Source organism: Leuresthes tenuis, unplaced genomic scaffold (genome assembly GCF_036924035.1).
Source record: "Leuresthes tenuis unplaced genomic scaffold, fLeuTen1.0.hap1 SCAF_7, whole genome shotgun sequence".
Lineage (NCBI taxonomy): Eukaryota > Metazoa > Chordata > Actinopteri > Atheriniformes > Atherinopsidae > Leuresthes > Leuresthes tenuis.
This window is the reverse complement of record NW_027325361.1, coordinates 7,522,630-7,626,083: the sequence shown is the minus strand read 5'-3', so window position 1 is coordinate 7,626,083 and position 103,454 is coordinate 7,522,630. Positions and strand designations below refer to the sequence as shown.

The 103,454-nt window shown below is 38.0% G+C and overlaps 5 protein-coding genes across 8 annotated transcripts; 2 read left to right on the top strand and 3 right to left on the bottom strand.

Moving 5' to 3' along the window:
• Nucleotides 1–19,194: 19,194 nt before the first annotated feature.
• cfap144 (cilia and flagella associated protein 144) lies at nt 19,195–20,920 on the top strand. Its single transcript, XM_072389072.1, has 4 exons — nt 19,195–19,336; nt 19,539–19,598; nt 19,704–19,807; nt 20,550–20,920. The coding sequence occupies exons 1-4, from the start codon at nt 19,216–19,218 to the stop codon at nt 20,643–20,645; spliced, it is 381 nt and encodes a 126-aa protein (XP_072245173.1). The 5' UTR covers nt 19,195–19,215; the 3' UTR covers nt 20,646–20,920.
• ebna1bp2 (EBNA1 binding protein 2) lies at nt 20,659–24,515 on the bottom strand. Of its 2 annotated transcripts, XM_072389071.1 has the most exons (10): nt 24,478–24,504; nt 24,311–24,392; nt 23,984–24,067; nt 23,653–23,825; nt 22,541–22,664; nt 22,162–22,251; nt 21,983–22,058; nt 21,737–21,827; nt 21,447–21,618; nt 20,659–21,328 (listed from the first exon to the last, which is right to left on the bottom strand). In XM_072389071.1, exons 2-10 carry the CDS (start codon nt 24,383–24,385, stop codon nt 21,281–21,283), a joined length of 933 nt encoding a protein of 310 aa, XP_072245172.1. In that variant the 5' UTR covers nt 24,386–24,392; nt 24,478–24,504; the 3' UTR covers nt 20,659–21,280. The 2 variants fall into 2 exon arrangements, with proteins under 2 accessions (XP_072245172.1, XP_072245171.1); XM_072389070.1 differs by having other exon boundaries at nt 24,311–24,515.
• Nucleotides 24,516–41,552: 17,037 nt separating this feature from the next.
• Nucleotides 41,553–55,910, top strand: LOC140311637 (transmembrane protein 125). 2 transcript variants are annotated; one of them, XM_072389068.1, is made up of 3 exons: nt 41,553–41,826; nt 47,800–49,181; nt 52,981–55,910. In XM_072389068.1, exon 3 carries the CDS (start codon nt 53,255–53,257, stop codon nt 53,951–53,953), a length of 699 nt encoding a protein of 232 aa, XP_072245169.1. In that variant the 5' UTR covers nt 41,553–41,826; nt 47,800–49,181; nt 52,981–53,254; the 3' UTR covers nt 53,954–55,910. The 2 variants fall into 2 exon arrangements, with proteins under 2 accessions (XP_072245169.1, XP_072245170.1); XM_072389069.1 differs by lacking the exon at nt 47,800–49,181.
• A 2,378-nt stretch (nt 55,911–58,288) lies between these two features.
• On the bottom strand, nt 58,289–85,365 carry ap1m3 (adaptor related protein complex 1 subunit mu 3). 2 transcript variants are annotated; one of them, XM_072389066.1, is made up of 12 exons: nt 85,132–85,363; nt 78,110–78,266; nt 77,748–77,815; nt 77,060–77,190; nt 71,319–71,466; nt 69,891–70,017; nt 66,607–66,749; nt 64,658–64,729; nt 64,200–64,358; nt 62,573–62,698; nt 61,920–61,995; nt 58,289–59,490 (listed from the first exon to the last, which is right to left on the bottom strand). In XM_072389066.1, the coding sequence occupies exons 1-12, from the start codon at nt 85,171–85,173 to the stop codon at nt 59,468–59,470; spliced, it is 1,272 nt and encodes a 423-aa protein (XP_072245167.1). In that variant the 5' UTR covers nt 85,174–85,363; the 3' UTR covers nt 58,289–59,467. The 2 variants fall into 2 exon arrangements, with proteins under 2 accessions (XP_072245167.1, XP_072245168.1); XM_072389067.1 differs by lacking the exon at nt 62,573–62,698 and having other exon boundaries at nt 85,132–85,365.
• A 1,850-nt stretch (nt 85,366–87,215) lies between these two features.
• On the bottom strand, nt 87,216–96,160 carry cunh1orf210 (chromosome unknown C1orf210 homolog). Its single transcript, XM_072389075.1, has 4 exons — nt 95,999–96,160; nt 90,807–91,185; nt 89,821–90,015; nt 87,216–89,331 (listed from the first exon to the last, which is right to left on the bottom strand). Exons 2-4 carry the CDS (start codon nt 90,853–90,855, stop codon nt 89,129–89,131), a joined length of 447 nt encoding a protein of 148 aa, XP_072245176.1. The 5' UTR covers nt 90,856–91,185; nt 95,999–96,160; the 3' UTR covers nt 87,216–89,128.
• Between the last annotated feature and the right edge of the window lie 7,294 nt (nt 96,161–103,454).

Sequence of the window (103,454 nt, the reverse complement as noted above, 5' to 3'; positions counted from 1 at the left end):
GTCAGTGTAACCAGATCTCTGTGTTTGGCTGGTGAGGAGTGATAGACAGCAAGATGACCAGCGATCCCAGAAAAGAATGAAGGGAGGAGAACAACCAAGAATTATCTTTTAACCTGGGTAACATCATGTCTGATTTTCAATCAGTCACAAGAATCTGTTACATTTCAGCTAAATGGACACTGGATCTTGATGAGTTAATGCCAATACTGTTGTTTTTAAAGGAGTTTAAAAAATGGCATCCTTGCTTACTGTCACAGTTTTTGACATACTGGATGCTTAGGTGATAAACCATTTCAGAACTCTGTCATTTGTTCATCTTCATCTGGCTTCATTCTCAATTTATATTGTTACATTTCTGCTCTCTCTGTATTCTAAGCATCATAAATTATAAAGTAAGTAATACATCACCGGCATCTGCTGCTGTGTGATCAAATGCAATCACTTTAAAGATGGAGTTCATTAGAGGACATAATGTGGCTGGAATGAGGCCCTAAGCCCATAAACAGCTTGTACTGTTGTTCTTATTTTCAGTGCATACAACACATCTTGCCAGGACTTTATTTTCTAACACATTATCATATTACAGGCACACAATGATACCAGCACACACAGACGTACACACTGGCACATTTGAACAGAACTGTGAAAGGATGGACTGTCGGGACACTGCCAGGTGAAGAATGTGACGATGGGTTGTTGGCAGCAGCAAATGGCTGAGTGCCAGCTCTCCATGTAAAGCCATGTAAACCCTCAAGCTGTAAGTGTATATGTGTATGTGAAGCTATAGAGTATATTCTACATGTTCTCCATGTGTGTACTGAAAAATGACAGTCAGCAGTTCAGCTGCTGTGTAGAAAGCACAGGGGAAAGCTCAACCAACATGCTGCTCCTCCACCTCTCTTTTCAATTCACTCACTTCAACACACAAACACACACAAGCAACAACTACAGGGTTTTGAATATTATACAACACAACAAAACAGGAAATCTCAGTTTCTGTCTTCATGTTTAAAATAACTGGGATACAGGTGTAGAAGAAACAGCTTTTTGTCCCTTTGTAGTTGAGCCAGTGTATTTTTTTTAAGCCAGGACTTATCGCTGAAAAGAGCTCTTTATCAATCTGGAAGGATGTGTGAAGGATATACAATTTCTGGATTGGTCATACCAGATGTTGAGCCAAGGACAAGCAGAGGCCTCCATCAACTGATCTCTAAACACTCATGGATCTGAGGTGCAAACACAGCACAATAATTTAGAGAAAAATGACGAAAATCAAAGGAAAAACAAGATTTCTGGTAACAAAGGAGAAACAGAAATATAAAAAGGATATACACAGTAACCTGTTAGAAACTGTAGACAGACACGATTAAATGCTTGTTTATCATGACCATGCAGCAGAGCTTCAAATTAAGTTGTTAGAGCAGACATAGAATGCCTTTCTTTTCACAAACTGACACAGTTTATTGATATCTCAATAAAACGTCTTTGGTCAAAAGACAGAACAGAGGCTCAGACCACACACCAAACTGAAATATGATACAAATACTTGACTGTTAATTGTATCCACAAAAACTTACATTTCTCTTGTTTGCAGTTCAACCAATCTACTGCAGCTAGGCTTCTGATTCCTTTTTAGGCACAACCTCATCACAAGTAACTTGTTGAACTGGCTTAAATTGTTAAAGTAAGTACAGCAGAAAAGCCACTGGCCAGTTAATTCCACCATGAACTCACATCATAATTTATTATTGTCTGCTCCATACTATGGACCTCCCTTTTTCTCTGAGTCTTAAGTTTTTCGTAGCTTATATTTAGAATTCTAGCATATATGAGCAATAATTCACTACTATTTGTTTTAGTAATGGCAGCGATCAGTGCTGTATTGTTGGTGCATTACTGAAAATTAAATATTAGATCTCCTAAATTCCAAGTGGTAAAGAAAAGAAAGAACCCCAATTAGTTGTTTAATTTTCTTGTAGAGATGTAAAACACTAACAAAAAACTGGTATAGTATTATTAGCTAATTTGTTTCTTTAGTAAACAATGTAACTGATTATGTGATTTAATGTTAATAGTAAAGGAAAAAAGAAAGAGCAAAATAGTTTAATCTTCCCACGTCTAAAGTAAAGCAAAGGTAACATCATCTGATATTAAAGTTTGGTGACAATAGGATTGGCTGAATAACCTCGTGAGAGATGCACGTTTCCACTGCAAATAAGAACGGCTCACTGAATCTGCGGGAGAAGGTAGTTGAACTTTATAAAACAAGGAAAGGATATAAAAAGATATCCAAGGAATTGAGAATGCCAATCAGCAGTTTTCAAACTCTAATCAAGAAGTGGAAAATGAGGGATTCTGTGGAAATCAAGCCACAGTCAGGTAGACCAAGAAAAAATGTAGCCATAACTGCTGGGAAAATTGTTCAGGATGCAAAGAAAACCCACCAATATCTGAAAAAAGTAGTGTGGCTGTTTCAAGATGCACAATAAGAAGGCACTCAAAGAAAAATGAGCTGCATGATCAAGTTGCCGTATGAAAGCCATGACTGTGCCAATTATAATACGCCAGGCAGTACAGCACCAAACGTAACAAAGTTATTAGGAGTGATGAGACCAAAATTGAATTTATGCCCACAACCATAAACGTTACATTTGAATAGATATCAGTAAGGCCTATGATGGAAAGCACACCATTCCTACTGTGAAACACAGAGGTAGACTGTTGATGTTTTGGGAATGTGTGAGCTACAGGGAACTACAGGGCACTCATCTGCCCAGAAGCTGCGCATGGGGCGTACTTGGATGTTCCAATACGACAATGATCCAAAACACAACTCAAGTCGACTTGTAATTGGCAACAGCAGAAAAAAATTGAAGGTTCTGGAGCGACCATCTCAGTCGCCTGACCTCAAATTTAATTGAGCCACTTTGAGGTGATCTCAAATGTGCAGTTCATGTAAGACAGCGCAAACATTTAAATAAACTAGGCTTTTTGTCAAAAAGAGTGGGTAGCTTTACGTTCTGAAAAATAGTGCTTCATCCACAACTATCATTTCAAGATTTCAAGCTGTCATTAATGTTAAAGGGGACGATATACGATATGGTTATGTAAACTTTTGATCAGTGTCATTTGGATAGTTTCTGTTGTCATTCTGATTTGAAAAGAGCAAAGACCATTGTTTGCTGCTAAATTGAAGAAAAGTTTTTCTATTATCACTGATATTCATATTCTGAAAAAAAAATTTTTGGTAACCAGAACTTCAAAAGTACTCAAACATGTCTTTCACAAGAAGTGTGAAATCATTGGGAGACCCTTACAATATGAAAACAGTTGACAAATACATCCATTTTATACTCCTTTTACATGTATTCAGCTTCATTATGATGGACAATATGACTTTGATAGGCTACTACAGCATTGACCTGCACACTGAAGTGCCTCCATCATTGTATTTAACAATGTCTTAGAGTCCATCTGGGTTTAATACACTCATCAATCTCTATCTACTCTCCTTTCAGCACACCAAAAAAAATGTTGAATTTCTGAAATGAACTGTTTATTTCTATTACTTTACCCCTCTTTTTGTGCTCAAGGGTTTGTGGTTTCAATACTTTTTAGAATGTTAATGTCTGAATGACTGAATATGAAAAAAAATGATGATAGAGTTGAAAGTGGGATGGACAGAGGAAGACGAGAAAGTGGAAAGAATGAGAGAAGCATTTGCATCACTTTTACTGGGTGATGAAACATATAAAAACTTAAGGTGATGACACCTTGATTTCACTCTATTAAAGTCTGGTCAGCCATTTTTCAGTTGCCAGCAGATAATGATTAATCAAACACAGTTTGACAGTACCCTTCAAGTGTATAAACTGCAGTCATTGGAATTCTCCTCTGCATCCACCCATTCTTTCATTTTAGTCCAAATAAATCATTTTCCAAACTCTGAAAGCTTCAAAAGCACTTACCATTACCTAAACTTTAACTTGATTTTTTTTTTGAAACTCTGACTATGTCAAATATGTTTTAAACATTTCCCTCAGTGACAGAATCAGGTGATTATTTCAAGGAGGCTGGTATTAGAAAAAGCTGTTTTTTCATAATATTTCCGATTTGCAAATTACTCCAGGCTATCAACAATAAATGTTACAGTAATAGCAAAGAAAAAAGACTGCTGTTAGCTATCACCAAAGACAAGTATCTCTTAAAGTTGGGTTTGCAAATTATCCTAACAGAATAAATGCATAAACATATTTACAACACATTATGGGAAAAAAATCCAATTCAAACAGAACGAAAAGCACATTAATAAAACCTTCTTGTTGCATAAAGCCTAAAAAAGCAATTTCTTTATTAATATCCATGTGAAAATAAATTAGAATTTGAAATGCAGAAATTATTCAGAGAATTTCTAATATTTTTTATCTAACAGGGAGTAACATTGTGAAGAACTTTGCAAAACGACATTGTAGAGTATTAGAGACGAGTACAGATTAAATGCACACACTGCTGTATGGAGAAGTATCGTTAAATTCAGAAAACAACTTCTCATATGTCAAGCTTCGCCTGGTTCTTAGCTAACACTAAACCACAGCAGCAACCTGAGCCTGCTTTTGTCGCTTGGGGTAAAGTGGTAGTTGTTGACAGATTTGACATTTAGCTGGAAAACAGGAGAAAGAAGGCTGGAGCTGCAATTTACCTCTGATTTCTTAATCTTGAAATAAGCTAAAGCACTTAGTTTTGCAAACTTTTCCAGTATAATCTGCCACCAAGACATTTTCCTTATAATAGACAATGAGGAATCTTACTGATGCGCAACTAATGTGGATCAGTAGATCTTATACATCTCACTCTCTTACTAGTATCATATTAACACTTGTAAAGACTGTTTTGCAAAAGTAACGAGTAAAAACGCAACCTTTTGGGTGACTTTAGTCATATTCGCACCGTATTATTTCTGTGCTGGAAGGCACCCAGTGATGGTCAATGACACCAAGTTTCCTAATTGTTGGTGTGATGTATTTATCATCCCTGCATGTCATGGCTGGTTCAGTCACTGTGTTGTCTATGTTTGCAGAGTGACAAAGTGGCCTTCTTCACGTTCAGTGTCTCAAATCACTGTCAGATGAAAATCATTATTCCCCAACTAATTTTAAAGAACTTGAATAAATAAAATGTTTTGTGATTGATGGAAAGAGAAATAATGAAGTACTGGTGTTGTGATTATGAAAGAGTGTGTTGGCCAGTTGTGCATACAGTACAGTCGTGCGTTACCACAGCGTTTTGAAAAAAATGTGTGTTTCGGTTATGTTGAAATTGTGAGATATCCACTCTGAAGCGATGTTATCATCTGAGGTCATGTTCCGCTGTCTTGAGCTCCTTTCACTGGAGGGGAGTGAATGACTGCCACACCGTGACAAAGCCAGATCTTTTTCCCAAACGAAGTGACCACTTTGGATAGGAATTTGACATGAGTGATAACCCCATTGCTCTCTCCCAGCAAACGCTCTATTCAGGAGATCTGAGCCATGGACACTTGGGTTTGTGTTATTAGCCCCACAGCTACAGATGGTTAATGATGCAAACCAGTGGGGCAATAAACATTGCAAAGGAAAAGCATTACTCTAAATGTTTGAAAAATTACAGGGACGATCACAAAATGAGGTATCATGTACATTTTACCAGTTATGATTCAGATTATATTCTTTAGAAGTTTCAAGTTCTTGTGATTATTTCTAAAAGGGAATCTAAACCAGAATTTGTAACATTCCCCCAAAAAAGCAAAAAATAAAGAAAACCCATGACTGAAAATATTGTATAGTACTTTCTCATGTTGAAACTTCAAGTTAATTACATCATTATTTCAAGATATTAAAGCTAGCTACTGTCATGAAAATAAGTTGATATCACAATTTATGTAGTAATGATGGAGAAGATACTGATGCAGACTAAGGTTGAGGGCACTGGCATTTGGAGCAGGAAATACAGAGAACATAAGTACTGAGGAGACTAATGACTAACCAAAGGCAGGTGGGGTAATTAGCAAACTCAGTCCAGGTGTTTATGGAGAGCAGAAAGCAAGACACTCAATGAAAAACATGGTAGCAGACTCTGAAAGTAAATTAAATGTTTTTGGGATTTTTTAAATACCTGTTATTTGACACTTCTTCCACACAAAATCCACCACTAACCTGACACCTCATACATTAGAGGAGCAGGTATCAATGAAAAAGTATAAAAAATATGAAAAATCATTGCAGGAATAAAACACAGTTGCTGCAATTATAAGATAATATTGGATTGCTGCCAGAATATTATTGATTTTGCTTATTAGTAAGTTAATACATGCTTGCTGTTTTAAAGCACATAAACTTTTAACCTGATAAAAAGTAAGACACTGACCCATGATAGTGTGAATATTATTCAAGTCATATACCAAATCCAAGAGTAAATGTATTGCTTCAATATTGTCTAAGATAAAGGAAATTTGTTTTTCCTTGAGTGTGGTAGATCCCATATCCAAGTGGGATATTGAATGGATTTTATTTGAAAATCAGGACAAGATATATATATATATATATATATATATATATATATATATATATATATATAAACTCTTTCTGATCTATTAACCATTGCATGGTTCCAATAATATCATGACACACAACCTACATTTGCTTTACTTTAACTGCAAAGCTTCTTTCGTGGGTCAAGAGGTTTGAACTATTAATGTATTATTTCAGCTAAGAAACTATATTGTAAATTGTCAGTTCAACAGAGTTCTGGTCATAATGGCTCAATTTTAGTTAAGATTAAAATCCATGGTCGGTCAAATATGTTATGGAGTATGTTGTGTAAATTTTTTCTAAAATGAGTCCTCATAAGAGAAGAACAACTAAGTTGCCTTTTATGTATTCATTTCTCGCAAGAAAGGCCCATCAGTCATACAGAAAGAATGGCTGTCTGCAGAGTGAGAGACAAAGGGCCTCTTTATACGCATGAGCTGGGCAATATAAAAATTAGAGTTGCTATTAAGAGACCTTCCTGGTTACCATGAGCGGATGCTTTGCTCACACAGTGTTTTTATTGAGTTGAGACAACAACTGAAGTTCATAAACAACTTTAAAAAAAACATGTAAAATGTTCCCATGTGTTAAGCTAGGAAAAATGCACATATTAATTTCCCTTCACAACTATACACTGAAAAGATGTCACTGAATCATGATGTTGTTGTCGAATATAATGAATAAAATTCCAAGATTTTATCAACGTCTGAATGTGGAAAAATGGACGACTTTTAAAACGATGCTTGAATAATCAGTTTGTTAAATATAAATGAAGTGCTTCACATTTTTGTTTCAATAATCAGCTAGATGACATTTAAATATTGTTGGAGTCTGATTTTACTGTCTGGGATACTATCAGGACAAGAATCTGTAATGGTCTATATCTTTTTTTTACAGACAATTTAATCCAAAGCACTGGAACTGCTCCAGAGCAGGATATGTGTTATCATGTTGATCTCACCAGGTTAAAAGAAAGCCACCTTTGTGACACGTAAAACTCCCTTAGATTGTCAAAGTTTATTCAGCAGCTTTGTAGTAAACCCCTCAAGGCAGCTTATTTTTGAAGTTCCAGTAGAGGTGTGTGCATCGTCCCTGCCCTGTTCACTCCATTATATGGATATATGCCAATCGCGAGTTTTCTAAATACCTTCCGAAGGACGCCGACTTTCGCCAAACTGTTCTCGGTGAGTAGATAAACGTATTTTATGCCAGAAATAAGGTCTAGGTTAAAAAAAACTGAGTTACCCTTTAAGCTATGCAGAAGGCTGAGGACGACCCATTCATTTAAATCAGCTGTGCCTTGAGGACCAGGATTGAGAAACACTGACCTATGTCACCGTTACAGCGCTTGCATTGACGGACCCTGAGGGCCAAACAGTCAACATGGCTACTGCTGCTGCTTATGGGATTTGGAGTATTAAAAAGCCTGAATGCATATAAAACTCTGGATGTCCACTCATTCTTCAAAAAGGGATTTGTCAATGAAACAGAGTTGAAGAAGATCCAACATTCTGGTTGTGTACAGACAGGTTTATACAAACATGATTTATTCTCTTCTATCCAGCTTTTATAATGAAAACTGTAAACATGGATGAAGTAAAGTATAGAATCCACTGTGCACACTTTTTGCAATTTCATTTCATTTTTTCGCAGAGAAATTGGAAATGATTCATTTTTTCACACAGTCCACAGCTGTGCAGTGTTGAACATACTTAATAACTTGATTCCTCTTCTGTGTACGTATGCTGGGATTGGTGCAGTGGTCTAATTCAATGACCAGGTCAAACTACATCCAAATGTACTACAGTGAGAAACCTTATAGCTGTATCCACAATGTTAACAGTGCAAGGTTTTTATTCTGTAGTCCAAAAGAAAAGTTGCAAATTTTTGCATCGGATTTCAACAATTTACTGCCCCAGTCTCACAAGGTAGATTTGAGGATGTTGTGGTGGAATTATGGCCTGTCAGCCAAGAGGCCAGAGTTTCAGCCCAATTCTTTCTATGTGCCTTTTTTCATTTTAAAGTTTACTTTTCCATTGCTGTTTACCAATGTTGTGAATATCTTTTTCTTTCTTACAGAATCACAAACATAGGGAAATCTACAAATAAATACAAGTCATGAAAGTGACACAAAATTCTGGTCCAACAGTACAAATACAATGTTAATTTCTTGCCTTTATTGCAATTTATGATCAGACCAAGTTGATATGACATAGCATGTACATTATATGTTAGGTTAAGATTATATATATCGATATAACACTTCTCTCAATTATATTTTATTAGTTTGGCCATATACAGCCCCACATTTACATTACATATACATTTCCCCATCACCACAGATAGTGGGATTGCCTGAAGGGGAGCAACTGGCTAGAACTAATCAAAGTTAACCATAATCAGCTTATGAGAAGCCAAAACAACATAATTTATAAGATAAGTGGATAGTGTTTATCTTGAGAAAACAAAAGGCCAATTTCTTATCTTAATATACAAGAATAATCAACTCAACTCTCTGTGACTGCTTGCAAACACAATGCTGCCTTCGGAATAATTTCTCTAAGTATCCATAGCTTGCAAATGACGTATTGTGCGCTTATGTCTGGAGATCTGGATCTCCCTGAACAGTAGGACCCTGTACACACTTTGCACATTTTCCACCACTCCTGTGATAGTTCTGACTGGTGGAGTACCTTTGCCAACTGTTTCCACAGTTTTATTGCTGTTAATCTCGTCATTACTAATGAAAGGTTGTTAGAGAAAAAGTGGTGCATCATTGGCGAGGTTCTTGCAATTAACGAGCAAGCCTGCTATAGAAATTAAACATTTCTAAAGTCACAGAAAAGTGTATCGACAGATGATTGTGCTGCACACAGCTGTGAGCTCATTCATCTATCTGGGTGCTGAACTGAAGCATGAACAATACAGAGAAACTGTTTCTGGGCCATGCTTCCAATTCCACGTTTTATATCTTATCAATAATAATCGAAAGTGTGCATGAATTAAACTTGAAATCCTATTTGTAGCATAAATTCATTACTTAGCAATACCCTTGTCATTAAAGTTGATTTTTTTAGCTTGCAGGTTTTTAATAATGTCAATCAAGAATTTTGTCATCGTTAGCCTACTTTCATATCTGCCCCTTAATTAACAACACTGTATTTTTACATTTCCAGTATGTGTTAACGGTATTAATTATCTGAATACCAAAAGTGAATAGCAAGACACTTAAGCACTGGGCAGAAATTTGCATTTGGAAGATGACTGAGAAATGCTTGTACAGGGATTCACGGTTCATCTCATTCTCTCAGGCCTTTAGTGATGTTCTTTGAGTCTCTTGCAAGATGTTGAGAGAAGACTGGGTGAGTTCTGCCATTAGCTGCCCTCAAAGATCTTTTCTGTTATTTCATCATAGCTATGAAAATCTGCACATTAAATTATGAGAAATCTTTTTTATTTTCTTTTTAAATCAGCTTCATGTTGTGATGAGGCTTCAGTGTGCTGCCAGACCTTAGTGTTGCACAGCAAAGAACCTTGAAACTTTCCTACGGCGAGTCTTTTCTCCTGACATGAATTCATTTGAAAGGAATTTTTCTAAACTAATTAGAAATGTTTGATATGCCTGCAAACTCTTTTCAACTTACTGACATTAGACTTCCACAGGCTATGATATTAAGCAACATGTATTCTCATCTCCTATTATATCTCTCTCTTCAACTTACAACCTTGAAAAGATGATTGAGTTAAAGTTTAAAACGTCACAGCTGAAAACACACTGATTTTGTTTCTTGTTCTTCTTTAACCCCTTAAGACCCACTTGCCTTAATATCTGTATTTATGTCTTTGGTTTTAACTGAGTCAAATCTAAAGAGTATACATAATTGTTAGATGTCAATACCACATTAGCCCAGACAGAAATTGCAGTGATAATTGTGCCTTACTATGCAGTAGGGATTTATACAGCAAGATAATACTTTCGTCTCATTTACACTTTTTGAATTATTGTGTGTTGCATATTATTTTCACTTGAACATTCCAAGGAACAAAATACCTGCAAGATTAAAAAAAAAGTCTAAGAAACAGAAAGGTTGTCTTTAAACAGACAGGGTCTTTAAGTTGGAAACAGATGACTGGGTTGAAATGTAGAAACTGACATAGAAAATATAGTGAGTGTCAGTTGGCAAGCACATATGCAGTCAAATAAGGTGAGTAAATCAAAAGGGGCTGACACAGTCAGCAGGACTGTGGCATGGGGTATAGAGGGGAAAAATAAAAAAAGTCTGCCTCAAAGTTATACACAACCAATAGCCACAAGGTGCAAAGCGAGGTATTTTGTCCAGTCAGGTTTAAAGCCCCAAAACATCATTTGTACAGCCAAATGCCTCAGTCAGAAATGCAATTTAGAAATTGGTGAGTGAAATTTTGCAATACAAAAAAACTGACAAGTGGCACAGAAGAAAAAGCTCAATTGGGCTGATGTGGATGAGGAAATTGTGGATGAGCAAACCACACATGCACTAAAACCAAGAAAAGCTGTAGAATTGGGGCTGTGTGATGGTGCAATAGTTAGCACTGTTGCCCCACAGCGAGATGGTTCCTTGCTGGGGCCTTTCTTTGTGGAGTTAGCATGCTCTGCCTGTGCCTGTGTGGGTTCTCTCCACACAAAAACATGCATATTTGGATAATTAGTGATTCTAAATTGACAATGGAAGTGAATGTTAATTTTACTTTGGCCCTGTGATGGACAGGTGACCTGACCAGGGTATTATGGCTGGGATCAGATGAAATTGGATGAAGAAATTGGGTGGATAAAGTATTTTTTAACTTGTTTCATTGCATCATTGTTAGTGACAAAATGCAGGTGCAGCCAGATTGCCACAGACTGTGTATGCACTTGTGTGCACAGTCACACAAATAAGCAGGAGAAAAAAGAAAGTACTGTCACTGAAAAAGTGACTATTCCTGTCTAAGTTTCCAAGATGTCAGTAAAACATGAATGAGTGTGTGTTTGATAGCATGTTTCCCATTAGTACGGCCAACAAATTCCCTCCATCCTGCTTCGCCCGCATGAAACACATGCCCACATATACAGGCCACATCTGGAGCTGTGATAAAACAGATGAACTACTGTGAGATAACTAATGTAAAGTCAATGACTCTGTATAAGTATATCAGTGTAACTCTACCTGTGTCATTTAAACTTTGGGGGGGGGTCCTCATCGAAAGACCAAACACACACATCTCAAAGACAGATGATAAGTGAGGCCCTGCGCCAGAGTGAAAATACAGATTCCTCAGCAAATTGATGGAGTGTAAGTCAGAGAGCACAAACAGAATCTTTTGCAGAATCTCTTATACATGCACCCTTCTTTTCTCAGACACAGATTAGCCCACACAAACCAAGGGGTGTCCTGAGGCAGGTAATGTGAGGCTGAGTTTGGGGCTTGGCAGTGTAACTTAAGGTTTAAGTCATGGATTTCACTGTCAAGAAGGTGGTTCACCACATAAACATTACCTGCTCTTAAGCAGGTCATGTGTCATGACAGATCTACACACAAATAGGTAACACTTACTGCCCAATTAATTATCATGGAAAAGGAGAAGAAAAAAAGAAAAACACGATGTGGTGATAGTTAAAGGTTCTCTGCTTTTAACATCTCAGGGTTGTGAGATCCTCTAAGCCCTATGGCTATCCCTGAAGAGCATTCATGAGAGAGTTATATGTTATATGTATTTTTCTTTTCTTTTATTGTGGACAATTTGCAAGTGGTCTTAAAAATTATCTATTAAAATCACTATTCCAGGAAAATAAAACTAGTAAGATTCCAGTGAATTTAATTTGTTCTACACCGGTTTTCTTCCTGAATATCCCTAAAAAATTAAGACAGACATTTGCAAATAAGCTAGTTTGATTGTTCCGCACAGTTGAAAAAATACTATTTTTTTTACTTGCAAAACCTTTAACACAGCCAGTGTTGTTTCTGAAATCATACGGCTAAAAGGAATATACTTGTGGTACATTAGTCTAATGTAATTGACAGTAATTTAAATTCATTATTCATTATTATAGTTGGACCTTCATTATAGAGCAGTGATATTATTAAGTCACTTTATGGTACAATGAAAAGGACTAAATTAACACTGCTGAAAAGCCAGCAGTGAGAAATGTCATACTTAGTAGGCCTTAAGGCTCCTGAATAGAGAGTGTGCTCATGTTAACCTTTATAACACCTACATTGCCACATTGAAGACCAGGCCAGCAGCTGTTCCAGTCTCCCTGATTTTCCACCACTGTCTGTTAAAAGCGTTGACTTATCCTTGGCCAAATCAGTAGCTTTTCAGCAAGGATGTGTCAGAGTGTTCTCAGTTTTTTAACCTTAACTGAGCAATAGCTTTTAACTGAACACGGTTCCTCACACCATCCAAAAACATGCATGTTAGGTTAACTGGTGACACTAAATGGTTTCTAGGAGTGAATGTGAGCATGCGTGGTTGTGTGTTAGTTATACCTTTACAGCGGTTTCTGTCACAGCTCCTGCAAACATGTCTCATTGTAGGTCTACATGTTGTTGTTGTTGGCCCCCTTTGACTTTTAAAATAAATCTTTTTTTGAATTAGTTATTTGCTACTTGAAAAGATATGTAAAATAATCTAACCCACATGACAGACAGAATTTCTTAGTGGTTCAGGGAAACTTGTGTAAAACATTATAACCAAGTATTTTGTGTCTTTGGTGTTACGCTGACTGCGGCTGCCTGCGGCTGCCTGCAGAGAGGTCAGTCCCAATCTCTGCAGTACTGTGTCTTATACCTGAGAACGTTTCCATTGCTGAGACTAAACAGGAGATTACAGACAAGAGCAATGGTGACACAGAGCTGCCATCTGATGGGAAGACAGCTTTCCCACGACCACAATGTCTCCAGTGAGCTCCAGACACCTCCATGACTATCAAAACAAAACCAGAGTGTGTGTTTATGCATGTACTACAACATGAAATCTGAAATCACCTGTTTTTTCCAGAGTAAGGTTGACGGATAGCACAGTTGCACAGCAGAGGTGCCCCTGTAAAAATGTGCCCTGCTTTTTCACAACCTCTTTAAAAGAGAGAAGAGTAGAAATCCACAATCAGATAAGCAAACAACTAAAGTCTCGCTATGGGGTCCAAAAAAAGAAGAAAATCAGATAAAAAGCTGAGATAAATTATTATCATAGTACGTGAGCAGACAAAGGGGTGAGATGGATGGGGTTTTATCTGCTGTCAGATGAGTGTTCTGGTTGACTAGCAGCCACAGACAGCGCAGACACGGGGGTCCACAGCCAAACTACTAAACCACTTTCTCACGCTCTTCACAAGAGATCTTTTCTTGAGTTTAATATACTCCCAGACAATTTCTCAAATATTTTATGTCAGCTGATTAACTTTAGCTTCAAATCTCGTTATTAGTGTGCACAACCAAATATTTATTTTCTTCATACTCCAAATATTCAGCTTAACAAAAGCTTAATTTCCACTGATTGAACCTTTTCAAGGAACCAGTCTCTTTTAGGGGGTCCTTTCCATTGCCACCTCCATTTTGCCTGTTTCACAGGCTGCTGATCAAGTCGGGCACAGCCACCTCGACAGAGGGCAACAGAGGCAGCAGTGGTCATGGTAACGAAGATGTGATTTAGTGTGTTAGAAACTTAATCCTCATTTGTTTCACAGTGTTTATCCTTTCAGGCACAAATAAAACACTCAGACCATTGTAAAAGTGTGTACCATGGACAGATTCTGAGTTAATACAGTTTAAGCACAATTCTGTGTTTGCAGGCTGCCGGTCCATGGAGCACAACAGAAACGATCAGAAAACTGAGAAGCAACGATTGTGATAACAAAGATGTAATTTAGAGCAATTTAGCATTAATAGTTTTAATATCCAATTTTCATGAGGGAAAGCAACACATTTCTTCAGCTTACTTATTTTGCCTAATCGACCCAACCTTAAATCTTCATAGAAATGCAACAGACCCAGAGCTGAGATAATCTTTTTGCTCACGGACGAACAGCTGCAGGCCATTTAAGTTCTGGGTATTGTTGGTTGGAATGTATCAAAACACACTGTGCTGATTTGTTTTGCTACCATTCTCCTTGATCTCTTGCTCATCATTAGTTATACTGGCACATTTACAATGAAAGCATCTCTTTAAAATATGCCTCCAGGTTGCTTTTGAGCAACAGAAAATCGATTTACGCATTTATTAAGTGGTGCTTGATTGAAAATGTTACTGCTTTCTTTGAATCACAGTCACTGACACTCTATGAAAAGGTTAGCAGCTACCAAGATGGAGAAGCTTGCGGGGACACTTTAGTATAGTTAAATACTTCAATAAACATTTCCTCCTTTAAGAAAAATATGTACCATCATGGGAAAGAGTGCACATCTCTCATTTGTTTTATATCAGTAATGGTGAAGAAAAAAGGCTGAATTATACATGACTTGGTCTTTAAATTAGCAGGAGATGAGGGGCTCATTGCAATTAAAGCAGCCTTGCTAGGAAAGCTCGGAAGTTAGTAAAAGTGTATGAAGATGGCTTGAAAGTAGGCAAGTGATCTGTAGGGTGAACTGAGATTCATGAGAGAAGGCAGTCTCACTTCAGCTGAATACAAGTCTCATTCTGTGTGCATTTCATATCATCCTCGATCAAGAATTGGTATGTGAGATCATTTGTGAATCATTTGATCCAATTAGGATGAAGATTTATTTCATTAGAAAGGGTTTTGATAGTCTGATTAAAGTCCTCATCAAAACCAACCCCACTGCAATTACCTATGCTCTTTGAATAGACTTTGAGTTTGATGCTGCGTTGTTATTCAGACCTACCGCCTTTTCATTTTCTCTAAATTGCATTATTATCTAAACAGTATGCAAAGACTAATTCAAATGAGGACAGAAATGTGCGTATGCTGCATGCAACAATATTCCAGCGATAAGAAAGACTCACTTCATGCCTAGAAAAGGTTATTATCATTTTATTTGAAACTTATGGTTAGAAAATCTAATGTTATTGTCCATGAAGAATATCAAGGCACTGCATTTGATCTGTTTGTAAAGACCACATCATTCAGCTCGCATCTTAAAAGTAAGATTCGTGTTGAATTGAAATGCATTCCCCACAGGTTTTGTCCTGCTGACAGGAAAGCATCATGCTGTTTTTGCAGATTTTTGGGCAGTACAGTCATGCAATTCTCCAGTTCTACCACATCCCAAAGGCGCTCAAGGGATTGATGAGGCCATTTGAGAATGAGATCTCATGACATATGACACTGTGCATCATCCTGCTGAAAGTAGCCATTACAAGATAGATAGACTGGTCATAACAGAGATGAATGTGGTCAGCAACAATATTCAGGAAAGTTGTGGCCTTTAAATGATGCTTGGTTGCTGTCAAGGAGGTACAGAGTGTGCTATAAAATATCTTTCTCACCCTTATAGCAACCCCAACAGCCTGACTTGTTGATATAAGGCAGGATGGATCATTCTTTCGTGTTTTTTATGCCACAGTCTTTTCTAACCATCCGGGTGCTGCAGCAGAATTTTCAGACTAATCAATGTTTTCTCCAATCTGTTATTGTCATATGTTGATGAGCCTTAGCCCCCTGCAGCTCCAGTTCTCTGTTCTTAGCTGCCATGAATGGCACCAGGCATGGCTGTCTGTTATTGTGACCTGTCTGCCTTTTCGTGCAATGTGTTGCACTTACAGTAATGTTCTTCATGTCTTAGTTTTAATGAGTTATCATTTGATATCCTCTTGTTTTTTATTTACTCAAACCTGACCTTTCCCTGACCTTTCCCAAACCTTGTCATCAACTATGTATTTTCAACTTAAGCCCAGAATTACTGATTTGTGTGTGTGTGACTAACATATCAATTACACAGTCTGGATGAGAATACATCCCTGGTCAAATGTGCAAAGGTAAAATATGTAAAAGGAAGTAGCATGTCATTTAAGCGATATTTGGAAAAAAAGGTTTCATTCACACTTCATCTCACTTTATCCAGTCATTATATCTCCTCTGAGCAGTATTAAATACAAACTTAATATTTTCTTCCTTCTATAGGAAACTCAAGGGACCATAGAGATTAGATCTGCTTTGTTAATAAAACACATACCTCATGACCTTTACATGTCAGAGTAGCAGCATAGTTAAATCAAACCTTGTCATATTAAACCAACGTCATACATCATCTGTAGTGCTACATTTAGTTTCTTCTTCCAGTTTAAACAAACTTAGAAACTAACCTTTGACTAACTCCCGCCTGAGGATCTTAAAAGCCACTTTGATGATTACATGGCCGGACATTGTGACAGAAGCCAGAGAACAAAGCTTGGTACCACAAGCCCTCCCATTCTCCCATATTACATATTGCTCACTCTTCCTCACAGATATATATACAAACACCACAGGGGAGGTGTCACTCACCCACAATGAAATCTTCTGCCAAGCTCCTCCAGTGTTTAAGTTATTATTCGTTTCCATTATATCTTTCACACAAGCCCAATAAAGCATGAATCAGGTTATGAGACAGGAACCAAGAGCAGAGCATCTCAAACTGCATTAAGATGTCTGCTACTGTGAGAAAAGGATGCAAGGAAAAAACAAATAAAATGGGACATAATGGAAACACAACAGTTGCTTCTCAGAAGAACAGATGGGAATGTATGATGGAAGAAAGGTTCGATGAACAGGAAGGAGCGGAGGGAAATCCAAGCGAAGGGGAAATTTAATAAGATATTCTCATGTGTAGGAACATGAAGTAAAACGGATTGTCGCTCCAGCTTTCAATGTACATCAGTGTAGCCACAAAAACCACAAGTAATATCTATGAAATGCGAATATACTGTCATTTATCTGTGATTTGTGACACCATCAGAAGCAGGAGAACTCAAGTGTCATCTAACACAATGTAGAGAAATATCACTCCACTTTTTCTACACACATTGCCCCGCACCAAATCTTGGAAGCTCTTTACACCTTCCTAAAGTTTGTTTCTGGTTAATGTGTGACGTTCCCAGCCGGTAAACTTTCACACATACATATTTGTGCAGTCACACGCTTACGCACATTCCCTAAAAGTGTCTAAAAGTCTGTGTTTGAGCAGAAATCAGACTTAAACTCTGAATGAACTGCCATCTGTCTCACTGAGAGAACATATGAAGACAAAAACAAACCTCACATTGTACTCAGGGTGGCAGCATTTTCATACAGTCTGAACTTGTTCAGAGCTTCAGTGCTCTCTCACACATTTGATGGGTGTGTTTACTACAGGCAGACTATTTCAACATATTTGAAGGAAATACTTTAAAATGGGAAGAATAACCTTTTCTTTATGAGTTATTGTCCAATACTTCTCAGAAACCGTTCTTGTACCTCTTATTAAGATTATTCTAAAAAATAATGTGAGATTGTATTCTGAAATAATTGACGCTGCAAATTGGAAACTATTTTAGATTTTTTACAATTTTAACTATTTCAAGAATTTCTACAACTAAAATAATCAATCAGTTCTTAGAGAAAAAGGAGTTTAATCAGTTTTGAAAATGATCACTTGTTGAAACTCGACACAAATAAGTTCAAAATTCTACTTTTACTTGAATGTTAATAAAGGAGAAATGATAATTCAGTCATAGGACATAAGAAAGTACAACAGTCCCACAGGGTGTTCTTCATAGCATTGGCTCGCTCCTAATTACCTCATCAGAGAAAGAGTCATTTTTGAGTTAAAAATTGATTTGGGAATACTTTTTGATGTTGTCATTGGGCTCATGTCTTTTGGATAGCAACAGAACTGAAATAATTACAATGTTACTGGAATATAACAATTCTGTTGAGCAGTTTTCACCATACTTATACTTACGAACTTGTGATTTAGAATCAAAGTAAAAAAATCTGTCAAGGCAGAAGGTTTTCAAAATACTGAAAATGATTAAAAAATAAGAAATAGAATAAAATGATGTATTCATGAGCAGAAATTGGCCAAATTGATACAAGGCAACATGGTAACTAATATAAACTAAAACAAGGTATAAAAAAATTCATTTTGATGTGTTCATAAGTTCAGGGCCAGAAGATAGTTGATTACATTCACACTTTTCTAGTAATGTAAATGGACTAATTGATCAAATGTTAAATTTTCTGTTAAAAAGACTTAATTTGCTACTCAAAAGGAACGTGTTCTTGATCTAAGAAATACCCACTAGCCAACTTCAGCAACTAACAATCAGATAATTACATTTTTTGTATCATACGGTTTCTAAATATGCAACTATTTACATGAACGTTTGCAAATAAGATACAAACGGTAAAATAGTAAGATATTAACCCGTTGTCAGTACTGGGCTCTACATTTCCATTAGTCCGTGTAAAAATATGTATTAGAGGAAAAACGGGCACTGTACATGAAGTTGAGTGTGGCTCTCCTTAATGTTGAGAACTACTTGGATGGAAGGAAGTCTGCCGTGTCTCGCCTCAAAAGCTGAGCGCGTGGCTCCATCGCGTGTTCGGGTGCCTCAGATGCATCTCGAGGCAGTGTTTATTGGTTGCGTGGTAACGCCGATAACGTTTGGTTTGCCATTTCCTGAACTGTTTTTCTTTTTTTTTGTCACGGTCATGGCAGAAAAGGTGCAACTCGATTACGTTCGTCAGGACAGATTTCACATCGACATGATCAGAAAAGAGCAAAGACTCCAGAGGCTGCACACGGAGTTCAGCATCAATCCGTACAGGAAATGTTCGTAAGCTAATCTGCCTGTTGTGCCTGTATAGATATGGGGGAAAAAATCTGTGGAAGAGGCAGTGTGCAGACGTGCAAAAATATATTTACAATAGAACTAAAACTTTAACTGTTGTTCTGATTAAACTTCTCAGCTTGCTCTGAATTATTAAACTATCAAATTAAACAATTCTGATCTCACAAGGTGTTTCTCTTTCAGTGCATATCCTGCCAGACAAGCCCATGTCTAGGAAACCTCCAGAAGTAATAGCAGATAGCTGTAAGTTTTCCTTGAAATTTTTTTCCAAAGAGAACGGGTGCGTTGCTTAGTTTCTTAAAGTTAAGGTATGGTGCCCCAGTGTAACTGATCATGTCTCCTTTGAAGCGGGTTTCATTGAAGTTTTACACAGAGCCAAATTGGAGCCCATCAAGAAATATCCAATGCCACTCACTGAGAGTCAGGAGATTGGATGGATGTCAACTCCACTGGTGAGAAATACCTTGATTCTCAGTTTTTAGTAAGCACCAAACCAAACTATGAGACATAAGCCTAAGGATGCAGTGTTATTCAGATTGATATTTTTCTGGTAAAATCATGTCACCTGAACCCGACCAAACCAAATAATTACTGTTATTTTAGAGTGTGAGAATGCTCCTGTCATGGCTGCTTCATTCCCCACCTGCATCTCATTGCAAAAGGGCTGGGTACATTTTACAGTTAAACCCAGAATGTTTTGTTTGGCAGGATATTGAAGCAGTGCATGGTTTTGTGCATAGTAATACATATTTTGTAACATGAAAATGTCAGAGTTAAGTGGTTTGACACCAGTTTGCCAATCATAACTGTTTGTCTTAAATACCAACACTGAAACTATAAACTTTTAATGTCCCTAGTAAAGTTGTCATAAATGACTAATAGTCATAATGCATACTTTTATGAAAATGGGTCAGTATATTTCAAGAGGCTTGCATATGAAAGCTGCCAGCATAATAAAATTGTGGATTTCAAAATAGTATTTGTGCTGGAACGTAGTTTTCCTCACTTACTCGGTTGCTGTCCAGTTGGTTTGTATGGCAAACACTAAACAGATTTGCATCATTAAAACATTTAACAATCACACCCGAAGCAGCAGAGATTTTCTGTTTTTAGCAGTAGGCTTGGAAATAAAAAAACCTTAAAAAAAGTTACTGTCACTCAAAACTAACATTTTGCCCTCTTTTCCCCTTCTAGATTCAATCAATGAGCCATGATAAGAGACTCAATTTCCAGCGAATCAGCACAGATGTCACCAAACATGCAGAATATGCCCGACGAGGAATAAATTAATCTATGAAAGGCAGAGAATTAAATGCATTTGTTTTATCATACAAACATACGGGCGTCAGCACAGATGGAGCTCGTCTTCTCCATTTCAATCTTTGCAAAGTAAGAAAAATGCTTGCAGAGGAAACATTTGTACACGTCTATACAAAGAAAACTTGTCCTTTACATACTGATCATATTAATTAATAGGAAAGGGCAAAACTGACTGCAGCTCAATAGTATAAAATGTCATGTCACATGGGAGAAGATCAATGAATAAATGAGCTACAAAGATAAAACAGTACCCCAAACTCAGACTACACTGTTCAGTAGACAGCAGGGAGGCTGGCATAGAGACTGAAATCAGAAGAAGTGGCATCAACACCATGTTACGAAAAGGTGGACCGTTATGATCAGACTAAAAATAAAAATAAACAATGCATGTCTACACAATCCACCTTTTGTCTTTTCTTGACAAGACTTCTCTATCTGTGTGAAGGGGGTTTATGCACTCCTCTGCATCAATCCTCATTTTATTTAAAAAAAAAAGTGTAGAGGAGACCACAATCCCCTCGAGTCTCTTGAGGTGTAATGGTTACAGACTGGGGAGCAACTGTGGCAAATCCTGCCCAGGAATAAAGTCCAAGTCCAGTCATTTTTTACGAGCGACCCTTCGTCTTCTTGCGCACAGACTTGCCCGGACGTTTCTGAAAGTGAACGCAGTGAACAAGTGAAAAAAGTGCTTTGCTACCAATGATGTACTTACCTTGACAAATTTTGTGTATTAAATAAATCAGTCAATGTTTTTATGTGCACATGACTCACATTTGGTTTCCCCCCTTTGCCTTTCTTCCCTCCCTTGCCACCCCTAGCATGAGCCACTTTGGCACGGAAACTGGAAACATCGTTGAAGCTCTCCTTGGTGTTCCACTTCTTTCCACTCTTTTTGCCTCCAAAGCCAAACCTCTGGTCCTTGGATTTCCTCTTAGCATTTGGGCTGTCAAAATAACAGTAAAAAGTTGAGCTTTCGGTAAAAACTCCAAAAACGTCAAAAGGAAAAATAGCAAGCACGAGATTAATGAGCAGAATGTGCGCAGGTGAAATAAAACTCCCACCCCTTCTTGTTCAATGCTTTCTTTGACCCCCCTGAAGAATCTTTTCCCGCCTTCTGGTCTCCTTCCAAGAAATCCAGTTTGTCAGTCATTCCTAGAATTGAAAATAATCAGAAATGTTAGATATAAAAAAACAAAACAGGCCAATTTATGAAGTTTGGCACTTGATAAGTGATGCCACTTGTGTGGCTTCTCTTGTGCGTGGTGAGGAGACAGAAACACTCATACGAAACAGCTGTAAACTCCCACCTTTCTGGTATTTCTTTACAGCAGACATCATAGCTTTCTTCTCCTTCTGTCTCTTCTGAATCACCTCTATTTGAACCTGGCACACATTCAAATTCATGTTAATTCCTTATTTCCAGGATGATTGAAATCCTGATCGTTTGATCGGTGAGGTGTAAGAAGAGTTTAAGAGAAGAACCTACCTTTTTGCCAAACTTCCTTTGTTCACGTAGTTTCTTGGCCTTTTCTGACTTCTCCAGAATCATCTGCTTTGAGATAAGCTTTTTCCTGATCTAAACGGAGGAAAAACATATCTGATATTTGAATCCAAGCTTGATGGGATGAAACAGTAACTGCATTTAGTACCTGAACTAATTTGTGCTAGAAAATGTTTACAAAATCTGCATGAGCAGTTAAGAAAAAAACATCTGCTCAAAGTCTTGCTTGTGCCAATGTTTACGACACGAGGAAGAGAGGAGGAAAAAAAAGCTGTAGCTGTACTCCGCCGGGAAAGAATTATGTGACTGATTCATGCCGACAGCCTTTAAGAGACCTGTCACTTGAAATGAAGAAACAGCTCACCTTCTGCATCTGTTGATCTGACTTTGCCATCTCTGCAAAGTAATCATCAGGCCTCTTGGTGGCGATATCATTCTTACTTAGGAGAGGCAGAGCCTCCAGAACTGTGGCTTGAGCTTGCCGATAGCTTTTATGTAACACAGAAGGAAAGAGATTTATATTTTGTAAACTCTGTGACAGCGATGGTTAGATCTTTAGCACACAAGAAAATTTTGTTTGCCCAAGAGGCATCTGAGTTTGAACGTTATAGCAATTAACATTCTACTCCAAAGACAAACTGGATCAGAAAAAAGAAAAAAAGTAATGTCAAATGTTTACATTTACAGACAAGGCCATTCAAACCCCAGAGCAAGATCACTAATTTAGAAATGTCACGACTAAAAGAGCCCTTCCTGTTAAAAAGGTGGCTCTTTGGGTAACAATATCATTTCACCTAAGAAATTAAAGCCAACATAGACGATTACCCCAAAATCAGCCACATGGTGTTTAGGTAGGCCAAGGCTCTAGTTTAAATGTTATTTTGTTTATTTTTCTCACATTCAGTTTCTGAGGCAGAAATAAAGACAAGGTTGATGCAAAGTTACAGCGACTGTGTCCCTGTTCTTCCTCACTGCTGCAGAGATGGTCAAGAGAAGAAAAGCAAGTTATCATCTGCAAGCCAGGCCACAGTGAAGTCACCCTAAGACGACTGGGAGTTTTCAGAAAAATAACAGTACTTAACCCCTGACCATCAGGACTGGAACGCTACAGTAATTTGCTGAAAAGCTTGAAGGTTTTTTGGTGAGTAGTGCCAACCATCATCTACTGGATATTATCAGGGTGCCGCTTGTGTGCGTGGTGTCTTGGATTTGCTCTAACGATAAAAAATGCTCAGTTTGAATGGCTGTTGGCAAACGTGGCTGTGGTGCATCAACACAATCATCTAGGTTGGAGTAAGGATCAGGAATCTAACCTTATACACCACAACATTAACAGCACAAGTTTTTAAGACAACATTAAAAAGGGACATTATGCTGCAGATCAGTTTCTGATAGGACATGGAGATAAAACTATTTCTTTTTTGTTTATGGCTATGACGTAGTTTATTTTCAACACATCAATTTATAATTACTTACAAAAACATCTCCCTTTGAAAGTCATCCTGTGCGTTGAGTTCTCCATTAGTCCCAGCTGGAACTTTTCCTTCAACTTTAGAGAGCATGTCTTCAGCAGGCAGACTCGTCCGATCTAACCTCTCAGCCCAAGGAAGATCTTTACGAAATTCAGCAAGGCACTGTTTTAGCCCCTCCTGCATGGCAATATATGTGAAGAACAGTAGATCAAACAATTACATTTTTTTTTCAATGGTACAGCTATCATCCAAATCGTAGTTTCTGAAAATGACGATTAATTCTAGGAATACTCATATGCATATTCATGTAAATGCGTGTACATTGAGGTACTCACCACATTGTTGGCGAACTTCTTGGTTTTATCCACCAGAACATTCAACCCAGGTTTCAACAACCCTTTTGCGAAGGCTTCTTGGAGCTAGGTAATACATATGTATACATTTTATTTTAAGTAAATACATACAATGCCAAGTGTGTAATGATATAAACAATACGAACTTATCGGTTATGTTCGTGAATTCTGTAAACAAGTGCCTTTCATTTGAGTTTTGGTGTATTGTTTTTCCAACAAGATTAGTAATACATTTTACAGACCCTGTTTTACAGGCTCTTTTTTTGGCAGGAGTTAGCGACGGTTAGCCGCGGCTAGCTCAAAACTCACATCTCCATCCGATAATTCACCGCTTTCCTCCTCTGACTCCTGATCAAGCAGCGACTCATCTTCGGATGACTCCATAGTCCTGCTATCGATAACCATAAAATGAGAATATGTTGTTAGCGGACTAACAACCTGAAGAAAGCAGTAAAGGATGTACTGCAGCTCAACACATGTATGAAGGGGTTCACGTGGGGAGGAAGTGACGTGACTGATTGTTCCGTTAAAGCAGTCCGCCGGCGGAAAGATTACGCTCGACCAAAAGTTCCTACATCGGAAAAAGAACATAACATCGTTAATAAAAGTAGGAATATTTATGAAATACACACACACACACATAGATATATATAGTTAATATGTAAGACAAAATACCATAGATAGTGTTTAACGGTAAAGTTGACATTGTGTCAACATAAAATAATAATATATTAAAAACAAATAAATAATAAATAAATAAAATCCGTTTTGCTCCTTGATATATATGTTTAATTTTACAAATTCTTCTTGCAGACATGAAGTATTAAAGAGATTAATATATATATATATATGAAAACAAGTCACTTCTAGTCGGACATATCAAGGAGATCCTCTTAGAGGTGCTGTCGTGCACTTGCACTGATTGCAATGATGAACACACATCTGCAGATAGATAGATAGATAGATAGATAGATAGATAGATAGATAGATAGATAGATAGATAGATAGATAGATAGATAGATAGATAGATAGATAGATAGATAGATAGATAGATAGATAGATAGATAGATACCACTGAGAGATCAGATCAACTGTTTATTGAGGTTGTAGTAAACATGTAAACCTTTCAATATATTTTGACAGTAAATAATTTGAGTCATTCACTGCCTCTAAAATAATAAATAAATCTAGGAGAGCATGCAAAGTCATCAGCCCCAAATGTCCAAACTTGAGGATCTCCGGTAATGGGAATTACAATAATTTACTTTTCTACTGGCTTAAGATTGTGTGCACTCTCATCATATGTAGTCAAGTAGCAGACATGAGTGGAGGGCTTGCCGTTAGAGCCAGTGTGCACATGCTGAATGCTAATGAGGTGCTTATGCCAAAAAAGATGAAAGTTACTTGATCTTACTCCAAATTTCACTTGAAAGGGATTCATTTCAAGTGGTCAAACAAGGACCTCAACCCCACTGCTGCACGATGGTCTGACTTGCATTAGAGTGTGCATACTAAAATAAGTCTGTCAAAGAGATCATCAACATTGGAAATGGTGACTGGTAAAGTATTTGGAGTTTTAACAACCACTTTTAATTAGCTGATAATGAAGTACCGATCTTTACTAGGGTTTTGCTTAACAAATATGGCTTACTGTGAAGCTTGTTGGCATCTCCAAATTTAGCCATATCCGTCATAAAAAGATAAAAAAGTAACAAATGTGTTTATCTTCAGATGTGACAGAAAAAAACAGCTGCACTTGGCATCATAACAGTATATTTGCATTGTTCCAAAATTCTTTTATGGCAGCACTTCACTGAGATAACTGTTAATTATCTCACCCTGATTTAGAATAAAAGCTGTTGTATGAACTGTGTCTGGTCTGTTAGGGAGGGAACACACATCAGCATATAGCTGACAATCTATGGCATATGTCAGGTTTAAAACAAAGCAATGATGTAAAAAAAATTGTCTGCCAACCAACAAAACAGGATTTTTTGTAAGATGTGTCCAAGAGCACATTCGCCACCATCATTCCCATTCTTAGACCAAAAGTCTGCTTTGGTTTGCCAAGAAAAGAATGACTAATCTAGAATAAAAGGACAACCAAGAACCCAATGTTCAGGAGGGACCTAAGGGGTGAACCTAACAGAAAGACAACCATCAGTGCAGCTCCACCAATCAGGCCTTTCGAGTAGCCATTTCTCACTAAAGAGCACACATCCTGCTGTGAGTCAATAATGGTAATGACTATAAGAAGCAAAATCTTCTAATCAGAAAAATATAGTAAACTATTTGGCCACAGTAAGAATCACTGTATATGGAGGAAACCAGCATAACGTCATAATGATTCCCACTGTCAAACATAGTAAAGTACACACCTTGTGGAAACTTTTCTAAAATACAGACTTGGATATAGAGTCGTTTCTCATGATATAGAGGGGGATATAGATACAGGTGAGCAATCCTGAGTGAGACCCTTTTCCATCTCCATCTTTTCCCCATCTCTGGCTGGGCCAAAGCTTTATTTTCTAACCACACATTTACTCAAAGTGTAACACAAAGAGGCTTTGGAAAAACTGAAAGTCTTTGAATCAGGTGGACTAGAGTCTGAACCTGGACCCAAATGATCTTCAGAGATACATGAAAATGGTACTGATGCTCCCCATTCAACCATTCCCATTCATAAGCGAGAAACTTCCAAAGGAAAGATGAGTCAAGTTCACTGGATCATCTCCAAGAACTCTTGAGGCTGCCATTGCTTCCAAAAGTGTTTTAGCCAAGCACTAAGTGGGGGTCTGAATACTTATTTGCTTTGTTTATTTTTTGATAAATTCTCTTACTTCAATGACTTGACACTGGGACTGTGATTTCATTTATAAGAAAAAATTACATTTTCTAATTTCACCTAAATCAGTTTTTTAGGTACAAAAGAAACAAAATCTTAAGATTTACAGTTGACTTTAGATTTCTTTCATTTTGATATATATAATTTACACAATTAACAACACAGTACAGACATTACAGAATAGCTTTAAAAAAAAACATTTTTCAGAACATACTGAAACGTGTTTTAAAACTTCTAAAGAGAAATGTAGTTTTATTTCTACTTAGTATTATAATGAGACATTTCATTTTGAATTTAAGCATGCAAATTTAGTTTCTTTTAGAGCTTATAGAAGCTCCTTCATCACAAATACGGAATAGACACTGGATAGACCGGCCCCTCTGGGATGATAACTGTGGCTTAAATGAGGTGTTCTCTGTCTCTTTTAGTCACTTCTACTCCTTGTTATCACGGCAGAAACTCCCTGAGCCCCCAGAGAGCATCACATTCTTTATTTTCTGATCAAAATAACTTTGTGCAATTTGTACATCAACACCCTTAATTTCTTCATTCACTGCATGGTCAGAGCTCATTTCGGAGACATCTTCAAAGGGAAAAAATACCATAATTTCCATTTCTATCATTATAATCACTTGAGACAGACAGAAATTCTGTAATCTGTCATTTCGTCATTCACATCAGTGTGAGCAACATTTATTTTCTCCATAAGCAAAGCAATGCACACCATCCTGTGTCCACGTGAAAAGCTCACCAGTTGTTTTAGGACTCATGTGAATATTATCTATGCACCCATACATCCAACTAGATTAACTAAATTGCAGCCCTGTTGTGGCCTTTCTGAGGATGTACTTAGATATTTTTGTGCTTCAATCTTTCTGTTTATAACAGAGCACTGATTTTCAGTGGGCTCAATGTTTGACAAAGGCCTCTGATGTGTGACGAGTGTGCCCTCAAATCTTCATTGTTGTTTCTCAGTACTGTTGTACTCTTTCTTTTTTCTTTTCTCTTATCACAGACTGTCAAAACAAAAGGCTGCCCACCTCAAGCCTGCTTCTACAGGAGAGTTCTTCCAGTTAAAGGGTAGGTTTTCTTCTTCTAATTTGACCCAATTCTTTCTTATTCATTAAGTGTTATGTTTGTCTCGACATAAAAATGCCCGCAGACTATATATAATGGAATTTAAAGCTAAATAAAAATTAATCAAGACAAGATTAAGTATTTTATTGGGCACAAAGTTACTATGCTCTCCAAAGTCCAGAGGTTCCCAGGAAATGATTAACTTCTAAAAACCCTGAAGAATCTTTTGTAATTTCCAGTCAAGATACTGGTGTTTATGTGACATAAGGCATAACACATGTCATAGAAAATACTTAAACAATTTGATGTCATGTTCAGTACCTTTTACTCTCTGGTCAAGATGAATAACAATCCAAAAATGTCCCTCTGAGGGGAAAAACTGTTTTGAATGCAAGCTGAGTCTGCAAGTTGCATAAAACACTGCCTTTAGCTCCTTAAGATTATGTGTAGTCTGTCCCCAGAGCCATTACCTCGGAGTAAAAATTGAGTTGAATGAGCATGTATTGAGCTGAATCAGCATTCAGCTCAATACATGCTTAAAAGCCACCTTGTGGCTTTTAATGGTCTTTCATTGGAGACACTGATAGGACTACCTACAGTAAGTTAACCATGGTGTAGCAGACAGTAACCAAAGGGGGAAGCTGATGTTCAGGCCATCAAGGCTCATTTAGACAGACTCCATGTTTTGTCAGTATCAAGTGAGAACAATGGAATTTAAGTGTGTCCTGTAAATTTTAAGCTCTCTTCAGAGGCTCCAGTTGTGATTAAAGAAAAAGTTTCACACAATGGCTTTTCTCAGGAAATCATTACCACTATGTTCAAGATTGAGATCCTGATTATTTTAGGTATTTACCACTAACTTTGGAAGCATGCAGTATGCATCTAACAAACGTTTTAGTTAACCTGTTAAAATAGTTTTTGTTGATGTACACCAAAGACAAATTGTTCATATTCGAACTGATTGACTGGTTTCACCTTTGCTTATTGTTGTTGAGAGCACATTTACAAAAACACTTTTCAGCACTATCTTTTTGTCTCACTTATCTTGTTTTTATGATTGTCGGAAGTGAAAATCTGATTCAGAAATACAATTTGACAAAATGACAGACCACTTTGGGTATACTTTTTATCTAAAGAAACAGCTGTAAATGAGAAATGCCTCCAATTGTGTCCACACCAGAAACTACTAGACCAGAAAACAGAAATTTCAGACAATCCTCTAGCCCTGAGCTTGGATTTAGTCTAAATTGCTGACACTATCCAACCGTCCATTAAGTCAGTTCACATGTTTTGTTCAAACTGAAAAAAACAAAAACAAAGTGCATCTGTGCAAATTACTAACTCACTGGAGCGTTAGCTTCCAATTTAATGCAGTTCACACACTGATAAAAAATTATACCCTGACCAGGTGACAAAGAGCTTAAAACTAGAACCTAAAGATCATCAGCTGCGCATCAAGTACTTTGTCAGAAACTTTGGTCAGGAAGAGTGTCGAGATGTGACCAAGCGGTTCCTGATGGTAGAGACAGGCACTCGTGAGTTCTGGGTGAGATTGGCAATTAGAGGCATCCCCATCCCAGTGAGATGTCCTAGCTTTCTCTGGGCCAGGACTGGACTGAGTTTGCTGCAGAGAAAGCAGCTGAAAAACATGAAGTGCTATGAAATGTTATGAAGTCTATATGAAGAGATCACAAGGAATTGGCTGAGTTAAAATGCTGTTTTAGATACATCAACACACATGTGAGCACAGAGAAATTGTGATAATTAATACAGAAGAAAGGGTCATTTATGCTCTGATTAAAGGGAAATTACAGGAGGCTGCTTTTACACCTTTGTATAGCTTTTTGTAGAGAATCTGTTGAATGACATTATGAACTGGATCCCCCCCCCCCCCCTTTTTTTTTTGCTGTGCTTTGCTATTTTTCTTCTTCTCACAGCTCACAGTATAGACTGTCCTCCTTCTATACCTGCTTAATCCAGTTCAGGGTAGTGAACATAAGAGGTCATTTCTCATTAAAGTCAAAGGTACATTTTACTTTTAAATGACCTTGTGCAGTAGTGGGAGAAAGACAACATTAGTCATTTTCAGCAATTACCCCAAAACAACACATGCCATATTCAGTCTCTTGAAGACAGTTATAGTTACCATGGGTGCAAAGAAGGGAGTGAGATGTTGCCTGTTTTTTTTAGCCTGCATGAGTAAAGTCCTATCGGCTTGTATTTGGGATTCGAGCCAAGATTCGCCATCAATAATGGAACAAGACATTCTAAATGATACCAATTAATTCTAAAGTTAAAATTCAGGACATCTGTCTCTGAACTAAAGTGTCTATCTGGTAAGAGAGTTGTTGTCTTTTTATACATTTGTGTGTGCATATCGCATTTGAGCATTAAGCAACGATTAGTCTCAGCGTGGCTGCAGCACTTACCATACAGTCGTGATATTTACCTAAAATGAATACACACAATTTATTTAAAATATGCATGAATTAGATATGGCTCAATTACAAAGGTGACGTTTATTGTTTTTGTATAACAGTTAAGATGATAAATATACCAATCTTCCCAGACCAAGTGTTTTATTTTAAGATGTGATGTTACAGATGTTGGGATAAACATAGTCTTAGGTGCTGGCTGCAGCTGTAGAGATCATTCATCGCTGGTTATTCATCTGTGAGTCAAGCTTTTAAGATTTAATCTAAAGAGGTCTACCAGTGGACTCGAATCCAACCTTTAGAGGAACCTTCCTCCCTTCCTTGTTTGCTTTCTTCGTTCCTGTGCTGCTCCTCCCCTACCTCCGTCGTCCTCCACTGTGTTCTTCTATCCTGAAACTGATTAGAAGTGAAGAGACAAATTAATCTGCTAGTGCCAGGTTGCCAGCATTCTCTTATAGAAGACATTCACAGAATTTTTAGGGGAGATCCAACGTCAACTTCCATCATAGCTAAAGGGGCAGTGTGTGTGTGTTTGTGTGTGTACAAGGGGAAGTGCGGGTAGGAGCAGCGCAGGACCCATGCATAATCACCATATTATATCCCTGTGAATGGAATAGAGAATTGATCTGATTAGAGGGTGGAGGAGAAGAGAAGGCAAGAAGAGAAGCCCGGCATGCTGAGCAGCTCTAACTGAAAGATGAGGAAAGAGAAGAGAAGGAGGAATGGGGGATGGAAAAAGTGAAGATAAAAGAAAGGAAAGATGAACCGTTGAAAAAAAGGAAGATAATGGTGGATAAAAGGTAAATATGAGGAGACTAAAATGTAAAAAAGCAAAATGAAAAGGAGAAAAAAAGCACTGATATAGAATTTATTAAATTGTTGCAAAAGTACAATGACTACAGTGAACTGTACTCAAGTGAGTATAAAAAAGGTTGACAAAAAAAGACTTATTAAAGAGTAACTTATCTAAAATTTACTTAAGTGTCTGCACGTGTGATGAATGAGTTATCCTGGCGAAAAGCTGCAGATTGACCTTTCCCCTGTCGGCAGGGCAACAGTATGTACATGTCATAGTCTTTGGTTCTGAACTTACTACTTCAGTTTTGACGAGTTCTTCTGTTTGACATTTTTTATCTAAAAGAAGTCAATCATTATATGATTTTCTTGTGTTTTACTCGTCACTCGTCTTAGCTGCTCCCTATTTCCCAGTCTTCCCTTACCTGTTAAACATCAGCTGTACTCAAACTTCCCATTTTCCTGCGCAGTCGTCCTTCTCAGTCATGTCTGGTTTGTTGTGAATTTTATATTTATAAAGTTTTGACTTTGCCTTTTTTCTATGAAATCGCTTAATGTGGATGTGTTTTATTTTGGTCTGGTTTTTAACTCCACAAATAAAATATAAGACTTTTTTTATTTCAGAAGCACTTTATTAAGTTGATAACCTTAACAGATATGAATATTACCTGAATAATTTAAGGTATAATATCTTTCTAATACCAATAATTAAATTACTATAACACAATCGTTTAAAAACCTGTCTATTCGTAGCAATTTGACTTGATTCTACTATAACTTTTATTTTATCACAAACTGGCAAAAAACAGAAATACATAAATCTGAACTTCAGATTTTAAAGCATATATATTTATGACAAAAAACATTACATCCATTGTCTGCTCCATCTAATTTGATGATTAGATGCCTTATAGATAAAGCTGTCACAATCTATGCTTTGATTCATGTCTTGTCTTGTCATTTCCTGTTTTATTTTGAAATATTAACTTCCCTCTCGTTTCAGGTACCTTGCCTTTCCTCCTGTGTCAAGTGTCTGATTGTCTTCCCTGATTCCCAAAGTTTTTCCACCTGTCCCCCTTGGCTCCTCTTGTGCTCAAATAGTCTGCGTTTCCCTGGTCTTGTGCCAGGTCTTGTGTTGTACTCTGTTCCGAGCGTCATTACTAGCGTCTTGATTCCACAGTTTCCACGTCCCTAGTTTTCACAGCCTTTGATTCCTTGAGCCTGCAGTCGAGCGACTCTCCAGCAGAGCGACTCTCCAGCAGAGCGTATCCTTTGTTGTACTTTATTCTTTAGCCATAGCTTTAATATTGTCATGGTAAGTTTCACAGCCTGGTTTTGTTCCTCCCGTTTGGAGAGATTTTGATTTGTTAATGTTTCATAGAAACCTCCGTTAGTGGAGCAATTTGTGTTTCGTTCTTTAAGATCTTTGCACTGCCGTTAAAGGTGTGCCTTAAGTTAACTGTTTAAGATTTATAGTGCCTCTGTTTTCCTAGAGAGTTTCTTTTGTTTATGTCCGCCTCAACAGGAGAGCGAGAGAGTTTATTTATCTTTCATAGCCTTTCCGTTTTCCTCCTAGAGTGGAGAGGTTTGGTTTGATAATTTTCATAGCTGCACTCTCCTCATCCATAGTTATTGAGGAGAGTGCTCAGGACTTTCACAGCCTTTTCTTTTGCTCTGTGCGGAGATCCTGTATCTGTGTCCGGAGGCCCTGACAAAAGCCCAGGCAGATGAACCTTAAACCTGCTTTGTTTTAAACGAACAACAAGAAGCAAGGCCAAGGGTTTTTTTTTTCTATTTTCTCTGACAAAACTTAATGTTGATTTAGTAAATTGTGCTCTCATTAAAAGCAAAACAGTTAATAAACCTATGCATCAGGGCAGACAGTTGCAAACAATTCTTGGGTCGTGTCCTTGTGTTCTCAGTCAGATCCATTCCCACTCCTTGAAACATTGGTATACAAAGACTGATAAGGAAGTAGCAACAGAAAGGATTGGAAGAAATTAAGTTCCATGTTGAACTCCTTTTCTTGTCTAGAAAGTGAGTTGATTATGAAGACATAGCTTTTAAGGTAGCCAACTGTGTAACAATGCTGATTGTGTGCATATGCATGCTAAGCTACTTGAGCGCTTATACAAGATTCAGAATGTTAGGATAGCCGTATGTAACTAGCTCAATTCGGCTGTCATCACATCAGGCCATTGATCAGAGTGTGAGATAACAAACTAGTTTTACTCACCTGGTGTGGACAAACGAATCTTTAATTTAGCTACTGAAAGTACAGACTGTGCCCTAAAACATTTCAAAATGCACTCATATCAGGTTCTATTGCTACAATGTTCCTGCTAAAAAAAGCACTAAATGAGTTATAACAGTATCAGTTGATACTACATGTGAAAATTAAAGATGTTTTCTTGAGAAACAGGCATTCGAGGAGCAGAAGAATCTTTGTGTTGTCTTGTTTTTAACAGTGCTAATATGATTCCTTTTCTGTTTATAGTTTTAATAATTTAAAAAAAGGTCAAAAATAGCTCCACATTATCAAAGACATTTATTCAGTTTGTTTGTTGTTGATCAAACTCAAAATTCCTGAAATTTTCATGAATTTCATGATGTAAAGGTTGAAACCTCCTATTTAAGTCTTATACACCTTTCACATCTTCTCATAAAACTTTCTTTTAAAAAAATGACATATTTGGTATCTAAAAAATGTTTTCTAGATTATATTTAAAAAATAATTGTGTTTGGACTTGAACACCAACCAACAAATTCTCACCAAGAGAATAATCTGCCACGCTTTACAGTGAAACCAAGTAGAATATAATTTCATATGGCAATGCTTGTTTTTTATTCTTTTTTTTTCCAACTAAATATAATTGTGTTTGTCAAATTACTCTAAACGGAACTACTGGAACTGGAAAACTGAACAAATCCAACTGCCTTTTTGTTGAGTCACCTGAGATTATTGTATTACCATATGGCCACCCCACATCAACACAAACTGTTTTCTTGCTCAACACCATTTTTCGTGTGAAAACTTTGGATTTGCCAGAGAGAAACCTGCATTTACACACACACACACACAACACACATCATCCAGTCAGCAATTCTCTGGGAAGCACTGCAGTAGATCATAATTAGAGCCAATCAAAAAGAAGCGTACAGCCTGTTACTTCCTGCCAGCCAGCCAGTTAGTCCATCTGTCCATACTTAGGCCTTCTGTGCTCCATTCGCTCACTTAGCAAGCGAATAGATATTTTTACTTGTGCAGAATTACTTCCGTTAATGTCCTGGTGCAACTTTAACTCACACAGCCACCCAATGCCACACGAGAGCAGTTAGGATTTAATTTATAACTTTCAGAATTTATTGCTTTTTGTTCCCTCTTTTTCCATCAACTGCTTGTATTCATTGAAGTATTTCTAACAAACCAAATGGAACATACATATCAGATATTGTATGAGTACTGGGACTTGCTTTTGGCATTTTCCTATCTCTTTAGCACCTCTTACATGGTGTCTCCCTTGCCTTATTGCTCTGTATCTGTACTTCCATTTATTACTTCCCTTTCATTTTCTTTGTTTTCATTCTCTCAGTGCCTCTTTTTATCTGTATGTCCTCCTCTCCCTGCTCTCACTCCTCTATCCTGCCTCTCCTCCCTTCAGTGTTCCTCCCAATAAGTAATTGCCTTCCTCACTGCCTCATTGTCGACTCATTTATCTCCTGTCCCCCTATCTTTCTGATTACCGCTCTGCAAATTAGGTCTCTACATCCCCTTGTGCCACCAACACCTTATTGCTCTGTGATGTTGTTGTATAGCCTCCAAACATTTTGCCAGGCATACTTTCAACATTTGCTGAGATGTTCAACATTGATGTCTTGTTTTAACTGTTAAGTCACATGGGCTGAATACTACTGACATAAGCCTTATCTGTGCAACAGTTCATCAGACTGAAGGACAGTGAGGATTGAAACATAGAGAGTGACCAGGTGTAGCACAAATAATCAAGTCACAGGGGTGAAGCATCCAGACTGTGAGGAGAAAGACTGACAGATCAGGCCTTTTATTACAAAAAGCAGCTGTGCCCTACCTGAACCCTACAGGATTATCTGGACCCTGTGCTGTAATTTCTTCTAAAGCATTATCACCACCATCACCTCTGAAGTCCTGTGGTGCTGCCAATTTAATGAAATAGGAGCATGTCTGGTGCACAGAGAAACACTTGGTTGAGAAGTTTCTTCTTCTACCCTCTACAGTATCTTTAGATTTCTTAATTTTTTTTATGACAAATATTTGTCGTAAAAAAAAAAAAAAAAATAGTTAGTTCGGAGGTCAACTAAAGATGCATGGGATGGTGTCCCATGCAATGGTGTCATTTAAATGAAAGCTACTCATCTGATCAGTTCATCACGAATCATTTTTGCAGAGCCTTTCTAAATGTTCTATCAAGTTTTCACCTTGTTTGAGCTTCATAAGCCACAGTCTCATACATCACATCTGGCAAGGTGATAAGATAGCAAGCTGCATTGTGAGTCATGAATTATCACACCAATTCAACACCCAAAGATGAACTAACTGATGTGGAAATGAATGCATGCATAGCTTACCATGATTTACTGTCTTTTTAAAACCTCTTCCTGTGTTCATTAAATCTTCAATGTTAATTAACTTGAATATTTTCACCTCCTATCTATGTTTTTAGTTTTCAAGCCAGAGAACTAAAGTTAGAGTAAATATTCAAATCTAGGTGGGCTAATATTTTGAAAAGTTAATCTCTTGTGCACAAACTGACTCCACAGCTGTCTGAAGGGGAAGAGAAAAAGAGAGAAAGTCTAATACAGGAAAAGGTGAAAATTGATTCTGGCATCAAGAGTTACATTTAATCAACGTCTTCAAGCAATACTGCTGTGTTGAGTAGACTCCTTACTCAATACAATTCATTTATACTGTCCCAAAACTTTACTCATTCATCACAAGCTCTGCTGAAGTTGAATCCTTAGTTAGAAAGCTTTCTGCCGTCAGTGAGCGTTCTTACCTGAAAGAGCAACTCCCTAGTTCATCACTATCCATACTGCTGTAGAACAAAAGTTTACGCTCTATCTGTTGTCGCGTTGTAATTCTTTTTTAAGTCTGCAGCACAAAATTGTAAAACAACAACATTTTCAGACAAAACACTACATTCCAGTATTTTTCTTTGCAAGTTGCACTTAGATTTTGCAACATTTGAAACTGTCACAGAAGAAGCGTTGCTCAACTATAACATGTTCAAAAACACTTATTGCAAGTAAAGGAATGGTGTAGAAGAAGATGTCACACCATGGACTGTCATGCCAGGAAACTGAGTTTAAGCCCCATCAGAGCTTTTATTGCCCAACAACTTTTCACTTTTCAAAATTGCTGCCAATCAACCTTTATTGTGGCAATACTACTTTTTGGACATATAAACTGAACGTTTTCTTGTTAGGCTGCTTACTGTGTCAAACTCAACAGCAAGGCTCTGAATACAATAAATAATTGGATCAAAAAATAAATGTTTTTGTGTTTTGAATGTGAAGAGGAGGTGTGTTTCTGCTCCGATGGATGTGTGCATGTGCGTGTTAGCCGACTCATGACTAAAGATTTGCTCGGAGTACAGCAGCTGCTGTTCACAAGCTTTGTTGTCTGACTGGTTTGCCGCTCTCACTAATTATAATCCATCAGAACACCACTGCTTATATTTCAGTTAGGTTTCACATGATTGTATCACTGGATTAGAGGAGTAAGAGAGAGGAGATAGTGCTTTTTCTTTATTTGGATATATAAAACTATTAAAAGCTTGCTCTGTAATAGTACACCTCTGAAATGACATCATGTTTATGGCTTTTTTTTTCTTTTCCTATTCCAGAAGGTTCCACTTTAAAAGAAGATGAAAACGTGAAAAAAGGAAATAAACATTAAATGACACATTTTGGGTACATTTATCACCAATTTAGAGCTCACCGATATCGAGTTAAAAAAGCCATTTTTAGAAAATGTTTTCACACTGTCTCAAGTTTAAAGCTACTTGCAATTGTGCTCAGTGGCCCACTGATGTAATGAAATAACAAAACATTCATTTAGTTTCATTGCTGAGGCTGAAAGCAGAACTCTAATTTGCAAGTAATTCTACATTCAATCCCACAGACTCAGGCAGACAGTGTCAGAGCACACTGGGCAACCCTGTCTCCTTTTTGTAACATTAAATGATTTCCCGTAGTTGCTGTCCAGATCCAAATCCTCCTGTGAGCTAATGGAGGGACTTTGATTAATTTTAGTTTAAAATTATGGTCCGACTTTAATGTAGACAATCCCATCATGCATCCAGCCATATGATGAGTTTTTTAAAGCACATTTTAAAGGTGCATGTAAGAAAAGGTTGATAAGTTTCATCTCTACTTGAGGCATTTTTCTTGCTTTTCTGAAATGACATGATGCTCATAAGGGGGATGAAAACATTTCACTTTCATGACAGATCCCAGGATATCTTAAGCAGTGCATCAAAGGGTTTAAAAGGAAGTACGGTCCATTGTAAAACATCAACTAATTATGAATGATCATTATATTATAGTTGATCAGTAAGTGGATGTAAAACGTACATCATGTGATTTACATCAGCTTCACACTGATGAAGGATGACTCATCTCAGCATATCTTTTTCAACAAATCTGTTGACCAGTTCCACTAAACTCTCAAATGGGCATTAATCTTTGAAATGAGGGGTTTATTGCTATATGTACTGTATGTATTGCAGCCCTGCTATAGCATTCCTCTCTATGTAACTGTTGAGAGACGGATCACTTGCTGTACTGACAGTCTCAGGTACCTGAGGAGGATTTATTCTTCTGTTTTTCCTCACATTATAAAACTAAAAAACAGGCATCAATGCCAGATGCATTTTTTGACCGATTTACTTCATATTGGTTTCATATCGGTTTACATGCTAGCTAGCTGAAGTTTTGGCTTTATTGTCACTGAAACATGTTGAGTTTAGCTCACTGATTTATTCACCACTGAGGCAAATATGTGGATATTTTCATTTGTTCCAACATCATGAAGTATGCTTCATATAATATTCTTCAGCTGTGATATGCTGTTTGACCTAACTAATTCTTAGAATAAAAAAAAAAAGAAATAAAAAAAGCTGATATTATTTTGCTGTCAACTGGTTCAGAGTGTGCACTCATTTTATAAGAAATATGTGTGTCTCCTTTTGATAGCAGGAACAGCTCTAGCTCATCACAATTAATCAACTGATTTATGTACTTAACTGAAAATCCGTCATAAATGTTTTTATGTGAAATATATGACATTTTATTTGATCCAATTTAATATTCTTAAATACAAGTATGCTATATGCCATTATCAGCTGAGTCTTCACCTTTTAGAGGGTGGAATCATGGGGAATCTGATTGTTAGCTAGTTGTTATTGGAAGTAAGATGCAGCAGAACACAACCTGTCTGTCGCTAATAGACATATACCAAAGTTGATTAGATTCATTATATAAGCCATTATTAAGATGAGACCAGGTTGCAGAAAAAAAATATTTCCAATATTTGTTCACTGTGTTCAGTGTCTCAAAATGTTTCAGAACAATTTTTAAGATTCAGTTTTATCTTCACACCCTTTTTTCATAAAAACATAAAACTGATTGTAATCTATTTCAGTCAAGTTATCATTTTACAATCTATTCCAATTTCTTGAATTTTCAGCAAATATCTGTCCACTCACGAGACAGAACAAAAACAATCAATTGCTTGTTCACCTTTCATCCTTGTTGATAGTTTGCATCATCTTGCCAACTTGAGTATTTTTAATTTAAATGGAAATGAGATATTGGTCCTTATAGATCGAGGATCAGGTGCATGATCAGTGGTGGATCAGCCTCTCCTCTCATCCAGTAAAAATGTGTGTGTGCTTGTGCACTGTTCCTTTCATGAGATTTACACCTTAAGAGCGGCTATATGTTTGGAAAGTGAGGATATCTTGGGCATCCATGTTGTCATAACATTCAAAATTGCTTTGGTTAAGAATTGAATAAAAGTTTGAGGGATCAAATTATTAGTTATGTATCCGTTGAGGTAATTTAAGACATTTATTACATTAGAGTAGTTAGGCCTGCTCAAAGCTTTTTTTTTAAATATCTTAAAAAATACTGTTATTGTTATTTTGGGCTGCACGCTGGTTAACATCATCGCCTCACAGCAAGAGTGTCCCTGGTTTGATTTCCAACTACGGCCTTTCTGTGTGGAGTTTACATGTTCTCTACAGGAAACTTTATTGACCACAAGAGTGAGTGAGAGTGTGCACGGCTGTTTGTTACTGTGTGACCCTGTGATGGACTGGCAAATGTGTGCAACCATAGTTCAAATGCAACAAACTCATATAGGTAAATTTATACAGAAAAATATCTCATCATATAATTTATTTTCCTCATGCTGTCAATACAACTGACACTTTTTATTTGCATTTCGAATACAATAATAAGAAAAGGTGAATAAAAACGGTGAAGATTCCACTAATGCACAAAAACACTGGAAGCACTCGCTTAAGGTGCTGTTTTTCCCTGTTTCAAAAGAAAACTTTATGTGTTCTTTGGGAACGGAAACAATTGTGTTACTCTTGTCTGACCTGGTAGAATTAGGATGACATAACTCAACAACTGTTTCAAGTCTGAGACAGCAAACAATAACTTCCCAGATAAGACATAATATCCTATATTCCCAGAATTTAAAGTAATTCCTGAAGAAAACGTCTTCTAATATTGAATGACTGCATTGCCTATAACTCCACCCTCTGGCAACACCATGCAGACTACTTTGTTCACTTCAACCAGTCAATGGAAATGTGTTTGTTACATGTTTAGTGTTTTCAGCTTTTCAAAAGACCACTTCAGCTTTGCATAGTAAGTGCATGGAAACCAGAAAATGCATCTGTTCGTATACTACTTTTCTGTCCCAGGTGAAGTTTGGGATATATTAAACATAGATAAGGTTTTTCTGGCAGAGGGAGAATCTATAGCGAAGCACAGTGATCATGACGACACAGTTACCGACTCTTACAGACTGCCAAGCTCTCGTTATAAAATCTTTTGTGAGATGATTTCTTTCATTTGACCAGTTTTAGCTAGTGCTTTCATTTGTTTTGCTATGTCAACATTTCTTGCACATTGTGTCTTGTTCTTGTTCTAAGGAATTGTCTTTTTTTCCCATGATCGAAAAAGTACTGACCACACACTTGAAAGCCTTAAAAACTTGCTTTTCCCAGTTTCAGATTTTGAATGAAACAGAAAATTTACTGGACTTTTTTTTCCTCTGAGGCAAAGGATATTATTTTTATATTAGTCCAATCAGAACACATCACCGGGCTACAGAGGAGCTAAATGCATGCAAGGTTGCCTTGGCCCAGCCAAACAGAGCAAATCAATAAGTGCATTTGTGTCGGAGAAGCTGTGATCAATGTTTTATATCACATGGAGGCCATTTATCAACACAAACAATTCACTGTGAAGACATTTTTTCTGACATTTAAAATGCAGAACAGCATATTGCTACACAAATTGGTGTTGAGATACCTATAATGTACAAAGAAGAAGGCAAAAGTGTTTCAATATTGAGCTGCACTCGAAATTTCACACTCTATCTCACATACCCCCCCCCCCCCCCCCCCCCCAACACAAGTACACTAATCACCTCTTGTAGCTTTGGTCTATAAATAACACTTTTCTGTCTGTATTTGCCATTATGTGGTAGCACCACAGTAAGTAAGAGACTAACAGTGAATAAGATACTTGATCTAATTTTAGATCGAGGCCCTGACAAGGATGAAAGTATCAAACCAGAAGAAGACAAGCTGGAAGCCTGTGCTGACAGAAGAAAACCTGCTGAAATGCTGAACATGATCCAGACTCTTAATAATCACAGTATTCACAGCTCAAAACGATATGCATGCATTCTACACAAATATGTTTCCCAGTTTCTTCTGGTTTCTCACAAAAGTTAAAATAAAAGTTGTCAGAAATTAGTTGGTGGAAGAAAGACCACAGACTGATGTTCTTATATGAAAAATAAAGGTTTCTTTTAGTATCTAAATCCTGTCATTATAGCCCCAAGTCGGTAACCGGTGAAAATATAAAAAGGTCAGTCTGACCGTTAAAAATCTCAATGAAGCTCTTTTCAGCATTTTGATTAGCAAAAACGGTTCTCTGTATTGATTGGGGGTTAAACCACTTCTGCTGTCTACCCCTAAGCTCGCTCAAATCACAATCACTGTGGCTTTCGTCGCTTATCTCATGTGCTGGACTCCTACGTAGACGCACTTCTCGGAGCGACGGACGATTCGCCGCCTCTCCGCCTCTGTCCCCTCCCATCGGCGTCCCCTGCCGCCGCGCGCGGCCACACCTGCATTAAACGGGGGAAGTCCGTCCGGTGAACAGGCAGGGAGACGGTGGGGCTGTAGTGAGAGTGGTGGCAGGAGACCGAGCAGCAACAGCATATCTAAATGCCATATTCTTTATCTCATGATCCAAAGGGAGTGAAGGTATGCGCCGACAGAAGGTTGTGAGACTTTGTGGCCGTTCATACTGGCTGGGAATTAAAAGGAAAGGGAGCAGCACGGTGCGAAATACAAGGCAACCAGACTGGAAAGCTGAGAGCGCAGGTAAGACGCGTTTGGCAAAGCAGCATCCAGAGAGAACGTAGCTGCCCAGTTAAAACTTTTTATTTCTATTTCTATTTCTAAAGTGTTAAATGATCCACGTCTCCATTTGTATTATAATGTAATAAACAAACTGGATAACAATGATGATGATATTAACGTTTCTCTTTAGATGGGAAGCAATAACGTATTGAACACATATTTTTTGTGAGTGTGCGTGCTGTTATTTTACTCTGTATTATGTTTCGTCTATCTTTACAATTGAGCTTGAATGTGTGAGAAATTTACTTATTTTCAATTAAGACCTTGTTATACTGCTTTCATCTTCAAAGTGAATCGAAAATGCTGTTATAAGTACCAGATTCTGCTGTTTGTGAACCATCAATTACCAGTTACAGCAACAACTACAACATCATTAATGACTCAAGTCATAATACCTCCATTAAGCAAATGCTGTGTAATGTCCAAACTTGTGACCCAATATAAACTTTCCAATAAGCGCCACATCATCTGACAAATATTTTAAGATTAATAATAGACACAGACACATAGACACATAGACACAACTGTAACATGAAAGAGAAAATTATTGTATCAACTGATTATGGGAATCTGGTATTGGTGGCACTTTTCCAACAGTAGCAGCACACAATGTAAAGTTTTGTCTTTTTTGCTTCCATTAAAAACAAGGAAGTAAACCAACCCTAACCTTTGTACCGGCACGGAAGGCGCATTGACCAAGATCGTACTCTCAAGATCGTAAGAGCACTGATGCCCTTACATAACTGTAGATCACAGATCACAGAGCAACTGTCATATCAGTTATGCAGCATTGTGGAAAATCCATAAAACACACATAGAGGAAGTGTTGCTGAAGCTTTACTCAATATTGTGATTGGGACCGATCAATACTCTGTCCAGGCATGACCTCGTCTGCTGCTGATATGGATGGTCTATAATTTAGACTACTGATGAATCATGACAGAATATTTGATGTGGGTTACATGTTGTGGCTTTCACTACACGAAAAACATTTCCAGGTTCTTCTAAAGTGAAATCAGACACTTAAAAACAAGTCAGGCCAAAAACAACATGTGATAGACCTCGTTAAGAAAGAGCCTGAAGTCAAGGAGGAGTGCAGGATGAAAGAAGAGAAGAAAAACAAAGGCAGTAATTGAGTCAGTGGCACAGTTATGAGACCTATGTATTGGAGTGTGTGTGCGCTTGTGAGATGGACACAACACACACACACAGTAAAGAGGAGTTCAGAATCACAGTAACCAGATGCACACAGTCAGGAACGTAGTGTTTCATCAATGGCAGTTGTATTGACTATGTCCACTTGTGTCCTTGGATTACATATCCACCAATAAGCTTAAGTTATCCCATTCAACACAATGTGAGTTGTTGAAAGATCACATTGTTTATAAGAGATAATCACCATTGAAGTCATGTCAAATTGTTAAGAGTAGGTTGCTGTGTACAAGACTTTTACTTTGCTAATGTACTGCTCTGTGAAATTAGTCACTTTTGGACAAAACTAGAATGGTTGATTCCCAGGTTAGTCTTTAGGATAAGTTAACCAACTGCCGGCCCCAGCTTTATGTTGAGTTTTTTCTTTTTTTTTTAACACGAGAGTTAATATTTTCATACTGCCTTTGGCAACAAAATAAATAAATGCCAAACTAGTTCTTTAACTAGTTATTTAACTATCCCAATATCTAAATCTGTTTATTTTGCAGCTGATTTTGTTTTAAGACCATACTGTAAGTGTTATCAGTGCACATTGTTCACATATTGTATTGGCTAGAAGGTATCGTTTGCCTACTGGTGTGTTCAACAGGGTGTTGTCCCTGATTCATATCATAAATTGCCATGTTGGCACATCACCTCAACAACCTACAAAACAATGAGCTATCATGTTATAATAGAGTTGTAAAAGGAAGATTTTTCTCCAAACCATAACCAAGAAAATGTGTTGTCTAACCAAGTAGTTATGACAACAGTCAGGGAAATGAAAGGAAAAAATGAAAATAAGAAAATACAAAAAAAACACAAAACTGGAATTCAGTACTTTGAAACTTAAGCTTAGTGTCAACAAAAGTAAAATACACATTTCAATTCAATCTGCATGAATTTTCATGTCACAACACAAATAATTAGGGTATTTCACCTCAAACAATAAATGTCAACCTCATAGCAGCGTGAAAGTCAGGGGTCATCACAGCTTCATACTCTCAACAGCATGTCTTTGCAAAGGTAAAAGGTTTTTCAGTTGGCAGTATAGAGATTTCACATCAGGTAGTCAACAAACAAGACAGACAGACAGATACTGAGCCAGGCATCTCATTCATCACAATCTTTATCACTAGACAGCCAATATTAAACTAGAGTTTGCTCAATATCACCTCTAATTCTGCAACAGGAGAGGTGCAGGGTTAGAAAAGTGATAGGAAAAAAAGAGAAAAAAACAGCCTCTTTCCCATCGTCAGCAGGAGTGAAGCAGAAGGAGACCAGCATGTTAATTGGTGATTTGATTAGTGTTTTAATATTGCAGCTGTGCACAACACGGGGAAGAAACTGGCTGGCCAGAAGTTTTTTTTCCTTTCTTTTTTAATCAACAATCACTCCTTCACTTCAGGGACGAAGGGAGTTATAACACAGCTTAGTCATTATGCACATCATTTAGTTTATTTCCCCCCAGAGAGAAAAAAAAAATAAGAAAAACATTCAAGGTAGTTTTTCCTTTTCATACTTTATAGATCCTATTTTTGGTAACAGAAATATACATGTCATTTTGTACTGCCCTCAGCATTTAAGAGCCTCATTTGACTCCTGTTGTACACAGAATGTTGAGGACTTAAAGCCTGTGCTATACTGAACTACACCAAGCTAGGCTTATTTTTTGTCAACAGCAGTGTCAGCTTCCACTGTAAGCAGGGAGTTCTGTTTAAAAAGATGGAAACATGTGCCATACTAGATAGGAAATGTCTGCATTTACACAAAATGGGTTCTGACTATCTCGGCCTTTATTATTAACATCTGCTTGAGTGGAATTACTGAGACAGAATATGTGGCATTTCAATTTTGACTCTATAGCATGAAAACAAGTGCACTTATATGCCTGCATATGTTAAACCACAAGGGCATTTGAGTCAGACAGCCTCTTACCTGGACTCAGACGAGGATCTGTGGCAAAGACGAGTAATCTCGCCCACCCTATGCACAGCTCTCACTGCAAACCAAAACACCAGCAGACAGAAGAGATAAGAAGCAGGCACATAAAAGCACGCTAGTGGTGAGACAGAGGGGCAGATGAGCAGGAGAAAGGTGCCTAAAGCGCGGGAGATAAGCAGAGGAGAGAAAACAGATGGAGATGAGTGCGTATGTTTGTGTGTGGCTAGAGTTCCACATGAAAAAGGTATGGGCTGGTCAAGCTGGTTGGGGTGGTGTTGAGGCAAAAACTGAGAAATTAACTTGCTTGGGAAGAAGAGAATTAAGCGGCCTAAAAGGTTGAAATGAAATGCAAAGGTTATATTTCAAGTCTATTTTCTATTTTCAGTTACCCTTAAGACCTAGAGTCTACATCAGTACTACCAGCTTTGTGAGGCTACTAAATACAACAGTTAAATAAAATACTGATGCTGATAAGGTATAAAGTTGTAAAGCTCTAATTGATATCAGATCATTTGTACTAAAGTGTTTCTGGGGTTGATGGAAATGTCATTAAAGCTGTATACAGCTTGGTATATTAACCAAAACAAGCAATTGATCTGATGATCTCTATCTCGATCTCTAAATTTAGAACAACTAATCATCAGGGGTATATGAATGCCTCAACACAGAATTCTAGTTAATATTTGTGGTGATCTTTCACCAAAGACTATATATGGGAAGTAGATGTAAATACGTTAAGTTTATGGGCTGCTATTTCAAAACTCTGGCATTCAGTCAACGCCATTGAGGCCTTTTGGGGTCGACAATTGTCCATTTTGGACAAGAGGATGGAAGCAGAGGCTGATACCTGAAATCTGAATGGACAGAAATGTGTGTCTTCAAGGCCTAGAATCCATTCACTAATGGAGTTTTTTGTTATAAGAACACCAGCATATGAATTAGAATGAGTGACTCTAGCTAATGACCGCATAATGACACACAGGTAAAATGTATTTGCTTATTACTTCATGAGAGAAGTTGACACTTTTTGAATAGAATTCTTTTTGAGCCAACACCAAGAAACTGTGAGTGTTATTATACTTAAAGTCTTACTGAAAGCGATAAATACTATATGTGTTCTGAGATTGTCACATCACAGAAAAATGTGTTATAAAACAAAACTTGAATTATTAAAACAATCACAAAGTAAATGAAATTCGTTTTAAAATCATGAGAAGATGAGCGGTGTTCTTTGCTCTGAGATGCTCAGGAGGTTTTTGTTGAGTTCACTGATTGGCAGATCTGAGACAAGCTTAAATGAAATGCACTAAAAGGACAAATAGACTCAAGCTGAGTTTATTATAACGTGACCAAATTGCTTAGATGTGAAAGACAAAAGCACACTGCAGATATTAAAAATGACACAATGTCACATTCCAACTGTGGACTGAGTTACCAACATTTTTAAAATTAGCAACTTACACTGACATGGTGACAACATGACACAAAGTAACTGAGATGCTGGTGCTATGTGAAGACGCAAGCAGGAAAAAGAATGAGTCAAAACTGCTATAATAAGCTGTAGCTGCGGTATGTCTGTTAATTCCAGCTGTCTCAGATAAAAGTCTGTAAAAAAACAGATGAAAAATTGGAGTGTGCAGTGACTATATTGACTTCTACAACTACTGTTCTCATAGTAGGTGCATTGCCCTCCAACCTTGCAGCGTTGGCTTTTCACAAAATTAATATTTGGCTTTTAACTCCTTTATGTACATGCACACACAGTCCCAAAACACCTCCAATTTGAGATTTTTTACTTTGCTCTTCAGTCCACCAAGCTGACATTTGGCAATTGGAAGACAGTGATTCACTCCCCAGATGCCTCTTTTTGTCAAAATGTCCTTGAACAAGACACTACAATAATACTATATAATAATAATATATATAAATGTGTGTGTGTATACTAGACAAAGTTAAAAAGTGCATGTGGGGACCATTAAATCTGATTCTCTGAGCTGGTGTATAGCCCTCTAACATCTGTGGTGAGCCCATTCATAACATTACAGTGCTAGGGGCAGAGTTAGCTTTTGCCTTGAATATTTCCTAGGAGAGGGGAATGAAGAACCTTCCTAAAAATCCTGATCTGAAAAAAAGAGATGAAAAGCTTTCAGCAACCTAACTCCACAATTCAGTGCAACATAGTTCTCAGTCTCCTAACATGTTTTAAGGTGTTGTTTTCTAACATGTAAGTGTTTCCATGCAAGGTAGGCTTTTCTCAGGCATGAGATTTGCGCTTGCTTGTTGGCTTCACATCTGAAGTCAGGCAGCTACAGTCTGCACATATAACCCAAACCAAAAAATGTCCATCTGATGGGAACGTCAAACAGTTACTGGAGTTAAAAAAAATTACTGCACAACATTTCTAGAAGTTGTGGAAATAATTTAGTCTGAACCAAAGTTGTGGACCATCTATCTAAGCAACAGGGCCATCTTTACAGCCACCTGCAGATAGAAAGAAATCATCAATTGGAGGAAAGAAATGGCCATGGTTTTAACACCTGAATGATCCCAGTCGAAAGGCTTGTCGGTGCATCCCACCTTCATAATGTGCAAGTAGCTCACTGTCATTAAGATTTTCAAGGATCCTTTCTTTCAAGGATTTTTAGAGTTGAAAGATTTTCAATATTTGATCAAAATGATTCAGTGTTGTTGGAGGCCATCACGGAGAGGGAATAAATATGTAAACTGCTTAGGTTATACTGGCAAAGTTACAGATCAGAGTGTGCAGCTGATACAAAAGTCTTTCTCTCTCCGTCTTAGGTTTGCCCTTATGATCCATGACAGAGAGAAGACAGAGACACTGACTCAGCCATTGTCTCTTCACTGTTTCCGGACAGAGTGAGGCTCCCTGGGTGCCTCAGCTGTCCATTGTGACTTGACACGAAAGAAAGATCCAGCTTGTCTGCATAAAGACCTATTCAGCATAATTTCTCTTGGCCAGCCACAAAAGCTACACCAGGAACAGCGGTGAAATCTCAGCACTGTACTCAGCTCCTTCTGCTCCAACTCCCTTATCCCACTCCTTCAGTCCATTCCCTCTTTCCCGCCGTAGCTTCAGCCTCAGCCCCATTTGGAGTCCCACATGACAGCTCAGAAACATCCGTTACCCTCCCACTCCACACGAGCCTTCTTTCCTCTCCCTCTCGCCCCTGTGGCGCTTGGCACCAGTGCTCATCACATAGACAGATGGAGCCAACCCTGACCCCTCTCATCGCCTGTGGGGACGCCAAGAGAATCAACGCCTGACTAGGGGAGAGGGGATGAGTGCGAGCCTGAAAGAAGAGAAGGGAAGGGGAGAACCATTGCTTTGTTACCACGGCAACACATTTCACAAACTCCTATGGATTCCCCTTTAGCCATACCCAGGGCTTTTGGATAAAAAGCACACAGCAGTAAATTGAGAGCAGAAGGACTTAATTTTTTTCCTTTGACATGTTTTTGCTTTGATTATTTGGCAGAGGTATCTTGTTCTTTGTTTTGTCTCCGTACAATATGTGTATGAAATATTAAATGCAGCAAACATCATTTTAAAGAAACAGGAAACTACCAATGGGGAAAAAAAAAGCCTGTTCCTAAGTCCAAAATCTGGAACTAAAGTTTCTTACACACCACAGAAGTTTCACTCTGAACACCCACCTCAGATTCTCTTCTGCACCTGAGATCCAAATGAGTTATTAGAAGTCACAATTGCCAGGCAAAAGGCAAGTCAGCATGCAAGGAGGATTTTTTTGCCTTGTATCCCACACACCTGAGAAAAGTAGTAAAAGGACTTCCACAAACGCAAAAAGGAAAGACCTGTGGGACTCTAGTTAAAGCAACCGTGGGTGTTCCTTTATCTTCAATAAGCTGCAACATCCAGCACTGAACCTTTTCTGACCGCTTGAATATCCGTTTCATGCTAGAACATTGGTAGTTTCATTTTCCTGACAAAACATTTTTTACATAAAGCAGGATTTTGCCTGTTTTCATTCATTGGATATATTTTTTGTCATTTCCAACCTTCTCTGCTGATCAGCACTCTGATAAACATATGATTTTGAAAAAGCCACGCATCACTGAAAAACTGAGGCACTAATAGCCTGTATGAATTCAGCTGGCCAACATAACAGAGGGGGGAATACTGGCATCCCAAAGCTTCCCAGGTAATTGGAGAGCAGAATACAGTTTTTTACCGTGTAGCACAGCTCCTCTGGTGACCTTGCAGGCTGAAAACTTAGAAGAGGCAGACGCAGCGAAAGAGAGATAGAATGATACTCTCTTTCCAGGGTTTACAATTACAATGTCTACTGGGTTTTATCTCATCACTCTTGGTGCATTAACATAAGAGAAAAAGTTTGGACTTTAATTGTCAGCTTGTCTTTAGTCATTTCTGTTTTTAGTGCAGGATTGAGCATCTAAGACACAGTCATTATTCATGTCACTTGAAAGACAGTCATTTAGGATTTTCTTCAGATACCACGTATTCAAATGAATTGTGATTATGATCACTAGTCCAGCTTATGTGAGGTACTTTAGACCGTGAAATAAGATGATATGATCAACAGTCTTTAATGAGTAAGTAGGTACCAAATTCTTAGGTTACACCAGAAGACGGGATTATTAGTCCTTATGAAGACTATTAATACTAGGAAGAGTATTAATCATACTTCAGCAATCATAAGTTTGTAACAAACAGTGACAAAAGAGACTCAACTAATCGTTTTATCTCAAACTAGCTGAAAAAATACAAAATCTGAAAACACATGCCGAAGATGTTAAAATGTTTTAGGCTGAATGTCTCTGAAAAAGTAAAAAATATGACATAAACTCTCTTTTGTCAGTGTTTTCCTCTCCACAATGATGGATCATGATTACCAAATCAGCATCAATGTCAGGGTTCAGGTTTACTGAGGTTTGGACCCAAATGCAGGACTTCCAGAGGAAGGAGGTAAAGACAGGCAGAGATGGCCTTGGTGGCTTTTTTTAAAACAACACTGGCACTGCCGAGGCTGGACAAGCAAAAACCATGGGCAGTTACAACAAAAACAGAACAAAATAGAAACAACAGACTGACGGACTGATGGATAGACTGATGGGGGACAAACAAATGGAATGACGAACCAACTGAAAGACCAACAGACGATCACAGTGAAACAACATCAATGAAGGACAACCAAGAGAATAGATACTGAGGGAGTGATTTCAAAATGAGCGGCAGTTGAAGCAGTCAGCAACGGGTACCAAGTGTCACAAGGAAGTAAATACAACTGAATACCCAAGGGGCAAACTACAAAATAAAACAGGAAGCAAGGAAATTAAAGAGCTGAAAGTAAAGGAAGACACCAAAAGACAAAAGCTCATAGACCATGACACTCAGATGTGTTACTGGTGTGTGGCCTACATAAAGCACCATTACCTTTGTGCTACAATAATTAATGATCTTGTTGAAGGCCTGAGGGCAAAGACAGCATGCAATGGCTCTTTATGTGTATTTCAACCCAAACCTAACCAAGCAGTTCTGATTTTTAAATATTACCGAACAATCATTGAGAATAAAGTGAAAGGCACTGGTATCACTCACAACTTTAACCCCTTAGAACAAAAGTCTCTCTCCCACCCTCTTGTGCAGTCATCTCATTGGAATTTCTTTTAATTATGCTGTTTTCTCAAGTGTGTCAGTTGAATGTTTGTGGCAAGTGTCAAAGCAATGACACCAACATCTGCTACAGATCTCAGTGAAGCCTTGGAAATGAGCACAGCTGGCAAGTTAAGAAGTGACGTTTGTAATGGTTAAATTTATAAATGGGTTTAAAGGTTGCTTTCTCATGTAAATACACTCTGAACAGTCGCTGATCAGTACATTTATTATATTTTGAATGGTGAAAAAGGATGGCTTGACCACAGTTTATGTCAGACATCATTCTATGTTAATGATTACAGCTATGGATTCACCAAAAATAATGTTTTCAGCTTTTGTTAATCATTTATAACTTTGGGCCCTATCATTCGTGGAAAAACTGGTTCTTGTGTTGTGTAAATTGTTTTCCCTGTGTAACTGTTGTCTATTACTTAAAAGGGCACCAGTAGAGAGTGAAGCAGTAAGTCAGTGCTTTTCTAGAGATATACATGAAGCCAGTATGACATGACTGATGTGACAAGAGTATGGAGGTCAAATAAGTGTTAAAAGTGGAGAGGCAGATACAGTCCAGCGGTTTTGTATCTGTGTATGTCTATGGGGATCAGAGTGTGACAAACACAAGATGAAGTAAGATATAGTTGTGCCATTAAGGGTTCGATTTCATCTTATGATCTTTGTTGCGTGTCGCTGCCTCCAGTTCGATTATTCAATCATTTCCTTACTTCACGTTTCTTGGAGCTATTGGATAAAACAAAATACAAAGTTTCACGATCAGGCACTGCATGAATCAAGGATATAATTTCAGAATCCCGAAAAGACAAAGCTGATTCAGTAAATATGTTGTTGTCACCTTAACACCTTTCTTGCCTTGACCTCTAGACAACAAAACACACACACATAAACTTCAATTACTGTGCTATTTCTGTGGCTCTACCTGTCAGTGACACTGAGCTGAAGCCAGCTGGGATTAATTAGTGACTCACAAACACACACACACACACACACAAGCAAACACACAAACAAAATACACACCTGTCTTCCTGTGGGGACCATACACAGACCCATCATAAGTGATAAAACGCACATGTTCTGTTCATATTTACAATTGTTCACACTGTAAAAACACACACAGTTGGGACACATTGTTCCAATCCTTCATCAGACACAAGATGTGAAAAGCTTCCAAGACTGCTTGTTGCCAATAGACACCCTCCTCCTCTGCCTTAATTACCTCACTCTTCACTTCACACCATGTGTATGCACCCTTTATCTCCCTTGTCAGGGCGCTACTGCTCTGCCTCAATACAAGGCTACACCTGTCCACACTAACAAGAAATGTGATCCTGCATTTAGTTAGGATTTTGTTGCATAGAACATCCGACAAAATTTGTGTCTGTTACTGCATTTGAAATTACTTTAAAAAAAAGAAGGCTCTGTCTCAAGTCTGAATGCAAGATCATGTTAAGTTTGCTCGGGGTGTCATATTTTTTATTTTGCCAGGATAGTGTTTGTGTTTGCAAAATCCATGAACGGTGATAACAAGCTGTACCTCCTGTCAGCTCATCTTTAGGTGCAGAGCCTCGTGATGCATGCTGTGTGCTGCTGACTTTTATAGACATGAGGCAGATGACAGGTTTTTGAAGACAAGCTGTCACCTGCCATAACCTTGAGGATGTTTGTTTGTGTGTTCATGCATGTGCATGTTGTATATGTTTACATGATTGTATTAAGTGGCTGTGTTGAGGTTACAGACTACAGTGTGAATACTGAATTTGCTGAGATAAGGAAAGAGCTGAAGCAAGTGAGGAGGAGGGATTGAACACATTACGGTGTGTCATATGTAATGAGCCTGATTTGTGATAGTACATCAGACTGTACAATGGAAATGTATTTACAGCACATACAGGAGGGACAAATAATGATCCACTGGACTTGTTAAGAAGGACAAATGAAAAAAGTGTGATTTTCTGTTTCTTTTTTATGGGCGTTGTTTATGCCTTTTTTTAACTAGCCACCGCTGTAGTGGCAACTCATTAGCATAGTGATAATGAGATAAAGAAAAGGTTGCCAGTGTCAGCACAAGTTTTTACAAAACCATAACAGAAAGTTGGAGTGTTCAGAGAAACTGTGTGAGTGTAGGTGTGTAAGGTGTGTATCTTTAATTTGGGGGATTTTTATTCATCATGTACCGGAAAATTACATAAACTGTAATGAAAATGTTTCAAACGGGTAAGGCCAAGGAATTCTAGATCTACGCCAGTGCTCATGAAAGAAACAGTCCATTAAAATACATTATTTTATTATATGCCTGTGTTATCTTCCAGGTGACTGCTGCCTCAACGAAGACCTAAACTGGAAATTCTGTCACTCCTTGGATTCTCTGCTTTAAATATTGATTCAGGAAAGACAAATTGTATCCAGTGAGTGTGAGCTTCAAATATTTTCATTCATACAGAAGCAAAAGACCAAAGCTGATAAAACCACAATACACTGGGCTCAATCAAGTCCATTTGGAAATCTGAGACTACGGTGATCAGTGGATTCTACTTTCTCTGTGGTGACATCGTCCTTATTCAGCAGGCTGGGAAAGGCAGCAGAATGCCAGAACTGGACAACTTTCCTCATCTGAATGGAGCCAGAGAGCCTGATGTGGGCCTAAATGGCCCAGCAGACCCAGCCCAGATTCAGCACAGCATCCTGGAAGAGCAGGTGGAGCTGTGGTGGTTTAGAGATCCAGGGAAGTCTCTACTCTGCTACTGTGTTGCTGTGCTTTTAATCCTGGGATGTGGACTGGGTGGCGTCGGCCTTCTCTCTACCACCACTAGTGTTTCAAGCGAATGGCGGCTGGGCGTTGGCACTACTTTGTGCCTACTAGCCCTGGGGGTCCTACTCAAACAACTGCTCAGCTCAGCTGTGCAGGACATGAATTGCGTCCGTAGCCGACAGCGAATTGATATGCTAAAGAGTGGCGGATTGTCCGACCTTCTTGTGGTTTTGATTACGGGACTGTCACTGTTAATTTGCGGAGGGGTTCTCTTACGTCTGGCCCTGGCTAACCACATGCCAAAGCCTGGACAAGCCCTTAACGACATGTACATCTCCGGAGTTGTTTTGCTGGCTGGAGGAGGAGCAGCAGTGTTGGGTGTTGGGATATACACTGTTGTGGTTGTCCTGCTTGAGAGGACAAGGCATGGACGAAGGCTGGTAGACAGGGTTTTGAATATCTTTACCGTGTCAGGACACATGGACCGCCAGGCTCGCAGAGAGACCGCCTCCAGTTTGGCTAACCTTATATGACATGGAACCCCATTAAAGCTGTTTCCTCTGGCTCACCTTAAGTACAACAGCCTTCATGTCCATATGTTTCAAGAAAACTGATCAAAAAACAAGATTTATATATGACATACCTCAACAGATGGTTAAACTGTGGATGAGACTAAATGAGTTGAACTTGAAAAATTTACTTGGTGGGTGTGTTAGCTCTAGGCATAAACATATCGCTCATTGTATGTTCAAATCCTAAAGATGTGTTGGCAAGACTGCTCAGTTAGTGTTTGTATGGCGAAAATCAACAGAAAGGCATGGTGAGGCCTTAAAAAGGCAACATTAAGGTATTTTAGGATATATAGAAATTATAGGTAACTATTTGAAGTCAGGTATAGTTCAACACACAAAATGAAACTGGTGGGAGCTGAGCCTATGAGTGAACAGTTCTTTGCTGTCTTAGATTAAACTAAAATTCAGAAGCCTGTCTGCCTACCACAGATATATCTTGTCTTAAAGGCGACATTTCATTTCATTTAGCAGGCAGGACATTTAACATAATGTATGTGTCACATCTGTAATCTGTGCCCTCACAGTGACCTCGTACTACACATGTGATCACTACCTGCTAATGATTGTAAACTGTTGTGGATAAGAACTACAAACAGTAATATGCAAAATGATTAATGGATAAGAAAGCATAAATATGGAAAAAGTCTAAATATTAAATCTTTGTGTTTTGTGTGCTGCCCTCTTTTTGTCCATGTTTACTCAAATATATGACAAATTCAGCTGGGATCGATAAAAAGGTTTGTGAAGCTAAATTTATTTATTTCTCAAAATATTTAAAATCAATTCATACAAGTTTAATTTGATCTTATCTTATTTAATGTAATTTTATTTGACAGAATGTTAAAATGTCACTATAATATCAGGTTGCCTATACATGGAAGGGAAGACAACATGATTGTTGAACAATTACTCTTTATCATGAGACTTCAGAATGTATGGGTAATTTGTGTGTTTGAGCATCCAAACAGTATGGTCTTAATTGTGAATTATGGAGCACTTTGTTTTCTTTAATCCAGTGTTAATCAATGTTTTTGATACTGTCATTGCATGAAATATTCTGTGTGTAATGTAAAATGATCGCTCATCGTGTGAATGTCATGAGGAAAGATCAACCAAACTTATTTTTTAGCTGTTTTTACTGTTAGGAGTAGTCTTTTAGGCTGCAGGTTCCAAAGCTAAGTGGGAGAGATAAATTAAGACAATTGGACTGGATTTTCACTGTTGTTCAAAGAAAGCACATCACTTCTTAAACTGTTAATTGTCAACCTGCGAAGAGATCATGCTCATCAAGAGCTGCACTCAGTCTTTGCTTCCAGTCAGTATCGAATCATGAGAGTCCATTCACGTTTGCTCTGTCGGTAAATATCTTTGTGAAATTCCTGAGTTCTACACTTTCTTTTATTAGGAGTACAGTTTCTATGATAATAGTTATGACAATGCATTTCCAAAAGCTTGTAACTGTTTCATCAAAGAGTTAGCTTTTTCAGTAGGTAAAAACTCTCCAAACAAAACACGGTCTTGTCCAATAATCTACTTTATAAGCTAGCCAGCAAGTTACAGCAGTCAGTCAGTTCCTCAGCTTGTGAGCTAATTGGTTCTTCCTTGTTTTTGATTGTGAAAAAGACACTTATTACAATAAAAGATTACTGGAATCTGTTTTTTTAAATAACCAATGGCACCATTACTGTTAATGTTCTACATCCTACATTTTTGTGGTTCCCAACACAAACTGATGTTTTAGATTGCAAACTCCATTTTCCCCCCACTGGTCTTGTGCTACCCTGATCATGAGTCAGTCTATAAAAATACATTCTCAATTTCACCATGGAGAGGGGACGTTGGTAGTCTCAGGAGCTTAAATTTATTGAATGTGTTTCTGTCATAGATAAGGAATCATAGTCATTCTTCAACAAGCAAAGGAGAGGAAAAATGTGAAATTAAAAGATTTAATCAGTTTTGCTCCTCATAGAATTTTAGTGCACCTGCATTAGCTGAAGAGGATTGCCAATCTGCTTAATCATTTCTCAATGAATTAGATAAATCCACATGCTTCTGACACAGCCGCAACATTATATTAAACCTAACTTTTTCCAGAAATGTTAAAACATTCACTTTGAAAATCAAAACATTACCCTTGCTTTTGGAAACATTATGGTAATTGGATACCGTTAAGATATTAAAGAAAGAAAAAAATGGGGGCTTTCCAAAACCTTAAGCACTTCATTTTTCACGTCGAATGACAGAAAAACAAAAGAAAAAGTCATGCATTGTTCCATCTGAGCGTTTATGTAAGTCCCACCTCTTATCTGTCTGCACATACACACAGGCAGTTGCCTTGAAACAAAAGCGGACACACAGTTTACCATTGTTGGTGTGATGACTGGCAGTAAACTGAAGGGACAATGCACAAGGCAGAGATCCTGAGGGACTGGTATAGACTAGCACCACTTTCTTCCTCTTGACACACAGAAAAAAAAGCCATGCTTTTGTTGCATTTTTACAACAAAGTAAGAGTCAAACCGCAATCTTCACTTACATAAATCTGTCTTCTAACCTCGAGCACACACAGTAGCAATGTCAGGCTGTGTATTCATGCATGGCAGCCAGAGAACGTGACCAGAGCAAAAGGGGGAGCAGGCCAGAAACAAAGCAGAGATGTCTGTTGGTTCAAACAGAGAAATATCTGAAAACAAAGAATATAAACCAGGGAAAATCTGTTTGCAATGCTGTGGAAGGAATGTGGAAAGACCTTTACACTCTTTGCACAATTCATTGCGTTGTATTGATATGATTAGCTTATAACAATCTTTGCACTCAGTAGTGGTCAGATGCATCCTGTTGGCTTTAATTAACTTTGAGATGTGAAGAATTTGACTAGAGTCCAGCTGTGGTAAGATTAATTACTTGGATGGGGGTTTAGGAGGGCACACATCTTGCATATCTAAGTCTCATTATATACATTGCTTTTCAGGACTAAGGTTCAAGAAACTCTCTGAAGACAAAACTGTAGTGAGGCATAATTTTGGTGAAAAGGGTGAAAAGAGTTTCTAAAGTTTTGGGTGTTCACATGAGCTCAGTGGCCTCAATATAAGTTAGTTGAATTAAATCAGGAACCATAAACCTATATTTGATCAACTGGAGAAACTGAACTGAGTAAGACAGTATTTAGGGCAGAGAGGTGACCAAGAACCAAGAGAGTTTCAGAAGTCTTTTGTAGAAATGGGAAGAAAAACTAGAAAGACAACCACCCTCAGCAGCATACCATCAAACAGGCCTTCATTTAGGAGCAGATGGACTAAAAGCTAGATCAAGCATGGTGGTGGTAGTATCATGCTATGTAGGGATGCTGGTACTATGAGTATGGTCAGAACTGAGGGAGGGATGGATGCCCACAAATGAAAACAGAGAAGTAAAGAAAATAAGTATGTGGTTGTCATGAGGGGTTCAGTCATTCAGCCCAGTTGAGCTTGAGGCACTTCACATCAGGAAGAAATGATCTGCCAAATTCAGGTGTGGAAAATCTGTACCCCTGAATAAATACATGATGAATGATGAAAAACAAAGCTGTCTATCAAGAGTTTATTCCAAGTAATGAACTTATCATTGAAAGACTTAGAAACTTAGAGAATACTTATGGAACCGGATTAAATTTTACAGTGAATTTTAAATATCTTTGCATGTATGGTAATCCAATTTAACCTGTCTTCTGCAGAATAAGGTATTTAAAAAACATATTTTTTTTATTCTAACCCTAACACTTATTCTAACCCAATTTAAAGCCAAGAAATTGTAAAAAACTTTTATAACACAGTAGGTGCATTTAGACTGTCCATTAAAGAGAGTCACAGGGCCTGATTTAATGGGATAATTCCACATTTTGTCACTGTTTTGTGCTTAGTGAGCTGTAAAGAATCTAGTAACATATTTTACTACCTCTTGATAAGCCCGGTTGGTCATTTCCAGTATTTCATGCAAAGCTTAAAGCAAACAGACATAAGTGAATTAAAAAGCTGTCTCTTCTAACAAGGAAATCAAGCCAGAATGTAAAGGACTATGTTCCCCAAAATGAAAAACTAACCCTCAACAAGCACTGAACTGTTAAAACATTTAAAACGTTTGAATATTCAGAGCTCACCTCACATATGTCCGGCAATGAGAGCATTTTCAGAGCATTTAATTCATCCTGTTACTCATGGATTTCAATTTGGTTAAACACACTAATGAGGAACTACATACAGAAACTTCCTTCTACAAAACAAATAAAGAGAGAAACAGTAATATTGCAAAAGAAGTTGTAAAAAAAATCTTTATTTCCAAATATATCCCTTTATCTCCTATGGACAAACAGTGGTTGATAAATTAATGACAACAAATGATAACACACTCCTTTAAAAAATCCCCACTGGTGTCTTAACTGGTCCCCACACGAGACAACAACATGATTGTAATAGAAGGTCGTAACAGCACATGCGGTTATAAAGATGTGATGCAATGTATGCACAACAAAGGGGGTGAAGAAAACTGCTCTAAGAGAGTAAAAAAAAAGACCAAAACACCAAAAAAAAAAACGGTTACCACTCAATATATTGTCACATCTTGTAAGAAAAAAATAAAAAGATCTGTACAATGCTCATTCCTTGAGTCACTGCCTCAAAGCTACAAAGCTGATTTCTAGAACAAGGACAAGGTTACAAGCCCCATGGGTCTTGGATATTATGTTACACTGTCAATGCCTTTGACAATATTGCACCTTATTAATCATTGACCTGCTTGCTGGTGTTCGTTTCAGTGCACTGGGGATTATACTCACAGTGTTAATGGTGATGATTTCCCCCCCCCTCCTTTTTTAGGGCACTGAACACGTCTTTGAGAGGGGTGACAAGGTAAAATGCATCTTCACGATGAAGATATTAAAAAAATTGCATACGAGGAATGAAAATGCCGATCGCTTAAGATGGTGACTGATTTAAAGCGGCGGTTGTGATCCGGAATGAAGCAATATATAATGTTTTCTAGAGGGGAAAGGGAAGAAAAAGTACAAATTCTAACATTTATGGCCCTTTTTGGAAAAATTTTTTTAAAAAAATGGAGTAAAACACAAAAGCTTCTGTATGCTGGCACAGCATATTAGTTTAAGTTCTCCCCATAAATAATGTTTGACATCACAAACTGTGCCGTAAATAAAGCTGGAGTTGGGAGTTCATTATTCATATTCTAAGATGTTTTAGTGGCGTCCTGAGGAATTTCTAAAAGAAACATCAGGTCAGAGGTGATGCAACACTCTTTACAGTTTGAGCTTAGTAACAAAGGAAGGGATGATGTCCAGTTTCCAGTCACAGTGGGGAAAAATTTCATATGTCCTCCTGCACCTGTCCTCGGCTGTCAGCTGCAGACAGGGAGCTGGAGAAATAGAGAGCAGAGACGAAGACAGACAGAGGGAGAAAATATCCATTCATCTAGCAGCATCTGTGCCCTTTAGTTTGTCCGGAGCTGGTAATCTGCCAAGAAATGTAACAGCAGAGAGTTAATGCACATCTTTCTTCCCCTCATCACCCATGCACGTCACATCAATGCCATCAGATGAACTATTAAAGACAATATCTCAACACAGGATTGCACGAGTCGAAGCTATCCACGAATACATTTTGCTAATAATTAATACAATTCACACTGAATGTTGTTATAAATTAACATCTAAACTTTGCAACAATCCACAATCTTTATTTAGGAAAATCAGATATACTGATTCTGATGATACGGATTATGATACCGATGTATCATAATGCTAATAGTCCCCTTGTAGTTCTCACTTCCTATGATGAAATGATAGGAGAAGTCTGCATGATAGCACATTATTTCCTCAGGTTTAAGGATGTCTAGAGAGGGATTTCTAATGAAATTTTTCTAATAAACACAAATGTATGAACATTTAAATCTACACCATAAAGCTGTGCATGGTGAGCACAAAGCCAGAACTGAATCCCAGGAACAGAAAAGAAAAATGATCATACAATGTAAGTTCACTAACTTAAATAAAAAGAGCAGCAGCAAACCTGGAGTTGACCTCAGAATTTTAGCTTTCCATAAAGAAATGGTTTTCTCAGTTTGGTGTTAAGAACTGGACTTGCCTGCAGAGAGCTCTGACCTTACCACAAGCACCTCTGGGACAAACTGCTGCTGAACTTCTGAAACTCACCAATGACATTCTAATGAAATAGTAATAAATATGACCCTCTGAAAAGACAAATTCCCCAAATTATCCATAGCTTAAAAAAATGACTAGATGAAAAACATCAGCATCCAAATTTAGAGTAAAAGAGACAACCAGCATCAGGGTGTGTATCTTTGTCTCATAATGTCCTGATCAGTGGCAGTCAAATATTAGTGATGTCATCACTCACTGCTGTATAGTACAACTGGGTGCCTGTTCAACAGTCATTAATAAGTTAGGACCTTCAGTCTACAGTATCAAGGTATTACTTAATCAGCACGAAGGTAGTACTGGGTGAAATCTGATCGAGACGGTCTCCCTCCCTGTGTCGCTGATGGCAGCAGTAAGAGAGGAGAAAGAATTATCTGCAGTCTCCCAAAATTAATCTTTTTTCTTTCATTAAGTCATATTCAACTTTTGTCCTCCTCACAATTCCTCTCTATCTTCTTTGCTTCCTTGCTGATGTTAAAGTAAAAAAAGAAAGCGACCTTGGCATTTGCAGAGTGGCACCCTGGGAGCCCCCTGGTATTCATGGATAACATCGAACCTCTGCAGCTGAACGTCCTACCTGACAGAGTTAGGTAATGAATAAGACTGATGTAATGGTGTTGAGTTTATGCCTGTGGATGGCAGGTATGAAACTTAAGAATGTTGGCAGTGGTCATGAAGAGAGCTTGGATCTCCATCTCCAAGTCATCTCTATTTGTGCCTAAGAAGGATTCTGCCGCGGTGTCATCAATATACTATTGTTTTAAGGTGACTATAGAGAATGAACTAAATCATGCATTTGTTTAAGATAAAGTAAACATGCTGTATAGATAACATGTCAAGTTAGTGAGCTGATGTGAGCTACAAGGCTACAGGCACTTCTTGGTTCTTGCTGTCCTTTAGGTCACCCTTGAGTTTGACAGATACAAGGTCGTTCTCAGGGCAGCGGCTGAATCTCAAAATCCCAGGTGGTTAGCATTGCTACACAAATTTAACTGCCATGTCTGTTCAAACAAGGACAACAGTGAAAGATTTAACTGAGCCCAAATAAAGCCAGCCAGTTTGTAAAGGTTCTGTCCTTGCATACCTTCACTGAGTCACTCTAAACCCCTGGTGCCGTGGCTCTTGGTCACAGAGCCAGGTAATGTATACTATGTATGTAATGTGGCTGGGTTCATTCAAGGTGCACACGGTGAATACTGATGCAGAAAGACATTCTGACTCTCATCTCTTAGGGAAAACATGTTTAACATCAGAGTAACCTCTGTTTCCCAAATGGCTTGGGCTCAAAGCCATCCTGCCTTTAAATAACAAAAAGTTGATATTCAAAAGCTGAAAAAAGAAACGCTAGACTGAAGCTCTTAAGTACTGCACATGCATGCTATGAAAATTTGTTACAATTCATATCATTTGTAAAGAGATTACGTTTTTTAAGCTGTCTGAACTTGTTCTGTCCTTCCCTGTGGGAGATAACACTGTCAAAGCAAATGTGGCCAAAACACACCAACACAGTCACAATGAAACAAAGTTTTAAACTATTATTATGCTGACCCAAGGATTGTTCTTACCTTGCAACTGTTTCACTCATGAATAATAACTATTTTAAAGAAACATTCTCCACAAACTTAGCATTAGACTCCCCTCCTATATAAAACTAGTGCCAAGTAGGTAATCATCAGTGTGAATGTTTTCACTGTTGAGATATATTTAAGTGCTTTCTTTTCTCACCTCCACTCTGTGTAATGTAGCGCACCCACGGCAACGCCTGGTAACCACTCTTCTCTATGATCTTTAGGTAGCGCACCTGTGGAACATCAGCATGCAAAATATCATTATCATATTCATTCACATACAAAAACAGAAATCAACGTATCGCCAGGTTTAATTCATTTTCCTAAACACCAAAGTTTCTCTTTTATAGGCTGAGACTGGTTTAGATCTTTTAATCTAAACTGAATACAAATAGATTCATTAGATCTTAAAATGCCTTTTTTACACCACTAACAACAGTTCCTTTTCTCATGAAATGTATCATTCTCAGGATGGTGATAAAAACTAATCATAAGTGTTCATTCATTTTCAATTTAAACTTTTGACTGGTACTGTACAGTTTATGTCATAAATATAAATTACTCATTGCAATTTCATGGGATCTGCTGAATTGGAAAACACAAGGCCAAAGTGTGTGTTAAACTGTGAAAATACAAGAAAAAAATCTACCCACAAACTTCCTGAGACTGAATGAGGGCCAGTTGTTTAGTTAAGTATCTCATCGCAGTACGCCCATGTGTGGAACTCAAGCTGTGTAATATTTAACTTGCAGGTAAACATGGAAGAAAGACTAAAGTGAGATTGTAATGGGTTTAAAGAAAAAGTCCTACCTGAATGCCAGAAACAGTGAAATAAGGGATCTCAAAATTAACTGTGATTGGTCTCTTTCCCTCCAGCTCATCACTCTCCACACTGGGCAGCCCAAAGTGGGCCCGCATCACATACTCCTTACCCCCCTACAAACACATAATAAGAACACAGTGAAGGTCACAATCCTCCCATTGCTGGGTCTGCTAAACTAATAAATTCAGTGTAATGTACAAAAAAGCCTTTCAGCCAACAAGACTTTAGTTTGTTTCGGTTATATTCCTACATGTGTCACTTCCATCAGGACTGGGTTATTTTGTCTGAAAACAATATTCATGGAAACAGGAGACAAGTCCCTTGTCATAAGAAGATTAATCAATTCATGGGACTCAGCGTCTGCCAAACGCAACCAATAAACAGGTTAATCATTCTTCAGAATATCATCTGAGGATTGAATTTGTTAGTTTGTACTTTGGTTTCATTTGCTGCACATCAGAAAGTGTGAGTTTTGACTTTAAAGCCTACAAAACTAAGGCTCCTTAATACTCGTCTGTCAAATAAAGACCAACTCTGGCAGAAGATTGTGCATTCATGCCGGACCCCGTTTATAACAGTAAGAAGCTGCTGAATGGTTAAATGATAGGCTGTTAGAGTCTTTGGTTAACTGGTACTTTTATAACCAAAAAATTATATATATCCTTGTTAAATTGCATTTGAAATGCATTCTTAAATGCCATACCTAATTAAAACTAAATATGTAAATGATAAATTCGTAATTTACATACAATAATTAAATACAAAACTGACTCATTTCTAAAAGTTTTGTTCACTGTCCCTTTTAGAATAAGGTTTCACATAAGTTAATGGAGTCGCAGGCTTGTTGGCTGTGAGCTCTGTTTATCATGGCAAGCCATGCTTTGCTTGTTTCCTCAAACTACATTATTAATTACTTGTTAACCATGGCTTCCTATGAGAATTTGTAGCTTTATGGTATTCAAAGGTGGAGAGTGCAAGAAAGAAAGAAAAATCTCCTGAAGAGTCACACACGAGCTGGATAACAAAATGTCATCGGTAATTCTTAACCCTCCTTGACAAGCTGAAGGTGTATTGAATTACTGAGGCGATATCAGAATTTGATAGATAAAAGGAACCTTGGCTGAATTTATGTGCTTTTTTCAGTCAGTCTGACTTTTGTTTAAACAGTCGTTAGAGCCAAGACTGTCACTGAAACAGGGAGGAATAGGGGGGAAAAATAGTTAAGATGCTATTATGTGTGTGGGGAGGTCGATCCCAATATGACAAACAGCTGCTGTCTAATACTTATCCAAACATTACATCATTTTTAGTGTGTGTAGACGTGCATCACTGTGATGCTGCTCTCCTTTTAAAGACTTTCATAGAAGTAGGAATGAATCAAAAATTAAGCAACACAATTGGAAATAAAAGCAAGAATTGCGCCACCTGCTGTTGGACTTGAAATGGATAAACGTGGTCCTCACATACTGTATTAAGCCCAAAGTGTCCTTACACAATAATTTAGTCACCCAATTATTTGAAGAAAGAAAATATTGGTGATAGAACAAGATGAGGTGGCCATTTAGCAGTGGGTTTGGTTTATGAACAGTGAGTTCGTTCATATGCCACACTAACAGGGAATGATTTGATGTTCCACTGCACGACGTTCCTCTCGGGCACCCACTTGGCGCTGCCTGTGCTGGTCTTGAACTTGGGTGAGTCAGCATCACTGGGCACCGGCACCAGAATAGACACATTGTTGGCAGTGGACCTGCTCTTAAACTGACTTCGAGCCTGCAGAAGGTGACAGAGGACAAGGTTCAGAAGTCATTTAATGACTTTACTGTAAAAAAAAGAAAACACATCTATATTAAAATCAAGTATATCCTAATAATTATGCAGTGTAGCTTGTAATTGTTACTGTTTGGCTGTCAAGACATCAAACAGATGGTAAACTGCAATCCACTTGAGATAGATAAGGTTTTATAGATAAATAGGTTTTAGTGGAGGGACTACAGCCAATGAGAAGAGGGCAATAGGACACAGTGGTTTTGATGTGTGCATATTTCTGTTTGTGTGTCACTCATCGTTACCTTCACTTTAATCTCCACACGGCTGTGAGAGAACTTTTCAATCACACTCTCAATCCATATCAGAGGCTTCACCTGTCAGGGACAGATCGAAACACAGGGTGGACAAGGTCAGAGGTATGAGCGTGGAGCCGAGTACATCAGCGAATACATCACTGGATGATAAGAGTGTACAAGATACTAAAACATGGAGGGCAGCTAACAACTGTAAACATTTTATTCTGGTTTAAGCACCAGAAGGCTATTTCACATAATGTTGAACAATGCTTGTCATCACTTGGTCACTGCATCCTGGTTTTTCTATATCTATGGTCCCTGATGGGTTGAGGGGGTGCAACCTGAGGCCTGTACTAGAAAACAGGTTCAATATATCCAGGTTGTCTTTAGGTGATATGGCTTCACAAAGCCTAAAACTGGGGATCTTCCTAAGTGGTACTACAACGCTGGTTATAAACTTGGTAAGTCAACCCAGGCTTTCTGTCTCTGGATATGTGTGTGCTCGTGTGTAATAGACAGAGTTGACAGCAAGTGACCAATCCCAATTATATATTTCTAGCAGACTGAAAAGCAAAATCACTGCTGCTGGCAAAGCAGGAAGCAAAGCTGACAAAAAAAGAAAAAGAAGGTCAACTGAGGGAATGTGTAAATTGATAAGCTCACATGCTCACAGCATGCACACGAACCCTTTTTGCATCATAAAATGAACAAATGGAAAATCTATTCAAAGCAGTCAGTTCAACATGCTCTGTTTCCATGCTTGTATGTTTTTTTTTTTCAAATATAGTTGTGGTATATTACAATGAAATAAAGCAGACAATTCCTTTCTTTTTTCTCCAAGAAGGGGGTCCAGACTGACCATCTTGTGATATCTGCCTGTACTCAAGACCACAAATGAATGAGCTATTAACTGAACCATATGAGGAAACAAAGTCTACATACAAGTATATAGAAAGAAAACACATTCTGTAATATAAGAGATTAGAGGACTGACTGAATATGTATTTAAGAAATCATTTTACCAGTGAAGACATTTTAGAAGTTTTAGAGTGCAGTAACACCAGGAGATCTTAACAGCTGTTTGCTCAACCTTAAAAGGTAGCATTTTACCACAGACATTAGCCTACGTCTGCTTCTTATATGGATGATTCATATAAATATTTGAGACATCCCAGACAGATGCCTGAACATCCCTCAACTTGCTCTTAATAAATGACTGAGATTTTCATACTATATCTAAATGAGTCCAGGTACCCATTTTTGTCAGAGCTCATCAATCAGCAATACTAACTGAAATTTTCTTTCAGTTAATATTTGCAGGTTGTGTCTATTAACCTGATGCACCAGCTGGCTTGTTTCACAGAACCATCTGGAAAGAGTGGAAAAAATGAGTGGAGCATCCTTCCTTCAAAGTCATGAGAGAAAACAGAACCAATCAGATGAGCCAATGAACCAAATGGAATCAGTCAGTCACTGTCACACCTAAAACCCGCCCGTAGCTACCAGATGCAGGATGCTGATTGGTCCAAAGTTTTAAGTTTCAGCCACAAGTGGATGGCTTGGAGCCTCACAAGATGAACCGTCTCATAACCATGCAACTCGTACAAAAATGTAGATGCTTCACAAAGTAATGACCAATCAGTATATTAACAGCACTGGTCAAAGGTTAAAAGATAAGCGACAAACCCTATAAAAAGTAACAAAAACTAATATATATATTTAAACTAAAATGAGTAAATAAATAAATAAAACAGGATGTCAGTTCAAATTGTGTGAAAAGTAAAGAAGGATAAATATATTTTAGCATCAACATTTGAAGTCGCAATGGATGTGCTTGAGACTTACAGTATGCACAGGGTAAATAATTCATGTGTTCTTGGCGCTTGTGGTATGCAGGTGGCATGGATATTTGTGTGTTATTCAAGAGGACAGATCTGTTTGTGTGCCCGACTCACTGTTGTGTTGAGGCGGTACGACATTAGCTCGCTCTCGCCATCAGGGGGGATGAAAGAGATGGTGCGGTCGTTCTCAAAGCGTGACAGACGGACACACTGATGAAACTTCACATCCTCCAGCTCTACAGTCTTGCTCTTCTCTCCTGACACACACACGCATGCACAAAAATACACGAAAAAGATTGAGAGCGTTCCATGCTGCCTTGGGGGGAATCAAGGTCAAGGTAATAATGACTGACAAACATTCACTCAATCTCACACACTCGAATACACTGTAGAAGCAGTGTGCTATGACATCCATCTGCCGTCCTCCTGTCCCCAACTGAACAATTCTGCTGCCACACACAAGCATGCACATGGTTTGCCCTCAATACCTGCTGCCATCATCTTCTTCCCCCACTGGAGCCCAATCAGTTGCCTTACAAACACAGTCACACTTGCACTAACACACGTGGAACGAAATGAATGAATATTGCAGGATAACCCAGAAAAACAAAGCAAAACAAAACACTTTTTTTAGCCATTGCTCTACCAAACACTACCACTAGTTTGAGGGAATATGACTACAGTGACAAAGTCTGTCTTAAATAAATAAGAGATAAAATGCTAGTTTGTTCTTTACATTTCTCATGTAACAGCAAAAGTGTAAATCTGTTTGTCCCTGCGGTTTGCACACCAAAGACGGTAGATATTAGTCACATTTGCATAAGCATTTCAAAGGTGCTCAACCATTATATGCAACTAACTAAGTATTTTCATGCCTGATTATTTAATTCATGATCATTTTTAACCTTGTCAGTTCCATAATTCAGTCTTTAGAATACAGAGGAATCTTCATATTACTTGCTTTGAACCCAAAAGGTATATGATGTTTTTCCAAATATTCCTCTCAGGCTGCAATGGACATTTGAAGAGGTGACCTCTTTAAAAGGCTACATCTGTAGTCTGCTGGAAAAAGCCCAGCATTCACCTCCACTGTGGTTAATGGAGGGTGCCGAGTAGTGGAAAACAGCTGTGGTGATTGTGGGTCTTCTGCTAAACTTGTTCATTTGACTATCGGTTTTGTGGGTGTTTGCTCATTTGTGTGCGTGTGTGTTTGTGTATGCATATGTTTGTGACATTTCTGAAAGTCAGGACTATAGGAGGTCTATATGAGCGAGGACACTTTCATTGTCAGGTAAATCAAAGAAGCCATTTAGAAATGTGGCCATTTTTCATTCTGTTTTTAAGTAAGTATCACAAATACAAGCAACATCACTCGCATGCAGCATTATCAACACAGACCAAGGAAAGGTCATATGGGACACACTGTGTCACTGCTTGGACCTAAGGGACCAGATGAGGAGGCCAGTGTGTGTGTGTGTTCATGTCAGCGGAGGATTGATAATGCAGCCTGCCCGGTGGTTCACCTTTAAGACCACTCTCACCTGTGTCGATGCTTTTAATGCACAGCAGTAAGCTCTGTGGAGTCTATCAAAACAAACCAGGTTACAATGACATTTGGTAAACATCTATCTAAGCGTTCTTTGGGTGGCCATTTAATCTTCACAAATGGGAACATTTTTTGCTGACTTGTGTTTTAGGTTGTGAAAAAAAAGAAAAATAAACATATTGATGTTTTGAATTTCATTTACACCTGACAAATAATTATATATATATATTAAAAAAAATCACCTAGCCTGTTATATCTTACAGACAAAATGAATAATTTACAAGCATGTTCAGTCATAAATCATTTCTGAGTTGAGTTGACACAAGGCCACCGAGTGTGAATTTCCACTTATCTTGGAGAGCAGTGGAAGACAATCAAATATTTCACACAAAAGACCATGTTAACTAACTCCTTTTTGAGACCATCGTAATTAAGTTCACTAGTTTGGAATTGGTAAATAATATGAATGTTACTTGACCGTTATCTATTACAGTCAACTCTTGTTACAATTCTGGACTTCTGCCAGTGGAGGGCAGCATTAAATGATTTATAATCTCACACTTTGGCTGCATCCAGTTGGGATAGGACGTACAAACAGTGCAAGAATAATAATTACAAATGATTGGGAAATGACATGTAAAAAAGTGTTACTACTAAAGATGAGAAACATTTTAATATTTGTATTAATATGCAGTGTGTGAGAGTGCGTTTGTGTTTGAACATTATTTGGGATCAGCATTTCTGTGGATTTGTTATTTCCCACACTGCAGCACACAGCAGGGGGGCTGTGGACTGCAACCACAGGATAGCCACAGACCCTCACCTTTCATCTGCAAGGCTGTAGCCTGGGGTGAGGATTAAATCAGAGGCAAAAAGACTAGATGGTGATGGTGTCTTTTCCCTTCAGTGAGGAAATGTAGGCTAAGAAGAGTAAGAAGAGATGGAGGATGTCTGGGGGTAGGCAAAGGAGGATGTAGCTGTGGGAAACACTGATGGAAGAAGTGAGTTGGCTGTGTGGGGAGGGGGAGCGGGGGGAGGGTAGAGGAAGGACGAGAGCTGGGATTCAGACGTATGAGGGTGAGTTCAAGGTGAGAGTAAGCAACAAACAGCTCTACCACCAAACAGCCAATATTCTTTGTACTGAAAGTTGGACATTTTTAGACCTATTTAAAAATAATATTTTTCATTCATGATGAAAAAATAAAAATAATAATATGCCCGTCACAGTTTGCAGGCTCTCAATGTCACAGAACATCAAATCTGGGCATCTTGAAATCATCACGTCAGTTATACACAACAGTCACTGTTTGCTTTGTATGAAACAAAGTGGAAAATGATCATTTCAAGGCCAGATCACAGACAACCACACTATACATTTATGATCATCTATGCCATAGGTGCGTGTACATCAGAATGTGCTTTAGTTACAGTTACTAACATACATGTCTGAACATTAACAATTCTAACAGTTGATACTGCAACAAAATCTAATTTTCTATAATCTACAAAGCAAAGTAACCTTCATTTCAACAGTGATACAAAGAACATATTTTTAAAAACTGCTCATGTTTTATACGTGTAGTTAAAAGGTTGCTGGAGCTGTACAGATAACCACAGCAAACACAAATATGGGTTGGTTTAAGATATAACTAGCATCAAATGTCCCTATTCTCACTTTGGCTGAATCTGTTAGATGTAATGTCTGTTAGATTTGGTAAAGCAGGACAAATGAGTTGAGAAATATCATGATCTAGCTTATGCCTTTCAGCACTTTCAGTACCGTCACTCTGTTGTGTCATAAATGCTCCCCATGTATGAACGATAGAAGGCACTGAATCTGAAAGGTACTTACTGCCAGTGATCTCAAACAGCACTTTGTCATTGAGGCCCAGTCTTAGTTCAGGCATCCCAGACAGGACCACTTTGAGCTTGATGCTGCCCACTATTTCACTGCGCAGCACACTGCCATTGGCACTCACCTCGAGACAGAACACAGAATCATTACATTTTAACATGAGCCTTTGTTCACGTTGAAGGAGTAATGTGAGAACCCTGAAATAAGCTGAATGCTGGGTTTGCTATTTGCAAATATAAATAAAGCTCAAGCTGCTTCGTGTAAAAATGTATTCTGCACCAACGCACAATAATCAGAATGACAAAATTCAAATCAACAAATCAACCTTTCAGCAGATACGAGCAGACTGACGGAGAAAACTGGAGGCTTGTTTGCATCCAGGGAGAGGAAATGTAGGTGAGGCACCGGTGTGTTAGACAATGAAGACAACACTTTTTAAAAAGTCCCTGCTCACAGGAAAGGAAGTTGCAACTGCAGCTTCACAGCAATGATCAAATGTCTTCCTCTTATTTGTTTCCTCTTTACTGATGAAAACCTGCCGCTGTGTGTTGAGCTGTCCCTGAACTGTCCTTTCAAGGACAAAACATCTGAGGGGAGAGTCGATTTGTATTTAAAGACTCAGCATGATCATGTACACAAATGTGTTCTGTTTCATTTGCTGCAGGACATTGTGGACTTAGAAGAAACCATAAAACCTCTCTCTGTTGTGAAGGCTAATTACACCACATTACCACAATGTAGTGTTATTGCCTATTTAAGCTCCAGGGACAGTAAAATGGAATAACTATAAAAGGAAAAACTTTAAAGACACATTATATATGCCCGCTTGTTTGGACACAAATATACTATAATCCAATTCCACCAGATGATGGCATGATTCAAAACCATTTTCAGCAGTCACACCATGAGGGGAAAGTAACAGTTAAAACCTCTACATATTAACCTCTACATTCTGAGCTGCAGAAAAAAACGTGATGTGCCCCTGATGTGTTCTGAAGCCTTTATCTAACGACTACTCATAGAACACAATGACACATAATGGCATTGTGAAAAAGAAGGGAGGATTACTGACATTAGAGCCCATTTCCTCAGTGATTCAATTCAAGGAAAGAGGAAAACTGTGTGGAGCAGTCAAAACAAACCAAGGTTTTCACAAAGATGATTTGGACACGAACACAAAGAAACTAACAAAGAGAATATTATAACCACTTTTAAGGGATATTAATGGAAATAATAGGTGTATCAATTGCTCCTTTTGGGTTTTTCTACTCTACCTTTTGTTTGACTTCTTGCAACTTTGTTTACTTTTGAAAAAACTACATAAATGTATATCTACTGAACAAATTAAACTAAGCTGGAAATTCACTCGTCCTGTGCAGCTTTCTTTAAGAGTTAGAACACTGAAGTAGCAAGCATTGTCCTCACCAGTAGATTTACTGACTCTATAACATCCATGAACACTTCATTTTTCCTGTATTTGATGCCCTCTGACCGCCAAGACACAGCATTAGTGACGGTGGCAGGTGGTCGAGGTGCGCCAACCTCTAGTTTATGGCCCTGCTGGGTGATGTACCTGAAAGACACAAAGACACAGAAAAGACGTTCAGCTGTGTCCAATGTCAGCCTGTAATCCTGCTGAGTGAAGTGCCAGTTCATTCATCACACCAGTGGAAAAAAGAAAGTTCATCGCCTTCATTAGAGTGTTTAAGGTGACATCATTTCCAAACTCAGGATAAAAAAAACAATAAAAACAGAAAAAGCTAAAATAAAATGAATTAACTAAAAATATACAGAATACACCTAATTCTACTGAGAAGGAAAAAGCTAATGTAATGTGAGAGGGTAATAAAGAAGGTGTGTGTTCATCAAGCGATATGAACACAATCTTTCTTGAGGAATGTTTTTTACTTCACATTAATTACACCTCATGACTTTAAATAAATTAGATGCTCTGTTGTAAATAAATTAAAGGAGCTTTGTTTTCTTTTTGTTGGAAGACCATTCATGGATGTAATTGGAAAACAGATTTACATAAATCCATTGTGACTGTAGTCATGGATAATGATGTGGCACGTACATTTGTTTGACTATTAAGAATTGCTTGAATAAATAAACTAAAGCAAACGTCCCCTTAAGAGCGGTGGACCACGAAGAAGCACTGAAACACTTTTAATGTGCTTACATTTTCAAAGGTTTACACATTTTTATTAGTAAATGTAGATCACACAATTTCAGAAACTTGTGATGGTGCACAAATTAAAATTGGTAACAGATTTGAAATTTCATCAGGCGCAACTGATCTGTAACAGCATCCATGTGATGTGCCGGGGACGGCTCTGACAGCTAACTCAGCTACACTGTGCACTTTGATTAGGCAGAAGCTACGAAGTCACTCAAAGGGACCACCTCGCTCTTAACAATGCAGGACTTTTAAGCCGACATACAATTCAGATGAATAAGTTATATCGAATTCACCCTACGTACTGCTGATAAAAAAAAGACAACCAAGAAAAATGCCGTGGAGTCCAAAACCGATTTTCTGACCAGGCTGTAAACCTTTATTTCTATGGTAAAGTTGGTCGTTATAACATGTTTTTACATAACATGTAATTATAACAGAATTATTTTATCAGAGGTGTCAGAGCCTGTTGTTTATCATTATTTCATTATCTAATATTTGTCAGGCCATGTAGATTCATACCAAGTAAATTAGTAAATGAATACATGAATGTATAAATAAAATCTAAGTAACACATTTAAATGAGTATTTGACAATTTTCAACAACAAGCAGTTAATAAAAAAGCTGACATTCTTGGACCATCTTTTGCAAACCCATCACTATGCAAAGTGGGTTGAGTGATGGTCACAGCTCAACGTGAGTCTGTGCAAATGTCCTCTTTAAGTTTCTTGAGCGGTAATTCTGTCTGAAGATGCTGCGGTTATAAAATCAGAATCTATTCAGTCTGGAAAATCTTCGATACAGTCCTCCTGGGCTTGTTTTCAGTCACAATTCCTGACATGCTTAATTTGGAATTTGGCTGCATTAATATACACTATTTACAAAAGGATGCAAAAAGATGGAACTTCAGAGCACACGCAGAGTGTGATAACACCTGGTGTTTTGGGACGTTTTTCATTTGGGACGTCATTTTGCCATCTGACAACGGAAACAGACAAAATTGCAAATATAAGCAGTTTTATTGGGAATTCAGTTGTATTAATTTACATTATAAGAGGCTACTGAGGGATGGGGAGAAACACAAAGCAGAATGCAAATGTGCAGTTAAGTTAGAAACATGCTAACTGACCTATAACTTTATCTAACAACATTTAGTACTTTAATACTCTGCTACTGCTATTGAAAATAATTTACAAATCTGTGGTATATTTCCTGTTGCTTTAGTTTTGAATTAACAGACACTTGACACGTTTGCCTTTTTCAGATCTCCTTTGTCATGCAAAGAGGAGGATGTGAGGATCGAGACCTGCATACCTGCCCAGATTTCTGAGGACACAGGCAGTCCAGAGAACTTACTATTTCATCTTTAGGAAAAATCAAGTAAAACTGAAGCAATGACTCCAACAAGCTACCTGATTTTAGCCCAGCAAGCTTTGAAACCTGAAGTGTTTCTCACCTCACATGCCATGTCTGAGCCCACCTCGCTCCACTGGCGGTTAGAATCACCAAGGCCCCATGATTCCCAGCCTTCATTACTGAGTAAATTCTTTCTAGCGTTCACATCAGCTGCACACAGTCATTCAATCCTTTAGTTATTTAAAAGAATATTGATTTTTTTTTTTAGCTTTACAAGTGTCCATAAGTTAATTAGTTATGAATTTACGTGCACTTAGCTCCCCTTAATAAAGTCTTGGATTCACTCAGAAAAAGAGGGGACAGCTGCACCTATCCTTATTTCTGAGAAACACACACTGATCTCTTGGTAGGAGGATTTATTTTACCAGTCCTTTCTTTCTCCAGGGACACCTAATGACTTGTCATGAGAATAAGACGGTGCTATACTCCGATAAACAGCATGTGACCGGGGTTGTTTTTATCCAAACACCTGCCTCCAATCACTGTTTACCTCATAGTGGTCTCATTTCCTTTGCAGGCCTGTCTGGGGTTTTGGTCTTTAAAAAATACTTTTCTCTGGAATATGATGTAGACTGGAACAGTTATTCCAGCTTGGTCTTTGACAGCATCAAAACATTTGTTTCATGTAATCATACACATTTTGAATTGTCCGCTTACATTATCATGCAAACTGGTTGTACTGTATTTGGCACTTGGCAGATGGGATTGAGGGATACTAAGCACTAAAGCTCATGTATTTACTGTTAATGGCTCTTAACAAAAACAGCATTACATTATCAAATAAATTACAAACGTGAACAGTATGCAAAGGACGGCATGAAAAAAAGAACAAATGGTACTTTAGTCGCGTCATTATAAACACACTGAATGAGTGCTCTTGACCGGTACTTGAACTGAGAGTGGAGAATTAGCTCATATTTCCTAAAGGATTTAATACAGATGTTGTGCAGCCACATGCCTTAAATCTGCTTAATTAAGCCATTAATTCTAAACACTGACCAGCACTCTAAAAGACAGTGGTCTCAACTACTCTACCTGCAGTAGTGTCATCTCACCCTTCAATCAATTTACTTCTGACCTTCTACCATCGCCTAAATTTGCTTCCCAAATGCAAGGTCACGCTACACTACTAATCTAGTGTTCAGACATTAATGGATTCTGTTCAGGTACCGTATCTGCATAAGAGAGCATAGTAACAGTAGAATTATTTTATAATTTGGTGTGGGAATGTGTGTAATTAAGGATCACTGTGTAGTGACATTATTTACGTGCTGTATGAGTGTGTGTGTGTGAGTGAGTTAAGGTGGCTTGCAGTGTAAAAGCACTTAGAGTGATCAAATAGATAAGAAAAGTGCCAAATACAGTCCATTTCCCATTTCCAGATCTGGCAGTTCATTTTCAGTCCTTTTCAGACCACCTGGTGAATTCAGCATCACTCTTTTGCTGATTTCAGCCCATCTTGAGAAACATCTTGCTATGGTCAATAACAACTAAGTCAATTAAATCTGTCATACCTGAAGAACTGTAGGCCTTTTCTTAAATATTCACTTCCCAAAATGTACGTATATTGAGTAAGATTTCAAAGTGACAACGGAACATTTTGTTGAGCTAAGCTGAACTTAAGCCCATCAAGAGTTTTGCTTTTGGTCACCAAGCAAGTCTTGATGTATATGAAGTCTTCATTCTTTGCTAATTCTTTAAATGTCTCCTGGAGGAAACATCCGGTTGGTTGTGCCTTCTGCACAGACGATAATGCTCTGATAATGAGTGGTGTGAGCAAAACAGGACAATAAAGTTGAAGAACAGCTTGCTGACAACTGAAGAATGAACAGTAACCTACTGTAAAGCCACCTGAAGCCAAAATGAATTGTTGATTTGTGTGACAGCTCCCTGTTGTCACTTCACCTAAAGTTAGAATAAAACTGTCAGCTGTAGCTGCTCTAAACTAACTTTACTGCTTGAGCACGGGCCAAGTGAAGCTAATGAATGCAATCGAATCCTCCCAAAGAGGCAGAAACTAGCAGAAAGGTCTTGTTTTCCCATCAAACGTAAATTTTCTTTCAAATGTCGATGAGAAAAAGTGCAACACAAACAAGTTAGAGATTGATTGACAGATTAAGGCAAGAGATTTTCCCCTTGTTTTCTGTCCCAGTTCCTCCCACTTACAGAGTCTTGAATGCTTGCTGACATGTTGGAAAGTCTGCAAGTGCTGAGAGATGAAAAGCTATGACAAGTGGGCTTAGGGTCGATGTTGGTTTGTTTTGCTGCTTTACGTGTTTCTGATTTGCCTCCTTCTCCTCAGAAATGCTAATGAAGGGATCTGGAAGTGAGTTTGGCAGAAAACTAACAAATTAACATAACAGCAGCAGTTGTAAGAAACACACACAATAGCCATGTTTCTCTGTACAGTCCTGACCTTACTAACTACAATGCCCCAAGATGACTAATGATATACTTTGTCTCTATATAAACAACTTCATCTGCATATTCGAAGATTTATAGAGACACGTGTGAACACAACATTTGGCACATGTATTCATGCAGTCTCACTTGCATCCACCCACACATACACTAACCCATTCAAACTCTCAGCAGGCACACAGTATTATAACGCAAGAAAAAAAAACTGTGCTTTTGTGATGGCTGGGTCATGAAAAGGTTAGAGAACTGGAGTCGTAGCCTCCAGAGGCAGATACAGTCAATACGTGTGTGTACTGTGTGTTGATGTGCGAGCGTGTGTTCGCACAAGACAGAGATGACAATTGTGTGTCTCCTTGGAGAGAGGAGCAGGGCTTTTCTCTGTCTGAGAGTCTTAAGTGTGTCCAGCTGACGGTGTCATTGTGTTTGAGTGCCAATAGGAGCCTGGTAATTATCAGCACTATTCAGACACTGAACACACAAACTGTACACATAAACACACACACATAACCAAAGCCAAGCCTCAGTGCAAAAACAGCAAAATATCAGTCACATTTTACCAGACAAAGCCCAAACACTCTTGAGACATGATACCATTTAACAATGCGCTTTGCAACAATGAATGTTTCAGTTCTTCAAAAGCCAAGTGGATAATGCCCTCAATGAGCCCATGTTACTGTGTGCAGAATATAGAGTGAAAGTTTAACCCTATTTACACCTATAACACAAACATGGCTGGAACCAGGATGCTTCAAACTTAATCATTTTGGGTTTTTATTCCCTCTCCACTGCTCACTTACTGCATGAAATTCAAAGCTGACAGAAAAACTCTTTTCCTGATGGATGATACAGGCACCACTTGAGCAAATGTTGTTACATTACATTAACATCAATCTGGAGTGTGACAATTACTTCTTAATTGGTGCAATCTGAAACTTTAACCTTGTCTGTTCATCAGCCTGATTTTTAAACACTTTATCTGATGCGGAAGCTTTAAAAAACAAATAATAAAAAGCAGCTATGGCTTAAAGTTTGTCAGGATTACCTGCTCTTATCTAAAATACCACATGTTCCGAGCGAATATGGTCTTCAACTTTAACATGCTAATCACCACTGCATTGAGGATGTGTGGCTGTGTTATACTTTTCTTACTCTTGCAGGATCTTGCTCTCAGTTGTCTGGGGAAATCCAAAATCCATCACTTCATCCATCAGTTCGTACACGGTCACAAAGTTGTCACGAATGCTCTCCTCCTCAAGCTCCTTAAAGTACTCCTTAAACACCTACAAACAGAAGACAGATCTGCTTTTAAATGATCTGCCAGTTTTTTGTTTTTTTTTGTGCTGCATATATAGTGAGCATCTACTGACAGTAATTACATAAAGACAGGAAAACCCGTAGCTACATGCTTTATGTTGAATAAACATTCAAGAGATTTGTAGCAAAAAACAGACAAAGGAATATGATTTACTGGTACAGTTTATGCTGTTTGATTGACTAGATATAACTATAGATTGCTACGATTGAAAATATTAATTTCTGGTATTTAGGTTTGAAGCCAGCTAAAGCATCAGTTTAGATTACAGTTCAAATCGAAGGTGACGATGACAACAGCACTTTTACAAAAAACATTTACATATGCAATGCAACAAATTTTTAAATACAGACAAAGGTAAATATGCTACGAGATCAAAGGATAAATAGCAGAAATGGATTGACCGAAATAAATTATGAAGTTGAAGAAATTAATGAGAATCTGAATGAAAACATTCTGAGTTACTTTTCCAGCATTTTACTAAAAATTAAAGATAAAAATGATGGTCTCACATATCAGACTCACCTGTACTATTTTATAAAGGAAAGAGTACACAAGAGCAGCATTGGCATTCTTCTTAGTCATCGCCACCACTGAAGAAAGAGCTGTTAAGAAGCAGCATTATATCTAAGAATGGCACGAAGCAATCAAGCAATTAAGAAAACCGCTCGCTGTATAATGCAGTACCCTGGAAATCCCAGTTACTCACAACTGTAATAACCCACATCTGCAATATGATGCTGAATTAGAAACGTGTGAGGAACTCTGACTACACAGTATATGTGGTAAATTGGTGAATTTAGATTTTCAGAGCATCTACAGAGAAGGCTTGTTTTCACACAGACACACCAAAGGACAAAATTGGGAAATTAACTCTCTTTGGATACAGTAAAGGTTGCTGTGTTTGATCCACATGAAGTGTGACGAGCCGTGGCTGACCAGTGGCGTCATCTCAGCATCTTCCTCCCTCTTCATCAGGATGGGCATGAAGTGGTCAATCTGATTCATGTCCATGTTCCCCATGTAGTTACGGCAAATCAGGACCTAGAGAGATAACACGAAGACAGAAAATACTGAGGCAGAAGGCAATATTACGGAGGAACGACAATCATTAAAGATTCATAGGCTTTGGCTTGGATAACAAATCTGCACTCCAGCTTAAAGATGCTTCAGGAACCAAAGAAAATAAAAAACCTCTCCAAGCTCAGCTCCAAAGTAAATGTGCAAGCTGTGTCTCAAGCTTGGAACCTCTTCTTTGTAGCTTAATGGACTGATAGGTACCTTATCATGAAAGATGAATGACCAGCTTCTCAACGCGAGAGAGGAATTGGAGCCGACTCTGTCCAGGTCCATAAGATTATTACTCTGAGAAATCTAACAAACCATGTGGTGCCAATTGCCACAAAAAATACAGAGTTTTGTATTTTGCTTGCATTCAGACAAAGCAAATGCTATTATTTTTAGTAACTCCAGTTGTGTAATCGTATGGCATGGCAGCAGAATGGGATGATTTTAATGTGCCAACATTAATTCCTTTCCCATAATGATGAATTACTGACATATTTCTATTTGTCCAACACAACAGCTCAAAGGCCAGTTGCATTTCTTTCCTCAGAGGTTCTTTGTCGTACTTGCAAATTGCATCAAATCATCTTTTTCTCAGTGATTTCATCCAAAAGTGACAACAATTCTAAAAAAACATAAAATACTTGAAGACTTGAAATAAAGCTAGCTGTGGGATGGTCAGCTACATTTGGACATGTTGATGTTAACACTGCTAAATGAACTATTTAAAAAAGGATCTTCTTATAAACATGCATTGTGTTATTCTGAGACCAGTGTCACCACACTGTGAAATCTGAATGCCATTAGGGAATTCAGTGAAGAACTTTGTTCACAGACAATGGCTTTCAGAAGGGTTCCTGTGCCCATGCCATAATTTGCACTACAAAATGGTGTCCTTTAAAGCGGTGCCACCGGAGCACCTGAGGAGCTCAGTGAGCCTCGTTCCCTTGTTAGTTTTCAGCCTTGTTCAGCCTTGATAACAAAATCTCCAAAGTCTTTGCAATTTTAAACTGGAAAATGTTGTTCTTGAAATGTAGAAATGTTGATCCTCACTTAGTTTCCCAGAGTGGCGAGCCCCCCCCCCCCCTTAACTTGTGAAAGACTCAGCGTGTCTGACATGCTCTTTTCATTTTCAATCATGTTTCTGATGCGATGCAAGTTCGTCCAACTTAGTTGTGTATTTGAAATTAAATTTATGGTTTTAATAAGTCCCAAATAATTGAGTCTTTGTAAACTACAACAGGGCACACTTATTAGCAAAGGGGTTCGTCATGCACGTGAGTGATGGCAGTAACTTCATTCTTTGGTCTGATCCTCATTCGTGACTGACGCTGGGCTATAGGGCTGGGCAGTACATAACCTTTTTCCTTCATATCAATATTCTTTTTAACTATATAAAATCTGACAATACTGAGGTAAGCATGAAACAGATAATATCCCTAAAGCCATGGCAGTGTGCATAATTGTTCTCACTCACAGCACAGCGGTGCATGTGGCTGTATTTGTGAGTAATGATCTGTCAGCATGTAAAACCTAAAAACATGAAGCTCTGTCAGCTGAAAATGACGCTGTGCAGAGATGAAGGTGACAACTGTAAGTATATCTTCGTGGTGCGTTTACCTATGCCTTGTACATCCTGAAATCTACGTCAAAGCCTGTGTGACTTTACGGCACTCCAACAGTTAATATTTGCAGAAAAACACTCAGATATGTCCATTATGTTTGACCGATCTGTGTGAAAATATACATATTTTTTTACTTTTTTGACACTATGCATAATTTGGCTCAGAAAAAGCACTCAATTCTTGATTTAAATAGAGACACAATCATACATGCACGCGCCTAGATGAGTCAGCAATCTTACTAGACTTCGGGAAAAAGCTTCTATGCTTGAGGGATCTCAATGAAACTCTCTCACAGACACACAATGCATCCCTCCTTCTTTAATAGAGGAGTCTGTTGCATACGGGTCACACAGGGGCAGATGCAACAAAGGCAGGAGGAAATAAGAAATAAAAAAGTGACATTCCAGCAAAGTAAAGTAATCTGGGGCAGAAAAGGGATATGAAGAGGCCAATGCTCAGGTACTGTGAAGGGATGAAAACCACCGAGAGAATAGTTCAGAGGTCACTGGATAAAGAGAATGAGATATAGACACATCCTTGTATCAAAAAGAGCTGCAATATTGAAGGCCCTGAAAAAAAAAGTACCCAGTGATTCACTTTGTAGTTCTGAAAGTAAACCTTGATAGATAAAGGTAACCATCAAAAAAGAATTCCTCAAACTAGTCTGAACAGCAGGTCCACTCTCCAGTGTTGTGCTTAGTTATTCCATCAGAAAGAATCTTTGAGGAAACTGTCCCTGATAAAGCTGTGTTTGGGCTTCTTATGCAGCAAACTGTGAAGGCAAAAGTGGTGTCATAAGTGTCTGAGCAAAGAAACAGCCCTCAAACCCACTGCAGAGCCTGCGTCCAACAGCCAATTAGAACGCACGCCTGCACAAGATGACTTATCTCTCCAGCACAGAAGGGGGCAGCAGTTTATTCCACAGAAGTGGAAGCAACAGTATTCCACGAGAGATCCCAGAGCACTATGTAGATGAAAAAAATGTGAACAAAACAGTGTTTGCTTTTTATCACAACTGCTTCATTAGGTCACCATAGAAATTTGTGTGCATAAACAGAGACAAAAAAAACCCAGTCGGACTAATCTGTTTCACTGACAGAGGCTCAACTGATTTAAAGAGCTGCATTAGCTAAAAAAAAGATGTTGAGGTCCAACAGTGCAGGCGGTGGGCTACACACCAACAAAGTCAAGAGAGACGCATGCAGACGCTCCAGATGTTCCCCACAGCCGACTGACGGCCCGATGCGTAAGAGCCTTTCAATACACAAAGGAGACGCAACCAGCAGGCTGACTTTGGCAGTACGATGCATCAATCCATGTAGCATCAGTGTTAATGGACAGAGTTTAATGTTGGTTTAAATGTGTAGAATATCCATCAATTAGAAAGCTAGCAATTATTAACAACACTGACAATAACCATTCAAAGGCGTTAACCAAATGTGTTTCCAAATGGGATGATTAGCTGCTTTGTCTTCCGTTTTAGATAACTGGGTATCAACATGGACAAAATAGGTAATATTACCATTAGAAATGAAAAATTTAATCAAATAATCAAACTCAATGAATGAGTCAGCTGTGGTCCATTTGAAAAAGTGTGCTTGTGCTGATGCATTGATCAAATGAATTTAACTACACTTAAAGAACTGGTCTAAAACACAAAATGCTCAACTCAAGCAGCCTTCAGTGAGGGCATGAAGAGCGCTGCAAAGGGTTGAAAGGCAAAGTGATAACTAACTCAGTCATGGTGCAGTCCATTAACCTCAGAAACAATTCCCAGATCAATGATTCAGTGACACTATCAGTTGCTCTCCAATTGGTCCCTGAAAATTAAATCCAACACATCTTTTATGACGCGCCTTGAAAAGTTTGACTACTTTATTCTTCATTTCACAGTTTCTCATTCCCCACTGTGTGTTTGTTTGCATGTAACGTGTCATTTACCAAACAGCAGCTTGCTTTTGAGAGACATTTCAGTTGGACAATATGAATGTGACAAGTATCAATTACAGCCTAGATAGCTGCAATCAAAAATGTGAATTTAAAAGGCTGCTGTTTCAAGTAAAATTTATGCGAGAGTCAAAACATCTGTGATGTTTTGCTGGTTAAAATGTGTGTCATATAAAAAAAAAAAGAAAACATCAGATAGTGTAGAGCATTCAGCAAAGCAGGACACATGAAAAAGAACACCTCGCACAAACAGAAGATCTATTCTTCAAAGCAAAACAGAGCTACTTAATAATGCAGGTCACATTCAAATCGAGTGTGCATATGTTACAGCTGAGCAAGTCACTCCACTGTCTGTTAAAAATACACTATATCAAGGTGAGCTCTTTGGCTTCACAACTAATTATCATGAGGTCACGCCTGGGAGCATGCTAACATGTTGATGTTTAGAAGAGCAACATTCATCACATTTGAAGCATCCTTCTGACTTTAGTGTCACTGAACAAAGATATTTGACATTCAAAAATGTCATAAAATTCCTTTCATTAAAAGGAAAAAAGATAGAGAATAATTATCAAAACTATCAACTGTTTTAGCAGCAAAACAAAACAAAAATAGATTTATTAAAGTATGGTTTTCCATAGACAAATAAGACATTTTTCCAAAATGTCCCGTGAAGACCAGCACTAGAAGATCATCGATAACTGAGCTGTACTCAAAACTGCATTTTCTCCAGCAGCACAAGGCATCTTCTCACTGTGGTGATCCATTGCTGCTTAAATCAGTTCAAATTTATGCTATTGATGGCCTTTAAAAAATAAAAAAAATAATACTCAAATCACAGTCAGGATTTAGAGGAATGTAGTTAATGGGATTCATACAGCAATGAGTGACTGTTTTTCAGTGTGTGAAATCAATAGGATCCACTCACTGCTGACCTTTAAAGGCAAACAGCAACTGGGAAAGTCTCATTGGAGTGTATATCCCGAAGGCAAGCATGACCAGAAAAAAATCTCAGCAAAGCTAATGTCACTCTGAATCATCCATCAACACTTTGGGAAACAATCACAGTGCAAATCTCGCTGAGTCAGTCCAGCATCAGTCTGATTAATGGACGTGAAGAGACAGCTGTTGGGATTAACTGTAGTTTACTTGTGGATGAAATAATGGCACACTGAAAATCACAAAAAGATGCCACAGAGTTGATCCATCATTTAACTTTGTGAGCGGTCACAGTGCCTCATCAACAGCAGTCTATAGTGACACATGCAGCTCTTTGGGGCTTCACTTGGAGCCTGTTAGCGTGCTAACAGTGATCTAACATGCTGTTCTTTAGCATGTTCTTCTTAGCATTCCTTGTTAGCATTAGGGGTGGGCGACCATGCCAAAAAATCGTTTGGGATAAAACCATGATCCACAATGCCACAGACTAGCTTTTTCCACTTGTAGCACTGGTGTTCCACAAAATGTATGAGCTCCATTTGAAATTGTTGATTAGGTTATAACAGAGCCTTACTTTTACCAAAAGCACTACCCGGGTAGCTTGGAACTGCTGGATATGAAGCTGGCTATTGACAGCCACCTTTTTGCTTATGTCATCAAACTTAAACTAATTGTGGGTGAAAAGTACATTATAAAAAAAAACAAAGTGTCAAATGCAATTATTTGATGATTACTTATCGCTCATCAAACTAAATCTGAGGATGTTAAGCTTGACTTGCGATCACATTTTAGGCTGCAGCTGACCTCCGCAAAAACCTCCGCTTCACCATGTTCAAATCTTAAAAATTCTATCGAGAAGCACTTGGAACAAATGATACCATGCTGATTTCAATAGCCTGACATTTTGGTCTGTGCAGCAGGTCCCAGAAGCCAGTCATGTGTAGTCTGGTGCCCAGGAGGTGTGCGGGAAACGGCCAGGCCCGATGGTGGAGGAGTAAAGGGCGGACGTGGCTTCCGAAGCAGCCGTGTGTCTGAGGGCTGAAGCGGCCCGTCTCTTTATACATGAATGGTTTGTTTTACTGTCTCCAAGCTAGCCCAAATGAATAGTTTCATGTGCGATATCATTTTGAATATTTCAACTCTATTCCACACTTTTGCACTTTAGTGATGCAATTTTAATTTCTTCTTTTATTTCTGTAATAGAGGACCTAGTCTGGTCAGGATAGAGGCAGAGGCAGGGTGAGAATCGCAGGTGAAGCTCTGTCGACTTGCCCCAGGCAGAGATAAATAGATAGCAAGAAAGCTAGAGAAAAAACCTTTAATCTGCACAATCAGACATCCAGGCTGTGAGAGACGAATCCTTCTCCCTGATGGGTATTGTTGTCAAGCAGATAAAGATTCTTCTTCAATTCCTTATGTTGCCTTCCTAGTGACTCTAGAAATGCTTAATCATTGATTAAACTGACAGTTACCTTCACGAGAGCTTTGAATGTCAGGAAATTGTGAAAATGCAAGTGTAAGAATTCCATTAATGACATATTCAAAGGTTTTGTTAACTTAACAGTAGAGTTGGATCAGGTAGTAGGGCTATCCATCTAAACTGATCCCCATTAAAGCTATTAGAAACTAATCAGAAAAATCGTTCAACAGTTCCAATAGTAAAACTGAACGAATTCAGTCTCATTCATGTGAATTTTTACCAGCTTTTTTTCATGTTTTGATGATTATAAAACAAGCAGTGGACCGTTGGACCGTTGGCCAAACACAGCTGATTGCAGACGCACTGAGGAAAGAGATGGTTTCTAATATGTTGTACATTCTTAAGTATTAACTGTCAAATCAAGGAAAATGGCATATTAGATTACTTATACATATACATACAATGTATACAGTCTCTTAAAACGCTTTTCCAATGCACTCCATCCTCCAGACAATTTCTCAGTCGCTTTAAATAAAACACTGCCTTTTATTATGGCTAAAGAGTGAAGATATAAACTCTGAAATAGGACCCATGGCGTACAATGAGGGCTGCATCGCTGCACAAGAACAAGCACTCTGTGTTTACTGAACATCAGTGAACGAGTTTGGCAAGTTGCAGTTTCTTTTCCTGCCTGCTTCACGGCAGGGTTTAAGAGCTCATTCAGCACAACGGCAGCAAGTTTTAGTCAAGAAACACAACTATGCGGGCATTTGACGTGCAGCGGCAGCGCACGTCGATAAAAATGGAAAATAGCTTTCAATAATGATACTCTCTCAAGTTGACATACTCTTCCTTGTGGCAGGTGCTTCCTTGATAATGTCAACTTCCCACCAACAAGTCGTCACAAACTTACCTTTCCCTTCAGATCGAGGATGAATATCGCCGACGCCGACATCTTGGTGGAGAAAAATCTTCGACAACAAGAAGTAGGCAAGATAATATCTGGGTCTACTGGAAGATATGGGTCACATAAATAGGATAAAAGTCGCTCCCATCATCCTCCTTTCTCCTCCCCTCCACTCTCTTTTAGTCGAAGCGTTTCGCTGCAACTCGCTGCCTTTCCGGACCGGAGCATCAAACTCACCATGATCACGGAAGTACAACTTCCGGTTGTCAGGCGACTGTACTGCCTTCTCCCCGTTCCTTTGAACATTTAATATACCTTTATTTTTTTCTTTCTGTTTATGTATTACTATGAAAATATTGTAGAAGGGGAATAAAAGCTTGGCCTTTTTTAAGGATGTAAATTGAAAGAATGTAAAAGCTGAGTAACGTTCTGGAGCTCATTAGGCTGGTTGGCAACGGGACATTAATACAGCAATGATAGGGTGAAGATCTTGTACCTGAGGACCCCATACTTACTGAGTCAGTTAGACTTGATCACAGGCCTTCCATCCATTTTCAATATGTTCTTAATCCAATTCAGGGTCAAGGCTGCCATCAGGCTAAAAGCAAGGTCGCCAGTCCATTGCAGGGCCAACACAGAGACAAAAATGACACAACTATACACACTAAATTCATTCCTTTGGACAATTTTTCTTTCTTGCACGGAGAGAAAATGCAGCCTACATACAGAGAGGCCCCTGCTAGGATTCAAATCAGAATCCTCTTGCTGTGAGGCTCCCAGGACCTCCACTTACTAATATGTTTAAGTTAGCCAGAGTAACTTCTAAAAAGATTTTATACATAATCAACTAAAAAAAAGATCATTCTTGATACAGAATAAAATAACAACTATGAACAGTGATGTTTTGATGCCTGTAATTGTGGGTGCACTGTTCATTTCTGGACAATTTATTTTAGCAGCCAGTCCAGCAAAAGATGAATGTCCTGTGTTATGAATAGTGACATATAGTGAATGCTTAGTATATTTTTAGTTGACCAAAAATGGGTCAATTATGTGATGATCAGATTTAGATAAGATTGTCTTATTAAAGATGAAGCTAATACACAATGTAAAATAAGTACTACATCAACTTGCTACACCTTGATCATACCACTACTTCTTCTACTACTATTACTAATTCTACTAATAATAATAATAATGATAATACTAATAATGACAATAGGGAGAAGAAGAAGAACACAAAGAAGAATAAAAAAACTTCATCGTTTATCACGTTTCTGAGGTGTAAAAAAATTACTTCTTTTAAACACTCTTAATCTCTTTGACATAACATAATTGGGTTAAATTACCAAAAAAAATCTAAATGCATCATGTTAATGGTTGTTATTCTGAAGCACGTGAAACTCATTTAATGTAGCCTTAACAAAGTTCAATTCTTTGCTTTTATTCTGAAGACAGGATCGCTTTCGTTCCGACTTTGGTGTGAACTTTACGCGCCTTGTTTCCGGGCAAAGCCTCGCCTGACAGCTTCACATAAACCTGTCAGACCGCTTTCATCATCTATGTAGTCTCACAGGATCCGAGACTCCTCAGGCCACTTCCCAAGACACAGTGCCAGGCTTAATTACTGTTGTTTATACCATCGCAAAGTTTAAAAAGAAAAAGGTGAGTGTTAGGATTGCATTTAGTTCTCATCAAGGCGAACAAATACCAAGACAACTTGGAGAACTCTGAGAAGTTAGGCTACTTCAGACTCGTTTTAGTTTTCTCTTTTATTACACATTGCAATTTGTGTTCCTAAAACCAGAAAATCAACATTAAAGGTATGACATGTTCTTGTATTGTTGCTGTTGTACAAAATATTTTAAAAGCACAGATTAGTTTGAAATATTATGCATCCACAGATATTCACACATGAACCATTAAAAAAAATGGTTTTGCAAAGAAAGATTTTTCCTAATGGAAGTCATGCTTAAATGTAACATAACTTTAGTTTTAATGTAATGCGCTCTAACCATATGGAATTTTTTTTTCTCAGTATGGCGCATTCAACTCAACAAATCAGTTAGTTAATGACCTCAGCCAAATACTGTCCATAGATTCAAATATATTTTTTGCTCCTTACAAACCACTTCAGCCTTTCAGATCAAAATAACATCTCTGTGATTATTAGACATTCATTAACAAAACAAACTGCCATAAAACAACTGATATCTTAAAACAGGAAAACAAGAAAATCAAACACGAACATCCAAATGAGGTGTATTACTTTTTCACTGTATATCAACAAGCCAACATTGGCTCCGATTTTAAACTGCACCTATTAACAAAGGTGATTCAACCCAAGAGCAAACCATCAAATGGAACATGAAATCAACATGAACCATGCAAATTCATCACAAGATCTGCTCTTTCCAGTATTCATTTAATCATCAAAAGCTCCACTGTAAAAATTAGTTTAAAATTTCCTTGGAACTTATTCTTAATCATTTCTGACATTTTGCTTACTTCTGATTTATAGAAGAAGGTGAGACTAAGGGGTCCATATTTACATGCACTTGTGGTTTATGTACAGCATTTGAAATCATCTCAAAATTGCCAGCATATGCTTTTTAATTCCCTCTTTTATTATGACAGTGCAAACTAGGTTTTAGTCAAGAACAGCTGTGAACTAAAAGACATAAGATAATGCTAATTTGTGACTTTGCAGTGTTGACAGAGGAGAATGAAGTCAGTCAACGTGTGTTATTCTTCAGATTAAAAAGTGAAAAGTGACAAACTAAACCAAACACATGTGATTGTTGATAATAAATGTCTTGCTGATGATTGTCAAATGGGCCGACTTAGCCACACATGAGAACTCACTTCTGGTAATTCATTCCTCACACTGTTAATTGATCATTCCAGGCCATTCCAGTCCAGGCCTCTGACTCTGTGAAATAATGTGCTTGGAAAATATTCATCTTGTTTTTAGTTGTTTGGCCTCAGAAACAGTAGACAGTAAACAGTAGATTAAATACAGAAGGAAGAACAAGCCAACAGTGAAGAATGGTGGTGGAGATGTGATGGTGTGGTGTTGCTTTCCTGCCTGAGGCACTGAGCATCTTGATGTCCTTGATTTGATTCTGAATTCCAAACCATATTAAAGAGTATTTGAAGATTTTGTGGGGCTGTCTGTCCGAATTGGTAATGGACCTTTCAGCGCTATCATATTAATATAAACACAAGCAAATGAGCAATTAATGTCTCATAGCCAAGTTAAAGACTGAAATCTAAATTCCAATGAAACTCTGTTGGGATATTTTAAGAAGGTAACACAAGCAAGAAACCCTCAAACAACTTGCAGTTGGGCAAGTTTTGCATGGAAGAGTGGTCATGTATAAGCACGTATTTTTGCACACATATCCTCAGAGAGTTGGCCAGGGCTATCCTTTAATGTTCAGATTTTGAATGTCTCACAAATTATGTCCCTGTAACTTAAAGGGAACCCCACATGATGTATGGCAGATATTAAGAGAAGTAATTTAGCAGATGTAACAGGATTCCTAACAGAAGGCAGTATAAAGTGAGGGTAGTATCTGTCTGTAAATACCTTTCTTGCATGACCTACCCAAAAAAATCCTATCTATCCCTGTGGATGTCTTGGACTGGATCTATAGTATATGTATGTATATATATATACATATATATATATATATATATATTTATTTTTTTTACATGACTGTAAAATCTTCAAAGAATATCCTGCACTTAATCATTATGAGTGTTTATGTGGGTCATCAGGCCTACATTGAGAACTACTGACATTATAATTAGTACCTATATTAATTTATTCTATTTTTTAAAAGACTAAATTTTAACTACTGTTAAACAGTTGTCCATTTTGTGAGAGAAAACATTTTAAAACATGCACAAAAGAAAAAAAAAGGAGTGGAATTGGTGGCTCACAGGGTTCTGGCTCAACCAACAAATTGTCAGTATAATGTGTGTTGAGACACTCCCACTAAGAGAGAGTAAATTCAATCTCATCAATCTCTTCCTCTGTCTCTGTGTCTAAGCTTTCTGCTGCTCTCTCAGCTCTGGCTCTCTCACTGGCTGGGATGTAGTTGTCTTCAATGAAGCCATCATCATCCTCCTCACTCAATGGAGGTAGAGAGTGAGGGTTCATTTCACGTCCCCCACGTATGTCAAATTCCACATCTAAACCTGCAGGCAGGAGAAGTACAGGAAACCTTTTAGTTGTAATGTTTTGTTGTTAACTTCCTTGATTCATATTTTGGCCACTTGGGAGCAGCATAAACACAGAAAACACAACATTTGGCACAACCTTCCATCAATGCACTGTTTAGACAACTCAGAACATGACAACATTGTATTTCTGTCTACTTGATTGATATAAGTCACTCACTGTTTTACTCTGATTTGGTCTCAGTTAACTAATGAGGGATCATTTTTATACCAAGTGATCTGCAATGTCCCCCACTCAGTCTGATAATTGATCTGAACTTTTTTCTTCATTTTTCTTTTATTATGTGCAAAGGGAAACAAAAAAAACCCAAAACAGTTGTTAGCTCTGGCTGAATGTAACAGGCAATGAGGTGGTCACTTCATGTTGATTGTTGCACTTTATGAAAACAACATTGCTGCATAAACTAAAATGCAATAATCTGTAAGAATTGCTGGGAACAAACAAACCTGATGGTTCACTCTGGCTGACAGTGTCTGTCTCTCTCAGTCTTGTGTGTCTGTAGCTGGCAAGGTAGCGTCGAATCACGTGGCATTTAGCCAGAAGAGTGATGAGAAGGGAGACAGAGATGGCTGTGACCAGAACAGCCACCATGAACTCCCAGTTATGACTGGTATATGTCACTGGCTGGTTTGTGATCGTGTCTGTAAGAAAGTTTCACAAAAAAAAATCAAAATAATCAAAGGAGGAACATTATGACCTTTTTTCACAAGCTGACCCAATTTTCTGAATTCTTAGTGAAATGCCTGTGACATGCTTTGGTCAAAATAAATCAGACTCTACAGCTCCTTTGTCTTTCAATTATTAACACCTTTATTCTGCTGGATTGTGTTACTGGATGGATTGGATTCCACTCTGCCAATCTTTTCCGCAGGGTCTCCCCATCGACAGTACTTAATAAACCTTGGAGCGCATTTTCATGTTGAAAAGAGCTACAGTGATAGGCCTGAGAGCTTAGACCACATAGCAAGGTGAACTGCAAAATACTTGACTGCCAATTTTATTCTAGAATATTTTAATTTCACTCCTCTGCAGTTTAAATATGGACAGTTTGTAGGCCACTAATCCAACTTTTAGGTGCAATCTCATCATGAGTCATGTGGAACGACCCAAGTTATTAAAACATCCACCACGGAACCACTGGCTGGTTCATAACACCAGTGAGAATTCATTCCAAAATACCTCCCTAACATGTCGGTTCCATAGACTCTGGCCATGTTAAACTGTTACATATATGTCCAGTGTTTCAGCAATGTTGTTTTTTTTTGTATCACCAGCTTCTTGTGCTGTACTGATGGTGAATTCAACTAAAAATGGGACATTTTCATTTCTAACTTCTGACACTAAAAAGTGGTCCACATAGCTCTTTGGAGAGTCTTAGGAGCAGAATTAGAGAAAAAAATTCAGTTTAATTGAATAAAAATGAAGAACTTACCATTTTTTGTTGGTGTTTGAGTAGTTGACTCATTTATTGATGATTCCATCTGACTTTGATATTATTTTCTGTGGGAAGGGTTTTTAAGTTTTCTGCTTATTAATGAAACCTGTTCTTTGATTTAAAGGTACCATTAACTCTTGCATGAAACCACCAGATTGTTGGTGTCAATAGAAATATGTCACTTTCTTACTACAAGATCCAGAAGAACCTTGATTTTGTCGTGTTCATTACGTTCAGTAGCTGGCCTTTATTACATTATCTTCAGTGGATAAAAGCTCAATTGGTCTTGGAGAAAATGTTGGAGGGCAGGCATCTCCCCAGTTGAAGGTGGTAGTTGTATGCAATCCAGTTCCTCTTTCAATGTCACAATAAAGCCCTGTAGTAAATGGAAAAAAGAAGTAAAAAGCTAAGATTAGTAAAAGTCTCTAAGTTTTTTTTTTTTTTTTAATTCTCAATGAAAATTAAATGTTTCTAATTTCATTAGCATTGTTGCTGGGAATTCCTTTGAATTTGTTTTGCCAATCAATGCATATTTCATAAGCATGCGACATCGAAAGAACATCAACAATCAAAGTACCTAAGTGTTTCATCTGGTATCTAGTGAGATACCAGAAGCGAGAGTATGAAAGTGGTAGATTGCAGCGTCACTTGAATCTAAAAGTCACTATTAAGTATTAGTTGTGAGGAGCTCATCCACAACAGGAAAGTGTGTTTCAAACAGGAAGTCCCACATACTCCAGAACCTTCCTTAACTCTAGCTGAAAACAAAATACTGGAAAAATCACAACTATGTGAAAGAATCTGACTGTTTATTTCACAATTTTCTACAACATTGCTGCTGCAGATAGTGTTATACTCAAAGGACAATAGAAGAAAGCGTGCAGGCATTTTTCTGTTTGCAACAACAAATGTAGAAGTGTTTCAGGATAATGTCATATTAAAGCAGGGCAGATGGGCAAGGCCATGAAATACTAGAAACAGTATGGCACTATGGGATCTTACATTTGTTTGGATTAGCACATATAGAAACGGGAACAGCTTGACTTGCTTTGTAGAAAGATCACAAGAATCCCTCTACTAAAGATCAAAAATTCAAACACAATCTTGAATATCTTTTGTTTTATCCATGCTGACCGAATATACTCTAACCTGCTGTCAGATATAGCTTCATAGAATAAACTTTTATCTACTGTGAATGATCATGTTTTACATGGATTCAACAACCTGATGTTGCGTTTCATATGTATTGTGCATGAACTGACATCATGATGTTAGTGTCTTTCTGAATGCAAATATTATCCAGTCATCCACAGTAGCTTTTGCTTGCAGGAAATAAGACCTTTATGTAATGGTATTTGCAAATTTGCCAGAAATTTGCATGCATGCATCTAAAGGAGGGCTTCCTGTATTTACTATACAGTACAGCTCTGTTAGGCTTTAAAGTACATATTATGGTGTTTATTTTTATTCAGAAGGACATTTTCTAAATGCTGGTTGTTTTGCTGGGGGGCTGATTCATCAGAGAGATAATGGCTAACTTTAACATATCACACACAATCTCTTATTATGCGTTGCCTACATTTCTGTCAAGGAAGCAACACGTTAACAACAGCATGTCCATGTGGAAAGAAGAAATGGAAGACTAACAGATAGGTCTAAGTCAAGAGAGACAGCTCTGTTTGACATTATTGCTTGGTCCTAAGCGTGACTAAGTAATTTTGTTTCCTAAACTAAACCAAACAGTGAAAAAGAGCAGCACTGAAATACAATAATCTTCCAGATGACTCACAAGGGACTCAAACCACTTTCCCCAAAGTTAAGCTAAAACCTATTTTGCCATTGGACTGGTGAGCTCATGGTGAGCTTGTGTGGAAGTTGCATGTTCTCCCCATGCATGTGTGGGTTCTCTCCAGCTACTCTGGCTTCCTCCCACTATCCAAAAATGGTCCATAAATCCAAAAGTGATTCTAAACTGACCCTAGGAGTGAGTGTAAGAGTATTATTTCTTTTGTTTGCCTGTGTGATGGACTGGTGACACGTTTGACTCTTGCTTAATGCCAGCTAAAAGCGACACTTAAAACATAATTTTGTTAACTACGTTAACCAATTCTTGGTGTGGGAGTGAAAATAGATGTATAGATATAAAATCATAACTATGAAAAGGTTGTTATGAACTACCATTATATGGAGATGTAAATGCCATCTATTATCATCTATTTCAGTCGTCAGATGCGGTAGTATAGCATGTAGGCACCATTGCACTCAGGGTAACCTTGATACTTTTGACAACAGAAGAAGAGGGCCTTGGATTAATAAGTTTAGCCATGTTTGGATTACCCACACATGCTTGTTTTAGTGTAAAAGTTTGGGTTTTAATGGAAGAAGACAAGAATAGGCTCACTTTGGAATGGGGTCTCTATTGAGAAAATGTCTTTCAGCTTAATTAAATGTCTTAATTACTTGGCTTTTGCAGCAGGATAATGAAGCTCTGAAAGGTAAAAAAAGGAAAATTTAAATCATCGACATATGACTTGTCAAATACTTTAATGTTTTTCCTGGATTTAATTTATGATTTCTTTCAATCCCCAAAATGTGGTTGCTGCTTTCTTAGGCATGTTTAAGATTTCTGTACCTCATGCTCACTTTCTTGGCTCTGAGGTGATTTTTCAAAGCAAGAGGTGGTCCAGCTGCTCAGCGCCAGCCATTACACACTTCCCCTTCATCTTCTCAAGCTATTCTCTCCAGCAGTGTCAGCTGTAAACACGCCAACAGGACCGCCTTTATCTCTTCCTGTTCTGTCCTCACATAGGCAAAGCACAACAAAATATACACACCAGGCGGAGCGGGACCGGGAGCTACGAGAGACAGAAATATGTGTTTCAGATGTGGTTGTGTTGATGTATGCTGCTGCTTTAGTCTGTGCTTGTGTGTCAACCTACATGTGCAACAGTCTACATTTGCATCATTATCTGCATTCATCTACGGATGAATACGATTATCAAAGCAAGAAGGAAGTTTGTCTCAGTCATAATCTGTTTCGTTGCTCCAAATTTTGAGTCGAGTGTTATTTTATAGAAACTAATGATGGCCAGAGGGTAAGAAATGTTCTGTCATCAAGCTGAATTAAAAATCATATTGTGCTCATGGAGTGTGATTTGACTGCTTTGAACTCACTGTAACACACTCACTGTAACACGCACTCACTGTAAGCAGGTTTATGATTTCAAATTTGATTATACTGCAGAATTGCATGATGAACTATTGTCAACTTTTGTCATTTTGTTCAAGCAAGGAGCTTGAATAAAACATAAAAAACATACCAATTTTTCACAGAATGAAAATAGTAATCATACAAATTTTTTTTCTTTCCCTGACTACAACAGTCACAGATAGCCTTACTTTACAGATTTTCAAAAGCAGTCTCATCCTAACAAGCCACAGAGCAGCATGCAAGTCTCCTTCTTTCCCTCTTATCTCACTGCCAAGTTCTGTATTTTTCTCTCGCTTTGAAATTGGTGGAGGAGTCGAGCCATGCCATTGTTTGTCAAGGATAATAGGCATAGGATCTAACTGAGCAGTTGATTAAAGCTAGCAGAGACATTGTTAATGTGTGTGATGTTTCAACTCAGATACTGTAAGTATTTCAGTATGAACACTACGCCCTTTGAGAAAAAAAATTATTGCACTTTTCTTGTTTAACCGATGCTCTTAATAGTTCAAGTATGGTGACGTCAAATGTTTGGTTTTTGCCTTTCAGCTCCAGAGTAATGGCGTCTCAGTAGAGAAGCAACAAGAACCCAGTGAGAAAGAAATCATGCTTTGTTTAGCGCTTATAAAAACCCACCTTTAACTTGTATCACGACCACAAACAAACATTTAAAACTGCATGTCTTAAAACTCAGCATGTCTTTTATACTGAATAAATAGAATAGATCTGATTGTTTTCTTTGTACAATGTACAACATAGGGTGCAATTGTGATCCATTAGTGGTGAGCGACAGCAGGTGGCAGCCCATTTATGGGTCAGTATTTGCCACTTGCAGCGAAGTATCCATTATACAATCCATGCTTATAGATAATCACATTACTCACATAAATCTGGTGCCAATTTGTTCTTGATCAAAATAGATTGTGTTGAAGTAATAGGCAGGTGCAGGAAATGTTAAAAGTTAATGCTTAAATGTTTCTCTTGAATTATTATTTTACTCAAGCAAATCATTGACAGAAAACACAAAATGGCTTTAAAAACGATGTTGCAGTCTGCCTTTGATTTATCTTTGAGGAACTGACCTGCAAACTATGTTTTCTTTGTTTGTCTGATTATTTTGATAAATTAGTTCATGAAAGCTCTAGGATTGTCATTTGCAGTACATTTGATCTTTTGATGTTTTTTTCCTCACTTATAAACTGATATGGCTTCTTCTTTATTTAGCTGTGAAATAAACTGAATAAACCAGAATGTAAGTTCAAATACACATTTTGCATTTTTTGCTACCTCTGTTTCTATAGCTTTTACTTTATTTAACCCTCTGACTTCAGGTGTGGAGTGACGCTACCTTTTACCTATGATAGTGCAAGTTTGCTGATGAGCCTTACAGCACACAGATTACCTGGTCATAGTGCAGTAACTGCAACCTGAGAAGTTATACATAGCAAGCTTGCAGTAAAAACACATGAAAACAAACGCAACATTTAGATTTGTACATACATTTTGCAGTTGCTGCAAATGTAATCTCAAATTACACAGGTTCGTCGCACAACGATCTTCTTCATTTAGTTGTTAGTTTAGTTGCTGTGACTTGCCTCTATCGGACGGTTCAGTTCATTGACAAGTAAACACTTTGCTTTCATGATTTTGCTACACTGAGAAAGAATTATCTTGCACTGCAGCATCATTCTATAACTGCAGTGTATGAAAATTTAAGGAACAACATCTACTGTTGTTAAAATCTATATCATAGTTGTAATATAGGTGAAGCTTGTAGATTCTTTCAGATTGCTCACAAAAAATCACGAGAATATATTGGCATTAATGGTTTTTGAGCATGTGTAATAGACTTAATTTTCTATCACATTTGGACATTTGTGTGCATTACTCAGTGATGATTGGATTCAGTTACAGAACTATTACTCAATATTACCGTCAAAGCTCTCTCCTCTGGAAGCCCCATGTTTATTTAAAATCTTACCTTATCACCTATCCGTGAAAATCCCTGTGGCCTGAGAGATCACTCTGTGTCACATCAGCCATAGCATTTTCTTTTTGCTTTGTCTGTGACATGTAGAAATGTTGTGCAAAGGTTGAACGAGGTGTGTTCTGTAGCTGCCTCTCAGAAGCACAAGTTAATGAGTAACTTTTGTAACTAAGGTGTGCTCGTTCCGCCTCTTGATGCCCCTCCCTGTCCAATGGTGCAGCAGACCAGGTTAGAGGCTGGGTGTTGTCACTCAGTTGTGGCAAACCAGGAAGTGGTGAAATATGACTTATGAACAATATATTACTCTATATATTGTAACTCTCTGTATCTATTTAAAAGTAAGACTGAAACCAAATAGTTCATGATATTTTGCAAATGTTTAATTTGTGTAGATACAAATTTCAGTGACTACAAATCATCTTTTATTTTTGCTTTATGTGCCTTTAACCTCCTGTAGTAGTTGGGTTCATTTGTAGTTTAAAGCCTCAAGTGCCACACCTTGCTTTGATAGTCTAAAATATGAACCTTTTTTCACAGCCCTTCTTTTTAGATGAGACAGGAAATGAAACAAGATACAGTTGAAACAACAAAGTTTTGTTTATGCAAGATCTACAGCCTGAGCAGAGAGAACTGACCCCTTAGAACTCTGAAAGGAAAAGTGAGGTGACCCTTGAAGACAATAGGACCACATCCTGGCCATCCTGCAACTTAACATCTCCCTCCTTTACTCTTCATCCTTCCCTCTTTATGGTCCAGGATGCTTCAGCTGCATGTCTTGAGGCAAATGACAGGGACCTGGATGGGTTAGGACAGTAAAATGATAACTCGGCATAAACCTGAACATGTAGGGGGAATTTCCCACAACAGATAAGCTACCAGCAGCTGTTTGTTGTAAACTTTGCCTTATCTGTTCAGATGATTTATCAATTCAGTATCTTCAACTTTAATCTTTGATTACTCTGAATTATATTTAGATTGAAAGCGCAGTACAGAGCTGAATGTTAATAAGACGCTGGCAAATAAAGAACGTTTTTATGTTAAACCTGTATTCACAGACTTGTTTGACAATTTAGCAGCATCAGAAACAGGCTGGCCAACTTTTAGATTATTAGAAAACAGCTTCTTATTTACACACCAAGCAGACTAGTTGCAATATCATTTGGGGGTCATGTTTCTGAATATCTAAAGAATACAAGAGTTGCATCTATCCTCCTTACAGCTCTGTTTTGATCTCATCACTCTTAATTTCTACATATATATTCTGTTCACCAGCTGTGCATATAGATACCATCTAGCTGCTTCATTTGTACTATCACAGTTTTTTCTCTCTTTTTTCCAATAAAAACTGCTGACTGCCATCGATAGAGATAATGTTTCAAGAAATTCTCAAGAAAACTTGTGGAGAAAAAGTAATTGTGCATGCTGGAATTTTTCATTTCAACAGGCCATAAACAAATATTTTTTTCATTTTGTAGTTTAGAAATCTTTTCTAGTACAATGGTTCAAATACTAAATTGTAATGATGTGAAAACATCTTATGAGTGACTACTCACCTCATAAAGTGTTATGTGATCCATTCTTAAGATTGAAAAATGTATAGCAGGCTCTATTAAATATGACAGGAAACATTTTGCTAAAATTGCAGCTGTTCAGTATATGAAGGTGCACATTTTGTGTAAATATGGTGAGTGCACAGGCACCATGCACAGTGTTATTTGAAGCATGCAGGAAAACTCTATGGGCACAGAATGAAACAATTTGCCTCTTTGTTTTTGTATTTGTCTCTCCCAATCTCATCATTCCATTTATGTGTTTTCATATAAGTTCAGTCTCAACAGATTTATTTTACAGCTACAATCTGCATTCTAGAAAAAGCTAAATGTATCAGTTTCAAAGTGAGACAAGCCTCCTATCTCATCGTAAAACTACCACAACATCATCATATCGTCGACAAAAGAAAAGAAAACATTTTTAATTTCTGAGGTCATTAATAAGTAATATAAGAACTATAGATAAAAGATTTATTTAGGTCTGATGTTCGCTGATGCTGTTATCAAGAGTGGAACTGCTCTCAGACTCTGTATAAGATTTTAGGGGCAGGGCAGGGGGCTTTCCCCACTTTTGCTGCCATGGGATGTTTTCTTTTAGTCCAAAAAGTGCTGGGTTCTGAGGTCATGGCCCTTTCTTTGGGGAAGATGGGAAAACCTTGCAAGGTCCTTTAAGAGGGGGGAAATAACAACACGTGCCAGGCTGTACATAACAATGGACAGTTGCACTTGAGGAGGAAGAGCTTTGTGACAAACAAGCCTGTGACTGGCTATTAGGGATCTAGAGGAGACAAAAGTATGTAGAAGGCTAGCTGAAGTGATTTTCAGTTTTTCTGTTTTCTTCACTGAAACAAAGTTCTTTGCTGAAACTAATCCATGTGTAAATTTTACAAGGTGATAGTCTCACATTTTTTACATTTTTAGTTTTTCAGGTTTTTTTCAGTTTGAGAGTCCATATGTGGTTTCCATCTGGAAACTGGATAATGTGAGGGAGACTCTCCACACATCTGCTTTAAATCTGGAGATCTATAAAGAAAATATCAGCTTTTTTTTTTTTTAAATTTTAATCCTGTACCCACTGTTGCACTTAATGTGATATCAGAGGCCTAATTCAATTAAACAAGAAGACAGATATTGGGGCTTCTGCACACCACTTTTGTCTTTTTCTCTCTCAAATATTCCAGTGAGCTGCTTTGATGAGCCGGTTTCAACACAGAGGTTGTTTAGGTTTCATCTAATTTAATCTAAGAGTTTCCTGACTTTATGTGTCCAGCAGTGTAATATTACATACTTCACTAACGCTAACATGCAGAGTACAGGGTCTCTATTTGTTTGGCTTGATCTCCTGCCACCTCTAGCATGTGTAATACTCCCTGTACACAAAGAAGAAATGGATACTATTAGTATCAGTCTCACCTTTTTCATCTTTGATGGTTGGGTGGTTTATTTCTTTTCTCTTCTCCCAGGTGAATGAATGCTGGTTGTTACACCACTTACTGCATGCAAAATATAAAAAACCTGACTTTTTGTATGATTTTGTTTTTTGCTTTAAACAATTCAGGGCCATGTTCAGTTACCTGAATGTCTTATACAGTGAGTTAATCAGTACGTGCCCTTACTTTACTGTTTGTTTTGGATATCACAGTTGTGTAAACATGTCACAGACTCTGACAGTATTCTGACCGATAAACAGAGAAATGGCCCCAGTTGCACAGAAGTACGCACTCTTTGGTTTTGAAGGGAAAGAGTCACATTAAAAGTAACACTGGTGCAATAACTTTCCATCATAGATCTTCTCACTTTGGGAGATTTTGTATTAAAGTCACCACAGTTTAAATGAGCTTTAATTGCATGTTTCAAAACCTTTATAGAGGCCGTAAGTCTATCGATGTGAAAAGTGGGAGTACTCAGCAACAATAAATTATACACTATTAAACATTCACTATTAATTTTTCTTTGTAGTAAGGAACTGTATCTGGTACTCCCTTTTTAGGTATCTAGTACGTGTATACAGCTGGCAAATTACTTAGGGGCACCAACTATTCAGCCAACATACAGATTCTGGTGCTCCTGCTTGTAAATGTACAATGGACCTATTCCTACACAGCAGGTTCTTAGATGTAAACAACACAAAAGCAGATGTAATCACTACAGGTACCATATCGTAGCAGTTTGCTGCTGCTTCACAAATGTTTTTGTTAACACTGTAACAAAATAGATTTTATTGATACAGTTAAAACTGTTTTTTTTGCAGCACAAAAATGGGTACTTTGCACAGTTTTATAGACATATGCCTACTTGTCTCAGCCTTCTTCTGCCACTTCAGGGCAGTATTAAAAGTATGTAAATATATTTGTAAGTATGAATTATGCTCAGGTTTTTACTGTTTTTGGCTCTTGGCGTGACTCGTGTCAGAGTTTCTTGTGGAGGAAGAATACATAATGAAACAAAATTTTCACTGGTGACACCTTTCCCTTTATGGTCCAAGGTAACATTTCAACCAGTCAACAGTTAAACCATGTGTAACATCATCACCAGGGACAAATCGCTGTTATTTCTCTGAGGAAGGCTGCACACAAGCCCATCTGCATAGGCTGATAGAATGACCACAATCTACTTTCTCTTGGGTGGGAGCAATGCAGCTGGATATGTATGTACAATTATAAATCCTTCCTTTGTTACACTGAAAAGTGTTTTGTTTTTAAATTAAACAGCAAGACCAATGCAATGAATAACTTTCTTAGAGCTTCTTTTTTCATCCAAAACCCACCACATAAGCACTTACAGGTGAGTTTCCTACTTGATCTGCATTCGGTGGCACCATAGCATTAACAGCAGCACTGTTGCATGTAATGAAACAGACTTACACCTACTTCCTCAGTTACTGTGGGTACATGCTTGTTTTGGCGCCAGCAGCCAGCCAGTTCTGACCTTCTGTGTCCACTCTCCTCACGAGCTTATGGGAACAAGTACCTATAGCCTGCAGAGCTGTGTGACCATGCCTGAGTGTATAGCTGTGTGTGTGTGTGCATGTTCGTCTGTGTTTGCTGAACAAGCTATCAGACAGGAGCCGAGACCCTCCACCTCCACCCCCGCCATTACCTCCACAGGCCTTTTCCTGCCTGTAGGGTGATTCCTGCCCTTGCACTCCCTCCACTTCCTCCACACACATATCAGCCTCCAGCAGCAGTACCTCTTCCTGAATCTGGCTCAAGTCCTGTGGACACTGTGGACAACCAACAAGAGCTCTTCCATCTCTCTTCTAGTGACTTTCTCTGCTTTCTTAAACTCTCACCGACAATACTCCCTCGTTTACTCTTTCATTTCATCTTATCATCTCACAGAAATTAACCTTGTAACAAACTGTAGAATTGGGCCCGTGGGGTCTGAGTGACAATAGTCCCAGTGCACATTTGCACAAAGTTTTGCCTTTCGACTTAGGACTCTCAGTGTGTTATTTAACTTCCTCAAAAACATCTTTAATAGTCCAGAAACATGTTGGCTGAATTCAGTACAACTCCCTTTCCACAATTTCCTTGATACTCACATTCCAGTGGGACAGATATTATATTTCCGGAATGAAGAACTGCAATTCATGCTTGAATATTGTGATTACTGTTGTTAAAACTGGATAAATGTAGATTATTAGAATTGAATTGAAACAATATTTGTTAATAAATCAAATCTGCATATTCAGCACCTGATAAATGGTAAATAAAACAAATTCAAATATAGAACTAAAATGCATTCATAATGCTTTCAAATTCTTTCAAATTTTTCACATTTTCTTATGTTTCTGACTCATCTTAAAACATTTTTTGCATTATTTTCCTCATTAATCTTCATACAAAAGTCTTTAATGACAGAGACAATTCTTTGTTTGATATTTTTTTTAATTCCATTTTTCTTTTTGACTATCACATTCATCACATTGTAAGAATTGTCTACAGCTCCTCGACAGGGTTGTGTTCAGGTGCAGATCTTGAGATACAGTAATCTTTCTAGAGAATTTCAAAAACTCAAAGACACAGTTGAGTTGATTATTTTCAAACTGGAAACGTTTTGAATCGCCATCACACTTTTGACTTCTGATTCTCACCAAAATGATTAATCAGGGACAGAGAACCTTGGTCAGACAGATAGCCGGCAATATATGATATGTAGTAAAGTGGGAAAACAGCCAACTGCCCATGTTTTCAAATATACTTGAATGACAATGAGAAGGAAAAAAGGAACAGAACATTGAGCAGCTCTGAGTTAAACCATTTTCCAGAGTACTTAGAATTCCAACTGGGATGAAGATTTATGTTTCAAAAAGATGACAACCCAGAGCCAAGAAAGCATAGTAGTTACTTCACGGAAAATTCTGCAAAAATCCTGGAGCGACCCCGCCTGAGTCTGGACCTGAACCCAGTAGCGCATCTCTGGAGAGAACTGAAAAATGGCTGTACACTGACACTCCCCATGCAACCTGGGGGTTTTTTTGTCAAGAAAAAGGGGAGAAACTAATGAGTACTCGTGAAAATGGTATTAAATCTTTTATTCTGAGACTAGTTTAAACATCTCTCGACTAAACATTAAGTATTTGATTATCAATAATCTGCTTGGTCAAAGTATTATGAAACCAATGTCAAATATAACAGGGTACAAGACTCTCACATCATCTTCTACAGAGTAATCTTTTACTGAACCTCAGTAAATTTTTCACAGAGTCCACTAGTAGACTAAATCATGCAATTATGATTAGGGCTTCCTCAGTCTGATCCAGAGGCTTTCCATAACGCCATTCTGTGAGTACAGTGCATCTACCTGTGCAGGTTCAACACAGGCTAAAACATCAACATCCTGACAGCATAGAGGGATTGTGTAGTGTCAGGCTGAAGGGTCACTGCGCTCTGCATCTGGTGATGGACCCAGATCACCCCAGCACCATTATCAGTGGCCCAACCTCACCCTGGGCGCAGACTGGGAGAATGGGGTTGCTGGCGTGTGGGACTAATGACTGGACAGGAAAAAATAGGTTTATTAACAAGTAGCTTCAGCCCTGTTGAACGTCCTGTGTCTCTCTGTGTGTACTACACGCCGACACAATTTAGACAAAAGCTGTAATAGGAAACAGACAGTTATGTGCAGAACATGGTAAAACATGGGAAAATGTATCGTTGAAATGCGTTTTTTTTTTTCATTGGAAAACAGTCTTATTAAAATTGCTTTCTGTAAGTAGTCATGGTCAAAGTGCAAGGTCTGACTTACATTTATCCATCAGCACAATATAGGTGTCACAAAATGATCAACTAGCCATTTGAGCTTAAGTGATATTTTGTCAGGATAGGTAGTTAAAGCCTTGTCTTTTTCCTGGCTTCATTACTCCGGACTTTGGTTGATTTGAGTGCTCACTGCTTTCATCTTTCAGAGAAAAAACATGCAAGCTTTCCCAAACAAACTTGTGGTGTAGTTACACTGAGGTTTTGGAGTGCATGAAAATTTAACATCCAGCATCTGCTCCTTCAACACAGTTAGATTTTTTTTTTGTTTTATTTAGTTAGAAATTGCTTTTGGAACCATTAACTCTGAGGAGTACAGTAATTTGCACCCTACTGTGGACATAAAAATCAACATAGAGACGTGTACATGAATGAAATGTGTAATACATCATGTTACATGAACGTCCCTTGCTAAGTTGATGCTACAGCTGATACTAGAATAAGATACAAGAAAGTAGAAGAAATACAAGGTAAAAAGATGGAGACCGGGAATATTGATCTTTATGGAAACATATATGTCCACACATTTTTAACACTGATAAACACAAAGTAACACTCTACTTGTGCAAAAAATATTAGATGTTCTGTGTTACTGTGGTAGCTGCTTGATTGCCTTCATCACTGGGATGTAGCTGCAGA

Coding starts and splice junctions, on each gene's coding strand:
- cfap144 (XM_072389072.1), top strand. CDS start 19,216: ATGGCAGAAAAGGTGCAACTCGATTACGTTCGTCAGGACAGATTTCAC. Junction 19,337..19,538: donor CATCAATCCGTACAGGAAAT/GTTCGTAAGCTA, acceptor TTTCTCTTTCAG/TGCATATCCTGCCAGACAAG. Junction 19,808..20,549: donor GATGGATGTCAACTCCACTG/GTGAGAAATACC, acceptor TTCCCCTTCTAG/ATTCAATCAATGAGCCATGA.
- ebna1bp2 (XM_072389070.1), bottom strand. CDS start 24,406: ATGGTTATCGATAGCAGGACTATGGAGTCATCCGAAGATGAGTCGCTG. Junction 22,059..22,161: donor AAAGGAAGTTTGGCAAAAAG/GTAGGTTCTTCT, acceptor AATGTGTGCCAG/GTTCAAATAGAGGTGATTCA. Junction 21,329..21,446: donor GCAAAGGGGGGAAACCAAAT/GTGAGTCATGTG, acceptor GTTCACTTTCAG/AAACGTCCGGGCAAGTCTGT.
- LOC140311637 (XM_072389069.1), top strand. CDS start 53,255: ATGCCAGAACTGGACAACTTTCCTCATCTGAATGGAGCCAGAGAGCCT.
- ap1m3 (XM_072389066.1), bottom strand. CDS start 85,173: ATGTCGGCGTCGGCGATATTCATCCTCGATCTGAAGGGAAAG. Junction 71,467..77,059: donor GAGAGCAAGATCCTGCAAGA/GTAAGAAAAGTA, acceptor TGTGTCTTTCAG/GTACATCACCCAGCAGGGCC. Junction 61,996..62,572: donor TCACTGTTTCTGGCATTCAG/GTAGGACTTTTT, acceptor GATGTTCCACAG/GTGCGCTACCTAAAGATCAT.
- cunh1orf210 (XM_072389075.1), bottom strand. CDS start 90,855: ATGGAATCATCAATAAATGAGTCAACTACTCAAACACCAACAAAAAAT. Junction 90,016..90,806: donor TCAAACACCAACAAAAAATG/GTAAGTTCTTCA, acceptor ACTTTCTTACAG/ACACGATCACAAACCAGCCA. Junction 89,332..89,820: donor CAGCCAGAGTGAACCATCAG/GTTTGTTTGTTC, acceptor TCCTGCCTGCAG/GTTTAGATGTGGAATTTGAC.